Source organism: Motacilla alba, chromosome 3, assembly GCF_015832195.1.
Source record: "Motacilla alba alba isolate MOTALB_02 chromosome 3, Motacilla_alba_V1.0_pri, whole genome shotgun sequence".
NCBI lineage: Eukaryota > Metazoa > Chordata > Aves > Passeriformes > Motacillidae > Motacilla > Motacilla alba.
Window position 1 is genome coordinate 39,399,178 of NC_052018.1, and position 144,179 is coordinate 39,543,356.

Genomic DNA, 144,179 nt, shown 5'->3' on the forward strand with positions numbered 1-144,179 from the left:
TCGTGCTAGATAAGATGGTGTCATTATCTATACAGAGCCCAAATCTTTCCTACTGCACTATTTCCCTTCTCTGACTACCCCCATTTCTCTTAACAGCCTAGATCCTGTGCTGGAGAAGGCAAAGAGGAGGGGTGCAGGGACAAACCCAAGCAAAATGGTAAAAATTTGCAAGTTAGAACGGTGCTTAGATCTAATCCCAGGACTGAGACCAGAGAAGAAAAAAAAAAAAAAAAAAACACTGAAAGATTAATTTGTTGAGTTTCTCTGCAGGCTGCAGTGGTTCAGAATGAAACATTAGGTTCTTCTCCTACTGACTTTAGTGATGCCCAGAGCTGGACCTGTAATTTCCCTCCCCTTTCATTTTTTGTACTTGGTAGCTTGGTTGAGCCTACAGCGACACAAGACATCCTGTAGCCAGGGGCTGTAACCTGCCTTCTAAGTACATATTTTTTGCCAACAGCTGCAGGGAAACAGAGACAGGTCCCTGACCTTCTCTCAATAATCTAATGAAAAAGATGCATATTTTAGTACCTTTTCCTGTTCCTTGGGAGTAATTTTTCTTGTTCCCAGGGAGTTCTCACTAGAATAGCTGCACTCAGAAATACCTTCACGCCAACAGCAAGCTCACGGGGGTTTGAACCAATTCCCACCATGGTTATAGAAATATTTGTATTGTCTACAGCGAATTTTGGGTCAGGCCTCTCTTTCTGAATAAACCTGCTAGAAGACCAGACCTACTCTCTAAGTGACTCTAGCCCTTACAGCAAATCAGCAGTTTGTGGAGCTACGTGGAAATCTACCCAATCTCTCTCTTTCCTGGCTTCACAAGTGGGAGCTGTTGATACCTGCACAGCTCCTGGTACAAGGCAGAGCAGAAGAGCACAGTAAGTTAATCCACAAGCCATTCAGAAACGTCTAGGACAGAGACAGTGACACCAGGGAATCATATGTCTGCACTGAAAATCGAGTAAATTGTTTACTTGGAAGGTTGATGAGAAACGTGCAAATGAACCTCTGAAGCAACTACTTGTCAGGTAAGGATACTAATGTGCTCTAATAAAAAGCAGTATGTTCTCATCATTGCAGTATCTTTTCCCCAAACGTACTTGCAGCAGTTTATCAACATTATATAATGCAGGGAGAGTTCAGGACAAGGATAAAGAGTTGATAGCCAGCTTTTGGTGTGCTTGTTTTTTTGACTTGCTTGATTCATAGGTCTCATCTTTACACAATGTACTTAGAGCTGTTTTTTTTTCTTTTATATTTAATGATCAGTATTATTCTTTATCCTAAATGAACATCCAAGAAATCCTTTAGGTTTCAGGAGCAGGCTTGAAAGACTGCTTTTAAGAACTAATCCAGTGTATGGTTGATTTCTCATGCAGTCAATGATTATTGTATTATATGTTTCCCTCTTTTTTACTCCCTTTTTCCCTACCACAGAACCGTTTTTTTTAACTCCTGCCGCGTAGGGAAAAAAAAATAAAAACAAACAAACAAAAAAAAACAAAAACAAAAACAAAAAAAAACCACCCCAAAAAACAGAAGAAAGGAAGAGCAGGAGAGCAGGATAGAAAAGCTCTAGCAGTGTTTTTTCTTTAGGGATTGTGGCGGGAGTGAGGGAGAGGGGCTAGGGACCTCCTGTCCTTCAGAGGAGCAGGTCGCCCTTCCCGGGGGCACGGAGAGGGAAGGGGGAGTGTGAATGCCCTGCGGGGGCAGCATCACGCCTGCCGTGGCCCCGGGGAGCTCCGGGGACACCCTGCGGCGGAGAGCGCGGGGAGGGGAGCGCGGGGGGACGGCGGCTCCGCGGCCGGCGAAGCGGAGGGGCTGAGGAATGGCGGGATGGACGGATGGATGAGGGAAAACGGATGGAGGAATGGAGGGGTGAAGGACGGATGGATGGGAGGATACAGGATTCAGGGATGAGAGATGGAGGGGGAAGGGGTAGAAAAATAAGAAAATAAAGGCTGGTGGACGAAGGGATGGAAGCGCCGAAGGACAGAGCGAGAGCCCGAGCTTCCCAGATTCTCCCCCTGCGCTGCGCGCCCCCGCGCCGCTCCCGGTCCCCCCCTCCCCGCTCCGCCGCTGCGCGTGCCCGCGCCCGGGGCTGACTCTCCCTCGCATCCTCCTCCGGCGGCGGCGACGGCGGCAGCGCCGGGGATGGGCAGCGAGAGCGCGCCCAGGAGCAGCCCGGGCCCCGCCGCTCGCCCCTGCTCCCGCGCCCGCTGCTGCTCCTGCCCCGCAGCCCCCCGCGCACCGGGGGCAGCGCCGCCGCCGCGCCATCCGCAGCCCCCGCCTCGGACGGGTGAGTGACCGGGCCCTGCGCCCTCGCCCCGAAAAGCACCTGCCCTGCATCCCCCCTGCATCCCCCCCATTCCCGCTCCCGCGCCTCCCATCCCGGAGCGGCCCCGGGGGTGAGTGCTGGGGGAGCGGGGGCCGCGGGGGAGGCTCCGCGCTCCCCCCCTGCCCCCGCCCCGGGGGAGCGGAGGGTCCCGGCCCGCGCTCGCCCTCGCTCCGCCCGTGCGGAAGGTCCGCGGGGCAGCGGGGATGTCCCCGCCGCTCCGCCGGGATGTGAGCAACGGGGCTCCCGCCCTGCTGCCCCTCCCGGGCACCGCTGCCCGTTCCCACGGGATCTCCCACAGGCGTACACGGACACCCCGGCAGCGCCGCTCCCTGCCGGGGCCAGGAGACCCCCGAGACCCCCGAGCCCGCATCCCCGGGCGCCTGGGGCGGCTCGGAGAGGGGGCAGCGCCTTAACTTTTGCAAGGGACCATTTGGAGGTGGGGAGGGAGGACCCAGCTCAGCAGAATTGGCGGCTTCCCCGGAGTCTCCCCGGAGGGAGGTGGCGGAGGGTCCCTGTCCCCCTCCCGGAGCCGCCGGGTGACGCCAAGCGCGGCCCTTCCCGCGGGGCTCGGGGGGGCGGCTTCGGGCAGGGCTCAGCGCTCAAATGGACTTTTCTAACACTCCCTCCACCAGCATAATTAAATAAATAAAGTATCGGGGGCGGGGGTGGGGGTGGAAGGGCTAGAAGTCTCTGCTTGCTCTTCTTTCACTGCCCAGAACCGCGAGTGCAAACGACGGGATGCTGTCTCTGAAAAGGGTTTTCTGGTTTTTATGTGTCATGATGCACACGGCTGGTGGTAGCTAGTGTAGTAACTATCTGTATCCCAATAGTTCCCTGTCGAAGGGGTTGTTATGGCAGCAGCGGTCCCCGATTCTTTTCTCTTTTTTTTATCTCTGGCACAGGGTAATGTTAAAGACCTGGAAACTGCCTCAATTAAAAAGAAAAAGAAAAAGAAAGAAAGGATAAAAAAGATTAATAAAGCAGCCTCGTGCTTCTTTGCCAAATAGACAACAAGTACATATATAAGATTCACACTCAATCTTCACTCCCTTCTCCAGAAGCTGGTGCTGTGATAACGCTAATGACTGGAGGAGGTTGGGGGAAAATGTCTTTCCCCCCCTACACACACCTAATTCCTGCTTTTTTTGCTAAATTTTGTTGGAATTTTAGCTTGATTGTGGCTTGTGCTTTTTCATGTCTTTCACTGATACTTTTTCATAGTGTTTTTTCTTAGTTGCAGAGAATTTCTTTAGTCCTGCTTTACACTGGGTAAAGGGATTCAAGTGTTCTTTCATAAAGGTAAAGCACATTATTTGCAAAATCTTGTAATTCAGTAGATTTTGCTTTTCTGTACCAGTCACAGGATGATAGTTTTCTCCTTGTAATGCAGAGAGGAATCTCTATGAGACTCATCTAAATGGTTTCAGCACATGATACCTGCCACAGCTGGTGGCAGTCTGAAACAGTAAGATTTAAAGGTTATTATGGAAGTAAGTTTCTCTATCGCCTTTAATGGTCAGCCTATTCTCAGTCAAAACACATGTAGTTCTAAGGGAAACACTGATTCTGATTTTAGTTTCGTCAGGTTTTTTTGGACATGGTGTTTAAAACCTGAAACCATTGAGGAGGATGGATGTTAAAACTCAGAACATTGGTAGTGGGCTGTACTACTTTGACATTTTTACTCTGCACTTTTGTAGATACCATTTGTTGTCTTCGACCAGAGTTTGCTTGGGTAGAGATTGGGCAGTAAATGATAGGGACAGAGGATTTTTGTCCTGGTAGCTCCTGCGTTTTTATATCCATCAGAATATTTGAAGAGTCATATTGATATTGCAGAATGAAATGTTATTGAATTGTGATATCTTGTTTCCAATTACACATTTTGAAATGTTTATCTTATCAGTAGGAAAGCAACACAAACGTATAAATGTTTATTTTGGAATGAAAAAAATGCTGTCCCAGGGTGATTCATGCATAGAAACTGTCTAGATTCAGTATAAATAAGTGAACTAAAATAATGTAGTGTAAGTGATCCATAACTAATTTTCACTGCTAATCATGAAAACAGGCACTTTTATCTTTGAGATGGAATGTAGAGATGCTGGAAGAGAGATGAAGAACAGCAAAATACATATATTTAATGACAGACGGAACTCTTGAGTAAACATCAAGTATTTCTGAGGAAATGCAAGCCCATTTCATAGTATAACTATCGTCATGATTCTGATCCCAGCTAAATCAGTATGAGATTCTCCCCAGGCACTGCTGTGAGCAGAATCAAAGACAACCCTGCTATCCATTTTTGAGGAATGGGGACATGAAAAAATCATTTGTATTTTCCCCCATTATCCTAGCTGGAAGGGTTTATTTTTTGTCTCATATGGAATATTCCACACTTTACCCTCCTAAGCAGTAGTCAGGCCTACAGTTCTTACCTGCCCAGACAGCTCAGCTGAGATAATTCTTGTGAGAAAGAATCATACATGTTTTGCTAGGGGCAGCTTTATTGTGACCAAATAATAGTCATGTTTACTGGAAAAATGTTTGACTTTGAATTATATTTTCATATCTGATACCACTAAAATTTCATATTAAGAAGTGGGAATAACACATTTCTTAAAATGGCATTATTTGCTTTAAGGTTCTGACACGAAAGGACTAGATTAATTTAATCAAGATGGAGGGTAGATGTTTCTATCTTTAGTGATTAAAAATATCCTTAGTGATTTAAAAATAACCTTAAGTCGTAATGAAGAAAAGACAAATTTGGACACTCTGAAAAGGGTTACAAATAAAGCTATTTGGTGCAAATGAACCAACAGATTGCACTTATTTAACGCTAGACAGTAGTAAAATGGGACAAAAAAGAAAGCTGGCAAAAACAAGACATCATGGGAAAAGCACAGTAACAAATCCTGAAAGAGTTGCAAAAATTGCCCAAGAGACTCCAATGTTGACTGTTTGACTCCCTTATGGGACTCAAATGGAAAAAGCCCCATTGACTTCAGTAAACATTAATAGCATGAGTGTATGCTAAGAAAAGAGATGTGTAATTCAACTAAGTACCACAAGAATTCAGAGTGATAGTTACTGAAATCAGATTAGAAATGTATGAGCTTTTTTCAGTTCAAAGGAAGTCCTGACTTCTCTGAAAATGAATTGGAGGCTTGCTATCTATTTCTCAGGGCCAAAATGTCAGCCTGAGAATAATGTTTCAAGTGACTTTTAAAAAACGTGGCACATGATAGTTAATCTGCTTTTAATTTGTGTGATATTCTATTAAAATGATGTTACCTTTGCCAAGCTCAAGTTATTAATTAGTTATTGGTAACCATTTCCCCTTTCTTTTTACATTTTTTTAAATGTCAATATTTCAGAAATAGCAAGAAATACAAAACAGTCCTCCTGCAAGACTGCACTTATAAGCTGAATAATTCAAAGTCTGTACTGTCACAGTGCAATCAAATTCTTAATATGATGCTGTCAAAGCTATAAAAAAGGAAAATCAAATGTGACATCATAGAAGACAACATATATAGCTGACATGACATCCAAATGTTTTAATTTCCCCACATTATATTTAGTGGTTAATGAAGATAGACTTTTCTTTCTTCCCTCTGAGGAAACTCCTAATACAAGATATTAAATTTTCATTTAAAAAACTACTTTATTTTCATAAAAACATATGCAAGTTTTGTGAAGATAAGTCCTGAGCATAAAGGAGATGCAATCGTTTAAGAGATAATGTAAAGCCTTCACTGGGAAACAGAACTGAGATAATTTGTGGATGATGAGGAAAAAAATATTGTCAGACAAATTTTCTATAATATGGTAGTTATAATCTCAATAAAGGACATTTTATTCACTGTTCCTAACTATGGATGAACCTCTGTCTAAAGAAAGAGACAAAGTCACCCTTGCCCTCAAAAAATATTGTAATTTATTTCTGCAGGACGAAACATTTTTCTGCTGTTTTTCTCCTAAAATTAAGTATAACTAATGCCAATTGGAAGTACAAAGTACCAGATTACCAGAATTGGAAAATTAAACTGTTTTCACCCAGCCTTTGTGGAGCCCAGGAAGCAACAGTGCAGTGTGGTGACCCCAGAATGATCTGCCATTTCAGCCTGGTTCCACTAGCTTCTTGACAAGGAAAAAACATTTGCCCACTGAGACCTTCCAGGTGGCTAAGGACCAATTTGCTCCAAGGGATCAATGTACTGAGGAAATTTGCCTGGAATGGGATTTCAGTTGATAACCTCAGCTCTGGTTGTGACTCTGTGAGGACCCAACTGGATCCTGCAAGGAGCTCAGCATCAGTGCTTTCAGAAGTGCCAAATGCCTGCTCAGGATCCTCTGAGAAATGGAGTGAAATACCAGTTCATTTCACACAGGCCACAAACCAGCTTTCAAATCTCAATGATTTTCCGTCACTACTGCATGTTGGCTGTATTTGAATCAGTGAACTAGAGGTGAAAGGCTCCAAAAATGTGATTACCAGTCCCCTGAGACATTTAGTTCTTCAGGGATAGCTTGCTGGAAATACTTATTTGTATTTCAGAGACTAGGGTAGAGGGAAATAAATTAACTACACATAAATATTTTTATTTTGTTTTAAAATGCTTTTACAGATTTTTTTTTTTTGTTTGGTTTGTTTGTTTCTCTTTTTTTTATTTTGTAGAGAGACTGTAAATGCCAGATATTTGATTCTGGAATACATGTATAATCTGTGAGCAAACACCCTCATAGATTTGTATTTCTTTACCAAATAATGCTGTATTTTTTGATCTGACAATAGAAAATTATTTAACCATACACTACCATACCTGGATAAATTGAAACATTCTAATACTAATGTTTGGAGGTTTGGGTTCTTCTCCCCATATCTGCCACTAAAAGATCAAATAAATACTTAAATGTAAAAACAAGTGTAGAATAAATAGACATCTGTTATTTATCATGTATCTTTATGTAAAATGGCTTATTTTGTCTAATTTAAGCCTAGTACTCTTTTGGGGAAAAAAATCAGCTTAAAACTATTGTAACTATTTTAAGGAAAGCCACCAACCCTGAAAATGAATATTAAATTAATAATCCATCTGTTCAAAGGTCTCTTGTCTTTTCTACAGATGTCTTCTTCCTCTTAGTTTATCCAGGACAGGTACTTCAGGAATTTCAAACTGAGAAAGTGTGTTAGAGCTGAAACTGCAGGAAAGTCTGTTTTCCCATTCCAGTGTTAGAACAGAGGTGAGAGGCAGGGATCCATAAGGTCTAAGCTTTGAAGGTCACAATGACATAAAACATATGCTTCCTTCAAAATTATTTTTCTCTTTGAGGCAATGAGAATGGGCTTTTTAAAATATGGAAGGGGGGGGAGGGGCAATTTGTATTTTTCAAGAGCCTTTATTTTTAAAATTAAGCAACATTAACTCCCTGTATATTCAAAGACTCTTCAAATGAGTCACCACATCTTGTGGAGTCAGGTACCAACAGCAGTACCAAGAGCAGATTACTAACCAAGGACAGATGGACGCAGGTGGCAAGGAGATCATGCCAGACACCACGGGGTGAATCAGGCTCACAAAGCAACAAAACCAGTTTTCTCTGTTTATCAGCATGACACTTCAAATTTTGAATCTCTCCTTTTGAAATAAAAGGCTCAAATTTAGAAGCCCTTAAAAAATGGTTTATTCACCAAAACATTTTGGATAGAATAAAAGGTATTGTATGTGTATTGCAATACACATACCAGCATATCAGAAACTATTTAAATATTTCTTTTTAAAATCTTTTTTTTCCCTTTCAAACTAAACCCAGCAAAGTTATTTCAATTTTGGGAAGCAAAATGAGTGGAACTCATATTCTGACAAAATAGGATTTCAGTAAATTTTCTTCCATGGCTTAAACTAGAAAAGAAACATCTTCCTTAAAATTAAGGTTGTGGTGAATGAAGGCATCAATCCTAAAATTATTTGTGAGGATGCAGAGCACAGAGAGTGTGTATTCCAATAAATTAACTGATTGTGTATATCAAGTTACTTATGTGGTAAGTACTTTGAATTTTTCAGAATTTAGCCCTTGTTGTTTGGCAAAGCATTAAAAATCTCGTCTAAGAAGAAGAGGGCAGAACTTCTGGTAGAAATTGATCTGGAATTCTCCATTAAGATTATTTTTCAATGGAAATAGTTCATGCTTTGAAATTAGAATTGGCATTAGTGTGGGTCAGTAATAGAAGACCACTAATTTATCTTGAAAAACAGAAAAACATAAAGTTTTGCAATTTAGAATTTGGAATGGTAAATATTTTACAGCCACTACTGCTGAGTACTGCATTTAAATGGAATAAGAGGACACCAAACTACACTTCAAGCAATTAAATTATTGTCTGTATGTTATGTTTGGAATAAAATTTATCAGCCAAGGCTATCAAACTAGGCTATACTGATTTTATGATTTAAGCTGACAATAGAAGATTTTCACAAACTAGCTGCTTAAGACTGTTGTTCAGCAGTTCTAAATACCCATAGTTTAAAGGCCAATGTTTAAGCATAATGAAGTAAGATTGCTCTGACACAAATGCTAATTAGTTTCTTGCAACTATCAGACTTAAAAAAGAGTTTTCAAGCGACCTCATTTAGATGAATGGAAAAAGAAAATGCAGTAGTATCCAACAAATGGCTTTTAGGAACAAGCTTGCTAATTCTATAACTTACAATAATTAGAGACTTTCCAGTGAGAATGTTTGCCACAAACAACATTCACCTCAACCAGCTACACTGAGACAGCTGATGTCCTACATTCAGTATTAGGACTGGTATTAGAGTTGGAAGGTAGGAGCTGAGGGAAGGGATTGAGCTTCACTGCTTGGATGGTCTCCATGGCTTCCCTACAGATGCTTACCAGCCACCCTTTCCGGGCAGCATGCCTGGCGAGCAAAGGAACGACCAGCTGCCTCCCCAGCAGAGCTTCCTGGGGAACACAGACAAAATTCCCAATTATTTGACCTCACTGAGCCTCAGTACTATGTACATAGCTTCCTGACCTGCTGGACCTCCAGCACAGGCCTGCATGTCCACCTGCCACAAGCTGACAGTATTTGAGATGCAAACTAAAGAATATTTAGGGAGAAAGCTATGAGAAATTTTAAAATGACATTTAAAATATTTTGGCAGTTAAAATGCATATAGCTAGAAGTATGTTTCCTTAAGGCCCCATTGAGATGAAAAGTCTTCTATCCACAGACATCCTAGAGAGGGCAAGCACAAATAGATGAGAGCATCTGTATTTTTAAAGCAATCATAACCCAAAAAAAAAAAATCAACAACAATTAAGTCTGGTTTATAGAGCTTTCCAGACAATTCCAGGCATTTAAGCCTTGCATGGCAAGTGGTACCAATGTTCAATGGGAAGGAACTCCAAGCTGCTTGCACTGGAGTGAAACACTGCTATGAAACTCAAGGCTGAGAATTTTTATACAGTCGATAAAATCCAGCATGAGCTTGAAAATAACTTAATTTGATTCAATCAATGAAATAAATAGGAAGATGGCTGCTATGTGTGTGCACATGCAAACTACAGTACGAATGAATCAATTCAATAAAAGGACAGAAGTAGAGTCTGTTACGTTATCAATGAAGCACTCGGCCATTTGAAAACATGATTTCATTTATGGAAATTTTAAAGTTTAACCAGTTCTCCAAAAGAACAAAACCATAGTTTGAATGTTTAAGAAGTGGATCTTTTTTTTTTTCAGTCAGTAATTCTGCTTTAAGTCAACTTAGTGGTAGATAAATGTAAAGATTTATTATGATAAAACCAAATAAATTTGTTACTTCTTTCTTATGGAAAAATACACTGCAGTAGAAAGGTATTTCAGAAGAGAAACCTTGCAAATATACCTCTTTCAAAACAACATTTTCTTGAAATTTGCGCAGTTCCAAGATTTTTTTTTTTGGTGTAAAAATACCAAGCTGTCTTTCATTCTTCCTAGATAAATTTCATGCAGCTGTAGATCTACCAGTATTATATCATGTCCTACTAGAAATTACTGGAAAACCTGCAGCTTTCTGTGTTAAGGTGTGTAACAGCAGTAGTTTGATCTGATGAATAGAATCACTGTATTTTAACCATATAATTACTCTATATATATATATGTGTGTGTCTGAGTGTGTGTATATACACATATATATGCATATATATAATTCTTTAGTGTATATATACATATATAAATAAATATATATATATATATATACACTTACAAAGGAATATACACATATATATAAGAATATATACGTGCATATACTCAAATATATACCTCTGTTCTTCCTGGTCTGCAATAGCAGATGATCTCCTCAGAGATCATCTACCTACCTGGTTAAAATCCTCCTCCCTGAAACTGAGTAGTTTTGGGTTTTTTTTGTTTCCCGGTAGAGCAATTTGCTGTGGTGGATTTATGAAGTGATTTTTTTTTTCTTGAAATATTTTGGATTGACCTAATTTGTATTTCTTTTTGCTCACATTACTATGCAGATATTTGTTCCTCTCTTGTTGTTATAGAACAAGTGATTTTGATGTTTGTGCCCTGTTTTTGTAAGTGCTTAATGCCATGTAATGGTTATGGATTATCTATGGTTTTCAGGTAAGTAGAAAAACATAACTCCAGATTTATCCCTATCTGGAGGTCAGAGAAGTACAGGTATAAATGGAAGCCAGGGCTCTAAGTTCCCAATCCCCAGCTCCAGCCATGCCTCCTCATACAGTACAAGATTAGTTTAGCACAGATTTTCCCCAAAATATGGACAACAATTTTGATGCCATGAAGGGGGAGTGTGGTGTGATAATCACAGGCTATTTCACCAGCAATGAGTAATAGACTTGGGAAGATAGTCTCTGATCAGTCTAGATAGCTATCTACTGGTATGTATACATTTGAATGTACAAAAACCTTACATATATATATATATATATATATATATATATATATATATATATATATATATATATATATATGATAGCTATATTTTTTGAGCTTTTTACAAACTATTGCTTCAAAAGAACATTTTCTTCCTGATTCATTGCCACCTGTTTTTCTTTCTAGTTTGTTCCCTCTTAGTCATTACTTAACATTTTCGTAACTTCTGTGAAACTTTCTTCCTGTATTTTGTTCCTCGTATTTGTTTTATTTCAGTTCTTAATTTCCATCTTGTCCTTTGTATCATTTCCCCAGTTATTCCTTCTTACTTAATTATTGAAAATTTATTTCATTTGCCCTAGGGAAAAAAAATGGGGGAAACTTGAAGCTTGCACTAACAATAACCTGTGATGAACAAGAGCAAAACCCACACAGAGACTTACAGCTCTGAAGAGGTGTTTAGGCAGCAGAAAATGTGACTTGGACATTTTTGTCTGTATTAGTAACTAATTCAGCACAGTAGGAGCAGAGCAGTAGATAGAAGCATCTGGTATGGAGGTCCTTATATTTAAGCATGATCAATATGTTTTACCACAGACTAGATCCAGTTTGCTATCTCAGACAAATGCTATTACCCTGAAAGTAGTTTGGGGCTATTCGAAGGACTAATTAATTCAGATCCTTTTGTCCCCACTGCAGGTTACAGTACATTTGGTACAGACTTTAAGCAGAGCTTCCAGTTCACTTTGGTTCAAGAGGAATCTAATCCATGCACACCATGTCTGCTTCCAACCTAACCAATGTATGGCAATTGGCATTCACTGCAAACCAGCACTGTCTCCCAGTCAAGTGGCAGGCTCCTATGTTCCCAACAACAAACTCCACCACCTTGTCCTGAAATTGCACATTCCTAACTCAGTGCTTAGCCTTGAAATTTTTATTTGCTTCTGTCCTCAGAAGAGCCCTAAGTCTTCTGAAAAGTGAACAAGTCTGAGAACTGTAAATATTTCATTGTTCTGGCTCATGGACCAAGTACTGCAATCAGCTACTCATTTCTTGGGCAGCTGTGCCAGGCACTAGGCTAAAGAGCCATTCACCACTACTGTGTGGGCAAATAAATACTTATTTTCCTCATCTTGATCATGGTTCCTGCAGGTGTGGCCAATGTTTTATCTCAGTACAGTCTCTGGAGTAGTAGGTTCCAGTGCCACAACTACAGCAGGGAATCAGCAAAATTGAACTCAGGCTGTCAATATTTTGGCTAGCAAATCTAATCACAATATCATTAGGAGAACATCAGCACATCTCTTATCCTTTTATTTTAAAAGAAAGCTTGATTCCATTTCTTTTTCCCCTCCCTCCAGTTTCTAAAAATAAGTTTACTTGGCTAACAAAATCTGAAGACTGAACTGATAGATGCATCTCTTTTTAATCTTATACAGGGTGCTTAACTTCTGGCTGGGTAAACTTTAAAACAGACTTTGTGATTAACACTCTCCTCTGTATCAAAGTTCCTTTCAGTGCCATGACATTTCATAGCTCTCTGGGTTTCCCACTACAGTGTGTCCTGCTTACCTTCCTGAGGGATGCCCATACACCTCATAAATACTAAAATATGGATGGATTTTAGTATAAATACTAAAATATGGCAGCCTATGGATGCCCCCATCCAGCATGGGGGCAAGACGTCAAAAGTGATGTAGTGGATCTGTCTGCTTTTAGCTCCCTAACACTTCTTTGAATGCGACCATCAAGCATTGCAATGTTGAACTGGCAGGTGCTTTGTTTATAAAGACTTTCTGTACCCTGAGTTAGGCTTCCTGCACAAAGCACAGGAGATAGATGGCTAAGAGGGGCAACCAGAGAAATAAGCAAGGAGAAGGAAGAATAGCTTCAAGAAAATATGATGGGACAGTAATATACATAAAACCTACACTTTTAAGGTATCTCCTTTCAGCACTGGGAGGTCTCTATTGTACCCTGAAAATAAATATATAAGACCAATCTGCCTTTTCTCCAAAATTACAAGAACATGCTGTTAATTGATGCCCAAACATCCAGTAATTAGAGCACTTACCACTGAGGTGGATGACCTTTTAAACACATAAACACACTCCTGAGTTGAGAAAAAATTTCACTCATAGGCACTTTCAGGTCAGAAATGTGCCCTAGCTACTCATTGAATGGTTATTTTGGGATGAAGTTAGTGACTTTCTCCTCTTGAAACCTTGCCAATTTGGATAATTGATTAAATAGCTAATGGAGCAGGAACTTAAACCTGACCCCTTTTCTTCACAGAAGAGCAGACTAACATTGGTCTGTGGAGTGAGTTGCTTGCTATTTGGCTGAATAAATATTTAAAAGCAAACCAAATAGTTCCAAGAGGGGAAAATTAAAAAGTTGTCTTGTCAAATAACAAATACTTTCTGGTTAATAGGAACCTCCTGGGAGGCAGACAATCTTAATTCTTATACTCTCTGTAGATCAGATAAGTGGGCTTGTCAGTTTCCCGAGAGGAATTTAATTTTCTGCAGTTTCAGAAAATTCTCTTTTTTTTTTTTTTTTTCCTCCCGTGCATGTGGCATCTGCTCTGGCAAGTGTGTTCTCAGAAAAGACAGTGGTTCTCTCTGTGGGGTGAGACTATGAGACTGCTACCTCTTGAAAAAAATTTTGGGGTCCAAGAACCTTGGCAGGGCCAGGGCTTGAGGGAGTGGGTGCATGAGCACCATGAGCTGGGACTGTGCTGCTGTTGTCTGGAGGCTGGAAAGTGTTAGTGGTGTCTGAATGCTCAACTTGGTATTGAGCAGAGTGGCAACTGAATCCCTTGATAGAGCAGGTAGTCCATTTTAGGGCATTAAAAAGCAACACTTAGAAATAGAGAAAGGTACATGGAAACATTTTAGAGCAAGATCTTAGTATCCAGTTTGGGGAACTAAAGATCTCTCTCCTTTCATGTAGGAGATATGGTATAGTGAGTGATAGTAGAGCTTTCCATTATTACTTCACCACTTTGTGTCTATTTCTTGTCAAAAGGTATTCAAGTGGCAAAAGCATAAAATAAGTTAATGTTCAAAGGAGTAGAAAAATGTTTTAGTTCAGGGAATTAGGCTTCAGATGAAACTTGATATCACTTCCCATAAAAAGCCCATTTTGACAGACTATTTACTTAAAAAGATCTTTACCAATCTTTTACCAATTGCTCTTCCTATTGAAGACTTATAAGTCTTCATGGGTCCTGTGTCCCAGAAATCATCTCTAGATTAACTTGATAGCTCAACTTAATCTAATATAGCTATTACATTTTTATTTTACATAAGTTTCTGTGGCATTAAAACTGATTTGCTGATGTCCTTAAAATATAATTTATTCAAGTTCAGCTAGGCATTCACAGTTCCTAATGCTCCTTGAGGAATTTTCAAATAATAGATATAATTCCAGAGAAAACTCGAAAGTTTGTGGTAAGTCTTGCCTAATGTGGAAAATGGAAGAAAACAAACCCTTGACATGTATTATTCCCTGTTTAGAAGGAAACCTTTCTGAAGCAGGATTAAGTTGACAAGAGCATTAGAACTTCCCAAATATTTATCAATGTCTGCAAAAATATCTGCAATCTGTTGATGGTAGACAGGCAGTAAGCTGCCTTCACCTATTAACCTTTTACAACTTCCTCTAACCCAATGCAATGTGATTTCATGCCAAAAAAACTATCTATTTGAGTTTTAACAGGTTGGAAAATGTTATTTTTCTGATTTTAATGTGTAGCTTCATTGTTACATGTACAATTCTTGGATAGACCAATTATGACTTGCGTTCTTCCTGGACTTACCATTCAGTGACTAGAATTTATCTATTCCACAGTATATTAATCTTTCAAATTATTCTTGGGTTTATGTCTCTCTGTGAGTTCTGGAAAGTCTATCTTTTCTTTCTGAAGTACAGATATGCCAGAATGGTCATTGTTTCCTGCTAGAGTCAAATCCTCAGCTATGGATCAGGTGCACATTAATATGTGTTTCAAAGCCAACTTTAAATATTTGCATTTCGAAATCCCTGAGTTTTCTTTAAAGTCTGTGAGTTAAGATAGAGGTGTGCCTCTGACAGTTAAGTATTTAATTAATTTGAAAGACAACCTAACCTTCCATGTGAAGCCATCTAAATTTTAGGTTTAAGTATTTTAATCCCAGTATTTTTCCCCCCTTTTTGTTGCTAGCAATCTGCACCTTTCTTTCTCATCTTCTGTACCTTCCCATCTTTTCTAGCTGTATTCTATCACTCAGAGTCATGATCTTACTTGTAATATTATATATAATTGACCCAAAGTTATGAGCCTGGAGAGGTTCAAAATGCACTAATTAGTGGTTTTTCCTCAGGTAACTTTAGCCACCAAGAAGGCAGCTGACCTTCAAGAGCTCTGTAGTTAGAAGAGAGAAAGACATCCCAAGAGGGCAATTCACTGCACTATCTGGATCTGTCTCTTAGAGTCTCTCCCTCTATAAAGTAGAGAGTCTATATAGCACAACAGAGGGGCTTCAGTGAGTACCATGGAGAATATGTTCCATGGAGACTTCTTTTTAAAATATGACGGCATTATTTAAGATTATAAATTATACTTCTACAAGACTTCTAGTTTCCAATGTGGTTGATGTGGGTTATGTGTAGAGAGCAGGAAAGGAGCCAGATGAACTTGCTGTGCTACCCCTGCAGTTGGGAAAGTGGAGGGCTGTGGCATGCAGATATTTGAGCTGCCAGCACAGAAGCCATTGTGGAGCAGCACAGCTGTGTTCATGCAGTGCTGCACACTGTGTAAAGAAACACTGCTGAAACCAGCCTAATTCACTGGCAGAATGCAAAAAATTCATGTGATTTTTTTTAATAGCAAGCAGACTAGAAAAGTCCACATATTTAGCAAGTTTCTTCCAGATTACCATGTAGTTTCAGTTTCTAACTTGGTTTTGGACAGACCATCACAAACCTTCAGAGGCATTTTAGATACATCTCATACAAGCCATTTGCTGCTACAGAGTATGTGCTCTCCTGAGAAGCAATGCAATCATTCCTTCACCCTCCAATTTCAACATGTATGCACATCTATATTAAAGAACATGTCAAGCAGAAAGAAGGTGAGAACATCATGATATTCTGTTCTGGAGGAGTAATTAGACTTAACTAAATTATGGAAAAGTTCTTTCGTTATTTTTTGTTAATGAATTCAAGCTGAATGCTAGTAGACAAGTGCATGTCATTAATTACTCTAAACCAAAAGGATACACAACCTAAATTTTGCAATAAATGTTCACAGTGCCCTTCCAAATAAAATTTGCTGAAGGTTTTCATGATATATCAATACTTCTTTTAGAACTGCAAGACTAGGGAGGATAAAAATGCAATTTTTCTGAAAGCCTGAGAAGCAAGTCTGGCTTTCTGTACAGTTATTATCATTTTACCACCCAAAACAGATTTCATTTAAGTTAGACCCTGTAATAATAGTGCTTCATAGGGTTTTGCAAAAGAAAGTATTTTGACTGGATAGAATCAAACCTGTGTTTGCCAAGAAAAATGTCTTTACATTGGAATAGACTGGTCTCTGTTTTGGTTTACTACTCTGTCACAACTGTGTTGTTTCGCCTAAAAGTTCTTCTAGATCCAGAAATGACAATCTGTGTGTAAAGAGATCCTAAACCAATAAACAGGGCCCAGCTAAATTTACGACTGGCATTCTCAGCAGAGATGAGCTGGGAGCTGTCCTGCTCTGAGGGAATTGCTGGTGCCCCTCCCTAAGAACTGTCAGGACAGCATGAGCATGTGAACTTGTTCTGCTTCCCTAAAGCTGCCTTTGCACCAGGAGGAAAGCATGGAGACAGCAGGTCTGAGATCCAGCTCTGTCTTCTTGAAACAGAAAGTTGACTTAAATTCTTTCACATACACATTGGTTTCTTATTGGGCTTTTGATTAAAAAGTAACAAGGCACACAAAATAATGAAGCTAAAACTGATTTTATAGCAGCAATATCTTCACATTGACTCTACTCCTAAAAATTCACTGCATAGTTTTCCTACCATTTATGGGCACATGAGAGGGCTGGTGATACCCAGCCTCATTATTCTGTGATATATTCTATGATTTTTTTCTCTTAATACTCCAACTTGGAAAATTATAGCTCTGCATGAAAATCTCAAATGCCATTAGCCAGGAAAAAAAAAAAAGAGAGACAGAGAAAGCTAGAAATATGCACACAGTCACACAGTAATAGTACACTTTTTATCCTTTCCAGCTGCTAAGCATATTATTGTCTTCTCAGTTCTCTTAGCAAACAAATACTATATAAAGTGTTTAGGTTACATGAGATGCTTTAGCCTCAATGACAAAACAAATTATGAGCATGTACTAATGTGAAAAATTGAACTTCTGGATCGGAGAAATTATAATTTCCAGGTGACAGGAACAGGGTAGGTAGAAGTTAACCAAGTTAATCATATCTGTAACCAGAGGATGATGAAGGATGATTTGTTTCTGAATCCTTACTTTTTAAATATCATGAATGTAGACAATATCTTCAAAAGACATCCCACAAGAAAAAAAGACCCAAACAAATGGAACCAAAACAAAAAGTAAAGCGTATTTTAAAAGCATTCATGTGTCTTTCTTTTTGATTCACATAATTTTTGGGCACATGTCATTGTCTCGCATCATTTGAGCTGCCATTTTGAGCTCTTTTTTCAGTTCTACAAAAAAAATCTATGCTACTGGGGTAATTCAGGCGGAGCCTGGAGAGTTTGAGTGAGTACAAGAAGTTGATAAGTTGATAAGTGAGAAGTTGGATAAAACGGTGCTTCAAAAATGAGATGGATTTTTTTTCTACTTTATACATACGTTGTAATTTGACACGTTTTAGTAATTTTATTTTTCTTGACCCTTTTCAGAACTATTAAGTTGAGCAGAAATAATGGCAATTGTTTGGCTTGTAGAAGTTTTACTTTTTGTAATAAAAAGAAGGACAGTAGGAATAAATTCAGTCTGCTTCTATACAGAATAGTTTTCATAGGCAACCTGTTAAGAAATTGTCTTTTTGATATATGTAATTTGAACTATCTTAACCTTGGTGAATCCTAATCCAAATTAATCTCCCATACTTGGATGATCATATACCTAAGCAGGTAGTACTATTGACATCAGTGTGCCTACTCACCAGCAGGAATTTAAATCAGGGTGAATAATCAGTGTGGAAATATCTAATGCTAGGATTATAATCTTACACAAAGTAGTAGTCCCCTTGACTGTTCATCTTGCTTTATAACTGAAGATAAGCCTTATACTTGAACCCTTGGTTAGTCTGTGTGGTTTTTTGTTATGGGGTAGGGCATGGGTAATTGGTGATTATGACTCATTATGATTTGATTTCGTGAGCTGCAGCTTTCCCAGAGCAGCTGCTTTTTCTGATAAACATAATGCTCTACACTAGGCCTTTGATTTTCTGCATATTTTACTTGCTCATTAGGTCTTGCTCTTTATATATTACTGCTTCATTCATATCACCTGCTCTACTGTATGTTCCAACATGGTCAAGTATTTTCATCTGTGTTTTTTATTTTTCTCCAGCAGAAATTTCTGAAGGTTTTATAAGCATGAGTGGATGCATGTTTAAATTATACCTCAAAAAAGCAGTGGGAGAAAGGTGTGACTGTAACAAAAATAGCTGGGTGGGGGGCAGAATACTAAGGGTGTACACTTTTCCACTGCAGTTTTGAGAGCTAAATCAGTTGTACAAAGAGCTAAAGGTCTGCTGCACCATGAGCACATGCCACTTCTTGGAAACTGTTCCTCTGACTATCACTTTCCTTTGGAAAATACTCAGGTCCTTGGCTGCATGCTGCCAACATTCATTCTGAGCCCTCCATATGGACAGAGGAGGCATTGTTTAATATCTTCTGTATCTGATGCTTATCCGCTTTCATGGGAGAGGTTCTTGTTTTAGTTTTGCCAAAGAAAAAAGGTAGTAGTAATTCTATCACTTAACACTTCATGTTTACTAAGTAATTTCTTTTATCATTAATCACAAAAGATTGTATCTGAAATTTAGCTTTATGTATTATTTATATTTTAGGAACTGATAACTCCATAAGCATCTGGATTTTCTCCATGTATTAGCAACATTGTTCTGTAACAGATTAAATATATTATCTAATTTATAATTTTAGAAATTAATGCATTTTCCCATTTTCCTTGGTAATACTCAAAAACAGTAATAATTTTCATTTTGAAGTTTAATCCCAGACTACATTCTAGACCATGGTATTCTAAGAATTATAACATCAGTGATTTATTTGCCATATGAAATACAGCATTTTGTTTCTAAAATATTCAGACTTCTTTTGATTTGCTTCAGGTTATTGAATTTTAGGTCACAGTGTGTTTGATTTTGGTTTGGGTTTTTTTCTTACAGTCTTATTAAGAAGGTGTCTAGTTCACAGACTTTTTTCTTCTTCTTTTTGGCAAATGGATTTTGGAAATGGAAACCCTCAATTCATTTCATTTAATGTGATATGTAACTATTTTGTAGACCAACAGTGTATCCTCTACAGCACTTAGGGATCACAGTCCTCTTGTCCTACGCAGATAAATATTGATTTCTAGTTAGATTTCACTCTTTTACTTTTGGTACAAGACTGAGAAAGTCCTTGAAGAATTTTGAGCACTGGGTTACCACCCTTAAGAGCCAGTTCTTATGCCACTGAATGAGATTGAGAGGACTAATACTGGAGCACAGACTTCTGAGAAAATTCGGTTTAGATTACATTTGTATTTTGGAAAGTTTTATCATCTGGATTGCTAGTTGAGATTTGCACTTAATGTAATTTTGCTCTAGACTCTGGCACGTAGTATTAAAGGAAATGTTATTTCACTTCGCGCTCTTCCTGTTGTTTCAGATTAGAAGTCTTCCATTTAGGGAGCCTCACAAACACCTAGAACAAGTATCAGGCCTCCAGGGAACACCTTAACAGCATCACTCTCACTGCCCTGTATGACCCAGCTGCCTTGTGCAAGGTCAGAACATCACAGATGTGTTGGAGCATCCAGAGAAATAAACAATCCATGGTGTTCTAAGAATTTGTTCCTCCCTGCTGCTGGGAAGCTGGAAATGCTGGGCTGCAGCAGCCAGCACAGTTCCCTGGGTACCCTCCAGGCTTGTCTGCAAACTCTCATCAGCTGGGGAACTGTCACAAGGAACTTACCACAAGGATAAAGGGAAACAACCTCACAGTCCTTCACAACACTGTGAAAGTCTTCCAAAATAGCCTTGGAAGATCTGGAAAAACAGGTCTTCTTCACAGACACCACAGAACAAACCCTGCTTTCAAAGGAAATTAAAGAAGTTCTGTAACATCTGTCCTCTGAGAAATCCTGAACATACATTGTTCACACCTGCTGAAAAAAATGGTTTTCAAAACTCTTTTCTAATTAAGGAAATGTTTGGGTTGTTTTTTTTCCCAAATTAAAGAAAACCTCATCCCACAATATTCCACCACTGGCATTTGTCATACTGTTTAAAAGGATGTTTAAAAGACCTCAAGTGTTGCATTCAAGGTAATTTAATTTCTGTCAATTAGGGTCACTGTAGTGTAATCAGTCCATTCTCCAGAACTTGCCAGTTCTTGGTAAAAACAGTAAATTTCAGTCCTTGGAAATGAGCTTAATTTTTAAAACTATGTCAAGATGAGTAAATTGGAACTAAAAAAAATAAGTTTTCTTTAAATAGATTTGCAATGATGCTAAATGAAACTGAATTATGCTGATTGCACATATATTTATTTTAAATAACATGAAACTGCATGCATATCATTAGATCTTTAATGCTAATTTTACATAATTGCTTCAGTATGGTCAGCATAATCTTTTTTTTTATTGGCACTTCAAATTTATTCTGGTTTTGAATCTTACTATCTCTTACAGCATCAATAATTTTTATTTATTTAAGAAAGTAATTAAACACAGTTCAGCATGTATTTTTGGAGGCAGTATAAAAAGCTCTTGCTGTGATACTAAATGTGAGACATCTTTCTGGGTGAAATTATTGCACTAATGATTAAGAATCTATTTTTTTATTCCACATTTAGAACTTTAATATCTATATAAATAACATCATTAAAAAAACTAAAACAGTTTCTTAACAAGTTCCTTTGGAGTGGAGGAAACTTATTCTGCTGTTCACACAGGCTGTTTTCCTAAAGATATTTAAACTCCATTGATTATTCAGAAGAAGAATTAATAGAGTTTCAATGTTTAAAAGAATGAACATTTTCTTACTCTTTATCTGAGATTTGGGGGAGGAAATATGTGTTTCCTTGCTTTCATTTCAAGGCACAGAATTTGTAGTGAATTAAAGCAAGTTTAAGATGTGTCTTTTCAGATCTCTGTAGTTAACCCTGGACTCCTCAAATTTTACTGTAGTTGAACGATTATGAACACGCCTGCATTGCCATTTCCTCAAGGAGGGAGCATTTCCTTGTGAAACCAGCCTCATGAAGTTTTGGGTTGGTTTGTGTGTGTTTTTAACAAGATTGAGAGAAACTTTTCTAATGAATGATAACTTTCTCTCCAAGAGGATTTTTTCTCTTTATGATTAAAGATTTTTATCTTTAGAAAGAAATTATGGTGAACTTATCATTCAGAGTGGGTGATTTAATGATCTTCCCAAGTTATGCTAAGATGTAGGGAATAAAGCTTTTTTTAAAGACTAGAAATAACAACAGCATGTAACAAAGTGAAAATGTTCATCCAAAGAAGGGTCTTAAAGGAAATAGTTCAAGACAGCAAAATTAAATAAAACCCTTTTATGCTGAGCAAAGGCAGAGAAGGAAAAAGAAATGTTGAGGACTGCAACAGCCACTGCAGATAAATTGTTGAAAACAAAATGTCTGAATTACACAAATTATTTCTGAATGTATTTCCAATTAGAGAGATAGAAATTACCTTTAAAATTAGCATGAAAGGGAAGCACATCTGTAAAAATTAAAGACTTTAATAGAAATTCTAAGGGACCAGTGATTTACTGAGACAGGTGCAAAAAGCATGGTTTATGCAGCCTGATTTTTGAATTATCGAGGCACAGTTTTCCCCCAAAATTCCATCCAAAGCCTCCTTGTGAGGGTAGTCACATATTAAGTACTTGAAAAGACTGAGCTGGACTTTGCTAAAAATAAAAATAAGACTGGTGTTACTGGCAGCAAAAGGGGTCATGTCCAAATCCATGACATTTATGGCACTATCACCCAAGCTGCCTCGTTTTACAAAGAAAATCACATTCCCTTTGCCCTTTCCATTTCTGAGAACGGGATCACAACCTGCACAATAATCCCATTTTTCACCCCAGACATGAATGAGATGACACTTATTTCAAATATTAAAAAATTATTGCTTGCTAGCTGCCTTGCTTTGTATGTATTCCTTATTTCTCTTTTTCAAAGGGAATAGTTGAATTAGTTTTATGCTAAAAGTGAGTTGGTCATCTTTAAGAAAACATGGAAGTGGGCACTGTCAGGCAATAGGTCTATATATAATTCCCACTTAGATACCCTTCTTTCATGTCTGTGGGTATGGACTACTGCCAGTTTAAAATGAAGTTTGTTCTCTTGGCATGCATAGAGCTTTACCAGCCAAATGCTCCACACCAAACCAGTAGGGACCTGCAGTATATGGAGTCCAATCATGGGCTTCAAAAGACCTTGCAAATTCAGGAACCGCAACAATTTTCATTGCTTCAGAAAATTTGATAAATACTGTCTCTTCAAATATATTTAAAGAAATCTGTTTATGATCTGGTTTAGGGATTATCATCTTCAGGCAGCAGGTATATTGAAGGCTGTAATTCTTGTGTCCTGCTCATGAGCGTGAGGAAAATGTTGAGTGGCTGAAGAAAGCAGAACCAGAAGGAAATGTCCAAACAGGGGATGGTATTTGACCCCATGCGTTTTTATCCTTGAGCTCCTTACAACAGCACATAACTCTATGTGACTAAATGTGTCCAAAATTAATAAATAATGAAATAGCTCTATTTAAAGCCAAATACGACAGGTGGAGAATTGCTTCTTTTAAATCCTAAGTAATCCTAGCTTGAGGTGGGGGCTGTATTTGGGTGCTGAATTAAGCAAATAGTGATTTCTAAATTTTAAATTTTTAGCAAAGGCACAAATTTTTTCATCCTCATTTGAATCTTGCAGGTCTTCTTCCTATCAGAACTGTCTGCATAATGTCTCTTCTGCAGTTATGACATTTCCAGTCTTCCATGTTCTGTATCTATTTTAATGACACGATCTTAAAAACAGAGGAAATATCACATCATCTCTCTGGATCCACCTTCTTTTTATTGTTTGATATTCAGCTATATTATCTCCTACCTTTAAAGGGTCAATGCTGCAGCCTGCAACCAGTCTTTCAGCTTGGGAAATCTGAGGCACTGTTAGAGTATTCAGTTTTGTTCTGTTTTGCTGCCCTTAGTTGTCACTAGGTAAAGCTTTTCCCATTCCTGAGAAGCACAGAGCCTCCTGTGAATAGTTCCCTTATAAAAGCGCCCTTTGTCTAAGGTCTTCTCACTCAGCAGAATCAGCAGTATAATAAAAATGTCAGTTTAAGTTTTAGTAGGAAATGCTTGACTTTTTTAACAAGAGAGGAGCACTCAATGTTGAAGCAGTCGAGAAAGAAAATGTCTTTTCATGACCACTGGAAATAGAGGGCAGGGACAGTGAGGGAGAGAGCAAAGGGTGGGAAACTGGCTTTCTTCCAAATTGACATAATTGAATGATTTGGCATTACTTTGAAGAAGCAATACAGCATATCCTTTTTAAATTAATAAAATCTAAGTGTATAATAATCCTATGTGAAAAATGCATAAATGTTTAAGTAAATTAATCAATGGATGAATTTACAAATATTTTAAAAGGAGAAAACAAGTGATAACACAATTGCCATCTGAGTTTAAAACTACAAGGCAAATTATCTTCAATGAAGTCACATTAGAAAAATAAATGAGGAAACTTTAAAAAAATTAACATCTTGTCAGCACACTGACTTCACTGCTTGCTTAATAGAAAAGTCTGTTATCACTTTTATTTCCTTTGAGGATAGCGAAGAAGCTATTACAGTGTAAAATCCCTCGTGCCTATGAGAAGAGAGCTGAAAATAGATTGAAAAATGTGGGGGAAAAGCAGGCATAATCAAAACTAGTTACTCTGCAGGATCACTTCATTTTTCTATATCCCAGCTAATGACACATTTTTCACATTTTTCTGTTTACCTAAAGATGCTTATAGTATTTTATGTAAGCACAGAAAGGAAAGAAACTGAATTATAGGTGCTTTGAAGAGAACACCAATAATTGCTGCATAAGGCGTACTTAAGCAAAGATATTCAAACCCAATAAAACAGGGCATAAATAAATACTACTAGTGTCTAATTAACAAAGAATCATAGCTGAATCTGTGACATACCGCAAAGGGTAAATATTGTTTTGTGTGCCTAGAAACATGTGTGGGAGGAAAGAAAAATAAGAGCTGTTCATCACAGAGGCACAGTGAAACTTGTCAATAACAACCTCGCAAAGGGCACAACTTTCATCATCTTTGTACCCAATGGCTGCATAATGTAGGATGATTAATGTAAGGCATGTCTCCTGGGGACGGGGGTTTGTGCTTACGATAGGTAGAAGTGACTGTCAAGTGACTGGTAACATTTATCTTGTTCTAAGAAATGTTTTTTCTTTCCCTTTTCGTAAGCAGGCCTGGCATAGCTCTGTGCTCCCAAATATTGAAAGCCTGTGTGATGGCTAGATTTGAGAAAAGCAAAATCAAAACACATTTCAAGTGGTGGTCAGCACCAAAATGGTGAATTTGCGTCTATGTTGCCCAGGAGGCAGAGATGTCTCTGCTGCTGATTAGGGGTTTTTACAGCAAGAATAAGACTGGAGTGTTAAAATGTTATTTAGCAGGGAATGATAAGGGGAAAGATGTAGGATGTCATGGAAAGGCACATATACCAAGAATGCCAAACTCATTGTTCCCAACTAAGCCTTCTCACCTCTTCTTCCAGGGCTTCCTACATGAGGAAGTGAAACATAGCAGCTGGCTTAATATGGATTTTTTGTATTATTGCCTTGGCTGCTTCCTTTGGCTGCTTTTTCCATCTCTTGTTTTATAATGTATTTTCACTGCAAAGTTCACAATACAGCAGGAAACAAAGCACAGAGGAATGTACAGAATAAAAATTGATTGAAAATATGTTGGCAATGAAAAATTGAACAAGTCAAGATAGCATAAATACAACAATAAGTAGGGAAAATTAGCCAGAGAGCGGATATCTGTCTTATCAACTGCTATTGAATAAAAAAACTTATTTTGATTGGAAGTGGTCAAGAAACCACCACCATTCCTCAGGGAAATTCCACTTTGTTTGCTCTGTTCCAAAGAAGAAAGTATGAAAATGCCACAAATTATTTCCACCTTTTAACTTTTAATACTGCTTTGCAAGTGCTCATAAGTTTCAAGTTAACAAATGGTGATGTTCTGCTTTAGTCTTGCACACTCTTTTGGTTACCAAGTACAGGATGAGCTGAGTACATCACCTTTTACCCAAATTACAATTGCACAATTTCTCTGGGCAAATGGAAACACTGCTGTATGTAATGGAATCATAGAATTGTGTAGATTGGAAAACCTCTAGGATCATCAAGTCCAGTCATGAACCCAGCACTGCTAAGTCCAACACTAAATCATGTCCCTAAATGCCACATTTGCATGTCTTTCAAATACCTCCAGAGACTGACTCTACCACTTCCCTAGGAAGCTTGTTCTAATGCATAACAACTCTCTTCATGACTGAATTTTTTATGATACCCAGTCTAAGTTTCCCCTGGCACAACATGCTGGTTAGACCTGATACCCTGGTTGTCCCCCAAATTCCATGTGATGGCACTGAAGATCATCTTTTTGTGAAGAGAAACTCCTCAAATAAACCAACAAAAATACATAAACATGTAAACAGACCAAATAAAAACCTGTTTAACAGGAAAATATATACTACAAAATGCCCTGAAATTTTCTTTTTCTATACTTTATAGAAGTCATCCCCAATTCACTTGAAACTAAAGCAATCTCATCTTTACAGAATATTATAAGATATATTCCCATTAATCAATATCTCTGTTCTACACTGCCAGACTTCTGGTGATTAGCACATATTTTTAGGTTAATAATTTATAGTCTTATTTTATTACAGCGTAAAGAATTACAAAAACTAAGACAAAAAATGACATCTTATTACTTAGTTTTCAGTATCTTCTGCAGCAGAATGTTCCCAAAGATCCTGTTTTGCTACTGCAAGGACACGGAGCAAGCATGATGGCTTCCATGTGTTTTAATAACTTAAGATTTCAGTTTTAGAGGAACCTGAATTCCATGTTAGATATATCACAAAAAGAAGGATAGGTACTCCTCAAAACCTGGAGAAGCTATTGTTTGAGATAGAATGAAACAACCTAACCCATGTTATCAATCTTTTTCTCCTTCCTTTTGCAAGATGAATTTTCTGACAGATTCATCTGCACTGCTTGCCTAATAACAGCAATTGTCTGTGTAATTGGGAGCATAAAAAGAGGTGGGTAAGCCTTTGAGGAAAGCCAGCTAAGCATGTAAATACTGCTTGTAATTGTTACATAAATTTAGATGGTCTAGTTGCATATGTATTTCCTACCTAATGGCAATATTTAGAAACTTGATACTTGTTCTGCTTCCCAACTTTCCAGGCCCTAATCCTTCAATACATTTGATTTTACATAGCTTTTACAAGACCTTACACCTAGAACTGGTTGTTAGAAATTATACGTATTTCATCCATCTGCCTTTTACACAAAAAATAATAATGAAAATGCAGGAACAATATGTATGTATAGAATGATACTTAGCAGATAATTCACTGTTTTCTCTTGTGTTGTTTCAAATTTAGGTTTGAGCTGCTCAGGTTGAGTTTTGTCTGAGCTGTCCTCTGCACAAAGTGGTTTTGAGGATAGACTTGACCATGTATCGACAATGTATCATTTTTCTTTTTCAAAATACAGGTTCAAGGTTACTTCCTTCCATAATTTTCCTTCATTCATAGCACAAAACAGGCCTAAGTGGTTCTCATACTCAGAAGTTTCTTCAGGATTCTATTTTCATCAATAAAATATATTTCATTATTCTCCATTGAGCCTACCAGCATTTTCCAAAACCAGCTAATTTTCATTCTGATGCTAGCTTCACTTTGTTCTTACTGTCTGGAATCCCATATCCTTCCATTCCATCCTTCCATTTAATTAATTAATTAATTAATTCTTCTCCGTCTTTTTTATCCGTCTCTTCCCTGCTCTTTCATATTTATTCTAATTTCCCAGATCATCTTCGTATTGACTTCCTATTTCTGTCAATACTATTTCCAGTTTATCCAGGTCATTGAACCCTGGTAAGTTCCAAACCAGAAGTGACAGTGAATCCTAGAACACTGATGACTAGTAGCATCCTCACAAGGTAAAAGATGGTAGCACTATTTCTGAGGCAGTGACTGCAGGTTCTGGCTCCATTTCTGGGCTGCACAGGTAAAGTACTTTCTGCAGAATTTTGCAAGGAAAAGCAATTCTTTGGTGAAGCTGAACCCAAAAAAAGATATACCTGTCTCTTAGCCAGCAATCTGAAATTGTGTTCACACCTTTTCTTATTGAAACCAAAGCCCATGTATATGATAGGAGATTTGCAGAAAAGGTACTAAATTGGGATGCAGTAAATGGGTGACAGTGCTGATGACCATCTTTATCACTATTTTTTACAGGTAGCAGCAGTTACACATTTAGTTCCCATTGTTATAATTCTTGACAGTGATTGTCCCACTCAGTTTGTGTGCAGGTTTTAAATTGAGACATTATCAGTTGATGAGTACATGTTCCACTAACATCTCAATTATATCCACTGTCTCCACATGCAATCATGAATATAACTGTATACGTGAATACTGGCATTGACATTAAATTGTGTAAAACCGGATAGCTTAGAAAAATAACAGACTGCCTGTTGTTTTATTTTACTACTTTTCATAGCTATTGTCATTCTAGGATTCTGGACTCTGCTAGGATTCACAAGAGTTCTAATTTTTGTAGCATACTGTGGCTGAACCATTCTATGTGGTTCCCACTTGATTTAAAAATACTTTCATGTTACTCGATTGCAGCATAGATTTTAATTTTCTGAATAAATGATATAAATCTATGATGTCTTTTAGAAGACAGAATTTCATTTTAATGTTGAGAAATGTGTAGGAGAATGGAAGTAGACATACAGGACTGATAAGACAACTCTTTATTCATAAACTTAAGTGGAAAAAAATGCTATCATCAGTAATATTAGACTGAGTTCTTGCTTTTATGTAGCTAAAGGGCTTTTATGTAGCACAAGGTCATGACTCAGGTCCAAAGTTAAAGTCCAGTTCTTAGCTGCAGTGAGAAGAAACCTGGAACCTCAATTAACAGAAAAGTTTTTTATTATTTAAGTATATGATAGCTTCTTAGAGGAATTTATTGATTACATTACCAATGGCTGACACCTTTCAGTTTAAGTATTTTTTTAACTCCCATTTTTAATATGATATATTTGTAAAAATTCACCACAAGCTCTTTCATTCTTATCTTTATTAGGCCTCTTAACTTATCCTAATAAAGAAATAACCTCCTTCAGATCATCATAGTAGGTCTTTTTACATCATTTTTCTGAATGAATAAATTTTACCTAAATGGGAGGAATGAAAATTTCTGTTTATGAAAATTTATCAGGGGGAGAATTTTATTTCATGAGATAGAAATATTTTCTGATATAATGGGGAAAAAAAAAATCATTGATTGTTTTTTAAACTGGGACAAATATGATAGCAAATTTCCTGATGAATGAATCTAACCCAAAGATGATAGACAAATAAACAGGTGAGATTTAGATGCTGTCAGATGTTATACAGACATTACAAAAGATGCTATTGCAGGAAGATTTTGAAGGTGCCTGTTGTAAAACACACCCCAGCACAGATAGATTTTTATGGGATTAGTCCTCCGAGACTCATGTTGTAACAACTGGTATAAATCAGCTGAGAAACAAGAGAAAACTGAAACAAACTTGTTTTCATTCATTCAACTGAAAATGCAGTTAAGTATAAAGGAAGATCAGAGAAGAGGATAGCCAGGTAAGAACAGCAGTAGAATTCCAATTTTTTTTTCTTTTGAAGGTAGAGTACTTTTGACTTTCTCTCTTACATATTTTCCCAAGTAGCCATTTTTGCATTTGCTCTTTGGCAGTGAATTCTGTAGCACTGAAGTTTTCAACACCCCTGTTCAATCATAGTGCCCACAGCAACATTATTTAATTAAACCATGGGACCCATCTGCTATACTGTAGGGAATGATAGGTCCTTCACTGTCATCATTTGATTTACTTGTAACTTACTGATGAGATGAGAAAAACTTCAATCTTAGAGAAAAACATCTGCCAACATGAAAATGCATTTCATGGTACAAGAAGGTGTGCAAAAGAATCTTAATTTGCTTTTATATATCTTATTGATTATATTTTTATAAACACAGGACCTTAAAAATGCTATTTTTTCTGTAGTATAGTATAACACACAAAGGTTTCTTTTTATATCCTTTCAGAGAAGCAGGAATTTCAGATACAGTTTTGAAAAAATATAATAAATATCTATTAAAATATAAAGGAAGAGCAGAGAAGAAAAAAGTGTTAATCTCTTAGGGTAGTCATAACTTTTCTCCTGAAAAATAGTTGTAAAAACCTGATTGATCAATTACCTTTTCCTTTGTGTTTTAAAGATAATTGCAAGTTGCAAAGGAAAAAAAAAAACAAAAAACAAAAAACTAACATAAAACCATGAGAAGCTCTTTGCCATCTGAAAAAGAAGACAAATAAGAGCAATATGTATTAATGAACACTGATCCACTCATTGCTGCATGTAGGTAGTCTTTTTGATGAATTTGCTAACATCTGCTGAAACCTTTCGTTTTCAGTTTCGCTAATATGCAAATATTGAGCCTTATGGCCATTCCAGATGTTTTATCCTGGGCACATGGTCCTGATTGCTGTAAGGCTCATCTCCTGAAGTTATGCCATACCTTCAGGACTCTTTATGATACTGACTGTTACCAGGAAAGACATTGTTATTGCTATGAGAAACATTATGTGCTATGAAATATAAAATACACAGTAATGGCAGTAATACAACTTAAGTATAAAAATGCCATAAAGCGTGAAGTAAGAATTTTATGATGAAATTTTACAATTTATAGAGTACAAATAAAATAAAGATAAAACTGAAATCAATATCTCTTTTATGCTTCTCTTTTACAAATTTGCTTGCAGCTCACTACAGATCTCATTAATTTTTAAACGATTCTGCATTGTATTGAAAACTTAGACAAGGTATTTATTTCAGTGGTTTTCTCCAATATATCAAAATAAACCAGACAACAAATCCATTCTTTTCCTTTCCACCTATTTTTTTTTCACCAGCAATCTGATTTTTGGGGCCTGTGTGCTGCCAATCCTTGTATTCTTCGTGTTCAGAAGTTTCCTGTACAAGAAAGCATTACTCCCAAAACACAGGCCACCAGAAAGCCCTTTTGTTAAAAGTCAATCCTGGTCACCCTTGCAGGTCACAGCAACAGTATGTGGCAAGAGAAACAATCTTTGTGGTGGTAGCCTAGTGAGCTGTGGGGGATTTCAAGTTCTTCCAGCTGACAAACAACTGCTCTGGTTTACAGAGGGTGATTTCCAGTCTCACCAGCTACTGAATTGGATTCTAAAGTTGCACTGAGTTTTTTTTGTGACCAGGACCCAGGGTATCTAAACTGAAGTCCCAGAATGAAAGGAGTGATTGACGATTTTGTTCTACCGGCAAAGGGAAACCTTTCCAAGGACGGTACATCTTATTAGATAGAAAATAGTGTTTTTGCTGGGGCCAGTCTGAGATTGAGAAATCGACTCATGCAGGAGGCAAGGTCCAGAAGAAGTTGAGTACCATCCTCCTTTCCAAGTTCAAATTAGATTTTCTTAACCTTTCCTTTTGCAACATAAACATTTAGACAAACAGTCAGACGAGCATTATATGTTGTATAACAAAACATTACACAGTAGACACATCTTCCCCTGGGGAGAGGAATGAAAGAATAAACATGTAACAAGCATTAGTCACATTGCTTAATGCACTACTGGAAAGCACTCAGATATTCGTTGTGAGTGTGCTATAAAGAGATATATGAAGTATAATACGTGTGCTATATAACTTGTCAGATAATGTACGGCACTCTGGATCAGCCTGAGTTAGAATAAATTTTAACAGTTGTTCTGTGTGCTGTTGAGAAAAGCATCAAAATCCTGTCAAAAAAAAAATTTGCATTTGTCTTCCTATGTGCAGGTAGGAAAAGCATTCCTCATTTTTTAAGAAATGTAATTCTTTAGCAGCACCTATAATTGATAAATTGTCAAAGGCCATCTAGATTGACAAACTGTAGAGGAATATCCTGAATAAGGGGATTCTGTCCTCCTCATCACCATCATCTGACTGTTTCCTAGCAACCTTTCAGTATCATCTCAGTTTATTTCCATTTCCATAGGAACTGAGACAGCAGCAGTTAACAACTACAGCATGTAGATACAGTCTAGGAACAGAGAGCAGCCAGTGGAAGTTGAACAGAAGGAAATCAAAGTTACTACTGTACTCAGTAGAAAGTTTTGGGAAATACATGGGGATCCCTTATAACTTTGAATATTCTATGTTCTGTTATTCTATACATAGGAGAAACTTCCATCTCTGGTTGAAAGGTCATATTTGCAGTCAGTTATTTGCAGCCTATGGTTTATAAGCACTATTTTTTAGAAAAGAATAGACATTTCAGTTGGAAACAAAAATTAGTTCTTCGTACATATGAACTGGAGACAGTAAAAAAAAAAAATATCCCACTATCCTGAGTTGTCCACACCAAGACAATTGATGGTCTCAGGTATGAAATATTCAAGACAAGCATATTGAAAATTCATCAGCAGTCAGAGATACACTCTGTGATCTGCTCTGCTGCCAGAATTCAATTTTCTGACATCATGAAAAAGTTTTTGATGCAAATAGTAGGTCTGCAGTAGATTCTAAATAGAAACAGTTTTTAAGTACTTTGATTTTGGTGGGGGGAGATTGTTATTAATTTTTTTGCTATTTCTTTTGTTTAAATGGAATATTTCTCTGTTTCTCATCATGTCTTACCCCCTGGCATGGGATTTTCAAACTGCATTAGAAGGAAGTCAGGTCTGTAACAGTTCCTTCTTTAGACCAGTCAGTGGTGAAAGGTGAAGCATATCACATCTTACCAGGAGTGAATCCAAACCGTCCTAGTTTTCTACTTTCCTGTCGCTTGCTCATATGTTGTCATCTTGAATAGACTTTAACTTCTAATGTGGGTTCCACTGCAGTCCCTGCAAGTTGTTCAGTATCTTACTGTGTAGGAGTAGCTGAGACCATGAGCTGTGGCCATGAGCTGTGGCCAGAACTGGACTGCAGTTCCATGTGGACAGGTCCAAAGTGTGCAGCTAAGCATGCTTCTCTGAGCATTTCTGCACACTCTGAAGCATGCTGGGAATACAGACCTACCCTTTTGACTGCAGAGTTTTGGGGCCCACATCTGTTTCCTAGGTCAGAATTGCAGAATTTTATGTGGGGTCTCCAGTGCCCGTTTGATTCAGTTCATTTGGCTTTACTGAGTGGACAGTTGCCATTGATGAGGAAGACTCTGGATGTATCATGCAGCTGCAGTGCTTCTTTTCACTTCTGAGTTCTCTAAGCCGTGTGTTCAGTTATTTACTCAATATTGTGGTGCCAATGGTGCTTTAGTGGTGACACAGGAGTTTGTACAGGCTGGGCCTGAACTTTTCTGAGGCTATGGAAAAGAAAGAGTAGATCAGCAAGCACACTGTCTGCCAGGTAAGATGCACAGACTAATAAGATAACTTGAAAGTGGAGGGGAATGGGAGGAATCGATTCATTACAACATTTGTAGATGCACTGTAGGAATTCCAACAGATATGTGTAATGACTCTTACCGAGTAAATTATTTACTACGCAGAGAGTAAATTATGCAAAACTCTGCCAGTGTCTAACCTTACACAGACTTCAGTGGTTACAGGATTTAATCAAGTCATCTCAAGCACACAAAATTAATGCTTCTCTTTGAAAAGCAGAAAATTAAGCTTTGAGTACCTAAAATGTAATACCTCTCACTTGTAATGCATGAATTGAGTCACTACTTTTAGACTTAAGTTTACCTTTCCATTAGAGTTAAATCACTAATTATCTGTATATGTTATTTATATCAAAGGTGCAATCCTGAGAGTGAGGTTTTATACAAAACTGTCGGCTAAATTAAACAACCTTCAACTTCTCTTGCAATTTGGTCAATTCTGGTTTTGTTTCTCTCTTTCACTTTGGAGCAAACTATGAGCAGCTTCTTGTACAGAATCACTGAATCCTTTAGATGGGAAGGGACCCCCTGAGAACACACTGGCCAATTCCCTCGCTCAGCTTCACTTCCCTGTACCATAGCTGTTATCACTTTCTGCCCTCTGCTCCAAGCACTGCATGTACATCATCCACAGCTACCTGTTCTTAGCACTCTTCCATTGTAAAGGTTTGTGACTCAGTCACAGGCAGCCATTGACTCCACGTAGGAGTTAATCCAGTTTAGAGTCTTTCCTGAGAGCCAGGAGGGAATGGTGCTGCCACAGGCTGATACCTGCTGTCCCCTGGGTAAAGGCAGGCAGTATTAAGTGCATCAGATGGACTTAATACGGTACCATTCCTCAGTGGGTGTGGAAACATTGGAGGAGGTGTGAGGCAAGGGAAGCTCTGGGTGCAGAGCTGAAGTCTGGAGGCCATAGGATCTTCTGTCTTCTTGGTGCCCAGCTCAGGGCCCAAAAGGTCTGAGCTCACTGACAGGGTGATGTGCAGGCCAGCATCTCCCTACAAGCAGGGTGGTGATGGCAACAGACCCTGATGACAGATTGATGAACATCAGCCAAAAACCAGGTAACAATTCAGGGCCCAGGACAAGACAGGAAATCAAAATAATTGCTCAGAAACAGGGCTAGGAGACCCTGCAGCACCTCTGAAGGGTGCTAAACTGGGATCCTGGGTTTTGCGTTGGTTTAGGGTAGCTAGGCAAGGACAGTTGGGTCCAAAATTCTTTCACAGCCCTGCAAAGGTCTTTTTTTAGTCCCCAGTCTACTTTAGGCTGTGTTGTGAATAAAAATTATAAATTACTACTGCAAAGTAAAAAAGCATTCACTCAAGCTGAAAAAAAATGAGCAATACAATTTCATTTTTGTTAACCAAAAAAAAACAGCTGAGAAAACATAAATTATAAGAAAATGGTTTGTACTGACAAAGTAAGTGATATCACTGAAACTCTAAGGTGGTCTCATTAGCAGCATGATAATCTACAAGCTTTGCAAAATAATTGCTTAAACACTCCCAATATTATTTAGAAGGTTCAAACATATCTCACTTAAAGCCTACTGGATTTTGCGCTGGTATTGTATTCCCTAGAAAGCAAAATTATTTGTTGATTTGTTAAGGAGAAAAATTATCTAAATGCAAGAACTGAAGTGTATGAAATTGAGGTTCAAATGGAGGGTCATTAACCCACTCACTAAATTTTAGTGCAGACACTTAAATTGTTCCAAATATAAAAATAAAATCTTTTTCAGCTGGAGTCTTACCCTGCCAGAAAGTACATTTTAAGAATGTAAATAACTTTGTTACAATTTTTTGTTTTAATATCTCACTCTGAAAGAGCAACAATTACTTTTAGGATGACCCAATACTGGCTTACTTAAGATTATAATCTGAGACTGTATTTTAAGTACTGCTATAGATATGATTCATTATTGCAGATTTTCCAGCATGTCACACTAGAGCACAAGCTCCAAAGGAGTAAAGTGATGGACAAATTTCAAGGGCAGGGAAAAAATGTGAATCAGTATGTTTTGTAGTCTGAGCATTGGGAGAGCTCAGCACATTCTGACTTTCAGCTACAGTCAAGAAAAGAAATTTATTATAAATTATATGCCTTTAACCTTTGAAAGTAACTTTTCCTTTAGAGGAGTTGTATTCCACCAGCTCCTTATTATACTCCGTTCCTCTGAGTAATTGAGAATGGTAAACTTCCTCTTAAAAATTAATTTCTCTTGCTAATAATGGGAACATCCCTGGTCTCCAAAAGAATAAACTGCACTTGAATTGATTCAGCCTGGAAGTATTGTCTTCTTCCAGTGCTGTTTTTTGTGAGTAAATAATAATAAAGTATTTGATCTTTTAAAAATGAAAGGATTCTCATCTCTTTGACTTTTGCAAGACATAATTAAATGAATTCCTAGTTTGAGCACTTTCTTTTCTTCATTTCTTCACTGTTTGCAGGTTGGTATCCCTCTAAATTTTTTGTGAGCCCATAATGATGTCACTCCACAATAATCATTAATTGTTAGCTTAAGTATGCTGTGCTGTATGTATCATTCACCTCTGTATTTTCATCTGCAATCCCACAGTTCATACTTTTAAATATTCTATGAGGAAAAAGAAAGAACGAATGCAAGCTCATGGTATGGTGTTATCAAAAGCTTCCCTGTTTCTGACACGTATTCATTATCCTTCCATCCCCCTCCCTTTTCTGTTTCCCTTTTCAAATCTACTTCTTACTTTGTGGTCTTGTGGTCTCTTTTTTCCTTTTCTCTTCATGTGTTGTTTTCTCTGTTTTTTGTTCATTTTCTTTGTCTCTCTCCAGGGTCTCTAGTGGGAATATTTATTAGCGGTAGAATTCAGACTTCCTCAGCTGATTTTGCTGTAAGCTTGACAGACATACATGGAAATGCTCTTGTCCATGATCACACAAGAGGTCATACTTCATTGTAGCAATTCTAGCTGGTGTTTTTAAAGTACCAATCTCCTGTTTATTTGAGGAAAACCAAATGACAGTTAAATAGAAACTTGGGATTCTGACAGTTCAGGCCAAATTTAAAATATTCTTGTGTGTTAACAGAGAAGTTTTGAAGTTTTTTATTTTGAAGGTTTTTTTTCCATTTATGATGAATTGGTAGCATCTTATAGGTCCTTTCCTTATCTTTAGTAAAGGATAAAACATCTGTATATTCCACAGGTTACAACTGTGTTTGACTGGTCAAAAATCCAGTGGTCTCAATCTGGGATAAGACTCCCATGTCATTCTCCTGTGATTTCTTGTGGGTGTTGAGACAGGCACTAAACCAAGATATTATGCAAAAATTTAAGAAACATATTTTTAAATATTAAATAGGAAGAAAATTCAAAACAATATATTAGTCAATTATTTAATTTGTAGATATCTAGATATGGGATATTTGTTTTATTTTACTTTATTTTTGACTCTTTAACACACTCCTCCCAACATTAGTTTTAAACACATGGGTTACAAAGCCAGTGTTGGATAATGACATTCTTAATTTTAAAAGCCAGTGGTTAAAGGCTAATTGAAGCAAAAATGTTGGGACCTTGACATCCAGCATACAGTACAGTATTTTCAATTCTGAGTGAGCATGGAATTCAGCCACAGGAACTGTCCTGAAATAGCTTGCTATCTGCGATACTTTGACCTTAGAAATATTTAAGCCTATCTTAAAGATTACATGAGAGCCTAGAACCTGAACTGCAATCATTTTTCCTTCAAACACTAAATTGTGTTAGTTGATGTGATCACCTTTCAGAAAGTGAGCTCACTTCTATTTTCCTCAATTCTCTGCTCAGCTTCTGCAGTTTCAGTACAGTAACAGAAAATAAGATAAAAAAGCCCAAGTCAGTGGTGACACTTTTATAGAGTAGCCCACTAACACCACTATTTACATTTTAGTATAGGTAACAGGGACATTGGGATTGCTGCCCTAAAGAAAAATATTTTGAAGATATGAGTACAAAACTACAAAGCATATAAGCAAACTGAGATTTTTTTTGGTCATTTTTTACTCTACTTTTATCTCCCTTATCAAGATTATAAATTCCAACAGCCATGGCAGGAAAACAGGATTCAACAATAAGTATTAAAATTTATTGGGAATTCGTAAAAAACCCGTGACTTTCTGCAAAGATACGAAGAGCTTCCCCCAAACTACAGATCAGCTCTAATGAAAATACATCTCACTTCTTTATTTCCAGCATAGTTTGCAGGATGCTAGAGATTCCTTATCCTTTCCCATTCTAGAAAAACCACTCCTAAAAAATTACTTCTTCTGGCCAAACCTATGGAAAATGGAACAGTGCAAGAAGGAAAAATTCAAATGGAAGTGATTAGTGAGGTCTCCTGATTTCTGGTGACATATTTTAAGAAATGGTCATCCCTTTTTATTTGCACCAGGATTTTTCTGTCTTAGGAGAGGAAGTGAATGTATATTATCTTCTGGGTCATGACAACCTGTGGTTCAGCATATCATTTGAAACTGAAATGTGTGGCTTCTAGGGGAGTGTCATAGGTTGTGAACAGTGGCAGCTCAGAGGGCAATGCCCTTTCACTTTTTTTATCAGCTACCAGGAGGCCAATTCCTATAGCAAGACAGTAAGACCTTAAGAAGCCACCAATGTCCAGTTAGAGCCTTGGCTCTGTACTGGTAAAATGAAATTAAAATAAGGCTCACCCACCTGTTGTAATGGCTCACTATTAATACAGAGAAGTCAGCATGAGCAGCAATGCAGTAAAAGACCCTTCCTATGAATGATAAGAGAAAGGTATTGGGCACCTCAGACCAAAATTACCTAGAAAAGGAGCAGTGATGTGTGTCTCACTTGCACAAAACCATAAAACAGACAACTCAAGTAGTAAGACTAACAGAGAAATGTGGAGAAAGAGGCAGCTTTCAGACAGACATCCTTTGTCACCAGTGGGTTTCCTGTATCCTTGAGCATCTCAGCTGAACTGCTATTTTAGAGGGTACTGTTGCCAACTGCTTCCATGAGCTATCATAACACATATGTATATTAATTGCCAAAGGTGTTAAATAAATCTTTCTGCATCTTGGGTTTCTTACACATGACAGCCTACACAGAATGGCTTTTTGCTTTGTTATAGCCTGCTATACTTAAAGTGAAATAACATACTGGACTTGTGCCATTGACTTACACCCTGTGCATCCTACTTATGCCAGTAGATTTATGTGTTGCTGACAGTAGAGACAGACCATATCATATATTTCCCCCTTCCATTTTAGTGGAGAAAAATTAATATATCTGATTAAAATATCTGCGCAGAATGACAGGAACAGCAGTATCAGTACAAGGGAGATTCTTATTGTGTTTGAAAATTACCTGAGGGGTTTCAGATGGTCTTTTAATTAATTTATAATAACTTCTGGGTAGAAATGACAATACAAAATCAAATAATTGAAACAAAATGCCTGAATGGCGTTTGAATTTTTTTTGGTATTTCAACAGGCCTGCTGAATTTGGCTTGCCTCATCATATGGCAAAGATTCAAAGAAATTTCTACATGGAATAAATGACCAGGATGGCACTTTGCACATTAGTACTCAAGACATTTATCTATTGGAGCAAATGTATTACTATAGGCCTAATTCTAAAGACTGTGTTCTTGCACTTGTTTCATCATCACCTGTACATTTGACAGATAATGCCCAAATTACCATCTTGAGTACATTTGCTGGCAGGCCTTTACACCCATTTTGGACAAGCTGAAGGTGTCTTCACAGTGGTACACCAGTATAATTATGCACTTAAAGCAAATAGCGAAAATGTTACATGTGCAAATTTATTTTAAAATTAGATTTCTGGCAAGTACATGAGAAAGGATTCAGAGTATGTTAAAATATCTGAAAATAATTCCCACTAAGTTTAATCAGTTATGTGAAATGTGAAGTCAACTCAAGGTCACCTTAAAAAGGAAAATAACAATTTCAGCAGCCATTGCACAGAACCAGATGGCATGACTGGGAGTTTAAAAACAAGAAAGACAGAGTTGTTCAAAGCTGTGTAAATTTTTTAATGTATGCAGCTAGAATAATGTAAATGAAAGATTCACTGATTATTTACAAATTAAATTCACTAACTTTATAATTGATGAAGAATTGAATGGAGATAAGAAGCTTAAGACACACACAGTAGTTTCCTATTCATAAGAATAAAAGGTCCATATATTTTCTTTAAATAATTATATATTGTTCATGGACATCTCCTGCTCTTCAGGCTCCCCCTACTCGTTTCAGAGTGTAAAAAAAATCAGGCAGGCTGCATGTCTGCTCCTGCCAGCTCCTGACAACCTCTCTACAAAGATCTTCAAGGTTATTTCTAGTTTATGTTCTTTTATCCTACATTTTAATAGAGATAGGAAAATGGTTATCTAGTAATTAGGCATGTATAATTTATCCTAGGCTATCAAGTTTACCCTTCAGACTATCAGTTCCCCTCTCACATCCGTACTCCAGATAATAACTTTACATACCTTTAAACCATTATTGACTTTGCTGTTGCTTAGGACACTTGTCTTTCATGGTACCAAAGGCCGTTGCATTTGTAATTTAGCTACTATTGTATTAGTTAATGAATAGGTCATAGTTGTAAGCAGCTAAGAGCCAAATGCTCATCAGAGACATCTAACAGAGTACTGGACCTCAAGCCAAGTACTGCTTTGGAAGCAAGCGTAGCCATACTAGATAAATAGGCACTGCTTGAATAAAACATGACCAGCAGAACCATGGTTCTTAGCTATTTCATCTGGTTATAACGAGATTTAGGAGGAAAATTTTCAAGGAAAACTCTATGATAAATGTGAAGTCCAGTGTCTATAGAAAGCAGGACAGTAATGTTGTTCTGGATCTCACATCCCCAACATAAATAGGGTAACCTTCTGCTCTTTGAGATAAGTAAAATTGTCATAAATATAGCTCAGAAGCTAGTTGGAATGTGGCTTCATGGTTAGCGTGTGTGTGAATGTGTGGGTGAAGTAGGAAAATATCTAAATACCTATGACAGGAATTTACAGAAAATGGCTTCTCCAGGGGAAAAAACTTGGCCACTACTACAGGGGTGAGAATAAAGAAGTGGCTGGTCATTTAAGAGTCCTGTACTATTATTAGCATTATGTCTCCATTTATTAGCACCATTTACATTCCTTGAGAGGATGATATTCCTGTTTCACCAGCACCTCAAAAACCAGGCATCTTAACCCAAGAAAGGCTCCTTCCATAGCAGTTTAGGCACCCTGTGTGGGGGGCAATTAGCTGTTATGAAGAATTAAAATCACAGCATCAAGGATGGAAGAGTCCTCAGAACATTTCTTGTCCAACTCACTGTTTCCCAGGGCTTTATCCAGCTGGACCTGGGAAGCCTCCAAGGATGGAGACAGCACAACCTTTCCACACAACTTATTCCTCTGTTTCTATTTACATCTAGTCTCAACATTTCATGTTTCAAGCTATGCCCACTGTCTCTCATCCTTCCATTGTTCACAACTGTGAGGGCCAGCTCCACTTTCTCAATGACCACGAGTAGCTAACAGTGGGCTGCTGTTCACTCTCCCAAAGCTGCCTCTTCTCCTGCTGAACTCCCTCAACCTCTCCTCAGAGGACAAGTGCTCCAGCTAACTGAGCATCTTGGTTGCCCTTGCTGTGCTCTCTCCAAGTCACTGATGCCTTTCCTGGACTTTGGGGGTTGAGGGATGGAATTGCCTCCTCCAGGTCATAGACAAAAGTGCTGAGGAGAAGGGGTACCCATTTGATGACCACTTGTTACTCTCCTTCATGTAGAGTATGTCCAATTAAATGCCAGCCCCTCAGTCTAACCCTCTAGTCATCTTTCTATGCTTAGAATTTCTACTCAGTCATAAAGTCCTCACTTGCATACAATAGCACTGCAAGAGACAATCAAAAGCCTTGCTAAAACCCATGTTAATGACATCCACTGCTCTATCCTTGCCCACGGTGCCTTTCACTTTACTATAGAGGGCAATAAGGTCAGTCACATGGTTTACCACTTGCCTCCATGGACTGGAAGTTTACATGCACTACTGCTCAGATTAGATGCTTTTGTGCTGCAAAAGTAAGATATAAAAAATCCTAAAATTAATCTTTCATGGTTCTAGGAACTTTTTATTTATGATGTCCATTGCAAACACAGAACTGTTTCCATCACCAACTGTTTGAACACCATTTATGAGTTCTTACAGCAAATTAAAGAGGTTTCAAGTGACAAAATCATGGCATTGCTGTCAAAAAAGAAGGGCTTTTGACAGACAGGATGCAACATCAGGTATCCTGCTGTTTTAGGTTGGCTCCTCAGTACAGCTCAACTTGGCAGAGTTAACAATGACACAAAAGCTGATTAGTTATGGTTAGATTTTCTGTCAAGTTTGCCATTTAATCTCCCATTAGAACAATTGATAAATCCATTGCCTTTTGCAGAAACTAGGTTATGCCATGAGAACAATCCAGAAAATCTGGTTTGTCTTATTTGGTTTTGAGATGCTGGAGAAGAGCAGCTTATACTGGAAATTGGGTTGTTCTGAAAGAAGAGAGAAAAATTTGCTAGAAAAATATTGTTCAGAATCTAGAAATTAATTTCCATACCTAGAATACTTCATTGGCCCTAGTTAAATAGGACTTCTACAATACATTTGTGGAACATGAAAGGACATTAGCCAGTGCATTTTTCTGAGGAGTTCCTAAGAATATTTCAAGCTCAGACCTAATTTGTAACACTTAATAATAAAAACACCGACAACCCCAAGGAACAAACTAACTAACAAAAAACTAACTAACTAACTAACTAACTAACTAACTAACTAACTAACAAACCTTGCTAACCACACACTAACAAACCACACTTTTAAAGTGTCTCCTATCAGAAATAAAAAATACATATTTTGCATTTCCAGCAATGTTACATAAAGATATTGCCAGTGGAGTAGGTATTATGGTCAAGAAAACATTATGTATTTTGGCACTCTCTTACCTCTTTCCTCCTAGGAACCTCCCTTTCTGCAGCCCATTAGATAGTTCAGACTGACAAGGAAGCCCCTTCAGACTACATGACTTAAATATAGTTTATTTTCTTTGTATCCAGCCATCTGTAAGTGCTGTCCCATTTGCCAGTCTGCAGGAGCTGTTTCCTGTATTAAGAAATAGAATTGCAAGACCTACCATCATCTTCATAAGATTGTTTGATATTCTTTTAAATCATTTTTACTAACACAGCTAAATGGTTAGTAAGACTCAAAATCTTATACTGTCTCCATACATGAACAGCTTCCAGTTCCCAGTTTCAAGCAGTAGTCTGAAAACCCAATTTCTAGCTGTTGCTCAGAATGAATCATGGGACTCAAAGGCCCCCTCACAGGCAAGTACTCAAGGAGGCAACCTATCCATGGGGAGGAAATAAAGAGACTGACCTATAACATAATAATAAGCTAGGAGCATGCAGTAGAATAGGGCTAATGGATACCATGTTATTTATAGCTACAACAAAACTCACTGCCTACAGTTTAAAGATAGAAAAATTCAGAGTGGAAATATGAAACATGTTTCTACCACTGAGAGAAAATAGCCATTGGGCCACTTCATGATGGAAAGTAGTAGATTTTCTGTCCATCATGCAACATTATAAAATCAATAATGGGTTTCTTTCCAGAGATGTACTGTATTAAACCATAAATTATTGGATTTCATATGGATGTCATTGGGTGGGATGTTACTGCCTCTGTCACATTATGTGTCAGACCAAATGAGTGCGGTGTTCTCTTCTGGCCTTAAAAGCTATGAAGTGATCAATGGGCTGTTTCAGGGCCACAACCATGGAAAAAAGCAATTATTGCTTATGGCTGAAAGAAAAAAAGAGACACCATGTGACATGATTGGCCTAGTCAGTCAATACCAACCTATGGAGATTCCCAGTACTCCTAAGACAAAAAGTAATCAAATAAATCTGAACTGTGTTTTCTGCTTTTTACAAATTCAGTAATTTATGATTTTTTGCTCTCCTGCATAGGATGCAATGGGTCCTGTTAAGATGTCATTTCATTTCATGGAAAGATGCAAGTACTCAAATGAGAGTGGCATTTTAATGTATGTAAACAATGGCTGTCCTTCCTGTAATTTTCATCACTGCTCTATTTTACCCCTTTTCTGACCTGAATACCTCCTTTCCATCTGAATAGCATTTTTCATGTTTTCTCCCTGCTTCCCCTAGCCAGTTTTGAACTAATGAATCATTAACACCTTTACATTTATTTATGGTTAAGGAAAAGGTGGCTGAAAAAATAGAAGAAAAAGACTGATGATTGAATGATATAGCTCAGCAGGAATGAAAATGCATTAGAAGTTCATTATTCTTTGCTTTCCTAATATTTTGGATATATTGTGACACAGATGAATACTTTTTTTTTTTTTTTTTTAAAGAACAAAATTAAGAACTAATGCCTTGTTCAGACTGAAAAATTCTGGAAAGACCATAGTCTGATCTTGTATATTATCACAGTCACAGAATTGCAGAATGGTTAGAGCTGGAAGGCACTTCTGGTCCAATCCATCTGCTGAAGTAGGTTGCACAGGATCATGGCCAGACAGGCTTTGAATAACTTCAGAGAAGGAGACTTTACAACTTCTTTTGGCAGCTCGGTCTACCTCAAAATAAAGAAGTTTTTTGTCATATTCAGATGGAAGTTCCTGTGTCTCAATTTGTGCCCACTGTCCCTTGTCCTGTCACTGTCCTGAAAATATGCTGTCTTAATTTTTTGTGCTATTAATTATGTGCTATCTTAATTAATTTAGCTCTAAATTAACCTTCAAGATTCCTGTGCAGTCCATCTAGAAGGTCACTAGAATACTAATGAATTCTCTTGTCTTCTTTAGCTATTCTGTGTACTGTAGGCTGTGTGGTCAAAAGTGACTGAAATTTCTTTGAGACATTTACCTCAAAACAATTTTTCTTGTCAGAAATATGTATTACATGGTGTTCAAGAAAAGTGGTTTAAAAATATGAATAAATTCTGGATACTACTTATGAGGAACCTTCATTTTGTTTTCATGATGAAAATCAATTTCTCCTATTGAGTTCAGAGTACTGTGACAAGATGCTAGTAGAAGATGGATTATGTATAGATAGATACAGATATATAGATATGGATATATAAATAGTTCCATGATCCCAAGAGAAAAGGAGACAGGAGGATGGAAGGAATATCTCATAGCTGTCTGTGACATCATGTTCTTGGGTGGGGAGCACTCTTCCTGTCCCAATCTCATTCAAATATTTTGTTTCAAAAAATTGAGTGCCTGGGCTACACCTCTAAGTTGATGCCTTTTTATGTTTTGTACCTCACAAAAATGTTTCTCAAACAGCTCGGTAAAAGGTTCTTGTACATGCATGGGAATTTTGTGAAAGGGATTAGTTTTTATTGTGACATACAGTTATAACAATCCCACCAAAATCCTATCCATCTTAAAAGAGCCGAAAATTCAGATTTATAGAAGTGCAGGTAAAATGCTATAGCCTTATTCTGTGTCATTGTATCAGCAATGTGTAAATTAAATGATTCTTAATACGCTTTGCTATAGTACAAAATGACAGGTTTTCGTCTAAGGATTACAAAGCATTGTATCACTCTGTGCTGTTCCTGTCTATGTAGAGTGATATGCCTTTAAACTGCCAGAGTAAGATGTAGCTCATCTTTTGTACACCAAAAGAACTGATAAAACTCCATGAAAAGTTTAACAGCATCATTTTGCCTTCATTAATTGTAAATTCCACGATATGTACTGGAAAAAAAAAGTTACAGAAAAATGTTGTCTTTGTTGTGGTTGATTATGAACCCATATAGTTCAAATTCTGAAGGACTAAATTAAAAAAATAAGCTTGAGAATATTGTCTGATTAATTATTCTAAATGTTGTCAAGTTCTCTGGCAATTGTAATGTTACTTAGCATCTGTAATAATGATTTGGGAAGAAAAATAGAATCAAAGAGATATCTTCTGAGAGCTGTTGCTATCAAGTATATCAAGAAATTTAAAGCCTGAAATTTGTGCAACTTGTGTAAAAAAAGATCAAAAAAAATTCTTCTCAGAAGAAAAAATAATTTAAGAAAACATCTTCACATCTTATTACTTAGCAATAAGGAAATATTTAAAAAGTTGTGCAACCAAAATGCACACGGGGTTCAATAATTTGGATGTATTTTGATACCCAGTTTTAAAAATCAGCTTCAGATGTGGTCATATCTCTAGAAGTAGCACCTAAAACCTAATTAGAAAACATTGTCTCACTATGAGCAAGAGCACTAACATCAGCAGCAGCAGCAGCTTAAACATTATAACTTATTATATTAAAAAAGTTAATTATATATAAAAGCTTAAAAAATACAATTATATTATTTTATATATAGATATAAAAGCTTAAAACTTATATCTCAAGCATCATTTTAAACCTTAAAAACCTTATAAATTTAAAACTAAAAGTGCTTTCAGTTTTGAGCGCTTGGTTTTGAAGACGCTGGTACTCAAAGAAGAAAACAGCATATGCATCCCAGTGCTGTAGGGTAGCCATCTGTAGAGGTTCCCTGCTCCAACAAGCAAGCTCTGGAATGGGAAGCATCAGAGAGGCAACATCCATGGTAGCCAAATGCCTGAGTAACCATCACTGCAAATCAGGAAAGGAAAAGCACCTTGGGGTATTCTCTGCTATTTAAAGCATCATAGAAAGACCACTAAATAAAGGAGAGAGGTGAGTCACATGGACGTTTGATGACTTGCCACAGATTTCTCTATAACTTCTGTGGAAAACTAAGCTGAGGCCTTTCTCAGTACTGACCTTACTGTGGTCAAAATGAAGATAACAATCCTTCTCACCTACTTCAGGTGCTCTGTTGCCAGTGCCTTTGTACTTGGGGATTCAGAGTGATTGTACTGAAAGGTTGAGCTGATCTTCTCATGCCCTTTTCTATTGAGAGGAAATATTTACATTTTGCTGAACTTCTGAAAATTATAGCCCTGAAAATGAAGGGGAGACTGGAATGTAGGACACAAAGGCTACATCAGCATTAGCTAAACAAGCAAGTCATTGTCATCATTTTACACTGGTTAGTTTTTAGCATGTTCCCTGCCTTAATTTTCTCTGGAGCCTAAGAAATGTTGAAACATGGTTTGGAGTCTGGCAAAATACACAGAGTCAATTCAGCCAGCGGTATTGATAAATCTGCCCCACTTCAGGAGAAGGAGGTTTGTCCATGGCCATATGGCATAAGTCATCCTCAGGCTCTGCCTAAGGGTTTTGACCTAAAAGTGTGATCCTAAATTCATTGTCATCAGCCATCTTTCTTTAATCAAATACCTGAACTGGGCTTCAATATCTGACCTTAGCTCTCTCCAATTTTGGGTTTAAGGTCATTCACGCAGGAGGAATCTAGTCATGCTCATGGCTCTGACCTGAATTTTCATTACAGATTGCAAAGCACTTCTTGAAAAACAAAACAAAACAATAATAATTGAATGTGTTGTTTCACCAATTTTGCTTCTTAAAACTCATTATTTTGTTATATAAAAATGTTGAATCCAAATTTGCTCCAAAGAGCTTCCTTTGGTTTATTTGCTTCCTTTCCTTTGTTTCCTTTCTCATTTTGTTTCAAGACCAAAACATTTTTTTACTATTGAAATATAGGTTTTTTCTTCTCTCTGTACACATTTACACCAATTTTATTGTGAACAGGAAGAAATAATTTATTTTACACTGTTTTGATTTTTCAATCATGGATTACAAAATTCTAAATATTACTGATCAGTCACAGCTCATAATTTTGAAAAATGAGACAAAATATATGAAGTCTTGACTAATGTTATTTGAGGACTTAGCATTTATACACACCCAACAGTCAGAACCTGGCTTTCAAAGCTTTTGCAACCTACCATATCCTAACATAAGTCTTTGTTGAAGCCATAGATATATGTTTACATGTGCACTGCCAAACATTATTCTAACGTAAGAAATACTAGTCCAGTCAATCAGCTGCTTTCATTAATCTCCTGTAATAAATTCAGAGCTCATTCTTCTAGACATCCTTACACACATCCTGTGTAAGGACAGCATGTTTGTCTATCAGTACTAGCAACAGACAGCAACCAAACCAAAGAAGAGCATTCAGCATAGCTCAGCATGGCAGAACACAGCATAAAAACAGAACCTTACAGACTTTCATGTCTTCATGACCTTTAGCTCTGATACTTCCCAATCCAAATATTGTGGAATTTATACAGGGCTCAAGGCCTCTGAGAATACCCAAAAATGGAGAATTATGAACACATCCTCACATTCAAATTAAATTGCATTTTCATATTAAAATGGTAGCTACCACCACGCGTACTTTGGTTTCGTATTCATGTCTTTTATCAGTACACACATTTAGAAAGAGTATATCTCAAGCATAAGAGATCGCTTCAGAAAATTATGTTCTTAAACAAACTGGTTATTTTAACACTGCTAGGAATTTACCATGTCTACTGAAGCAAAAGATTTGCCTTAGAGTATCCTAAAAGCAATTCTGTAGGCTGTGTCAGTTAGTAACTGGGGGAAAATGAGGAGAATTCAACTTACAAACCAGAACAAGCAGAATATTTAAATGAGATGGAGATGAAATAATAAATAATGCATTTTAATTCAGTCATGGCAGTAGCTTAATTCACATCCTATTCATACAACAAGAGCATTCCACTGCCTCAGAAGTATTGATCTCAAAGTTTTAAGATGTAGAACTTCTATTTTACTTATTTAGAACCTAAATTCTATTTATTTCTCAGGCAGCTAGTTTATTTGAAATTTACTGGTAATATTGCAGGAGAAAGTTGCAGCTGATAATTATATGCTGAAATGGGTTATTTTAATAAAAAATTTATTTTTTCAAAATAAATGTTACAAAATGCAGTGAAAATTAATCTAGATCAGTTACACTTATAGCTGTTGGCTCTGAACTGGAACAGAACTTCAATAACAGTAAAAAGAACAGCGCTGAATATAAAATACACAGCACACACACTGCAATTTAATTTTAAAGGATGAGTGGTTTCTCTCTCTGTTGGTTACCCTTTGGCATGTTCAACTAATGCACTTCCCTCTCTGCCTGACCCTTTCACTGTTCAAGCTTTTTCTCCTGATGCAGAATGAAAACTGTAAGGCTTTTTGAATAGTTAAGTGAGCCTGTTTGACAACAAGTCTAAAATAATTCCTCAAAATACACATTATAAAGGAGCTCTGCTTCTTTTAAGTTAGAAACACATATTTTGTATTCTAAGCCAAATGGAATTAATTTCTGTATTTCATCCAATGCACGGAATTTAGTAGGCATGTAGCGTAGTGGGTGTTAGCTATTCACCTAAAGAACTTCAATTTTAACCTGAAATTAAACTGTCTAAAGGGAAGATCTTCTTCTCCCCTTACCTTTATTACCATGTGTTTACCAAAAAAAAAAAAAAAAAAAAAAAAAAAAAAAAAAAAAAAAAAAAAAAAACATAAAATTTTATACCAACTCAACAGGCTTGTGAGTGGTTACATGAGATCCAATATAGTGAGAACAATCCTGAGATTACCAGACTGGCATTATATCTTCCATCATACAATAAAAACAAGACCTACCATCATTATTACCATTGCTACTTAGAAACATTATGAAAAATCCTGAGGCTTCATGTTTTCATGTTTTGAAGCTCAAACAAGTCTCTGTGAGATGTGGACAAAACACCTAAATGAGAAAATCACATTTATTATGAAAGAAAAAAATAAAAAAAAGAGAGAGAGTTTCTAGAGTCTTTCTCTAAGCCCTATAGCACTGGTTAAAAAAAACAAAACAAGAGATTGCCTAGCATAGATCCTAGAAATCTGCTATAGAACATCGATTCCTAGTTCATCTGTAAGTGCTTAAAATTACAAAGGTTATTTTTGCAACTTTACTCTTATGAATGAATAGCCTGAATAAGTAAAGAACATAAATGTGAATAAAAGTACAGATGTGAATTGAAGATAAAGGATTAGACCCTTATTTAATGAGCACTAAGTTAAATCAAGCCACAAAAAATAAAAGAAGATCCTTTTGGAGTCAAAATGCAGCAACAGATTGATGACACATGACAGCAAAGTAGAGATGTTAAAAGGTGAAAAAGGAAACCCATCTTTTCGACTCGAATTGCAAAAGCAATATAGACAGGAATCACCCACATCACCCACATGTAAATTGGCCAAGAGACCAATATTAAATTCATAAAACTCAGCTTAAATTGAACCGCTTTCTGGATATACCTTTACTTGTTTTTACTCATTATTGAGGCACTTGAGAAAATTTACACTCAACAATTAAGTGTTCAGTAAATTGCTCAGTCCCTGTGACATGTTGTGGTCCTGAATTTGACTTAAAGAGGAAATAGAATTTTGGAGCATTAAAAAAAGAAATTTTGCTCTTGAATTATTTAACAGTTATTTGTATTAATAGGTTTTACTTGCTGGAACCAAAGTTTTGGGGCAGGCACAGAGAAGGGCTGGGACAGAGACCAGGCATTCACTCCACACCTGGGATTCACTGAGCAGATGAATAAATTCTTCCTCATTATAGCAGCAAAACAGAGTTGATTGCAGAGTCCAGATAGGTATGAAAATGCTTATTTTCCTTCACAAGATCAGGCTTTTGACCTGAAAGAACACAGGAAATAGGACTGGCCTAGATAAAATCTTATCTTTGTGTACTTTTTAGGTTACTGTCCACCTGTTAAAAAAAAAAAAACTAAAAAACCCCACTAAATTATTTGAAATTCAATATTACAGTTGTAAAGATTCCATATGCTGAAAACTACTCATCCATGACAGAATAAATACATTCCAAGATTTGTGTATTCTTGTAGTGTTTTGCTTTAGAATAAGAATGCTCAAATCAAACATTATTTCAGGCACTATTTCGTCTTCATCACATTGGCAGTCACTTATGATGCCTGCTCTTAGGGGACAATTTTGTTCCATTCCCAGTAAACCATTTCTGTGAAAAACCTCAATAATCAGTCTGAAAGTGAAGCACAGCTCCAAGTCACTACATAGAGCTGTACAGAGTATCTATATGACAGCACACTTTCACTACAGAGAGCAATATATTTGGAAATAAACTGTATCTTCTCCAGGAGCTATTTTCCTTGACACAGCTGTCTTCTTAAAACACGAAAATTAAATAATGCTGTGTCTTTGCATCGTTTCTTTCTGTTTCTGTTTTTGTCATACAGATTAAAAATCTACAAGTACTTGTCACTGTATTTTTGTCACTCCTTCAGTTCTAATTCCTCTTTGCCATTGCCAAGGTTTGTGCCCTTTTTCACTGCCATTAGGATTATGCACATGTGTACATTGTCCATTCTACAGGCCAATCCTCCAGGTGCAGATTGTAGTGGTGGTTCTGCTGGCACACTCTGCAGGCACCTCAACTGCTTCAAAGTGGGTGCTTTACCCTCAAGTTCTTCTCCTTTTTCCCATGACCTCTTCTTTCCTTTATGATCTCCTTTTACATGATTCTAAAACACCTACAGGAGTCCTACTCTTTTCTTTAAAACCCTTCTGATCAGCCTATTCTTCTGCAAGAATCCCATCAGTAATTCATCTACTTAGATATGTTGTATCTCTTTATCAAGATAGCATAATAAATAATCCTGACTTGGATCTATCCTTCCAAACATTAGCATAGTTGTGAATAAAATATGATCCTGTTATGCAGGGAACTCCTCTGCTTTTACTGTACTGTCCTTCTGCCTTCATTCCTCAGTCTTATATTCATTATGTTGCATGTAGTATAATTTGGTATATTTTCTTTGGGTAAAGATCTTTGTGGTTCAGCACAAATATTTGATTATTATTGAGAATAAAATTACAATATTATTTAAGTTTTTCCAATTATAAACACAAACATTTTAGCTTACAAAGGCAAAAACACATTTTCATTCATTTGAATTCCTCTAATTATCATGGTAAGGATGTATTTCAAAATACTTTTCACTAAGTAGTGAAATAATTAAATAGTTTAATATCACTTATTGAGTGCTTGGAGAAAGTAGCAGCTAATATTTTCAGTCTAGAGAATAGATAGCAAAGGAAAAAAAAGCAACTATATTCAGGCTTTGAACTATACAAAAAAGAGTTATCAAATATTATATTAATAGGTTAAAAATCAGATATGGATTTACTCCTAAAAAGAACTATTTTCTGCTAATGGTGTAATAAATGCACACACTGACAATCACTGAAATGCAGACATGAGAACAAAGGGATGATTGCATAAAAGCATGATCAATATAAATCACAAAAAAAATGTGATTTGGATGTACTTTGAATGTACTTTTGAATGTACTTTGAATAATGAAAGATAGCAGCATCCTAAAAAGTGGAGGAAAAAGGAACTAAGAAAAATAAATTACATAATTACAAGGTCAACTAGCAGAGTTGCAGGTATAGTAGCATTTTATCTGGGAAATGGCTTGTGATCTTACAAAAGACACAAATTATGGTACTTCAGAGGCCACTGTGAGAATTTTAGCATTGAACTCCGAGAAAACAATTCTAACTCTAAAAGCGCTTTTGAAGTACTGCTTCATCTCATGCAGAATTTTCCCTTTTGGTATCACAAAATTCTAATCAAAATGTCTGTGCCAGCACATACTCCAAAATGTGTTAGGAATACAATTTCAAGGAGTAATTTTCATTTTAGCAAAGTCTGTGTTGAGTCACACAACAAATATGTCTTTCCTTACTCTTTGTCTGCTTTTTATTAGGATGGCTCATCACTGGAGTGTCTCTACCAAAATCTCTTATTCAGGAGGACAGGACCTGCCCCCTCCTCCCCTGCATTGCCAAAAGTCTGTGTTACCCCCAGTGACTTTGAGGGGAAAAAACATATGGAAAGAAAGGGAAACTGAGATATTCTGGACCATCACATCAGCAGTAGCCCCTGTCAGAATATCAGAACCCCATGCACAAACCGAAAGTTAAGAAGCTATTGAGAGTCTGGGATAATTTGTTTATGACAGTACACACTGATGTCTCATCTTCCTCTTCTTTAAAGATGTTCATAGAATATTAATGAATGAAAAAAAGAAAAGATGACTGTTAGAGGTCTTAAAAACAAGAGCTGAACAGCATATATGATTAAGGTCTTCTGTGCAGGGCAGTTGTTTGCAAATGTCTCTGTGGAGCTGCATTGTGTTTCTCCATTCTGAGCTGTAACTTTGTCATTATTCTGAGGATTTTATATTTGAAAAGATTTCTTTTTGTTGTATATTATCCCACACCCTCTCATGTTGTTCTTTTTTAAAACCAAATTATATTCCTGCTGTGAAATTTCAGTATCATATGGCCTAAAGAGTGTACCTGTTTTGGACAGTATTTCTTTCTTTCAGATATGTGCCTGTCACTTTATTTTTGTTAAAGCATGACCCCAGATTCTCCTGGGGAGTTGGGGTAATACAAGACCATCAGACATATGAGTTTATATTGCACCCATGGCAGTAGGGCATTACCACCTATTCTAAAAAATTGGTACAAAGATTAAAAGCTTTTCGCCTGAACATCAAACTTGGAAGAAGACACACCTTGTTTTAAAATTACAGCAGATCACTATTTTAGAAACCACCAGTCTGAGACAAATCACACATGGTAACCTATGCAGACCAATAAAATCTGTGTTTCTCTAATTTGGCTTATTTCAATGTTTTCAAGAGAAAGCATACAGTATTTCTAGAATATTTTATGTGTGACATATAAGTACTTTAAGTCCTTATTAAAAGTATCTTTTTTACACTCCTTAGAAAAAAATCAGTTCTTCCTATACTGACTAAATCTTTGTAAATTTTTATATTTTTCTGTCAAAATATCTTCATTATTTGTGACATTTATGCACATTATCCTTGATTGCTCGATAGTTGTTTTTTTTTTAAATCCCAAGTTATATAGTTGGGAAACTTCTCACCTTTAAAAAAATAGATGTTGCCATCTTTAATTCTTTAATGTGATAAAAAATTAATTTCAGTCTCAGAGAAGTGATATCTTTTGTCATTTTACAGTCTAGGAGATAACTCTTCTGCTGTAATTATATATATATATATATATGTATGTGTGTATATATATATAAAACTCCTCTTATAAAACATATATTCTTGTATTTGAATGTAATTTCAGAATTACAGTTTTAGTGTGACTTCTGAAGATAGTTTGATATCTGGCTTTTTGTGTAACTTGCAAAGAATTACAGTCTTGTTCTTAGAATGAAACTAAGCAGGGCTCTGACTTGTGTACTTTTATGATTTCATATTCCAAGGGCATGCATTCCCCAATTAGAAATTTTTAGCATCTTCCACAGCCAATTTAATTTGCACATTTCTCATTACTTTAGGATAGTCACAGTGGTTTCTTAATTATGCAGACTGTGGTGAAAGCATGCAGTTGTTAATGGAGACAGTGCTTAAAAAGAGATCAATTCTGATATCAAAATGCATTGAAAGGAATAATAGAGATTTTCCAGCTCTGAAAACAGAAACACAAAGCAGGGAAATATAACAGCAATGATAGTGCAGGTATATGTACATATGTGTAACTTTTTTGGTACAATATGACATTGTCTTTCTCCTCCTTGTCTTGAACATCACCACCACAAAAGGTGCATTGCTCTTTCATTTATCACTCTTGGACTCTATTACAGGTTCCATGAGGTCCTCTTTTAAGAGTAACAAATGTCAAGTCATGGATTGGAATAAAAAGGGAGACAAATGTGTAACAAAGATGGAGAAGGAAGCAGGGAGTTAGAGAATAATTAGAGAAGAAATATGCGGTTCAAACATAGAGACAACTTGGAGAACTTCCAAAAGGTAGAAGGAGGAAGGAAGACAGAAAGGAAGTATTCATAAAGTAAAAGGAAAATTAATAGACCAAAAATATAATTTTAAACCATGTTTATTAGTGGTATGGAGACTTGTGAGCCAGCACCACAAACGTGAATGGAAACATGCATCCACTCCAAGTTAATGCAGTTCATAAAAACTTTATAATCTTTGTTATAATAATAATAATGTATATTAATATAGATAGTGTGTACAGATTTTAAAAGTAAGTTTCCAGGTATACCATAAGTGCCTTTCATTTCAAACATAATATTTTTTCAGCAGAGGATATAACCAGGAAAAAAAACCAGTCAGGTAGGTATAAAATTGGTAACCCTCACAAAGGTAATTATAGGAAAAAATTGATATTTTTCTATTTTAAATAATTTTTGAATGGCAAATCAAGCAAAAAACCACGTGACATGTATAATTTCTTAATATGTAGTTCCTTTATCTCCAAATCTTTACTTAAACTGGAAAAGACTGCCTTGCTTGCTCCATGGCTGGGCTTTTTGGATTAAATATATTAGAGTCAAAATGAAGCCTAAGGATAGTGCTGCTGTATTGTTAGTCACTTGAGCATTATTAACTTGCTTTTTAAAATTTTTTGTAGCATAGACAGTATTCTGTATTCCTTGATTAAATAATAAATTGAATTAATGGAATTAATCTTGTTCTAGGGCTCAATCCATTAAAAAGTTTTTGTGGTTTTGTTTTTGGTTTTTTTTGCTAAGACTTTTTATTTGGGGATTTTTATAGATTTTATAAATTATACAGGTAAACAAGAAGAGAGCTATATGAATTCCGTGTGCAGTTCATTTTCCCTTGGTTGAGAACTGAATAACTGTATTTTATTTTAGTGTTGTGGGACATCAGTAAATGCACTCATCTTTGCACATGAAAAAATGTGAACAAGCAAACACTTAAGTCACTGTCACTGTGAGCAGAAACTGGCGTACTCATTTTTTTTTCCCCTTTGAGTAGGTGGTACTGAAGTGTTTACGAAGTCTGTGACACAATAAAACAGATTTGATATTAGGTATTAAACCTAGTGCTCCAGTAAATTTGTTAGCTACAGTCCCCTCTGATTTCAGTTCAATGTAGTACTCTCATTTAAAGCTTTCAGTAGATTACAGTTGCCTAGACCATGCTAGACCACCCAACTTTACTGGCAGGGTCATTCAGTGAGAGTCCAAGAGTAACTGAGGCAGGAATGGACCTTGCGACATTTCTAGTCCAATGTCCTGTTCAAAGTAGTCTCAGATCTGAGATCAGACCAGGTTTGTGTCCAGCTGAGTCTTGGAAATCTCCAAGGACAGAGACTACTTGCCATCTCTGACCAGCCTGGCCGTCTTCAGAATTAAAAATTTTCTCTATTTTTTACGTTTATGTCCATCATGTCTTGTTCTCTCTCCAGGTACTGTCACCATGACATTTTTATGAAAATCTTCTGCTAGGATTTTTTTTCTTCTGAGAAGCTGGGAAGCTTCAACTTCTCCATGCTTTGCTGCTTTGGAATGTGATCTGGAGAATTGTTTACCCAGCATGTGAAATTGTTTTTACTTGATGACCAGTGACAGCCACCTGTGTCAAGGCTGTGAGTAGTCACAAGATTTTATTATCATTCATTTCTATTCCTTTCCAGCCTTCTGATGAATCCTTTCTCTCTATTCTATCAGTATAGTTTTAATATAGCATTTTTAATATATTATATCTATCATAATATAATAAATCAGCCTTCTGAAAAGTGGAGTCAAGATTCTCATCTCTTCCCTCATCCTGGGACCCCTCGAACACAGTCACAAGGTACCACTAGAGAGGATCATGGCTTAGTTTTCTCAGGGACCACCTTGTAGGTTTAAGAGCTGTTAAGTGTCCCCAAAGCCATCTCTTCTCCAGGCTTAAAAGCACTAGTCCCTCAGCTTCTCCTCACAGGGCATGCTTCTGCCCCATGAGCATCTTGGTTGTCCTTCACTGAATTGACTCCAGTTTATCAGTCTTGTTTATCAGTCTTGTATTGGGGGACCCGGTACCTTGTCACAGAGTCTGGGTGACATTTGAGCACTGAATAGTGGGGGTTAATAATTTCCCTTGATCTACTGGCTGGATCCCCAGATGCTGCTGGCCTTTCCTGCCAGGGCACAGAGATGGCTAACATTCAGCTTCCTGTCTGCCAAGATATTCAGTTCCTTTTCAGCAGACCTGTTCCCCAGTCATGACAGGGGGTCTTCTTCCCAGGTGCAGGCCTTGGCATTTGTGGTGGAAATTTGCAACCTTTTCTTCTGGCCCATTCCTCCAGCCTGCTTAAATCACTCTGAGTCATAGCCCTGGCCATTAGCCCTTACCTACTTACTTGGTCACCAAGGCAAAAAAAATTTCTTACCAAAAACAATTTTTACCAAGAAACATCTCAGTTATCTAAAGATAAAAGCCCGTGTAAGATGGTCACTCACAAGTCAACCTAGCAGTGAGAACAGGGAGCTCATGAAAGCTAAGCCATTCTTAGTCTAAATTATCATAAATTTTTATTGAAACGGTCATTTTTGGTGCCCTCATGTGACTTTCACTGCTCATTTAGTGCAACTTTGGCATTTTCTTTACTTCTGAATAGGTCTTCTTGAGAAGAATGCATGATCTAAACCACCTTTGTTGAAAGCAGTACCAAGCTTGTTTGAATCTTCAAATAATACCTTTTTCACTCTTTCCTTATATACTAAATGCCACTCATAGTTTTTTTAAGTGCCAAAAATCCTGGAGCCAGGATTATCTTTAGCAGACAGGTGCATTCATAGACATGCTGTGCTTTTTTTCTTCACTAGACTATACAGGGATTTTCGTGTCGTCAAAAAGAGAAAAAAGTAAATATATTTCTGGCTTTCTTCCTCTCCAGATATACGAATCAAACACTGTAGTTCATATGGTAAACTCAGGGGTGCCCTTTTGGAGGCAGATATTAAAGTCTCTTCATCAACACACACACCAGAAAATTTCTTCGGTATTTTATTTATATATTCATATAGAAATATGAATATATTTTATTTTGGGTCAACAAAATAGTTTCTTTCCAATTGGATGGCAGTGTGTGTGTGGTCACGGAGGTGAGAGGTCATTCATCTGTCCTCACACAATGGCAGATGTCACTATTAAGACTGATCAAGGTTCAATACTTTCCATAGCCCCATGCATTGAATTTAGACTGAATGAATATCTTGTGTATATCCTGCCCCATAAGCTACTTAGCTCCATAGACAGTCATGATCCTTATATTTTCCTTGCCCAGTGTGATAGGGGTAACCATGGAAAAAAGAGGATCTAGGCTGAGGACGGCCACTATCATAGGTAGCATGGCCAATTCTTTCTTCCAGCTCTGGTTTTACATTAATATGCTACTGAATTTGAAATTAAATATCTGGTTCTGTTGTCTCTATCACCTGTATTCAATTACTGCCTTTTCTATTTCCACGGCTTTCAAATGTTAGTCAGCCTACTGAGCTCTTTTAGATCATCTTGGAATGAGATCACTGGGCTGCCAATCCCCAAAAACCCCTATTATTCCAGTAACATTTCCCTGCATGACTATAAAGCATGCCCACATCCATTGCTGTCTTTCATCCTCAGTCACTGATTAGCAATAGATTTCTTTTACCTTTTTGATCTTTCTCATAAGTCAATGCCTCCAGGACTCCTTATCACTTTGTTTCCATTTCATGGTCCTGCTCTCTTTTCATCAATAGCCTCTGAAGCCTTTCTGTCCAGGACTGTGTCCTCCCACAGCTGCTACAAAGAGGCACTGTATTTTTTTTTTCTTCTATCTGATGATGCCTTTACAAGAACAGTCCATGTTATTTTACTTTAATTTAGTTTATTTATGACTATCTTAGTCTGAAAAGAGAAAACTCTGAACAAATACTCAACTGGAACATATTTCCATAGTCCCCTGGTAACCCTGGCAGCTCGTATTCTCTTCATTATGGATTGCAGGCTTGTTATTTTCTTTTCAAAGTAAACACTTTATTTGCTTTATTTGTTTGTTGACTGGTCAAACATGTTAATAGCAACTCAGGAGAACATTGCAACAGTAAGCAAAGTTATACAGATTGAGAGCTGAGATAGCAGAGTTGATTTTGCCATGAACATTCTAACCTGAATTTTGCAATAGCTCTATATCAGATTCTAGAGGCCCTAGACAAACTTCTAACACTTGCTCACAAAACTCAAACAAACTGAAAAAGAAATCTGAAATTTTTCCCATTCCGATTTGGAGAAGCAGCTGGAATTTTCCAATTTTTTTTTTCATTTCATAGATTTACAAATAATTATTTTAATAAACTGAATTTAAAAAAAGCTCAAGTGAAAAATTTCAAGGGTCTCTATCATCTTTAGATGATCCCACTTCTCTGTGATTAAAAGGAAAACTATGTTAAGGATCTGAATAGAAATCAGAACAGCTAGTTCTCTATTTTGTTCAAAATACTCTTCCTCTTAATATGAATCTCCTGATCACAGCAATATTTTTCTAAATTTACTTGCACTTTGTTCATTTTTATTATGTTTGGAGGGCATTGTATAGGAAATTCTGAGACTATTCCTGCTGCAACTTTGAGCAGATGAGAGAAAATGTACCTCATTAGTTCCTAGTGACAACAGGACATTCTCAGGCACTCAAATACAGTAAAACTAAATTTTATGCAGTGCCTCACAAAATGAAATAGAAATGCCATGTGTTAACTTGTCAATTCTTCTACCAAAGGTAGTGATTTTACAATAATTTCTTCCTAGTTTAAAGTGTCGTCTTTGTACTCCTGTTTTAGAGCTCTTTGCTGCTGTCCATTTTACATAAGCCATCAGTATCTTTTCATCTTTGTTACAAGCTCCACACCTCACAGTCAACCGAGTTCCTCTCAGGCAGCACAGTTTCTCATAAAGCCACAAGGGACCTCTATGAGTTGATGAGGAGTTCAACAACATATTTACTGCTTTTAAGTGTTTGAAAACACAGCCTTAATATTACTCCTTTTTTATGCATTGTGAAATTTTAGTGAATTTTTTTTTAAGAAATCAAATATCCTTTATATCTATTTCTTTCCTTATGTTTGGTGCTCTATTTTTATCTTCTCCTTTGTGTTTCCTCACTGTGTCGTGCTTTATTGCACATCAGACACAATGATGCTCATATGCCTCATACCTGATTATTTCTATGCTCAAATTTCCTGGAATATTTACTGGAAAGTTTCCAAAATCACAAGGGCAACAAATAATCTTCATAAAACAGAACAGATGGCAGAAACCTTTGTATTCATTATGGCATTGTTGCTTTAGAAATTTACAGGTCCAGATGCTACAAAAAAAGATGGAGCTTGTTCACTGAGACCAATATCTGCTGCTTGTTTCACACTGAGCTAAAATTATGATAAATATGTCATCTTTTTATGACCCGGTAACTTGGGTTTATATGTGCAATTGCCTGTGGGCCTTTGTTTCCCTACTTCATTTTAATAAGAAAATTGTAGGCTCAAATGCAATCTCAGAATTGTAACAGTCAGAAAAATCCTGTTCATTCTCTTCTTAGCTGACGAATTCATATTGAGTTCATATCCATCAAGCTGGGCTAAGTGCTGAGAACTGAGCACTCAGTTCTTACCACTCAGACCTTGAGGTCTCAGCTTCCTCAAGGCAGGATAGATACAATGGCAGAATTGAAAAAGAAATGGAAAGATTATATGATACCTAGGATCTAGTTTCCACAGATATTTTTAGAAGAATATTTTTTACTTCAGAAAAGTTTCACCTGACAGTCTCTTTTCTACAAAAAACTAGTGTAGCCAAGTAAAAACATATAAGAATCCTTCCAAAGTTGCTATTGGCCTGTTTTTAAACTAGAATGTTCAAATACCGATCTTCTGTAGACTGACTTGGAAATCCAATGAAGTCTCTTTCCTTTACCTTCAGACTGAAGATATCAATAGCTGTAGATAAACTTACCTGGGAGGAAGATAAATAATTACATGCAATGATAAAGAGCGGAGGAGTTGCCTCAGAGGCACGCAAAGATATAGAATAACATGATGATGTCAAGTCAGTGCTTTCTGAAAGCAAAGTAGGAAAAGTCTACTTGATGCACAATGAATTCACATTTTTTGGAAAGTTGTGCAACACTTAAATTTAGTTTAGACTATTCCTTTCTTTATTTGAATCACACTTCCTACAAATGTTAATTCACATAAACCAATACTTCACCCACAAAAACAGGGTTGAAGAATGTTACTTGGGTTGGAAAGCCAAAACACAGAGCTGGGAAGTGTCAGAGTCAAGGTTTGTCACTGTCAGTCTACTCTTGTGTGAATGTGTTATATCTTTAATTGCACAATCCCATACTGGTTTTCCCAAAGCACCTTGCCTCACTGGTCACAAAAGTTCGAAAATTCTCAGTGAATGGCAAAAAAAAGGACTCAGCTATTCAAAAGACACTTCTGCTAAAGGAAAGATGAAGAATTTTTGGCCAATACAACAAAACTGACTAAAAAGGAAGTTACTTTCACTTTATAAAGGTGAAGCAGGTGAATATATAGGGTTGGCATCAAAGCGTCTAAATACTGGTAAGTTTTGACATGGAAGTAAATTGGAAGTATACTGTTTCCTTACACAATTTTTAGAATATTTTAGTATTTAAATGCCAACAAACTTTAAAAGAATCAAGCTGTTTGACTTCTACTGACATTATTAGTAGCTGCCCAGCTGCATTCTTCAGCAGCAGCACAAGTTTTCCTCCATACTGCATTTTATAATAGAGATTATAATGCACAGTTTGAAACAAATTATAAGACAGCCCAGTTGCACAGATAAATTATAAAGTAAGCAAATATCTTTAGTTGTATTTAATTGCTAGTCAGTAGAGCTACTGGAGGAAAAAAATGTTATGCTAATTTCAGTACCAGGAAGATAGCAACAGAAGGATAAGAATAATGTGGATGATCAGGTAGTTCCAGCATGTGGAGCATATTTGGAAGATCATTAAGAACAGGAAACCACACTGCTCCCACTCAGCCTCAGTCTGCAGTATTTTTCTCTGATTATAATTTATTGTCTTTCCTTAAGATTATTCACCATCTGGAAGAGTCTTTAGCTGACCAAAACCAGGAGACAAGAGGCAAGACCTGAGGAAGAATGTCAAGTACTTAGCTCACATATTCCAGAAGAAAAGTTAGATAAATCAAAAGCAATCAGTACCATCACTCAGGACTTTTGACCATGTTCTGAAGACAAAAAAAAAGAGAAGTAATGCAGTGACCTAAAAGTCATCTTCCAAATGCTCAAGGCCATGTTACTTATGATAGCCAGAGTAAAAAGCACAAAGACGGTCTCTTTTGCACAGAACGTTTTCTAGGTAAATAATCAAGTTGAAGGTTGATGAGAATAAACAAAGACAAGATTAATCCACCTTCTCTTGTTAAATCCATTCCATAAACTGGTGACTTCTAAGCTATTAGATGCTATGAACTCACTTCTATCTGTAGCTAATCAGCAGCTTAAGCTCCACCATAGACAGGCCTGGTCAAATTGATTCATGAGTTTATGCCTGACATAAAATCTGACTACTTTGCCTTCTATCTACAAAGCAAAACTCCCAAATCACAAAGTTAGTTTTGAAGGCATTTACATCACTGTTCCGCCTAGCAAACCAGTATGGTATGAATGCACAAAGTAGATGTAAATGAACGGGAGAAAAATCTTCAAAGGAAATACATTCATGTGGTAAGATTCATGCAAAGAATTTGAAATATAAAGTGCATAAGTCTCATTGGGTTGCCTGTACTTTAAAACTCTGTCAGAGAAACACAGAAGCATTTTCCCTGCATGTCACTCCATTACTTATTTTATGTCCAGTTATGGAGCTATTACAGGCTTTAACAAATAGCTATTTTATGCTTTAAATTGAAATATCTGGGCAATCTTTTTTTGTGCAATTCATAGGCACCTAATCTGCAAGAAAACAATTTTATTTCTGCCTTTCTAAGATTTCTTATTTGTGTGTGTTTAAATAAGTCTCAGTTTTTATGAATATCTACATGATCTCTTGGTTTGACTTTATTTTTCCTGAAAAAAACTTTTACCTGCTTTATTTATTCTGTGGGGGTTTTTTTGTTGGGTGTTTTTTTTTGTTTGTTTGTTTTTTTTGGTCAAAAGCAGCATAGCTAGCTTCAGTTTTATTTTGATAAATTGCTAAATAAATATATGTTTGAACTACAAATTCAATTACAGAAGGTAGGATGAAAAACAGAGCACTTAACAAAAGTAATTACAGAAACAGATTATTAAGACAGAAAAGAAACTTGACCTAGGTATGTCATGTTTTACTGGAGCTTGAAGTTTGAAGCAGCTAAGCTTTGATCCTGCAAAGGCATGCTCAGAGGCTTGCTTTAGCTCACTAAAATTAAGGGGGCTCTTTGCAATGCAAAAGAGCAAGCAGGTGCATCCATCTTTCTAGTACCATGGCATAAATGTGCCAGTAATGAAAAGCGTGCATGAAAGCCCACAGTCTCACTGTTTAACAGTTTTAGAGAAAGTAATGGAAATTATGTTAATCTGAACTCCACATTGTTCTTGATTTACATTGTATTTGCTAAAGATAAAAAAAAGACGGAGTCTGAAGAACAAAAAAAAAAAAAAAGAATTTTTTTGGTATGGTACTAAAGAGAAGGAATATGATACTGAAGAGACAATCACCTTCATGATGTGCTTCCACGCAAGAATTGCTCACCACAATATGGCTTTTGATTTCTTCATTTTTTGAACCATTGTCATTACACAGAAATTCATGCAAAGCTAATTTAAGTCAGGCAAATCATTTACTCTTGCAAATACTTTGGATCATTGAAAAAAAATACCAGATCCACTTCCAAGAAAAGGAACCTTTTATATTGTTAAGAACTTTGGTGAAAATAGGGCAGTGATTGATTCTGACCATGCTTAGTTTCTGCACTGATTTTTTCCCATCTGATCATTTCTAAACAGCTTATTGGTACCAGATAGTTTAGTAGTTAAGACAAAAGATTTTCTCACTCAAGTCTGTGGTAAAATACGCCCTTATTCTAGTGAAATAAGGCTTTGTTTTGGTTTTTAAATTTCTCTTAAATTCTGACCCAAGTGTAAAGGGATAATCTTGGTTTATGAAGACAATGAGACTCGCGGGGTGTGATTACAAAGAGGTCCAAAACAGCATTTCATGCACCTGCCAAACACTTTAGATGGTTAATTTGCAGCTTAACAGTACACCATGAATATTGGTGAGTTTAAAGCTATGAAGAGATTATCTATAGTCTAACAGATTATCTATAAACTAACTAACTATAAACTAACAGATTACCTATAACCAACAAAAGAGATTATCTGTAACTAACAAACTATGTTTTTTAAAAATGTATTTCATTATTTTATTTAAAACCAAGTATTCTGTCTCTAAATGAGTTGGTAGACACAGAGAAGTGCTGTTTATTGGTGGAATTGCAAACCTGAATCAAAGAGATGTTTACTGCTAGTTCTTGTAACAGATGTTTTCATTATTTTGCAATTTTAAAAGTGAGTTGATGATTTTTTAAAATATTTTATCTTAAAGTGGTTTTATTTATTTATTTATTTCAGTATTCTTTTCCCCATCCTCTGCTACCAGATGAAAATTAGATACGAATTCAGTTCTTTGCCCAAAAGATTGGGCAAGGAATCGCTTTGGTGTGGGGTTTTTCTTGATGGTTTGGTTTTTGTTTTACTTGTGGCTAATCTCCCTTACCCATTTTATTTCTATATTTGAATTTGAATTCTTCTATAAGGCAATAGTGTCTTCTTTGGTAGTGCAGTAGTGTCAGTAGGACAACTGCACAGGCTCTTTTTCAGTTTTCATAGTGGTTGGGTATTCTAATTCCTGTGCAGAAAAAAAAATATCATTTTTGCAATGAAACTATTTTGATTAGATAAATGTTCAGTTCTACACTAGCTGTAACACTCTTTTGGTGGCATAAATCACCCCTATGTGAAGGACACGGCAACAAAAGGACAAAAATGAGCTGGTTAGAACTGCCCATTTGCAACATTAAGGACATTTCACTTCAGAGAAAAATTCTACACAAATGGATTTAAATATTTTATAATTCTCTGGAAGAGAAGCCTTCTGCATATAAAATCTATGCTGCATCACTTAATTTTCTTAAGTGGATGAGGGGGAAATGCAGCAAAAAGTCACTTATCTTGTGCTAGTTCAACTATTGTCAACTCATGTGTGTCAGTTTTCGGAATAATAACTGGAAAGAGTGAGCAGGCAATAGCTCCAAGGTATATAGTTTGCCCTTATACATACAGATGGAAATTCTAGGGCCAACACAGGTCAGGCTTGTACCTTCTAGCACTGCAAAAATACAGTGAAAATATATAGTTGCTATATATTCCCAAGACAAGAGTTCTCAAATTGTAAAATATTTTTACCCTAAATTTCAGCTTGTCTTCATTCCTTGTGTATTCTTTCCCTCTAAGCACTTGTAACCTTGGATACTTGCCAGCCTGCTAGTAAAAATCCTGATCATGCAATCCTTATTCAAACAAAATCTGTTGTTGATTTTTATTAAGCCTGTTCTGCTCTCTCTCATATTTACCTACACATTGCTACAGTGTCTCCAAAGGACACAGGATACAGACATACATGCTGGGGAAAATATAACTCTCAATTTGGGAATTGATCATGAACATTTCAATCAAGTGGAACTTCCAGAAGAAAAATAACTTCTGTTTTTTTTTTTTTAATCTATTGGCCAAGTTACTGTGTTATTGTCCCACAATACAGCTGTTGAAGGTAATGTTCCCTTTTTTTAGATTTATGTACCAAAAATTTTGTTCCAACGTGTAGGTGTGAGGAATCATGTGCATGTGCCTGTCCTGCCTTTTTCAAACCAAAAATAGGGCACTTGAATCCAAATTGCTTCAGTACAATATTCTCTAAATAACTACCCAAGATGATCATTATCTTAAAATTATTCCTGGGAAATGCTTTTGCATGTGCTTAACTCTACACATGAGTAGCAGCTCAGTAGAATTATCAACACACATCAATGAAAATTACTTTTATAGCTCATCTAGAAAGTTAGTACAGTAAGGAATACCAACATCCTTAGATATTTTGAGTTTTGGAGAAACACAGAGTGATTCTAGTTTAATACAAAATGTTTGGCTTATATTGCAAATTATATTAAAATCTATTTTGTGTCTTGAAGTAGGTCAATTAAGGAAGTATAAAATGCTGTTTTTGTGAGTGGAATAGGTTTACACCATAGCTAATTAGACAAGAGCAGAAGAAATAGTTCAAGAAAAATTATGTTGTCAACTAAGAGAAACAGCAAAAAAATCACTTCTAGAAAAAAAAAATCACAGCATCAGATTAAATTGGGACAATGAAAAAGAGGCAGAAAACTGACAAAAAGAAAAAGTCAAATTAAGATAACCCATGGATAACAAGCACGCAAAAAACCCCCTGAGATACAGTGAATGCTATTTCATCTAGAAAGATAAAGGAAGTTATCTGATGTTTTAAAAGTAACAGAGAAGAACTTGTAGTGGAAATGGCTTTCTCAAATCTTTTGATGAACAAAGTGGACTGGCTGTCAATGAACTTAACGATGCAGGAAGAGAAACTACTTGAGGCTGAAGCAGCAGATTTGTATTATAAAAAGGCTAGACATTCACTTTAATATTTTAAATTACTTTATTTTATATATGAGCTGAATTTACAGTCAGCAAAAGGAAATAAAATGTTAAATAGTTGTGAAATATTTTAGTTCTAAATAAAGACAATTATGTAGTATTTTGTACCTTTTTGTAATAGAACACCAGTAAATTTTAATCTGTTTTTCAATACTATTTAGATACTTACTGGTATTTTTCTGTATATGTGAGCCAAGAAAGAAATTATCAGCAAGCAGTACTTTAATGTAGGAAGGCTTTGAGGTCTCAAGAGACTAGTTCTGTTGCAGAAAGTATCATGCTGCCTAATTCCCATGAGGACAACTTACCTAGTGTAAACATCAGTTACAAATAGGCTTTCTTGGATGAAGCTGGAGAAAGTTGAAAAAGACTTTAAAGATTTGCAAAATTCTTTCACAAAGAGAAGAGGACTTTCCCATAAGATCAGAAGCAGCTAGGGATCTGGTAATTTGGAACCAAAGTAGCCATGTTGGTTACATATATGAGTTGGCAGATAAGGGAAACAAGTTTGTACTAACCCAGACAGGAGCTCGGAAAAATCCCACTTCCATTATTAAGCATCATATATCTTACCTCGTGTCCATGACCATCCAAATACTTTGTCTGTGTTCAGTGTTAAGGTCGTGAGTAATTCTGCTTAGTTTAAGTGTGAACATTCAGGAAGTTCAAATGGAAAAAATAATTTTTTCCAAGTCTAAATTCAAAATAGCATCCAAGCTTCATGGGTGAAGCTTCTGTTTTGAAGATGAGTGTTTTAAGGCAACTATAACTATTCTGGCTTTATGCCTTCTCAGCACAGGAAGAATTTACTTCTTATCTTTTCAATTATCTCCAGGTCAAACATTATATTTACTGAGGAACTACAATTGAGCATATTGGCAGGATTCCTCTAGAACACACTTACTTAGATATGCGTTGTAACAACAAAGTTCTGCACTGATGAGATGTGGAAAAAACACAAGCCTTTCAGCCTCCATTTCCTTCATAGTCTTGGCTGACAAAATGCAACAGGGGAAAAAATAGAAGTTGTTTCACCACCATCTTTCCACAATGAGTTTGTTGGTTTGTTGGCTAGGTTGTTCTTCTGAAAATACTTGCTCTTACTTGGATTTGGTGTTCTTTAAGGTCTTTTCCAACCTTAACAACTCTTGAGTGCTGTATTCTACAATCATGTATCCTTCACATCTGAGGAAGGAAAGGTCACTTAACACCTTATTTGGTAGCCAAAGTCAGGGGCTGGGCTTCAGGACCCATATTCCAGTTAAGGAGACACGACATCTACCATCTGAAGATGCCTATTTGTAAGCACAAGGGAGTTGTCGATTAACCCTGCTCTGGACTGGTTTATTCATCAAATTGTTTCAGCTGCTGATAAGTGCAAATCCCTCTTGTACACATCTATATGTTCCATTTGATCAAAGGAACAGGGTCATCTGATTTTATATTTCAAACCCAACTCCAAGTGCTCCCCTTCTCAGTAGCACAGTACATTCCTCAGTGCAAACATTACACTTGGCTGCAAGTGTGGAAGTTTTAGGCATTGCAGCATTAAACTATCTGCCTGAACCCTTTTCTAGTTCTTAATACAAGTGACTCAGCACTGTATTCTCCCATTCTTCAATTTCCTGTCATTAGAAAAAGTTACAAAAATTGCCGTAAGATTTAGATTATAAGAAAAGGCAGAAAAGCCAGAAAAAAAGTGGCGATTCTGCTGCCTGCATAAATGACTAGATGATGCATATGAGTTCAGAGCAGAGGAAATTATTACTAACACTTGTGAAGGATGTATTTCAAAGAGTGTTTAGGATGATTTCATTTTGGAGATTAATGTTAAAAGGGAAATTAGTGGTTGCAGAATGGAAAGATGATTTGTGAGTGTTATCTGGGATGGAATCTTTCAGTTCGGGAAAGAATTGTAGATGCCAGGGCAATCTTAGGGCTATTTTGCACTCAGGTATCATACTTGTAATTTGATGGAGGAAAGATGATAGAAAAACGGGTAAAGAAATCAGTTAACTCGGGAGCAATGCAATTATTGAGATATAATTCATACAAACAGCATCCCTGTTATTGGCTATAAATGCCTTTTGGCTTCTACTTATGAAGTATAAATGCATTTTATAAACCTCCCTCCTCACCTGTGTTTTGAGAGCACACATCCTGCAGAAAAGGCCTCTTCTTTAAAAGGATTAAGGGGACAGTACCTTCATTGAGGTAGTCACACTTCAAAAGGAGAAAGAGAAGACAATGTTGGCTTCTGTGGCAACCAAGACAGCATCCACTCAAGTTCTAACATCTCAGAGACTAAGTGCAGAATTAGTTGTCTACTCAAAAAGATAATAAATAATGCAATTAGATTTAAAGATTTCAGATTATTCATTCAGAGTATTCAGCAAGCACCAAACAAAGAGAAATCAGTCTGGAGAGACAGAAGACCGTGCTGGAAAATATTTGCTGTATAGAATATTTGTAAAGTACGCTGTAAATAAAGGAAATAAAATGAGGATCAGCAATAAGAACCTTGACTTAGTGTGCGGACATAGGAATACTCTGTGTTTTTCTTACCTAAATGTTCCATCCCTTCCCACCATTAGACTGGATTGCCATGAGGCAGTGCTTGCAGATTGTTCAGATAATCCAGCATTAAAAAAACAGCGATGCCTTAACTTGCAAGAGAAAATTTTCAGTTCTTCCTTTTCCATTGCCTTTATTGCCACGATAAAGCCGTGTGGCTCCTCCAGATGAGCTTATACCATGTTTTCTTTTATTGCTGCTAAAGCCCTCCTCAGCTCTCTTAAGTTTTTGACCAGGCTCCTTGCAGCACTTCTCTGCTCATATAAAATACATCTGCCAAAATAGCCATGTCAGTTGATTTGACAGGCTTGCTTCTGTTCTGAAGCTCTTTCTCCTTCTCCTGTTTCCTACTACATCAGAGTCAGCCTTTATGTTTTTGCCATTGCACTCGCCTTGCAATCTGTCCATCTTTATGCCTTTAGCTGCTGTGGTAGCAAATACATTTCAAGTTCCTTCTAGGTTGCCCTTTAGTGCTACAATAGGCTCCTCAAGTTGATCTTGCCATTAACAACTAAGAAAAGTTTAAAAACACCAAAAAAAGAAGAGTGCACTCTGGTATGAATTCACTAGCAAATAGAATGGCTGATATAGATCAGATACCTTAAGTTTTCTAAAGCCATTGAGACCTGCATACTTAAATGCTTGATCTTCCTTGCTCTATTTTCGTATTATCATTCTTCTCTTCTTTTGCTGCCATTATTTACTGTATCTTGGCTCAGGCAAATATTTCTTGCGGCAAGTTTTCCACCTGCAAGGGAATGTTCCTAATGCAAACACAATGAAATTTTTGTTTTGATGGAGCCCTCCAGGAACTTGACAAAAGATATGTTATTATTATAATATTTTAGAAGCTATAACTAAGTGCTACATGAACCAGTTAAACTACATCTTTATAAAGAGGTGGGTTCTGTGGTCATCTAGTTTTGCAAAATATTTAAAAAGTTTGAGCTACCAGATGACCCAAATCAACTCAGTTTGAGATAGGCTCTGTCCATCACCTATTAAGCAGGACATTACTCCTAACAAAAAAGTGCAAGTCAAATGCCTCTGAATAATAAAATGTACTGTATACAAAAAAAAGTACTCTAGATTTTCAGTTTGAGCAAAAGCGACAAACATACTTATCATAGTTTAGAGCCATCAGGAAATAACATCTTCCATTTCTTAACTACTGTTTTCCACACATGTTTTATAGTACAGCTACCATTTACATGTATTTAAGTATTTCTCAGATAATGTAATACACTCTAACACTATCTTTTCTATTTGTAGTAACTAATATTTTAAAACAGTCTTTAAACAAAAAAAATTAAAGCAAAAAAATTTAAAGCCGAAAACTCAGTTTTGCAGATGCAAGAACCTTACATCAAATTATTCCATTTAGAATCTCTAAGAGCATTGAGCAAGCTCACTCAGTCCCTAAGCTCACATTTGCAGGAGGAAATTCAAAAACAGCTGAACAAATGCATATGTTAAGCAACCTGACCTTGACTCTGTGCTCTGTACATTATGCTAGTGATGTCTTTGTAAGCTGTTGTTTCAGCTGAGCTAATGAGTACAATTCCTAGACAAGATCAGACTGAGAGCTCAGGAGAATGCAGGTGACTCAGAGCTAATGCGATATTAGATGGAGCAAAAAAAAAGAAAGAGCAAAGACACACACTTTTGATTTCTCTGAGGGAGTAAACAGAAACACTAAAAAAAAGTCTATTGGAAGAGAGGGAGTGGGAAAAGACACCTTTGGTAAGCATAGGGAGTTAAGAGGTTTTGTGCTGGAATTCATTTTCAATATTTTGTGAAAAAAAAAACTGCTCAGAGCATCCTGAAGAGTCTCTCACTGGGAAATCTCACTGTAGCAAGTAGCTGCTAATTCCATTTTAAATTAGTATGTGTTCCTGAAGTACAACTTTGGCCTTTTAAGAACACATCTATTGAATGCTTTAAGCCAAGTGTTCTTCAGCTGCTTGAAGGTAAGTGTGTGCAGCATGGTGGTTATCCCCTGGAGCTGTTCTCCAAGGCCTGCTGTGTGTTTGGTGCAAGCCCAGTTTTATCCCTAGCACACCAGACAGTTTTAATGCAAGCTACAACACTCAGCTGAAATCCTTACCCTACACACCAGCAAGCTGGGAATATTCAAAAGGCTTTGACCCAGCTTTGAAGGAGAATTTGGCATACTTCAGAGAAAATCAGAGGCTAATCAAGAGGCACTTTACTGAGAAAGTCAATGACAGTGAACTAAGAGAAATCTTTTAGTGTATGAACCAGATAAAAATCAATTTTTTCACATTATTTACCTTTAAAAAAAACAAGAAACTCTTCTATTTAGGTCTGAAAATACCCAAACTAGAACTGAAATATTCAATGGATTTGAAATAGCTAGGAAAAGGCAGTGAATACAAAATAAGAAACCTCATGTTTTGCATGTTTGGTTCTTTACACTGAAGGTCAGACTGGAGAGGTATGACAAACACATGGGAAAGTTGGACAGCAGTAATTCAAAGAAGAATAAACATATTGTGCCTTTTTGATATTCTAATTGCATTTCATCCTTCTGCTTCTTCAAATCACATCTGACACTTATATAGTTAGATTAATCTGATATATTGCAAATGTATTCCAGGGTTGTAAATGTATTTGGCACATTAAAAATATGATCATATTGGTCAAAAATATCTGCATCTTGTCCTTCTAAGGACATTCAAAATTTTTTTACCAGTAAGTCATAAAGTTTGTGCTCTTACTTTGCTCCAAACATTATTTAACATACTTGCTACATGGTTTAGATCTGTCATTTTCACTTGTCATGCCCAGTAGCTCTGATGTCCTTAGCACTCAATAATATGAAATAGTACTTTTTGCATCCCTGAATTATTTTCTGTGAATTTAAGACCTGTCATACTGATAAATGTTTAATTCTCTTCAAGCCTGATAGAAGAGATTATTATTCTGTCCTGAAAAGGCCGGTTTTCCTCATCACAATAAAACTTATTATATTTCTACATGTTATTAATATCATTTTAAATTAAAAATATTAAATTATCATTTCAAATTATAAATAAAATAAATAAGTAAATAATTAAACTGAAAACTTTATTCCATATTTTCTAATTGTTTTATTGTGTTATTTTCTTTACCACAGCACTTTTGTAAACCATTTTTGCATCTGTGTTTATTGTAGGCCGATTTTATTTTATTTTGGGGTGTTTTTTGTTTGTTTGATTCATTTCATGTTGGTAATAGCATGATGGAATTTATATCCTGAGCTGCTGCTTGCAGTTTTCAAATAAAATGCTCTTCACAGTCTGCAACATCCTAGGTAGTGACACCGCCCTTTAAATTTTTATTTTAAAAGAATGTAGAGAAGACTTGTGCAGACAAGAGTTCTATGTACACTGTTTTGCACCCTGTTTATAACAATTCAGGACCTGTACTTCAACTTAGTCCATAGTCAAGATATAGAATGTTTCTGATGCCACTGCATTTTATATCTCCGTTCATGAGAATACATCTAGGCGAAGTCCACAGAGCAGGATTAAATGTAGATAGGAAAGAGTACTAATCCCCTGGTTTTGTTACATATTTTGTGTGAAAGCATTAGAATTTCTCCATGCAAAATAAAATTATTTTTTATAACCAGAAAGGATACATGCACCTTCTCCTAGTTTATGCGGACAAATCAGGTAGGAAGTTCCACTTGCTTAGCTGCATCAGATATTTAAAGAAGTTGAAGACCTTTGTCCACACACCCCAATCCAAAGTAACAATACATGAAGTAAGACCAATTACGATAAGAAAATGTTTTCATAAAAAGACCATTAACCTCTTTCTGTTGAACTATGTAGGACATTTTTGAAGATATTTGTTGGCTATTAATTGTTGCTTCAAAGTAGCAGTACTTTTTCTTCTCAAGTACTACTCCGTAATTTCTCTGAACAATTCATCAACCATTAGAGCGCATTTGGTAGCTATGCAGCCTTTTTCTTGTAACTGCTGCTTGAGAGGTTTTCTTAATGTTCTGTCTGGGGTACCCAGATCCAGCAGCTGTGTGGGCCAGACTTGTGCTTCAGGAACTCATCACCTGCAAAACAAATCTTGTCTGTTGCCTACGAGAGTATTCACCAGCTCAATCAGAAGCAGAAAGTTGAGGGCTTTTTTCCATTCTCCAAGACCTGCATGCTAAGCCTGAAGACAATGAGTTCCATGCTGATCTGGGGGGGTTTTAAACCATTAAATTGTAGTCAATATATTTTATCCAGAAGGCACTCTTTACCCATCTTCCTGTGGAACTGGCAGGTACAATCAGTGGAGGTAGACTTGAACATTATTATTCTCTACTTCACATGTGTTGCTCAGTACATTTCAGTCAGGGTAGTTGCTGGATACAGGGCTATAAAAAGGAAAGATTTTTTTGTGATAAAATAGCTGGGCAAAAATATCAGAGCTTGGTAATAGCAAAACAATGTTAATCATTCATCACACTCTGCAATCCTATCTATATTCTCTCAGAAGATATAAATACTAAACAATTAAGGCCCATAATCTCTCAGCAAGTTGACTCTTACTATTTCTGTTTTATAGAAAAACTGCAGGACACAAAAATGAAACACTTTTTTAAAGGTCACAGAGTAAGACTGCTGAAGATGTTCAAATAGATTCAAACTCTGCTGATTCTCATTTTGTTTTTTTAACCGAAGAACAGGTTTTCTTTGCAACATTTCTCTCACTCATTAAACATCTCTTGCATAGTTTAAATTAAGAGCATCATTAAGAATTGAAGTTAATTACCTTCTCTCCTTTTAAAAACTATTTGCTGATTTGTATATTGGATAGATTCAAGCAGGTTTTCTCATGTGTTTATAATGGTAAAATATCTAAACACAAATATGAAAATAATCATGCTGCTTTGCCATGTTTTTATGGTATAAATAGCCAATAACACCCACAGCAACTTTTTTAACACAAAGATTAGCAAATATGGGGGTTTAATTGGATTCTGTTTTCAAACATATCAAAGCCTTTAAAGACTAGTATTTACACTCTCCTTTATTCTTCATTATAAGCCAACCTGATGTTATGAAAATTAAGTCAGTGTTTGAACCAACAAAAGTTCTGCATTTTTCTAGTGAAATGAGAGAGTAGTTTTTCACAGTATGTTATGAAAGAATTTCCAAAATCTCATTTTCGAAAGCAAGTACAAGGCATGGAGATGGCAAAATTTGGAAGTAGGAATGTTAACTTTAGTAAATTCCCCCGGTATATTATTTGAATTTTCAGGTCCTTACATAACAGCAAAACATTTAACCTACAGCCACTTATGGAAATATTTGAAATAGAGCCTAGAGAGTCAAAGTCTCATTGAGGAGGACTTAGGCAACAGCTTCATGCTCCTAAGTTCAACTGTTAAGGCACCTGTGGGACATTCTACCCTCTCAGCTGCCATGTAGGCCTTCTGTCTCTGGAGACCTCTTCATCTAAATTGTTGGTAAAGTTTCCAGCATGAAAATCCAGACTGGCTGCTTGGCTCTGAGGAAGTCTCAGACCTTTGTACTGTGACTGAGTGACAAAAAGCCTGGGGACATGTCACTACCCTCCTAGGATTCTCAAATCAAAACATGTTCTCCCTATAGTATGTCTCACCCCCACATGATTTGTGGAGCATGACTGAACTTTACATAAGTCAGCATGGAGAGAGAGAGAGAGGAACGATACCTAATTGACATGTAGCTGAAAGCACTGACTTATGATGTCACAAGATGTCCTTAAAATGTGTTTTGTTTTATTTTAAAACAGATATTTGCCCATTCTGCAATCTGTCACATGAAGCTGCTGTATTCTAGGATGCATCACAGATGGAAGATTTTGTCTCCACAGCCACAATGTTCTGGTGAGAATCACATTCCCTTACAGTAGTCAAGTATTTAAGTCTCACCTGTGATGCACAAAGACCTTTATTTCTGAATTCCTCCTTACAGCTTAGTTGTTAGATTTCTTTCCTGGAAGAGAAGAACTCAAATCAAACACAGAAAATATCTGGATTTTATTCTCCTATTTTCTAGAATGGCATTTAAGACATGCTCCTTACTTCCCCCACCTGCCAATCCAGAAAGAACTGACCCTACTTTATCTACTTGACTCCAAAAGAGGATTAATAACTCTATCCCAAGAGGAAATAAGAAATAAGCATTTAGTCTCCCTAAAAGACAGCCATTTTGTGAATTACTTACTTAGTAGTCTCTCTCCTTAAATATGAAAGTAGATTAAACACCCAATTTAGAAAATATGCCTAACTTTTAGAAGATTGAAGTCCCAATTAAAAATGTCTAGGTAATATTTGAAAGCAGTGATGGATTTCTAACACATATGGATGTCAGGTGATTTTTCAAAGTGGGACCTTATTCCTTCCACAAATAGGATGCGTTTCACCAAGCTTACTGTTTTGACTTGGGACTTTGTAGAACTCTGCAACATATAGCTCAAGCTTAAATTACACTTGTTCTCAAAACCATTAGTACGTCCTAAATCAGGAATTTAATGTGGCCATCATCATTACAGTCACATAATAAGAGTTAACGGGGGTTTTTGTGTATAAAAGTGTTAATTTCATTAAGATTCTTTATATTTATTAAATGTCTAGTCCAAAATTAGGTGATTTATTTGTACTCCGTGTAAAACAGTTATAAAATAATCTCTAAGAAGATTTAAAAAGCTAATTTTATATATAAGTCTTTGCAGAGAAATGGAAACACTTGCTGATACTTAATATTTCATCTTCTTATTGTCACAACACCTTTTTCTAGCTCTTTTTTCTTTAGCTCCCACAGAGAAGGGATTCGGAAAGAAAATAGAAATAAGAGTCTTCACTCATCCTTATTATTCATATAACAAAGTTTATAAAACAATATTGTGAGCTTACTAAGAGCATATTAAAGTTATAATACAGAAAAAAATTATCAGTGATCACTGCTGTAATTCATATGCCTTTAAAAAGATAGCTATGAATTGAAAATCATATTTTGGGGAAATAATCTGAAGTAGCTGAGAGAAGAAAACTTTGGGGTAACTTTGACCTCAGAGACAATGGCACAACTGAAAACTTTTAAACTCTTAAACTTCCTCAAAAATAACCTTTGTTAATGAATTTTAATAGCAACATGCTACCATGGCATAACCACACTGACAATGCAGTAAGAGAGAAGTTAACATGGGACAGAACCCCATAAATACTTTTGTTGTCTTCTTTGTAATGTGTAACTGCTGTAGTCTACTTCTTCTTATTGATTTCTTTGGGTTTAGATCCATGCCATCTAAAAAAGCATTTGAAATATGTCTGAAGGTAATTAATAGAGTAACAAAGACTGCTAATTCTAGTCTACTACCAAGTCTCTAAATATACAGTATATAAAGGCAGACAAAATGTAATAATAACAATTGCTGTACTGCACATCAGCTTGGGACGTATTTTCCTAGTCTGCTTTCCCTCTGTGCCCATCAGTGTTATCCTTCTTCATACCACCTTGAGGCTAAAAACTGCTTTTTCCAGGCTTTGAAGTCATACTAGAATAGAAACTGTATTTTCTCAACTTTAAAAAACTTGGTGTCAATAAAAGAAAGTGCATGACAATCCTTCAAACAGGAAATCCTTTACACACAAGATCCATGCAGTGCATTACTATTACCTGTACGTGCCTCCTGTGAGCAAAGTTCTGACCCCACTGCCCTTTGGTGTAACATTGTAGGCGTGCTAATGAATTGTGATTCATAAGGACAGCCACAATGTCTTTGCAGTGTAAGATCTTTGCTGCACAGTAGATCTGGCCATACTCAAGAAGTGAGCCAGATCTGCTCCATGTTGTTTTGCAAGGCATCAGTGCAGTCAGCCCCCCCAAAGCCATGCTGAAAGGTTGGATACATCAGCTCAGATAAATTACAGCTGGTGCTCCCACGATATCAGAACTAAAATGATTTATTTTGGTCTCATTTGGAAAGCAAACACATTGAGGCTATGATCTGGTGATCTGGACCTACCAGAAATGCAAATCAGAGTTTCTTCTGCAATTACTACAACCTACTATGTGCACGTGACATGACACTGAGATTAGGAAGTAATCTGATAGATCACTTTTTGATTTTTGCTTTTCCAGTCTGCTGAATCTCATCTGCGCTGATTTGCAAGCCCAAAGCTGTCACAGATCCCAATTACTCACTTAACAGAGGATTCAGTCAGTACAAGAGAAACAGTTACACGATATTAGTTACATGATAATTTCTGTACCTACTTTCAGAATGCTGTACAAAGAAGGTGAGTCTCTTTAACTCCATTTTTTTTTTGAGGAAACTTAATCAAGGCATAAGATCTGACTTGCCAGTGTCCGCATCAGCTCTTTCAACATTCAAGCAGACCAGGTAAAATGTCATCAACACTCAAACTTACAATAGGTTGCTCTCATTTCTAATTTCTGTCAGAAGTGCCATCACAGCTTCTCTTCTATGGTAGTCTGAAGTATAGTTGTATATGTAAAGGAATTAAATGATACTTTTAAAGTGTAAAGAAGTTTACAGTGAAATAAACCTGTTCCTTTTGGTGTAGAGGGAGATTTTATTTATATAATAAAAATCTTTAATTTAAATATCAGACTAGTAATTATGCATTCCACAGTTTCTTAAAAAACAGGTTTATTTATGGGTAACATATCTGGCTATACCAGGATTTCCAAAGCCAGGCAATTGCTGTAACACTCAGCAATGTTTTGGGAGCAATGCTGAAAACTGATACCTTTATTAAGTAGTGAGATTGACAATCTGAGAAAAAAAACTGTGGAAGAGATTAGAATGTGCATTTGGGAACACTTGCTGCAGATCAGACAGCTTTGATGGTTCAGGATGAAGTTTTCACCCAAGAACAGATTCTAGATCTGAGAGCTCTGCAAAGATCCTAACCTTCTTTTTTTCTTTAATAACAGAATAAGGAAAGAGACATCTTTAGTTATTTACAGCATAAGTCGCTCTGAAACCTTCTTTTAGACTTCAGTATATCTTTCCCCAGCAGAATAAAAGTTTCATGTATTTTTTGCACAAAATAAACATATTCTTCATATTTCTTCGTATTTTAGGAGCAAGGACAGTGCTGGCAAACCACAAACCACAATCATTGCTTTCTTCACCAAATGTGCAGAAGGAATGTGTATACATTATCGGGGAAGAGGAAGAAGTTTTTGTTTCACTAGTGTTCTCACTGGTAGAGATGCCAACAGAGGATAGGAGTGTAAAATTCATGGATCATTTTAGGAGAAAAGAAAAAAAAAAAACAAAACAAAACCACAATTAGCAGAAAATACTTCACCGTGCATGCTAGCATGCTAACCAACACAAACCTACCATGCAGGAAAACAGGACAGGAGCATCCAATCAGTAGCAAATTTCTCCAAATTAGAGCAGTTATTCTCAGTTATTCTTTAACAGTAATAGAGCTAGAGCTATTCAGATCATATTCATTCCACACCTCTGATGAGTTCCAAATCACAGAGAGCATCACTCAAATATTTTTCTACTCTGGGTCTACGCAATTGCTAAACCAGTTCCTAATGATGCATTGCAGCCAAGTGTATCCAGCACAACTTTAGCTCCTGACACAAAATAGGCTGCAGTCATGGTTCAGATCCATGTGGCATCAAAAGAAGAAAAAAAAATCAGAAAATGTAGAAAAAGAGCATTTCTTTGAGACTGTTTTAAACCTTCCACGTTAAGGACTCTCTGCCTTGAGAGTACAAGCAGCAAGTTCTTTATACTCTATTGGAAATAGCAGTGAAACTCAGGAGCTGCTTTCCTACAGTCTCCTAGCAGGATTTTTTGCAATCAGTACTGTATTTTTTGAATCTTAGTTTTTGGGGTAGAGCACATTACTTTTTCAAGCTTTGCAGTACTGCTGGGATTCCTAGAAATGTATCTCCTTGGGAAAATGGAACCTCTGGGAATTCACAGTGCTGCAGAACCCAGGAACCTCAGGCATCCTGGATTTAGGTTTACCATGATATTGAATCAAAACCAATGGTGAAAACATTTCAGATAATTTTATGGTGTGAGATTTTTTTTTGTGTGTGTGTGAATTCATATGCATGTATGCAAGCAAGAGGAAAGATACTAAGAGGCAGAAATTACATTGGTTATGCTCTTTCTTTATCATCCTTCAATGTTATAGGGTCCCAGGAGTGAGGTGCACTGAAGTCTGGCAATTCTCTTCCATGTTTAACTGCTCCTCAGCAGCTGTCTAAGCCAGAGCAGTTCACAGCATAGGTGTACTTTCCTGCCATGTTTAGCTGTTCAGATCTATGTTCTGTAGTGTGTGGGGGAAGTTGAACAAGCTAGGATTAGAGATGCTGTTCAGCTCTTTGATTGCAATAACGCTACTTCCCTCATCACAGACATTTTGATTGGAAATCTGCAGTGAGAGTCACAAAGGACAATGTTGATGTAATTAGGATGCTAAAATGACAGTGACAGAATGTTAGTTGAGCTGTGGGAATGACATCTAAATAGTGGGTTTCATACTCTGTATTTACCACCAAAATACACCTTCAGACTTATGACGCACGATAGCAAACATCTGCCACCCTTATTACAGAGAAAGTGGAGTAACAGCAAGGGGGTTATTTAGGGAGTAACAACAGCTTTCAAAACAAAAGGCAAAGTGCTGATCAGTCAAGACCAGGAAAGTCCATATGTGTGCTTCACCTATCTTTTTTGCCCTTAGAAAGACATCTATCCATTTCCCTATGCCAAGCAGCTGTTTGGAATGATTCTCCTTAGGAGACTTCTCCATTAAAGTTAAAAGGGAGAGGGCTAAGAATTGCCCTCCCTTTATCATTTATTTATTAAGCTTCCCTTGCTTTGCTTTGTCTAAGTGATTTTCTTCCCTGGCTGCTACAGAAGGAATTATATTAGTATGTTGTACTCAGTTTGATAACAGGTATACTCTACATCATTCTGTGGTTTTGTTTATTATGCTGCTTTATGTGGCATCATAACTTGACCAGTTTAATGTACAGATATATTTATAGCTTAGTGGTCATTTTTATACTGTGGCAAATCAAAGGGAAATTTGAGAACAGTGATTCCCAAATACATGCACATATTGAAAGCTTACAAATGGATATATGGGCATACTAAAAGTGAGGTCCAGTATGGAACCTCACCAAAGATCAGAACAGGACCAGGTAGATGTTGGGCCAGATGCAGGCTCTGGATCAGACATGTTGAGAAACATGTTGAGAAACATGGGAAAAAGCAGCTTGGTTCAGAGCATCATCATTGGTCACAGTGCTGTCACCTGCAGCCAGAGTCCTCCAGATGTGAGAAGCAGGACAGTGAGGAAACTGGGTTTGGTAACAGACAGAGCTGGACACAGACAGAACATAATATCTCTTATTTCAAATGAGGTATCTGTGATGCCTTAAATTTTATCTTTCATAATTTTTAGATTCTGTAGTGCCTTAGTGTGTGACTCTGAACTTCCTATAAAGTGTTAGCAAGTTCTCTTCACAGTTTAGTTGGACAAAACAATCCTATTCCATCTTGAGAACCAAGGACACCATTGCAGCTTTAGGCTCAAGAAGTGTAAACAACGATGAATTGAGGAGAGCAATCTGGGAGGATGGGACTTCATAACCTGAAGTTGTAATTGGACAATTGACCCCAATATATAAATAGACCAAAATTTATAAAAGTGTGAAAACTCTTGATGGGTTGTGCATCTTGCATCCATCTTGGGTCCATCTTGGGCAGAACCACGGCCAGGCTCTTGTACTGCCCAAGGTGTATCCCTTGAAGGCCTTTTAATAAATACCTACTTTATTCCTTTAACTCTGTCTAGCCTCTGTTCCAGGTCAGCCTCTTTAAGCATCATTTGCACAGCAATCTACACAAAGCCTACAATCACAGGTCCAGAGTGTGTGCAAAATAAAGTGTTATAACCAAATTCATGGGATTTTTAATCCATGCTCATTAACTAGGTAGCAATTACACCTGAAAGTGTCAGTGATTAGATCCTGCAGTCATTTTTAATTGAGTGTCTGCTGCTGGGGTAATAAGGTCCAACTCCAGTAATGAATTAGTTGAGTGAAGTGTTGTGAAATGCATGTTAGATTAAGAGCTTACATGAAATGTCAGGGATGTAATGCACCCTGCACCTTGTCTCTATGAAAGTAACAGTAGCACCCTTAGTGTAAACATGCATAGGCATGGAAATTAATTCTGCATAATAAATAACATAGCGAAGCCATGATTCTTCAATTTTGATTCAATAATACTGAATAAATAGCACAGTAGGACATATGTGTATTATGTCTTTAACAGAAAAATAACTATCAATAAACTGCCTCTGTTCTGCCATCTTTATTTTGGATGAGTCTGGTGGTCCCATCTCTCCTGCACACTCTTGAAGTCTTAAGGTTTCCAGTTCTTCAATATTCCTTGTCTGACCACTGATAATCTTTCCCCTTTCTCAGAGGAGCAGTACACAAAGAAAAAAAAAAATGCAATGCTTCCAAGTCCTTTTCTCCCAGTTTTTTCATGGATCTTTATTTCACCAGTTTTCCATATGAAACAATTGTTGCTGAATTAACATGCTGGACCCTATAAAGAACAATCAAAGTTCTGCTAACGTGTCTTAAAATATGTAAATGCTCAGTAAATAAAAGCACTCTAAGTGATGACAAAGGCTAGGAAAAGAGGCATTGGCAGTGTTATTTGGATACTTCAGTGAAGTGGTTTGTATGTTGCTGGAGCTGACAGATTTCCCTAGTTGTTTCTAATTCTGAGAAACTGAAAAGTTCTGACATTGCCTCAAAAAGAAAAGGAACAAAGATGAAAACAGGGTTAGAAGAATTATTAAAAGGGAACAGTAGCAGGGAAAAAATAATAGAGAGGCAGTTAAGAGAGCGGGACAATCTGTTGGTAGGGCCACAATATCTGAGGTTATGATCATAAGGAGAAGCATTTTGTTGTAGAAGCATTGTTCATGTGCATGTTCAGGTACAAGACCTCTTTAAGACAGATCCTCTGAGGTGCCCTTACCTGAAATGTTAGGGGACACTGGGAAGCTTTATTTCACTGGTGCTCCTGTGGGTGCTTGCTGCTGGAGCAACAGTGGCTGGATTGTCTCCTGACAGAAATAATTGCTCAGGCTATGTCTGTGTCAAAATGAGATACATTTCTTCCCCTCTTACTTTCTTTTTAAAAGGTACTTCAGTCTTACAGCTCATGAGAGGGATGTCATTCTGTTGTCATATCCCATCCTGACAGCATCCTGACCATGTGTATCTCTCCTCCAAGCTTGACAGCAGAAGAAATCTTCCAGCCATTAAGGGACCCTTAATGATCACTGGGATGACTTTTTGTCATCTGCAAATTTTTGTGATATTGAAATGTTCCCTTTTTTGTTCAGAGCAAAATGAAATATTTCAAACTAATCTCTCCCTAATGAGGTACACTGACATTAAAGCATCTTTGTGCTTCCCTTAAAATTTGTTTCAAATATAACAAAAAAAACATCCCTGAGAAAATGTTAGCAAACTCAACTTTCCCAAGGTAGATTTTTGCGTTGACAAACTTATAACAGAAAAAACATTAAATATTTTGTGATCATGTCTCTTTGAACTTTCACAGATCAAAATATAGTTTTGTGCACAATGCATCAAAAAATCATTTTAGAAGCAGTTTATGAAGAGAGAATAGGGAACAAAGGACACAGTTCATCTTGTCTAATGAAAATAAGAAATTCATTTCCACCATAGTTTATAGCTTCTGTCCAGTAAATCTGAGTTTGTCCTTCACTGGCAGAAAACAGGTTGTATGCTGCAGGATTTTGGAAAATAAATTTTAAAAATTTACTCTTCACTTCAAATAATTATTGCAGTGGAAAGGTTTTCCTTGTTCTTAAATAATAAAGTCAATCTATTCCAAAGCGAAATTCTGACCCACATTTTCCTGCATGCTGTTATTTTTATCTAATTTTCCTTATATGCCGCAGATAAATAAAACAGTGATGTAAAATCTGAAAGGTAAAATAAATCTAGTTGGAGTAATCATATTATCAACACATCAGCTCTGCAAAACTCTGTCATGCTTCCTTGCATAAAATGACAATTTTAAGTATCTTTCCAGAAGTCTCATGGAGATTATTGTATTTTATTCTCTATTTAGATTTTAAAAAAAAATCTTAGACAACCTATTTGAAGTCTCCTAGTGAAACACAGTTCAGTTCAGCATTATATGCCAGTTTCAGATAGGTTGAAGTGTAATTTATTTCATTTTACTTTCATCAGCAAGTCAAGTTCATCCATCCAAAACCAGCTTTTCTGGATGCACACATTTCATTTGTTATCATTTTAAGCAGCACAGAGTGCAGCCAAATTCCAATATCTGTCAATTGCACACAAGTACTGTTAAGTAATCTTTTACTTTCTGTTTAAATGCTTACACCATAAACATTGAATAAATGCTTGCTTGGCATTCAAACAAACAGCTTAAAGCAGCAAAACTGCCTTTAAACTGGATAAAAGTTTCTAACAATTTGATGAGTATCTGAAAACTCGATTTTCCAGTTAATATGAAATTATTTTGTATCTATAAAAAGGTATTATGCATTGTAGTTATACCTCAAAAAATCCAAAGTAACTAATTTTTTAAAAATACTCCTCTGATCTTCATATCTTTCTCTTGATTTGTTGCACCAAATTCTACTTACATTTTAATCTTCCCTTTTGGCATTGCAGAGCATAATTTCAGAACAATAAATAACAAAACCAGATGCTAAGGTGTTGAACATAACATAGGAACCTGAATAACTCAAAAAACCAAACATAAGTAGAAAAAGCCTTTAAAAGGCTTTAGTCTAACGTGTTCTTAGATTTTTTTTTTTTTTAATGCTTATAAATCTTAGACATCTGTATTGGCAACTAAAATTAATCCATTAAAAACAGCTTGTTGAAAACACTTGTGTTTGTCTTATTAATCACTCAAAACCTTAAGCACAGAAGCCTTGAAAGAACTGGCTGGTAATAAAAAAGAAGTTGATAACAATTGCTGATGCTGAAAATGCAAAAAGGGACAGAACACAAATGAAACTTAAATTTGAATTCAGGAATTGTTTATCTTTAAAGCTTTCTATTCATATCAGCTGTATCAATAAACATGCTTGTTTGCTTAATGGGGAGTAAATTCACCCGATTCCCCCATGATGTATTTAATCAGAATTCTAGTCTAAGCAACTGCCTTCTGTTTCTTGCTAGACTTTTTCCAGAAATCTAAAGGCAGGAAATCTAAAGGTTTCCCATCTCCAGTAATTTATACAGAGGTTTCATGCATCTCATGCTGGAAATAATCTTCAGAATTGCAGGATTCAGCCTGCTGTTGTGTTTCCTGATGAAATAATTGTTTCAGAGCAATAAGTTCTTTCATGTCATCTCTGACAAAGGAGTTAAGGCACATAAGAAAGAAAAAGATTTTATTTCTCCTATAATAATGTTACCTGTGTCTACTTTCTGCCTCCTTTTCCCATCCACCCCTCCCTGGCTCAGTGCCCCGGGGAATTCAGTGCTCTCTTTCCTATTCACCAGCACGGCAGTAGTAGTGACTCCACTGCCTTCTGCACCCACTGGCTGTCAAATTGCAGCACATCTCATAAGGACAAGACAACAGTAGCACTTCCCACTGGGACACAGCCTCCATCCAGGGCCAACAGCTTGGGCAGTGGTGCCTAAACATTCTTAAGTTCATCATGTGTGTGTTTTTGTTTGCATACTACATATGTAGAGAGGTAAGGGAATGGCTACAAAGACATATAAAGCATAATTGATAAATCACATTTCAGGGAACCTAAGGAATTTAGTGTGCTACAAGTACCACATAAATAGAATATATATATGTATATATTACATATATATATATATATATATATATATATATATATGTATTCATAGAAGTATGTATTTACAAAATACTGCAGCTGTGAAAACAGAAACAGTTCCAAAAGATGATTAAATCTTTCCTGAAGTTACAGACTGCGTGTGTAACTGTATGTGCATGTGTAAGGGAGGGTGTCTATTATTTGCACCTTGTTCCAAATTTTAGATTCCCTGTGCTCTAACTTACAACTGTCTTGCTGTCTCCTGAGTTGCCCTAGGATTTTTATTTCGAAGTTAACTTTAAGGAGCACAAAGGAATAGCTTTTGAGCTCTCTTTTTGTCTTACATATTGCTGCAATCCACTGAAAGAACAAAACCCTAACCATACTGAAATTAATAGGTTTTACAGTGTTTCTGTGAGCAAGATTTCATCTCTGATGCTTCTTGTCTTTCAACAAATCCAGCTTTGCTGGTAGAATCTCAACTACAGCTCTGCAAAAGGGTTGTGTTTTTTCTTATTTTAAAGATCAAGGGGTCATTGACTTTAATCTGATTAAGTCTTCTGTTTCCCTGTACTAATTTACCTCAATCAAGAATATTTGGATGTGTTTTCAGAGATTTGAAACAAAGATACATAAAAAGATATCTGATCTGAAGAAATGTGATATGACTACCTTCACGTGAAGTTTGAAGAAAAAATTCTATCCCACAGATCCAACTATTTTGATGTAAATTTAAGCTGTAGTTGTCAAATACTTGTTCAAATTTTCATGATATTATGAAAATTACTTATCTTTCCTGGACTTGATTTCCACCTCTCCTTTGCTCCACATAGTGCAGTTTCAGTAACAATTTTCTGACTGCGCTGTGATTAAAACTTTATGCTTGCAAAAGTCCAAAAGATTCTTTAGGGAAAGGCATTTCAAAAGTGAATGCATTGTAATAACTAGAGCAGCATTTATTTTGCTTCTATGGTACTCTTAATTGGTAGAGTTGAAAGTATTTTATTAAAGTAGTCTTACACTTCAGGTATCTATGAGACAGAAAGTGATTAGTGCCTAACTCAAATTAAATTCTGCTCAACTAAACTCTGGTTAAACTGATAAAAGAGCCAGGAAGTTCTCTACCACTTTGTTCTATGTCCTGTGTATGAGACTTGTCAGGGCATCAGCAGGCTCTAATTGCCCTGGTAAAACAGTGCTGTCCAGCAGAGCAATGTGCTTGTCAGTGAAATAATGATTTCCTAACATTATTATCATTGCTTTTGATTAAACTTCCTTTAGGAGGACTTACAATAGACATATATTCTAGCAGAAATTCCATTTAATTTGGCTGGGAAGAAGTCTTTGTGGTACTTTAACATTTGTTTTGTGTGACATTTGACCACAACTAACCACAGAGATCAAAGGCTGTCCTCAACAGCCACCACCTGCTGACCATTAGTAGGTCTGGTTGTTAGCCCAAAAGCTTCCTTAGGGTTCCTGGAGCACCTACCTAATGCTGGGCACCTACAAATGCAACACACCACAAACAGGGAAAGAGGCTGCCCAGAACAGAACTGGGGTATGTCTTCCTCCATCTTTCACCAAGATACATCTAGTGCTCTAAAGGGCTGGGTCCTTCTTGGGATTCAGAGTGGGAATCCTCCCTCAAGAGCAGGGATCTAGTCCCTTCCTTTTATGAAGAAGTTAGGAAATTACACCTTTTGAAAGGCAGCCAGAAAATTATTCACCCAAAATAAAGACCAGTTTTTGTGGTCTTTCCAACAATGGAGATTTAAACCCTCTATTTAACCTTCTCTGTACAGGGTTGTAAACTGCATGGGATAGGAAGCTGACTCTTCCTTCTACTGCTGCAGATGTGCCCCTGGGCATAAATCATTTGGGAGTCAATAAGCAGGAGACAAAAAGCGGTCAAAAGAAAATAGTATTGTCTTGATTAGCACCTAGGCCTCCAATGAGGGGAAAAGGATTGCTCACCTCTATTCTTAAAGCTCTTTGCACATTGTAAAATCGAAAGACATTGTTGTCCAGGAGCTAGAAAGCCTGTAAGGAAATTGAGATATCGAGATCTGAATCACTTGAGGTTGAAGAAAGATTCATATCTAATAGGTCATAGCTTCAATTTCTGCATAAAGGGACTTCATCCTATGCCTGTTTCCTTTAAATTCAAACAAACAAAAAGTAGCTGTTACCAGTGCATTTAAGATGGAGTCTGCTCTTGTAGGCACATCTATTTCCTTAGGGCTCAGAGCTGGGGTAATAGCTGGTTTATCGATTTTGAGTGGCCCTTCCTCATGAAGAATGAGCCCCTTCTGGGGATGTGCTGGCACCCGGCAGCTAAGAGCACAGGAGTCTGAAAGGCAGAGGGTCAGAGAGAGTTTAAGCATGGCCAGCACTAAAAGACAAATGAACAGAGGTTTTCAGGGTTGCAGGATTGCAACATGTCCCCCTGATCCCTACTAGTGGAGCTTGTTTCTGGTTTGGGGCTTCTTAGGTCTTGGGATAGCTAATCAGCTAAGGATTTAGATTCCTCTTAACATTTTTCTCATCAAATTAGTCCTACCCACACTTACTAAACTGAATTAACTGAAAGGATTCTCAGTCTGTTTGAAAAGGCAACTGCTTGCCATCACTTTTTTTACACCAACTTCCTTAAAGGAATCCAGCATTAAGTGCTGCTTGCCTCATATCTGGACCCCTTTTTTTAATCTTATTAAAAAAGCTTATTTCCCTTGCTCTTTTTCTTTCTGTGTTTCCTCCTACCTATCTCTCCAGACTTTCTTTAGAAAGTTACTTTCTGAGTAAGATTGCTGTATAAAGTCTTCCTTGCATTGTAGAAACAAAGGAAATCTCTTTTCTTTCCACTTTTTAAATGCCTAGTTTTAATAAGCAGTCAAGTTGTGCCAGAGAAAGACTATGGGTTGCAAACCTTAAGATGGGAAAAAGACTACTTGGCAAATTGTATTTCTAAGATACAGTAAATAATTGTACATTGAATGGTTACTTTAGTGGCAAAACATTCATTAATTCATTATGGAATTTTTTTCTCTATTAAGAGTAGAATAAAGTATGACACTAAAATCCAATAACTGAACATTAGAATCAAGTGCAAATTGAATATTAGAATTAAACTTAGACTGCAGACATTTAACTTCTCTTTTTAAGATGCTTAAAAGGAAGACAATAAGTTAAGAAATAGCAAATAACTCGAGCCTTTTCAAAAGAAATATGATCTCTGGACTAACTGCTGGCCTGCTTTCTGCAGTTTTTTGTCAGCAGCCTGTGCAGAATATTCTTCATTGACATGTTCTAACCTCGAGTTGCTCTCAGAGGCATCAGTGTCTATGTTAACCTGGACAGTAAGTAGTAAAAAGAAAACATCACCTTAGAACATGACGGTGTTTGCGGCTACTGGAGGATTTTTTCAGACAATTGTTCCTTCAACCCATTCCTCTTGTGTATTTGCTATTTCTTCACTGAAGAACTTCAGGTTTTTTCTTTTCTACAGAAAAAGTCTCTTCAGTGACTTTGTTAAGCTTTGTATTTCTCAGCTTGTTATACTTGTAGTTCCAGCTATCTGCTCTTCCTTTTGTTGGGCACACAAAGAGAAAGCTATGCACACTCCAAGGAATTAACGACTGCTTTCTCTCAACTGCAATTTTGTTTTCTCAGAAGAGTGTGAAGTTTAAGAGGTTGAGGGATTGCTATTTTTACTGTTTTTATAGGAAACACTATCTAAAATATATACTGTTTTTTAGATATGCTTTCATTCTGGTTTTATCGTGATTTAGGTTTTGGGTGATTAAGTTTTTGTTTCAGTTTGTGTGCATGCATATGTTTAAACTTCTTAATGGGAAAGTTTCCGAATTTACTTTTTGTGGGTCTTGCTCTTTCTCCTTGTGTTTAAATAAAAAGGCACTTATATCAGATCTTAAAAGAGACCTATCAGATCTCTTCTGCTCATGTTTTCAGTGTCCAAACTTTACAGTACAGTATAATCTTTATAATAAAATACTAATCTTGCTCCAGCAAGACAAGTATTTCATTCAAGAGTCTTGTTTTATAATCACCTTCTATCTTACACTTAACAGCTTATTCTTTTGAAACATTTGGTACTACCAACACAAGTAATCTTGAGAACATAGATGTTGGTGCACAGTGAAAATGATTGGTGCTGTTTTTTCATTCTTCCAATTAGTGCTGGTGTCCTTACACACACAAGTGCTCTACAATCCATCAATTATTTGAATTGCATTTTTCCCAGATGGAAAATAAGCAGCCATTGTTTTTGGCACTCAGTATATTACAATATGAAGGATTTGTATTCTCTATGCACAGAGTTTAACCTGAAGCTTTAAGACACTGATGGGCTTTTAGGAAAGCTGGATCACTGAGGAGTTCTGCTCAAGGCATTTAGACAACTCACAGAACCTGGATGAGGACTCTTGGCTATCCTGAATCCCTTTGATGAACACTTCAGTTACTTAGCTCAGAATAGTCAAGAAACCCACTTCTGTTGATTGTATTTGTAAAACAAATGTCCATCCTTCCATTCTGTGAGGGGAAAAACTCTCATTTGCAAAGAATATGGATGGACATATTTTAAAATGTAAGCCTATAAATTATCACCTCTATTCTCTGTCAACATAGTAGTAAATGGCATTCTCTAATTCAGCCACAGAGCAGATTGCAATGGATTTGACCACTTCAGTAGCTTTCTTTTCTCTCTAGGGCAGTTGCTGTCTCACTGGCAACTAGGATCCACAGCACAGAAGATTTTTCAAATTAAAGCAAGAACATTGACCTGCATCCTAAAAAAACCAGTTATATCAGTACAGATCCCAAACCTAGAGGTATAATGAGTATCTTAAGGAAAAGGTGCTAGGCAAGCAGAGAAGTGAAATGTTAAGCAGAGATCAGATTATGGGGAATTTATGGTATTTCTTAAAGGCCTCTCAAGCTTTCTTTCCTGGCTACAGAGCTATCTCACAAGTTGTGTTGCCACTGGTAAAATCCTCAGATCTGTGAAGTCTTATCTGCAAAAAAAGGCAGCATTAAATCTCAATTAAATTTTTTGAGCTTGCTTATGCAGCAAGATAGGGCAGTGTAACTACTGCACCTAGTCTCTAATCATATCTACACAAACAGCTGGTGCTCAGAGCTCTAAAAGCCTTGCTTTACCACAGAACTAATATACCCTAGAGTAAGTGTTCTGTATTATAAGCAGGTAACCTCTGCTTTTTCCTGATTCTGATTTATCTTCTTCACAGGGAGAGGTGTTTTTCCACTATACAAGGGAACTACATATTAGGAAATCAGTCAGAAACAAGCATAATTTTTGATGGGGAGTTGAACTTATGTGCACAGGAATGCCTATGGTTCTTCTCCCGCCACTTCATGCTCCCTCTCTGTTTGGCTTTGCTCACATCATTTTCACAGCCACTGTGAGTTAATCGGGGCTTTCTGGTGGGCGGGTGGCCATCACAAACACATAGTTTGTGCAGGTATGTTATTCATATTTCAGCTGCCCGGCTGCAGTTTTACAAAGTCACAAAGCTGCTGAAGAGCCCTTTCTGCAATTCTGGCAGAATCAGAGAGAACAGCAGTTTGCTGTTCCCAAACCACATGGAAAGAGAGGAGGAAGAGACCACTTGCTTTTGGAGCGCTGTTCTTTGATCAGCTTCATTTTGTGCAGAGCCTTTTCAGGGCTTTTGAAAGAGGCAGGGACTGGCTTGTGCTGCATAACTAGAATGAGCTTTATATTCAGAAAGATAAAAAGCTCTTTTCTAGCAAGGCAGATAAAATTTGCTACTAAGCTACAGTGGTGAAGAACTCCATTTTCTATACCTAGCACAGTATGGAAAGCCATCACCCCTTTCACAGATTGCTGTCGGTCATGAACTAGCTGTGATGTGGACAAGCAAACGTGGAAGTTAAGGTAAAAAAGGTTCTGCCTGCATGCTACCAAGGCTGGCAACGCTGCTGAGGCTCTGATAACTTTGCATGCCATTTATTTCCCTGTTGTGCCAAGGGAAGGAAAGGGTACCTCCTGTACCCTCTGAGACAAACTCGAAAGCTCATGTTTAGAAAGCAACGCTGCTGCCATGTGGAGTGTCCTGACACTAACTCTCGATTGTCTGGAAAAATTTCTTGCTGATAGGACTGTATTATATATTTTTATATGTGGTAGTGTTGGTGGACATAAAGTCACTCTGGTGTGGACAGCAGTGCTTTAGCCATTTTCCCCTGCTGTTCTGAGAGACTCTGTGTCCCTGGCTAATGTCTTTTGCTGTACAGTTGGATCACAGTAAGAAACCACTGAGCTGTTGCATAAGCAGCTGGAGAGTGACAGTGTGTGACTGCCATGGAGAGAAGGAGAGGATAGATGACAATCAGGGGGCAGGCTGGGGGCTGCCGAGCCGTAGCAGGATGCTGTGCATGGCACAGCAATTTGGAGAAGGAAGCTGAGAATAGGATTTTCTTCAGCAAGGGGGTCAAGATTCAGATATTCATTTAAAAAAGCAGCTGTACCCCATCTAGCAATTGACAGGAAGATTTAGGTTTAGCCTTTAAATATAAGGGCTTTGTAGTTGCTGTTGTCCACATAATTTTTAACTTCACATTTTCACTCTGTGCCATGTGGCTACTTCATAGTTTGCAAGACAACTTTGAGGATGGGGGATGATTTTATTCTCATTTATTCTGCAATTCTTTGCAGTTTTAGACCACCAGTTTGTATTCTTATTAGGTTCATTTTATAAGAATCTGTGTTTAATGCCATGAGCACAAGGCTGGAAGGAACTAAGTGAGGTCATTCTAGCCCAGCCCTAGGACCTGGGGGCACAATCAGATCCCGCATTGCTTAGTAGTGCTTGTATAACCTTGTTCTTGCCAGTCTCCAGTGATAGGTTCTGCACCATTCCGAAGCAATCTATCTTAATGGCTACCTGTCCTTGGGGTGCTTTTAGATCATTTTTTTTAAATTGTTCTAAGTAAAATTTACCACCCCTGAATAAAATGATTCTATACTATTCTCAGGGTGCAAATACACAAAACTGGAATCTGTGGAACTAACAAATAACTCGAAAACAAAAGAGGTGGAGAGGGGAAGAAAAAGAATGTTGTAAACAGTAGAATAAAAATATGCAGTCTGAGATCAGCAGCTCATTCTGTTTTCAGCCTTTTAACTCTGTGCAGCTCTGTTGAGCCTTTTCATGCTGGACTGTTTTCAGAAATCTGTGGACAGGCATGGAAATGTGTGGAAACAAGCCTGTGTTTAGATGTTGGGGGGGAAAAAAATCCACTGTTCCTGTTGCAACAGAGGAAGCTTAACTGGTAGCAGTTAGAGTTAATTCCAATAAAAGGAGCACTCTTTAGTTTCAGAGAGCTAAAGGAAAAGCACTCGAGGGCATGTCCATACAGCAGTGACTTGGAGATAAGAAGTTTCACACTGGCTATCCTGAGGCAATCAGGTTTTCTTCAATACTGCAGGTGAAAAAGCTCCAGCTAATTGGAAGTGGTCTTTAAGAAAATCCAGCTGTTAGCATAAATGCAAATATGCCATGGCCAAAGCTGGTAAAACGTGCCAGAGGACAGGGAGAGCAATCTCAGATGAGCTTGCTTTCTAACAATAACAATTGTTTGCTTGTGATTCCTATCAGTTCCCACTGCATTCAACCGTCCTGTCCTTTCATAGCCGTGAAGTATGTACCTAGATTGTCTGCTTCTAGAGGTACCTACCTCTGCCACCTCTGTTAACCTCAAAGTCCTTCTGCTCTTCACCCTCTCTGATGCCAGGAGTGATCCTCAGAGACTGTCTTGAGGTTAAGTATTTCTACCTGAGGAATCCTGAGACCAACTGGTGGTGAAGACAAGAGTTAGCCCCAAACACTAAAGAATTCTAAGGTGTGAAAAGTAACATGATTTTTTTTTTCATTAATCAGTGTCCATGTTTTTAAGAATCTTTGCTTCATTTGTATTTTAAAATACTGTCCTTTCACTTTGGAAAATCTCAGTACTAGACTAGTAATGAAAGTTATATCTCTGCAAGTAATGATATATTTTGGGCTGCTGGCAAAACCTTGAGAAACTGGAGAAATTGGTGCAAAAACTTGTGGAGAAATAGGCATCAAGATTATTGATGAGAAAGTTTATATTTTCTCCCCCCTGCAGTATTGCATAATCATAATAAAAATCAAAACATATCTCTCCCTTCTGGAATGGCTGAGAAATCCCAGTTGCAAAGAAAATATGATAAAACAGTTTCCATAAAATTCAATTTTACTTCTTAATAAACATAATGCATTCAAAACCAGATCCCCCCCCCCCCCCCCCCCCCCCCCCCCCCGCAAGCCTTGCCTGGTAAACTTGGAGTTAATAGGGCTGATACCCCATTACTATCTCCCTGTTTGTGTTGCTGCTAAATGCATTTGCTTGCTGATGGAATGCCAAGATTTGCACTTAAAAAGAAGCCTTGCTAAGTTTTGTACCCAGAAAAACAGTCTTGTACTGATAAAATACTATACTTTCAACTTGGGAAAAAAACCACCAAGAAAATACTTGCTACTCCACAACACTCTGAAATGTACTTTATAACAAAGCTATCAAAAGTACAGAATTCTTCCAGCTGGCAAAAATCTCAGTAAACACATCTCTTTGACAAAGTTCTCCTTTCAGACTCCGACATGCAGGGGGGAGGGAATCCACAGAAAGGAAATTTGTGATTCTGTGGTGGAAGGAAAGCCATGAAAGGGGAAGGGTGAGCTAAGGTGACTTGCCTGAATGGCTTGTAACAAATGTCTCCTTAGTGTCACCTTTATAGTGAGAATTACAGTGAGATGTTAATGGTTATCTTGGGCACAAAAAAGAAGGACAAAAATAAATATGGAAAAGTCTCCCCATTTTGGAGATTATTATGGAAAAAACAGTCTGTGAATTCTAGTGCACCATAACCTTTTTGTCCTAGTAGTACACACAAGCTACTTCTCAAAAAAATCCCTTCCAGCCCTAAGCATTTTATGATGTTATGCAAATAATATGTGTCAACAAGTGCTTAACACATGCCTTCACTGTACTTATGCTGCCTGACTCTGCCCAGGACTCAGTCCCAAAAGCCATGAAAGCAGTTTGCTGGTCCATTCCATGGGTTCCTCAATCTGCCTTGGGAAGCACAGAAATTATTTATTCTGTTAGTACTTCATCTTCATCATCACTGCTATTCCCAGTATACATCTTAATTGTTATTATTATATACCACAAAATGGAATACAAAAATAGAATTCCAAGAAAAAATCCTGTCCAGCTCCCCAAGGTATAGCTAAGTGGTATTTTTAGGAGTCTGCTCAGGTCCTCTGCTTCCTTGCAAGACTTCCATTCAATTTTTAACAGGTCTTGCTATTAGAACGTTTTTCCACCATCCCATTAGCAGTAGTTTCAGAGCAAAGCATGCCAGTGATGCCAATATATCTAATGGATCTGTGAGACTGCATAATGAATGGCTAGTTCTCTGAATCCCAAGGATGCAGGACTATAAAGGACTATACAACCTGGATGTAGGTTAGTGTTTTGGTAAAAGGCAAAAACTAAAAACTATGATCCCACATTAGACAGAGGACATGCATTCATAGGGCAGCAAAGCCAGGAGAGGAAATCAACCCAGAAGAGACAAAAACAGGCAAACTCATCTGTTTGACACAGTCGAATGTTAATATTGATACTTGGGGTAGCACAAACCACAAGTGATTATCCTCACATTGGCTCTACACTTCAAAAGCTTCCTGCACAAATGCAAGAGTCTGGACAAGCTAGAATTTCAGGCAGTCACAGAAGACATAATATCTGGTCATTTCCTATGTAGTAAGAATGGTCATGTGATGATGCAGGGATTTGTTATTAGTTAGCAGAAAAGCTTAGCGTAAAATAATCCCTGTCAGAGACTTGAGTCAAAAGGCTTTTAACTGGAGGGTGACTATGTTACAAGGCACAATGTTAAAATCCTTTTCTGATTTTTCATCATCCTTTTTAATCCCTAGAAAATTATCAGCTCCTGTGAATAAACGTGTCCCAATCTATTGTTCAAACTCAGCTCACACTCTCTGCTCAGTGATAAGTTATACCTACGCTGTGTATCACTTTCAAAAGCACAGAAACAAAGAACAGCTTTACATGAATACCAGCTCAGCCTCTTGCTTTTTCCTTGAGCTGCATCTCCTAGAGCTGTTCAACCTAAATCCCTTCTTGCTTAGAGGTCCCATTCTCATTTTCCCTGTAGTAAGGCAGGGAAGCAGTCTTAGGCTCTCATAGGTCATATCCTTCCTTCTAGATATAATTTCCAGCAACAATCAATGCAGCCTAAAAAAAACACCAACGTAATGTTGCTGTAAAGCCTCATTTTTCTTTCAGAGGGATTTAAACTGATGAGGATAAGTGGAAAAACCACGGACATGCCGTTTGCCTCCTTTACTCCCCTCAGGATCATTTTGCTAAAATCAGAGAGGGCCTGCTAAATTATGTCCTTCAGAAAAAGGGCCTAGACAAAAGCACCAGACTCGGCATTCCATATATTTTATATAATTGTAGGAAGTGTTTGTGCCCAGGCACTGGCAGCAGGGACTGCCAGATGGCCTCTCCAAAGAGCAGCCGGGACCATCCCGTGCCAATTCCAGCATATCCCAACACACCCACTGCAGAGTATGGCTAAGCCCTGCAGCCAAGGTGCTGGCACCTCTGGGAAAGTGTATTCAAGGAAGGCACAAGCAGTGGAGAATGAGGGGGAAAACGTGAGAAACAACCCTTTGAGCACCAAAGTCAGAGAAGAAGGATAGGGGGATGTACTCTGGGCACTAGAGCAAAGATTCCCCTGCAGCCCACAGTGTCCTCGGGAGGACCCCGTGTCAGAGCAGGAGGATGTGTCCTAAGGAAACAGCATTCCATGGACAGCCCACCCAGTAGCTAAGTTGTTTTTTTTTTACCCTGAAGGAGTTGTATCCCATAGGAAGGACTCATTTTGGAGGAAGGGAAATGTATGAGGAGGAAGGAGCAGCCAAGAGGAATAGTTGTGGACTGATCACAAACCTGCATTTCTATTCCCCTGCACTGCTCAGCGGTGAGTAGGAGAACTGGGAATGAAGGAGGAAGCTGAGCCTGGGAAGAAGAGGGAGAAAATATATTTTTTGTCTTTGTTTTTCACTATATAAATCTATTTTTAAATGGCAATAAATTACATTATTTTGCCCCAAGGTGAGCCTGTTTAGCCTATGAAAGTAACTGATAAGTGACTTTCCTGTCCTTACTTCAACCCATGAGTCTTTCATTTTATTTTCTTCCCATATTTTGTTGAGAAGAGATAGTGAGAGAGTGGCTGAGTGGGTCTGACAGCCAGACAAGGTTAAACCACCACTATAACTAAAACCAGAATTAAGAACATCCATCTTCCCAAAACCAGGAGATATTGTGACAAATTCCCTTTTCTTCAAGATAGAGTGTTAAAGCTAAGCATGATGTTCACTCCTTTTTCCTTTCCTCAACAATGAATGAGAAAACATTTCTGTTGTAACTGTAGTGCTACACTCACACATCAGTTTTTACTCTCACAAAGGCAGCAAAATTATGTGCTATTAGTGGACTTCTGAATCATGTTCTACCATGTCTCCATTCTGAATTTAATGATTTGTTCCACAGTAGGAAGAGATGAGCTATGGAAGTGGTTTTAAAGGCCTGAAATTCACTTTCTGCTTTCTTCGAATTTGATTGTGTATATATATATATATATATATATATATATATATGGGGTTTTTCTATTATAGGGGTGAAGCATTTATAATTTTTCTTTTTGTGGCACTATCTAGCCAAGAAAACAAAACACAAATAATTGAAAGATAAGCAGAAAAAGAAAGACAAAATTTACACTAATTGTAACACATGGTGGAATCTACAGAGTGCCAGTATGTTCAGAATACTTTTTCCTGGTAACTGACTTCCCCTCCTTTTCCCTTGTGTGCCATGGTGCTGCATGGTTAACTTTTTTAGTTTTAGAACATCTGTGAGTTCTAGGGCTACATTCAGGATCAAAGATTACCAATTAACAACCTTTAACTAGGGTTGTTGGGTTTTGCAAGAACCATATGGAAGAGTAGTTCTGGAAAGAGATTGATCACTTCTCTCAGGAGGAAACAACTAGAGCAAGGACAAAGGAGGCTATATGGACTTCTCAGCCCTATCTCCCCATGAAAAAAAAGGTTACCTCATAACAATGCAGCATATCTCTACTTTTCCTCATTTTAAACACATAAAAACATAATGAAATATACAAGAACATATTTTATATTAATTTCTCTTTTTTTTTTTTAATGTGGGAAATATATGAGATATGTGTCTGCATATCAGTGCAGGAAGGAAACCCTCTATTGGTGCTTCTTCCCCTAGGTATTTTAGGAGTCCTCTGGAGAAGGCATGAATGTTCATCCCTATGTAGCCACCAGACAAGAACTAGTTTTCTAATAAGAGTCTTATTGATTACACAATTAAAGTTCTAGTCCCTTCCTTTTCCAATCCTCTAATCCTATGTCCTCCACATTCACACAAATACAAATGCAACAAATCTGCAGCATGTTATCCTTTACACAGACACAGGGATAGAATTGAAGGGTAATTTTGTCTGTCTTCTGTGTTCCAAATGCTTGGCCTAGGTTCTGAGCAAAACAACTTCTCAATATGTACTGATTCACAGCTATGAGACATATTAAAATCCTCCTTTAATTTGTCAGTGAGCTTTTAATGTGAAGAAGAGAAATATTGTCACTTTGTCACAGAGTGCAAGAGACCATGCCCTCTCCATTCAAAAGAAATTTCTGAGGTTGCAGTTTAGTCTTATTGAAGTTTTATCTATTGTGATGTCTGATTTAACAGGACATCTAGATGTGATTTAATACCTGATATTATTTTCTCTCTTTCTCTTCCTCTTTTTTTTCTCAGAGCAAATTATGACATCGACATCTAAAGGAATTTTCCGGCCATTTTTTATTATCTTCATTATCCTTGGTTGCTTCATGGCATTTATATTAATTTATATCAAACCAACAAATAGCTGGATTTCTGGTCCTATAGAATCAGCCAGTTCAGTGTTGAAAATGAAGAACTTCTTTTCTTCCAAAACTGATAATCTCAATGAAACTACTGTTTTGATCTGGGTTTGGCCATTTGGTCAGACATTCGATCTAACATCCTGCCAAACGATGTTCAACATCCCCGGGTGCCATCTGACTATTGACCGCTCGCTCTATAACAGATCCCACGCTGTCCTCATCCATCACAGAGACATTAGCTGGGATCTGGCTAATTTACCTCAGCAAGCCAGGCCACCATTCCAGAAGTGGATTTGGATGAACTTGGAGTCTCCAACTCATACTCCACAAAAGAGTGGCATCGAACACCTTTTTAACCTGACCCTGACTTACCGGCGTGATTCAGATATCCAGGTGCCTTACGGCTTCATGATGGTTGGCACCAGTTCCTTCACATTTGAAGTACCAAGTAAGGAAAACTTGGTCTGTTGGGTTGTGAGTAACTGGAACCCTGAGCACGCTCGAGTCAAGTATTACAACGAGCTTAGCAAATACATTGAAATCCACACCTACGGACAAGCCTTCGGAGACTACGTCAATGACAAAAACTTGATTCCAACTATCTCCACGTGCAAATTCTACCTTTCCTTTGAAAATTCAATCCACAAAGATTACATTACTGAGAAACTCTACAATGCTCTTCTGGCTGGATCAGTACCAGTTGTACTGGGCCCTTCCAGAGAAAATTATGAGAATTACATTCCAGCAGACTCTTTCATACATGTGGAAGATTTTCTCTCCCCCAGAGAGCTGGCAGAATATCTTCTGATGCTTGACAAAAATAACAAGATGTATCTTAGTTATTTCAACTGGAAGAAGGATTTTTCAGTGCATCTTCCTAGGTTCTGGGAATCACATGCATGTCTTGCTTGTGATCACGTGAAAAGACACCAGGAATACAAGTCCATTGGAAATTTAGAAAAATGGTTTTGGAATTAATTTGTGGGGTGTATGTGTGGGTGTGTGTGTGCATTTTTTTGAAGAAGCCAGAAAGGACTTCAGTCCAAGTGGAGAGGAAAGGAAAAGAGAAAAAAAAGGAAGGAAAAGAGAATCTCAAGTCATGGTTTACCAGTTATTCTCTTTTGGCTATCCTATTTATATTTTGTAAGAGAATTTAAAAGATCAGCAGCAGCAGTCATCAGTACTCAGTTTCAAATTATAATAGATATACTAATTATGTGCACTGAAGAGTATTTGATTGCTTATTATAAATTTAAAACAAGATTTTCCACATTTTCTTTGAAACATGTCCCAGTCTTACACTTGAAGTAGTCATTTTTAACTTTTTTTTTTTTTAACATTATCTTTGTTGTTTAACCTATTTGGAAAATGAGGAAACAATTTTTAAGTGTCAGAGAAAATTTTAAGAACATAATTTGTTGTTCCAGACAGAAATGTGTGTAACACTTCAAAAGACAGTAAAGTTTCATATGTTCATCTTGCATTTAAGAGCACAGTAGTGTACAATACCTAACATTATGGAAGTGGTATTAATTGCCCCCTTTTTAAGGGTAGTGAGCCTAGAACTATAGTTTTTAAAATGTATTACAATAGTGGGTAGTCTTTGTTTCTAAAAAGGTTTCCTAACAAATGGTCCCATTATGTTGCTTTAGGAGTATATCTCTTCTTACCCTCTGAAGAAAAGAGAAGTCAGATTTAGAGAAAATGACCAATCCTGGTGACCAAAGCCCAGATTCATCCAATTTTTGAGTGTATTCAAATGCAGCACACCCTTGGCCTTCAATATGTCTCAAGTATTTTTAACCTGATCCAAGGCTTTAAGTGGTGTTACACTGAGATAAACAGATTTTTAAAAAGGTATTTGATTACATCAGCCTTATGCACTGAATTCAGCTAGTAATAATAGATTTTTAGAAGCAGTTTGCTGAGAAATTTTAGAAAGCTCTCTCATATAATTTCTTGAATAATATTGAATTTTCCCCCAATTCTGTAAAGATCTGTTGAATTTTAAATGTACATGGAAAACTTAATGTTATGACACCTAAGTGCGGGGAAAAGTTACTAAGCAGTCAATTTTCTGAGAGAAATATGCTGAAATTCAGTAAATAAGCTATCAGGCTGCTATATAAACTTTCAACTTACCAAGCTAATGAATTTGGGGGCTTGAAAATACTGTGTATGAGAGGTATTAAAAATGAACTCTTCAGAGAAACAACTGCTATCAATATTTGATAATATAAGTAGGTTTTTAAGTATCAAATTTGCTCTAATAGCAAATACAAAATTCTGATGATTGTCATAACTCTTTAGGGTGTCTGCTTCAAACATGTATCATTTGATTTTACTATTTCTTTCGATCATCTAAGACAAATTTCTGATTGGCATATATATTCATATGTTCAAGGTTGGTTTAATGACATAAATGTATGGGTATGCCTTGGTATCAAATGAAAGCAAATCAGCTTGGATTTTCAGGTCAAAGTGCTGCAAATCACACCTGCTACTGGAAAAAAAAAAAGAAAAAAATTAAACTGGAAAGACTTCTGCTTATGAGATGTATAAGACCCTGATCAAGCAAAGTAGTCAATCAAGTAACTGAGATTAAATTTGCAGACAAAAAAGTTGCTGCAGTAAGGAAATGAGAGGTAAATTATAAATATTTAGCAAAAGACAGTGGGGCTTATTACAGGCTGGAATAGAAACACAAAAGGTTATAAGAGTAATTAGTTAAATTTATAGAACTCAAAAGTCCACGGAAAAGTTATAGAATTGCTACTGCTCTGCCTATAGTTTCAAAAGCTGTATTCTGATCCAGCTGGCTTTCAATATACTGTGAATCACCTAAACTCACCAGCATTCTAGTATGCAGCAAGATAAGCTTACCTTGAAAATTAATGCAATACAAGGAAACTGAGTCTTCTAAAAACAAACTTCTGACATGCATGTAATATGAATAGTATTTTATCATTTTGAAGGTAAGTGGCTATAGCTTATAGTCTGTCCTACAGGATATCATAACATTTTGTTTTCAGAAGGACTGTGAAATTCCCAGTGACTGAACATACCCTTGGTTTGGCTCACTAACCTGATTCCCTCAGTGCTGGAATTTGGAAGTCTTTTGCATTGACCTCAATGGAAGGTGAATGTGTACAACCATTCCTCACTTCAGATTGTGAGAGCTGTTCTGTGTGTTAGAAGGCCTTAGGTGGATTCAGACTGGTTCCTTGGCAGCAAGTTCAGCTAAGTCCTTATAGTAATAACAGACAAGTATGTATAAGATATGTGAAGTGTTACTACAAATATTGGTCAGTGTATACACAGGAAAGTTTTGAAATATACACTGAATTTTAATCCTGGAAGTAATATGTAAACCTCTGTAAGCACAGTCAGCATGGTTAATCTTAGGCTGAATTCTAAGAAATGTGAAAGTCTTTTGATGGAACCGGAAAGAGTGAAGAGTGTTGGTCTCTTCACAAGAAGAGAAACTCCGCAGAAGGCTTGTGTGCATTTCATTTAGGAAATGTTGCTAAAACTGCTTCAAAGATAAATAAAACAGGAGAGAAATCTAATCCAGAATTATGCATAAGAATCATTACCAAATCCTAAAAAATATAGATGACCCTAGTTCCTTGCTGGCATTCTTGAAGAGTAAGTGTTGGAACAAAATTGAGCCAATTTTTAATGAAGATTTTAAGGTGATCTGCAAGTATCAGACCTTAAGCAGTTCTGGATATAAATATCTTTATTGACAGAAGATGAAGCATTTTTGGGCATGTTCAGCCTATATCGTAGATGATATGAAGCAATGGATACAAAACATCTGTGCTCCATGCACGCATAAAGGCTGCCTACCTAGACCTAGACACTTAACTCACTTAAGGCTGCTTCCAGACTGTATCTGATATTCAGCTTTGTGAGGTCTGTGCTTCTTTTGTGATCTACTCTACATGGGCAGCAAGCATAAACAGGCTCAAATAACAAGTCATGGTGAACGAAAATGAGCAAACTTAAGCAACTGTAGAAGGGACTAGACAAAATAGGTATTGTGCTTTGGTACCACTGGCAAAAGAAGACAATTATCCCAGAAAAGTGAACTTGAAGTTGGGAAATCACACCAGTTCTCATGAAATTTCTTTCAGACATTCATTTTCTTTTGTTTGCTAGCCCACGACAATCTTGAGTTGCACTCGTCCCAAGTTAACTAAGCAGTCAGTGAAGACAGAAAGTAATCACCACTCTTTGTTTTACAGCGGCTTACTTTAGTGGATGATTTTAGGCTCTCCGTCGTGCACTGAGCAATCAACATTACTGCTTTTGTCAATGTGGAAAATAAGACCCAAATCAGATAAAATGCTAATTGCACATGCATTGCTACCCCACTGAATGTGGTCAGGTATAAGACAAAACTGGCAGCAGATCCTTCTAAAGAAGTTTTCCTTTCATTTCATAGACAATGTCCACAGCAGATCTTGCTTAGTATGAGATCCCCATTCCTTAGTGAATTCTGTTGCTAATTTCTTTGAATGCCTCATTCCATATGTCTGTACCACAGTGAGCAAGCAGCCTGAGTGAGGCTCACTGAAAGTGTGAGACATTCAGCAACAAATTTGTCTTTTAAGAAACAGATCAAATACAATGAAAGTTGGACTGAGAGAGCATCAATGTGGGGCTTTGTAGAGTTCATGCAGGCTGAGCAAGATGTGGGAAATGGACACTACTGAACACAATAAAGAACTACTTGCCCTCTCTGGACACTCATGTTTTTTTCTCAAAAAGGTTTAAAAAAACCACATAATTTTCTCCCATCTCTAAACAAGCAGTTAAGTAACCAATAACTGCTCCTTTTTATTCAAGAATGGGACTCCTGTTAGCCTTGTATTATCTTTTTTATTAGATGCAGAACAATTCAAGAGAACAGAGAAGTATGTCAGTAAGATAATTCTATTTCTTACCCAGATTCAAAGATCATTATTCTTATTTTCTTATTTGATTTATAAGTCCTCATGCAACAACACATTCTGGACACGATACAAAAAGATCTTAAGAATATGCAGATGACCACGAGACTTAGGCATGTGCTTAATTTTAAGAGCATCTTAAATGCTTTAATGCACTGGGGCTCCAGAGAATATGTTTTCATTGCCTTTAGGAATTGTAGCAAAGAGTGCAATCTATAGACATCAGAGACCAGCTTGTGTGGCCTCTTTTTCATCCTGCCCATAGAGATTAAAGGCTGGCTGAGTACTAAGTAAATAGTCCACACTGAAAACCTTGGATTCATTCTGATTTGGTTTCTAACCAATAAATCTTGGTCCAACTTTTCTGCTCCTCCATCACCTCAGGCCATCCCCTGAGCACAGCACCTCAGCTTACAGCCTGCCCATGCTATGCAGGGTCACTGAACTTCCATGTGACATGAAGAAGCCAGAGGATGAGGATGCTGAGATAGTATTTTGAGGCTTGTCTGAGGATGAAAGCCTAAAACTTGGTCATGTCCTAAAATCTGGACTCACTGTGCCCTACAGAGAGTCAGTCTCAGCCATACCTGATTTTCCTCTGAGGAAAGTATTTGGTTCACTCTAGGTGAGACTGTGAGTAATCACTGTGTGTGCAAAGTGGGAACAAGAGGCATCTCTGTGTAGGCTGACCAGGAAGCTTCTGACCTACTTAAACCTAACAGTGAAAATTTAACAAATACTCAAGTGTTTCCTTGGTCAAAACTACTATGTTATTGAGAACAGAATCCAGGGGAAGTATTTGTATACCTACCTACCAGCTGGTGGGATTTTTCTTTAATTTTGGCTGACAGTTCTGTTTTAGCTTTTTTGTTTGTTTTTAATAAAAGTGCTTTGAAAATGTTACAAATTAATCAATATGATACATACAAGATAATTCTTTCACCTTTATCTTTTGCTTCTTGCTTGGGCAAATCTTCTACAAGACTTAGCAGGTGATTTGGGAGATTCCTAAGCTAGTAACAAATGATAGAGCTAAGGGTGAAATAGCTTGAGTGGAAAAACCCTGTCTTATTCATGGATATTTCCCTTCTAATATTTGAATATCTAGTTAGTGCTATGGCCAAGTCTACATTCAGAGAATCAATGTAAAAAGCATACTGTGTTAGATATGCTCATAAAAGGCACAGAAATACCAATAAATTGGTTAAATAAACCATGCAGTGGCAATTTTAATTTATGGCACTATTGCTACAGGGTGATACAGATGATAAAACCATCAATTGTGAGAAATAACTTGGCCTAGAGACATCATCCAGCAGCGTTCGTACTGGAGGAAGTCACTTCATTACTCCATTGCAAATGTAATTAATTGGCAATCTTTTGTGTCACCATATTCTCTACACAAGTGACTGAAAGCAACAGTCTCTGTGCAGTGAATAGCTCAGAGGTTTGCTCACGTGGCAGAGAGCCTCTCACCCCCAGGTTAACAGCCTGAATTATGAGTTGGTAGGTACAGGTCACTGTTTGGCAACCTCTAGCAGGTGGTTCTGTGGTCACAGGTTTTGCGTTGCTGCTTTCAGCCAAGGAAGGCAAAGAACAGAGCTGAGACTCATCTGACACCCTCTGTGCCTTTCATGGCACACTCACAGGGGGGCTTAAGGCACTCTCACTCCTGTAGCCTCTACCCTGCCTGTTCATGAGAATGCAGAAGACTTTTGCTGTTCCAAGTAATAAGAGAATTTGCTTTTTCTTTGAGATGTGGTGCCAGTCTGTATGAATGAATTATTGATACTTGGGGGAACTCCTCATTAACATTCTTAAGTAATTAATTAGCAGGAAAATAATTTAATCATTGCAAATTGGCAGCAAAAGCAGCTGTTTGTTATTCTTTATTATGAAGTTGTCCAGTGGAGAAGAGGATTTGATGAAACTTTTTCCCCGTGGCTTGATATAGCCTGGTTGGATCCAGATATAGAAACATGTTTGATAGCGAAATTTGAAAGATATATGGTAAACCAACACGTATATCTAAAGTCGGGACAAATTTCCTATAGAACCTTGAAACTATAAATAAGCACTTTAGCAGTCACCAGACATAAAATGTTCCCATCAATCCATTTCTTTAAAACATCATAAGAAAAGAAAGAAAAGAAAAAAAAACCTGCCCGATATATGCTGTTTGGCAAATAAATTAATTACAAAACCTACTTTTTCTTTGCTGCTTTGTAACACACATTAGAGCTGAGATTAAAAAGTTTGGAAAGTTAACTCCCTTGGTGTAATTTAATGTTATAAAGAATCCGTGGACACACTGAAAAGAAGTGAGAAGCTTTTCCATCTATACAAAATCCTAATGTGCCAAACTGTTTCCAGTGAATGAACAACACAGTTAAGTATACTGACTTTTTATTAGGATTTACAAAATGTTCTATTAACGCACTGTAATTTTGCACTATTTTGTAAGAAAATTTTAAAAAAAGGAAAAAATAAAAAAGGAACTGAAAAAGAAACAGAAAAAATCTAAAAATAGATGCCAAATGTATAGTTTGTAAAATATTATTTTTCTGATATAAGGTGTCATTACATTGTGAATCTGTGTTATTGTAAACTGTGAAAAATGTGATGTTCTGCTGTGACACAGCCTATGAAGGGCCATTTCTAACACAGATAATTCACCTGGACTTGTTTATATAAAACATATTCATAAATCTGAGATCACTTTTATACTTATTTTTTGTAGACTATTTTTCCACATTTGCAACACAACTGTTATTTTATATCAAACATTACTTTTGCTTTAAAATATTATTTGAATAGGTGGGTGAGTGTCTTAAATGTGCCAGAGATTCAAATCTGTAACAGAGATAATTCAGAAACTATTCTTTGCCAAACTGTAATGCTACTAAAATCAATGATGTTTTGTTGAAAAATAGGCACACCGTCAATAAACATAAGTTTCTAGTCCAATAATGATGACAATGTCACATTTTCTAGGATAAACGCCTGGTAGTTACGAGCTGCATTTCCTTGCTGTCTTTGTGTATGTTGAGGAAACAAAACTGTGTGCCATAGCTGAACGTCATAGATATTCAGTCATTTAAATAATGTGCCACGGATTTTACCTCTGAGGTACATTAATGAGGATTAAGAGGAAAAAACAAGCTGTTTGTCCCGATTCAAACTCAGTCTCTGTGATGGGTCACATGAGAATGGGGTGATTGTCAAGGCAGGAGTGGGACAACCTCAGCAGGGAGAGTAAGTTCTGTGCATAGAAACATGTGGGGACTACATTTATTGTGTTAGTGCAAGATCAGAACCAAAGTCCCTTTCTTTTGCATTTGAACTTACACACATAACATTGAGTGAGGTTTGATAGGAACTCTTTCTTCGTGTTCCCAGCTAATGTTGTTCCTTGTACTGACAACTTTTATGTGTTTCACATAATATATATATAATGCATAAATCCGTGTGTAAGAAAGAGTAACCACAGCAAACTGAGTTTTAATAAAAATAATAGAAACCATTCTTACCTGCAGGCACATTCTAAGATGCCATGTTGAAAGATCTTGTAAAAAGTGTATTTTTTATCTATTAGTGATTGTATATTTTGCCCCATGATCTAGACATTTTATATCAGGGAGTCTACCAAAAACCATTTTTTTCTTCCCTTTGAGCACCACCATCACCCTGAGATGCATCTGGAAACTGTAGAGGTCAACCACTGATGTTTTGTGGTATTTTTTTAGTATGACGTTGTTGTTGAACTTTCTTCTGATTACCTATAGCTATGTTCAGAGTTTTCAACATAATTTAACTGCAGACTGAAGATACCTACTGAATGAAACTACAGGTAACCATAATTATTTCAAAGACTTTCACCACTTATGTGAAATTAATATTTCAGAACACTGATTCCAAGATGGTTAATGAGCAGCTCATTGACTCTTATTTATTGAGCACTGGAATACTCCCTAAAGGATAAACACTGAATCATGTAAATAATAGTGCTCTATATAAGCCTAACAAAATATTGTAATAGGTATATTTAAAATAAAAAGAGAACATTCCAAGTGTACCATAGTCTCTGATCATTATTTTATAGGTCTGATATCACACTTTTTCTTCTTGTGGTACTTCTCATTAAGAGCCTGATCTGGAGATTGCTGCTACTCATAACCATGACTTCTGGCAGAGATCTCACAAACAAAATTTTGGTTCTTTTTAAGCTGTTGCACATGAAATTCCTGTAAGTGCTCAAGGTCAGACTGAATTCACACAGACTGTCATGTGAATTTACTGTGTACAGCAACCAGCACAGATTAATTAATATGATGCTGTGATTGAGGTTACTTTGCCTTGTTTTTAACAATGATCTTTAAAATTTTTCCGAGGAGTGGAATAGTAATTCACATGGTCGTATTTCATTGCTTTATCTACTGTACAAATAACCCACATCTGCAGAGATTGACTGTATCTAAAATAGCAAATGGTTAAAACAATGGTGTCAGATTTATTTCTAAATATGTATGCAAACAATGGAAATAGCTGCCACTGAAATAAATGTAATAAAAAATGCAGTACTTCCAGTAGAAAAGATCATCTGGTCACATCAATTGCAGGTTATCCAAGACATAATATTACGTCTGACTGTTGTGCACCTTGGAGAATAGGTTAGGGGTCTTCAAAGATCCTTTTCCTTTCTATCAGACAGGCAAATTTACTTCTGAGGTTGCCTTTGTTCATTTGGATATATTCTTTAAAAGTTTATTTAACTCTTGCCATTTACTTAAAGCAAACTTATCATCATCTTGAACTCATCCTTGACAAGTACAGAGACAGACTGACTTTTCAATATTATGTGTGACAGAAGTCCCTGCCACATTTCACACACACACACACACACACACACACACACAACCCTTTCACTTTCTTACATTCAAAATCCACTTCAAAAATTCAATCTAGGGAAGAACACGCAATTTTCTGTCTTTAAAACAGGCCTTTTTTCTTAAATTATCCTCTTCTACTTCCACTCACAAACTTCCCCTGGATATGCCAACAAAGCCTTGTGTGTTTGGAAAGCCAGGTCTCTGCCCTGAATGTCAGAAGCAGTCAGCTTAATGATATTCTTCTGAAAGCACAGCACTGAAGTGAAACCTGGAAGAGAAAAGGGTCAGGCACAGAAGGTGTGCAGGTTTCTAACCCTGGCAGCAATAGTGTGCTATTACAGATGCTGAAACTACATCTCTGGGTGATAAGGCTGCTGTTGGCACAACTCCTTCATGCAGTGAAACAAGCAATAAGCTCTTCATAAGCTCTACACAGGCTGACACTACAGCACAAAATGCTTCATTGAAACGTGTGCCAGTGAGCCTGAGAGCAGGCTGCTACCACGACTCAAAATACAAAATACTCCATGTCAATTCTCACACAGACTAAAACAGAAGCCTCCTTTCAAGAAATATATCATCTCAACATATATTTTCATTCTGGTAAACCCTTTGGATGGAATAACAAATCTTTAGACCAAAGACCTGGGGGTAGTTTAAGATACTTCAGAACAAGTTTCTACAGGTAGGTGTTCAGAGGAGCATTGAATTCCTAAATTTCCAGTATACATAAGGTATATGTACAAGTACAAGTTTGAAAAAGTAAATAGAGTCTGATAGTAACTCAGCTCACCTACTCAGAGTGTTTTCATCTTTAATCCTAAGATCACATTAAAAAACAATTTAATGACTTGCAATTCAATAACAATTGTCATTGCAATTGATTTTGATGTACAATGAATCAGAAGAAGGAAAGAAAATAAAACTGCTTGCGTTGAAATGTGAAAAATTGTCAAGTTTCATTTTCCAATCAAAATTAGTTGTTTGTGATGTTATGATTGATGGTTTTATGAAAGATCAAAATTACTGTCAAAATTCCTGTCTTTAATCAAAAACCTAAGATTTCAGTAACTGCTAAATGAAATTAATTTGAGAAATTTCACACTAATTTTAACACTTTTTTCTGAAATGGTTCTTCTTCCTAAAGGAGTCTGTTTTTCTATGACAGGACTCTTGAATGAGGAAAATATCACTAACTGCATTTTCATTCTTCTCTTGGCTTCTGTCATCTGAATTATCTCATGTGTGAAGAACACATACTCAGTGGGATATGGTTAATCAATATGGAAGAGTTGCAAATGGTTTCAAAATAATTTCTATATAGTCACAGATTGTTGCCATACCACAATTATGTTATTCCTGCAACAGGAGCAATCATTTAATGGCTGATTTCCAGCTTTCAGACATACACACTGACAAGTTACGAACTTCACTTTGTTTTTTAAGCTGCCCAGTCCTGTTACCACAGTTTCTGATATTTGTTGACATTCTGTTCATCTTATATCCATGTGGTTTCCTCAGACATATCATGCCCTGTCCTTCTCCACCAACTGTATATCTTTACATTCTCTGCATTTTGACATTTTAAAAAAAAATCTATTTCCATCTACAAATACAAGGCTCTGTAACCTTGAAGCAGTGAGCCCAACACCCTCATGCCACTGCCCCTTCCTTGTCATTGAATTAGATTTAACTCACATTAAGTTTAATGCACTGAAATGAAATGTAATGAGGTACATGGGCAATCGGGTGATTTTTAATCAGTTCTGCTTGTCAAACAAATATATTGCACTGCAATCCGCTGGATGTAACAATTATATCCAGAGTGGTGGCTTTACCCTTGAAACCTTTTACTCAAATGTAGATCCAGGATGTCATGTGGTTATACCACACCAGGTCCAGTCCTGAGCTCAAAGACAACAAGCGATGCTGAGGGGACAGACCAATATCACAGGATAATAATTTAGGCAGTTATCCAATACTCTCTGATTAATAGGAGAAAAAGCAACCAAAATACACCTAGACATACTATAATATTTACTACAATCATATCATCCTGCACAGGCTCAGTTTGTCTACAGCAGAGTTTATCAGCTCTGTCTCAGCATAGCCCTTGAATCTCAACCTAGGAGCCACCTGGCACTTCTGGCTTCTTTGAATCCACGCAACTCTCCAGCACCCTGGACAAGCTTCCCAGAAATAATAAAGTGCAGATGTATCTCCAAGCATTCCTGAGAGCTGGATAGAACTGCCTGGTGTGCAGGATTAATCCTGTATGCCACCTCCTAGCCATATGAGAGTGAGATCAACAAGAGAATGTGTTCAAAAGTGCAGCTTTCTTTGTTTCCATTATTTTTCAAGTCTTTCATGTTGGATGTCTGAAAAATTCTTTTATCTTCTATTTGTTTGATATTAAAAAGCTCTGTAAGCAATGTCATTTAATATGAACACTCAAAACCTCTTACAAAAATTACAGAATCAAACCCTTAATCTTTGTAGTGATTTTACATGTCTCTGATGCATTAAACTTAAGTTTGTGTTCGAGATGAATGCATTTACAGATAAAAATATTGTATAGCGAGGCAGAGCTCATTTACCTTTTTTGTAAGGATCAAATATGTATTTGTAAATCAAAATATAGTTTATGAGCTCTATCTTATCAGCAAAAATATTCAAGAATGTGCATCAAAATGATAATAATTCTCACAGCCACCAGTCCCATTCAACCAAGGAGATCAAAGAGTTGGTGAAATAGATCTGACCTTTTAGCATCTATAAAAATGTTTTCCTTTGATGTTGCAAATTGTAGGCTTAAATGGTTTTGAGGCTCTTTCCACACTTATGTAAAGCATCTGCACAAGTGTTTTCAGAATTATGGCCTTTACTTTCTAGAAAAACTGGTGCCTTGCATAAATATTTTATTTTATAAATATATATTTATATTTTTTTACATAAAATGTGTTACATAAATACCATGTTTTCATTTTCCTGTTAAAGAACTGAGGCAGAGTTGATGACTGATATTACACTTGAGCTATCTGGGGTGTCTGCACAGCCCACCGCAGTCATGAGCAGGGTGAAGGAGCTCAGCTGTTGTACAGCATGGCTGTACAAAAATACAAACTCCTGTCTGCACTGGCCCAGCAGCTGAGCAAGCTCACTTCAAACCATTGCACTTCTGCAGGGGATCTGCTAAACCTTTCAACTCTGAAAATCTCTAGAATCCTCCAGGAAAGGAAAGTTAGTCACAAAACACATCTTAGGCACTTTTCTAAATTTCCTAATCCATAGTGAATGTTGTGACTAAGTCACCTGGGAGAGCCTCCCTGGGGTGGATATTAATGCATACTTTTACAGTTCACCACAACTTTACTAAAGACATCTCAAAGATTCTTTTCTTAAACTCTCAGCACAATCCTTTTAAGACAACTCTAACCTGTCCTCAGTGAAATATTTGAGGTTTTGGAAAACTCTTACTGAAGAGAGACCTGTTTTCTTCCTACCAATTGGCAACATGACATGCAAGATTTAAGACTTGACTGGAAAGGACACATTCTAGGCCACGACACCCAGAACTAGCAACTCTCAGCAAACCTAAGTGTACAATTCATACTTATGCCAAAAATTGCTTTTGAAGATATTTTGCTGCTCTGAAATCTCAGTTCCTTAAGTCAGAACATTCCTTCTGGTGAAAGTCCATCTCATCTTGTAAGAGCACTGTGCTTTATCTTAGGAGGGAAAATACTTTTCTCCTCCCTTAAGTTCAGGCTCATGATGGGCTTCCATAGTGTTGCAATCCATCTCCATTTTTAGTTTGTTCTTCCATTTGCTTTCCACATCACGGGTTTGCCATCCCTTGATATTCTTAGCTGCTAGGAGGAATTTATCCTTTCTGAATCTGAGTGACTAGACATCTACACAGTGCTTGAGGTGCTTGGTCATATCAGCTTCAAAATTTCAAAAGCAGTTGATAACTTTTCCATCTTCTTCCCTAAGGGAGACTGTTATTGATGGTGTCTTGGGTCTTGTCATGGTTTCTTATTGTTCTCCCAGTGGCTGATTGCTTAGTTTGAGGGCATTTCCCAATTACATTCCTTTAAGAGTTTCTCAGTCACTTATTCCCACTACAGGAGAATTCCCTTCATTCATTTACCAGCTCAGCACCCCAATGTTATCTAAAAGTCTTACATAGCTTTTGTTTTCCCAATTTAACATATTAGCATAATATAATTGAAATTGCTTGTGAAGTCCAGAAACGTTAATTTCAAGGCATTGTTGATTTCATTGTTCTAATATCTCCATTGTATTACACTACACCCCATGGACAGAAGAATACATGCTTAATAAGCTTTGTTATCTCCTGTGAAGCTAATTGCTTCTGTGGGTTTTCCTTCACAATGTGTTCTGGTTTTAAAAACTTTCTCAAAACATCCCACTTCACCATCATTTTTTTAACCCAGACCATTTTTTTTAACCCAGCGCTCTTCCTCACTCTGCTTACCAAAAACAACAATGTACTTCCACAGCAGTCTTTCAGCAAAGCTTACCAGCAGCCCCATTTTCTTAACAGACATATATTCCTTTTAAGATCCTCTAGCAGAGGAAGCAGTGAAGCCTAGTTTATGAATTCAGGTCTTGTAGTTGGATTCCCTAGCATATAATTAGGGATGATAACTGATTAAAGCTTTATTCACAATTAGGGCACTCATAGTAGTTCTCAGTTGTGGATTCCCTCATGTCTCTGGGGGGTTACATTCATAAATCAGGTTCTCTTTCAGAAATGGGACTTTACAGGTCTGCTTGGACTATTCCATTGTCCATTTTGATGAACAGCATGTGAACATATCATCTTTGCATCTACTAACACTGTGAAATCAGCTGATATGCTGACAGGTTAGGAAGTGTGAGAGGGTGGCAGAAAGGGAAACAGGTAGACACAAGAAAAGGAGAGAAATCAGTTAAGCCTCATATCCTTAGGGGATATCTAATATGTCTAATTCTGATACCTATCTCCTTCTACCATACATCAGTATAAATATGTGCCATTTTTACACACTGATAGAAATGCAGGTTCAATCATTCACCTTCCATGCAACACAAAAGACTAAGCCAGGCTCTGTGCTGAAACAACTGCTGCTTCACTTTTAACCCAATTTCAAACCTTTTCCTTCTTTTTTAGACTGTCTTGAATTTGAAAGTTTCACATAAAGCTCTTTTCACACAATATTTTTCTTGCCTCACACTCAAAAACTCTATTTCTCAAATGTCCAGATAAAATGTTTTAAACATGAGAATGACAGCTAAGAATTTTTGCTAAGGGACAACCATTTCCCAACTGTTCACTCAAACACAAGCTGCTCACAAATAAGCATTCGGCCAAACAGCCATTAAAAAATGATTCTTCAGCAGCCTACAATATTGCACATTTGGACATCTGTTCTTGGAGACAGACCACTCAGCTGGAGAGACTCCTAGTCTGTCCAGTTTGATCCTTCTTATGCCCTCACACAAAAGTGCCATGGTGAGCTTTCCATGAGAGCATCTCGGAACTGCCCCACGGGTGGCCTGTGCTTTTCATTCTGGAGAACAATGCCAGCACCACCTTCAATGGAACAACTTCTAAAATCCCTGTCTTAGATATTTAACAGTGCGCAGTCCTCAGGAAATCCCAGCAGCATGCACATCTTTTGGTCAGCTTCAGACACGGCAGCAGGTGGCAGACCTGTGTAACAGCATCATTTATCTCAAAGTCTCTTGAGTGAGTCAATTGAAAGCTTACCTGTCTGCACCTGAAAAGTGCTAAGCAACATGCTGCCAGGGACAAGCCAGCTGCACACCTTAGAGACAGCAGCGTGTGGACAGAGCTGCCTCACTACTGCTGTCAGCACCATGACATTGTTGGCAGAATCACTAGTAGAATTCTTGGTCTCTTTCTGGTTTCTGTTGACTGATTCTAGAGCCAGCATTAGCCTCCTGGAGTCACAGATTAGTGAAAGATGCCGTTCTCTCATAACTGTCAGAAGGCTCATCCTTGCTTGGCTCTATGGACTTCCACAACTTTTGACCCCACAGAATTTCTTTCCCAACCTGCTCCTAAAGAGACTGAGGAACTCACAACTCTCTCTTAAATCTGCTTTTGGTGAAACTGTGGGCCAAATATTCAAATGCAGACACAGACAGCAGGAATCAGATATTCAAGGTCACTTTTTCCATCACATCCCAGACTTTGTTATCTGATGTAGAATGTTACATTGCTAGAGGGATCTAGATAACTACATTATTAGAGTGAACCCTGTTCCCATTTATGCTTCAGACCGCCTGCTGCCTTGACAGTACCTCCCTAGCACATTTCAGGATCTTCTCATGCCAAGAGGCACTTAATATGTGACTATTCTGTTCTGGAGGATGGATTTGAGTGGTGCGGACATGTATGGTTACAGTAGCTAGTCCCAGAGAATGGTCATGGACATATTTCACTAGTAAAATGCAGCTAAATTTCAAGTATAGATTTAAGCATTTAATACTAGGTACCTATTTAAATTCGTGAACAGTCTTTCTCATGAGCTAAAACAGTATCACCTCCCACCACCTGCAAAAGGCATTGTTATATTCTCTGGGAATGGTAATCACGTTATGCTAAAAGAGCCATAAACTCAATTTAGGGAAAATCTTTTTCTGTTACAATTCAACGCATGATCAGTTTGGCAGAGTTCTAACAATTTACTCTCCAGTATTTAACATGATTTTACCCCCTTTTAGTGGCAATTCCTCCTTAATGAAATCAAAATTTTTTACAACTGGTATGACATAAAATGTGAACCTAATCTATGTCTAAATTTTGTACTGTTTGATGACCTCCCTCCCCTTGATTACCATGAAAGCCCTCCTGCAGAGTTCAACTGTGTAAGAGTGAACTCAGCCTTTTTCAGGTATTTGGAGAATTGATAGCTCTTGATTAAATAGCCCATTCATTAAACCACAGCACACAATATCTATTCAGGCAAAAAGGATAGCTTCCATATAATTGAAATAGAAGGCAAGATTCTGTACATATTTCCAAATACAAGCTGCACAGAATAGGAACTGGTGATCAAGAGAAATATCAAAGCAAGCAGAAGAAATTTGGCTCTTCTGATAGGCATCTGCTGAAATTCCTTGAATTTCAGGACACTTTTTTCACCAATATATTAGTGAATATATTAGTAGAAATGTAAGAAAAATTCACCATGGCAAATCAGATGCCCAGCATGGAAGAATTTTAATGAATCAAATGAATATTTGCATGTTTGTAAACATAACTAAAGAGATGTTCCAAATTCACCTACTTCACACATATTGCATTTCATTTTTCAAAAGGAAATTAGGATATTAATTCATTGCTTAGGTCAACATGCTTCAAAAATTCCATGCCATTCAGATAAAATCCCAAAACAGAAAAAATTGATATACTTTGTTTTGGTTTGTGTTTTTTGAGGTTTTGAGTAAGGAATGTGGAACTAAATTTTAGTAGATCTAAAATTTAAGATCTAAAAGTCACACAGATAAGATAAAGCAGTTTTAGCATATTTACAACCCCACCGCTATTTTCTTGTGTTCTAATTTTCACTACAATATAAGAAAATAACATTCTCCATCCAAAACTCTTGACTAGTACAGCATTTTTCTCTAAAGTAGTAGGTTATGACCTCATCATCAAAACTCAGTAAAACAGATTTGCATAACAACACGCCTTACACATAAACATGAGAGATGGTTGGAACTAGCTTAATGAACAACATTTCTTACCAAAAAAAATCAGGTTATGCTGAGCTGAATTTATGTCCACTATCCCAAGCAATTCTGAATTAACCTCATAGCAGCAAGATAACATCTTGGCTGAGTGTAAATGAAAGGTGTATACTTTGCAAGGTCATTTATTCTTTTTGTTTCTGCCTCAGATCCTCTCTTTCTTCCTCCTGTTTCTGGCAGAAACTTCAATAAGCTGACAAGACCCTTCCATTTCATTCTTGGGATGGCAACACTCACTTGCTCCCATGTTACTCATAAACTTTTACTGTAGGGATATGTTCACTTACCTTTTTTCCTGAATGGACTTTATTGACTGCAACAGGATTATACCTCTGCACAATATTAAACCCTCATACAACTGCACTCATGCAAGACTGATTATTGCAAAAAAAGCTTGCTTACTTTCTAATATCTCTTGAATTATCAAGTAAAATACTCTATCCCTCTTTTTTATTTTTCCATGTTCAGTTTCCTGGTGTAGTTTGTGTCTGAACTCACTGGTAATATCTACAAATAGAATTCTTTATCAAAATGTCGTGGCCCAGCAGCGTTTTTAGGTGAATGCCTGGTTTGTTCACTGAGGAAAGTCACTAATATAGCACACAATTTACACACACTAGATTATTCTGCAACAATGCTAAATCTATGAGGCTCAAAAAAGAGTCAGCTGGAGAAAAAAAATCTATTTTAGTTCCAAAATTACATAAAGTTAATTTCACTGGAATTTGTTCTAAAATTATGTCAACATATCTTTTGATTTTAGTCTGTTTTCTAAGTTCTTTTGTGTTGGTTTTCAATTGATACCCACTGATTTACCTACTAAGCATATAATCTGTTAGTAGTACTGAATCTGCATATGTATGGGTTCCCAGCTGGACAAAGCTCATAGGCTGGTAGGCATAAATTATAATTTAATAGACACATACCAAGAAAAATTCCCTGCCCATCTGTTTCATCCTTCAACTAAATATTTTGGAAGGAAGTAATTCACCTTGGCAAGATTCCACAGTAAATTATGAATGGAATAAATAAGCTTCCAAGTATTTCTGTTTGCACTTGCTTACTTGCTTTGTTTCTCAAGTTAGGACAATTTATATTTATCTCTTTTAAAACATTTTCCCAGTAAATGAATAAAACAGCCACTGTTCTTAAAGGCTGACTGGTCACAGAGACCATGTTATAGAATCAAAAGCATTTTTGTCAGGGAGAGAACTTAAGAAATGAACGTGGTATCTGGAGGTAAACTGATTTTAACTACAATATCTCTGGCCAGTGAGGTGCCAGAAATTACCCAGGAACAACCTTCTCATACTCAAAGGAGTGACAAAAGTGTTTTTCCTCTGAGTAGTTGCCTTGACTCTTCCCTGCTGCAAAGTAACTTTTCTCTTATCTTTGGTACTGTGGAGAATGTCCATATACTCACATTTTGGTAGCCACAGCCTGCTGCCATCTTCCCATCTGTTCTGTTTTCTGGATCAAATGAACCTAACTGCTTCCCAAGTGGTTTTTCTTTAATTTCAGTGGTCTTCCTCTAGGTTTTTATAGATTCTTCTTTAAATTTGTTGCCCAAATTCCAGTTTCTCAGCAGTCCTTAACAGAGGAAGTAATTTGTTCCTTTAAACCCCACTCTTGCTAATACAACACAGAATGAGAGATGCTTTTTCTTTCATTATAACATCCCAGCAGGGAATCATGTTTCATTTGTGATCTGCTACAACTCTCACAGCCTTCACTGCAGTATCTCTGACAACTCAGTTATTACTCATTTTGTACTTACACCTTTGATTTTGCCTTCCTGATTGCCGAACCAGTTTTTTAGTAAATTTTGCCTTTTCAATTTTAGATGATTTCTTCCATTTACAAGGAACCATTGTATTCTGATCTTTCAAGTTATTTGGCTAATAATATGGTGAGCTGGACTGGATTGCTGTACATCACATACACGGATCAAAATATTTATCCAGTGAGGTGACCAATGTTGTGTGGTGGGAGCAGCAAAACAGAATTGTCACCTGCCACCAGTTTGCTCCAGGAAAGCTCATGAGCCCAAACTAAAATCCCAGGAAATTTTCCAAAGTGTACTGGTAGCAGAAATGTGGATAAGGTGGAATGGCTGCAACTATGTAAGGTACATAGAATTGTCTCTCCTAATGTCCCACCAAGAGGCGAGGGAACGCTTCACCTGCCACATCCTTCCCCACATGTATGATGTGGGGCTGTGAGGCATGGCTGTAGCTAAAGAAAAGACACCTCTTCCTGCAGCACCACAACTCAGCACCAGCTCCCTGCTGCTTGCATGGCAAAAAAGGGCATTGCTTTGGGCTGGAAACACAACAATTTCAGTGTCATAAAAGCAAAGCAGGAGATGAGACAGAATTTCATTGCTGTTCTAGAAGAACTATCAGCAGAAGGAAGCAACACTGGGAAATTGAGTTTTATTACACAAAAGATGGAGTGAAAATGGTTGAAAGCCTGAGAGGTTCAAAAAGAAGCAACTGTCAGGGAGGTGTAAAGCAAATAAGACATTTCTTAGAAACTACAATTCATAATCCACAAAATTTGCTATGGTCAACTTATAGATTCAACTAGAAAAAAAATAAGAAGTAAATGAAAGAAATACTTCAAGAGAGGAGAAAAAAAAAGGAATATGTTTACTGGTTTGTATGGTGCTGTCCAGAATCTTGTATTTTTATTAATCTATTTCCATTTATTTTCAACAAAAAAAAAAATAATAGAAGACCAGTCCAGTGTCTGTTATGGTATTCCACACATTTGTTCTGCACATAAAATTTCTAGGGGTATTGATACACCAACTATTTCTGAAATCAAAGATCTCAAGAATAAAAAACCTAGTTCATAAACAATGTGAAACAGCTGGGTAGATCTAAGCAACTCTGAAGAGGTCACTTTTTCTAAAACCATTACTACTTTTTCATGTTATTTCACAGCAAGTTAACTATTCCAGCACATCCTCAGCTATATCATCTGACGTGAATTTGACTGCCTCCCATCTCAATATCCAGCAAAAGATTGGCTGGATATATGTTTACACAAATTGATTTGGCTTGGAAGAAAATAGAAAATAAAAAGCAGGAAATAATTTGGTCATGTACAGGGACCAGTAGGCTCACAGCTGGAATGAGCACAAAGGAACCAACTAGATTTATGGTAAAGTTGTTTTATATCGCCTAAGTTCAGCTGTCTTAAGGCTGGGTGTATAGTTTAACATCTAAGTCTTGACATCTAGGCTTTCTCCTTTCAAATATCTCCATGGAATGACCAATAAGTTATGCATTTTAGATATTTAAGATCTACATATACTTGAAGATGCCTGTCTCTATCCACTAACTGTAAATGAAGTTTAGGTAAATGGCTGAAAATATAAAATATAAATATATAAATAATTTATTTCTATAAATATCTAAATCCTGGGGAGATAAATTGGAAGAAGCCTATACTACCTTAGAAGTCCAGCATGAAATAACATCGTTTTGATTTGCACAGACTTTTCAGTCTTGAATGATCAAAGAGCTGTTTTAGTGCGCAGAGAGCATTAATGAGTGTAAAGGGAGGGGAAAGGATTATGGTGTGTGTAAAACATACAGCAAATTGTAGAGGAAGATTTTCTGTGGGAATGTTAATTTTCTGAAGCAAGGGCTAGAATCCAGATGCAAACAGCTTTCTGCTTGTTAGTTTTGAAGGGTAAACATGAAATGGCTAGTTATACCTGAGGGCTATTTGGAAAGTAGGAGAAACCACAATTACACTTGTAAAGTTTAAGACTAGGCTGAAAGAAGTTATTACAAAATGAAACATTTCTGTGTTTCACCTTGACACTAAATCACACACTCTAAATAAAATGGGGTTGGAGTTTTGCTTTGGATCTCAGAAAAACACAGCATGGGATTTGAATGCCAATGCATACTATTACTAGGGATATTAGAAAAGCTGCAGGAAGGCATTGTGATAACCAAAATACTCTCCTTCTGGTGGCTGAAATCATTCAAGAATCTCTTCTAGAACCTGCACTGAGTTTTAGAGAATGACTTCTGACATTGCTATATAATCAGTGATAAAACGCTATCAGTGACAATGTTATTATCCAGGTTCTATGTTTAAATTCTTACCAAAAACCACTGAGTTTTCAGAACTTACATCCAAATAAATTAATGGTGATGAAAAGGAAACCTAGCTGATGTGCTGTCCCATCTTTGTAAGGCACAGTCAAGTCTTTCCAAGTTTATTCTTCCTAGCTGATTTTTTTTTATTTTTACATTGGCTTGATCTCTAAAACATCTTTGAGATACAAAGCTGAATGGGTGCAAATCTGTCCATAATTTGTACATTTCCTCCAGACTTATAAAACTGCAGACAGCTGCAAGCTATACAGAACAATTCCATTTTGAAGAGCTATTTAAAAAGTTTGAGTGGCAATATCCTTCATATGGCATATGAGGCAATAAACATAGAGCAGTTGATTTTTGTGTACTTCACTCTTAAATTATAAAGCACTTTTCTTGCAGGGATGGTTTCTATTTCATTCTCTGTGCTGTGAAGTCTGTGCAAAGCAAAGCTGCCTGATGGACACTTGACTTATATTTTTTTCTTCTTCTCTTCTTTAACGTAAAATAAAGGTAATCAGCAGGGAAAGACTGTATGTGGGGAAAGATAATTCCAACTACATTAAAATAAATAATACTATAATCCCTATTTAATTCTTTTGGTTGAAAGGAAGTAATTATAGCTGCTTCTAACTTGAATGGTTTTTGCTTTAGTAGCATTTTAAAACTTATCATTGTTTTAAAAGTGCATTTATGAATAAAACATTGGAGTTCTAAAAACAGTCTGGCTTTGCAGTGTTGTGAATTGAGAGGAAAAAAAATAACAATTAATCAGTATGATAGAATTTCACCTGATATTTTATGGGCAGAAACCTCACAGCTGATTTAATGACTGAATCACCTTAACTGCAGGGGTAGCCTTGAGAAGGACATCAATAGTTTTGAATGAGCCTAATTCCTATCTTTCAGTTTAATGCAGAAAGACTTTTTATGGCTCCACTTCAAAATTCTATGCTGTTAGCAGGAATATTTACAAATGGATTGCTAGGAGGGCAAGAGATATTACAAATATTACAAATTAGATATTACAAAAAAAAATGAAATATATCTTACAAAAAACAGCACCAGTGTTCTTTCAAAATAATTACTAACTCTAGAAACAAGCAACATTAAGGCTAATATGGAGTTTCTTTTCCCTTTATGGGACATATTATGCTCTATTTTTTCAGTCTTGGAGTAGCCTGACTGCCTTCAATTTTGATTGACTTTGAGATGAGATACAGACATCCAACACGTCACAAGATTAAATCCTTGCTAGCATGTGGCAGTAAATCTCTCCCTCAGTCTGCTACACATGTGCCTGTGGTTTTAAGGAAAGGTATAGGTTGCAATTAGCTTCACTGAATGCTCAGGATTTCTCAGGATTTTCTCTACAGAAAAAATGCAGAATCACTGTGAGATATAAAATCCAACTCCAAAGGGGCCCCTTGTGTGGTCTTAGAGAGATCATTAGGTTTGCATCAACACCCCTACAGCTCATGGCAAGGTCCTAACAGCACAAAGGAAAGGCTAATTCAAACAGCAAACTCAACAAGGCCTCATTTTGTGCTGTTTTCTGGTTCAGTCTGAACTACTGTCACTACCAGTCGTTGCTTTTCATTTCATTTTCAGTAACCACACATAAGCTACCTAACTAACTGCTTCCTGCTTTCAAAAACAGAGCCTGTAAGTAATCCTATCCACCCTCAAGGACGTGATATTATTGGATAACCAGGGCATATACTACAAGAAGTGAAAGCATGGTCTAAACAACATCCCAGTACAGATCCCCAGCTTGTATATACTACGGTGTTATAAACATGGTGGGTAATTCTAAATAGATCTCCCATCTACACAGAGTTTCACTTAAGAGATTAATCCTTGTCTATTGGAGCCTGTGATGAAAGTTAAGTTTCACAAAACATTCAGGTTTTCTTTGCAAATCCTCCTTTTAAGAACTGGCATGAAATTCCAGGGAGACACAGAGTGAAATATTCTCCCAATTCTGCAAACACCAGCATGGCTAATTGGAAAGTTGTGTATCAGAAAATCCAGGGACTACTCAACAGCAGAAATTAATTTCTGTCTAATGTAGCAGTTTTCTTTTCAGGTGAAGTCACCATGGAGATAAACACACCTCCTAAAGCTGCACTGAGGCACCTCCTCTTCTGCAGCCACTGTGGACTGTACAACCAGCAGCAGGAGAGGCACTGGACAGACCCTGCTCTGAATTAGAGCCAGCATGAGATTGGACCTCCAAGCTTCAGGGTTTGGGGTCCAGGTATGCTGTCAGCCCTTGTGCCTAGACACAATGGGACCTGAGATGAGGCAGGATACTAGCCCTAAAGTGCATATTCTTGCATAACCTTTCTGCTAGCCAAAAAACATTCGCAGATTCCTCTTGCCCACTCCTCCCATCAAGTAATATTTTCATTCCCTGGCAAAAAGCTCACTCCTTTGTCCTCAAAAATGCCATTGTGTTCTTTTCTATGGGCTTTGTCATATGTGGCAGGGATTTCTGTCTGACTTTCATGCACTTTATTCTGTGAGAGAAGATTCTCCTTCTCAGAAGGAAAATTTAAGACTAAACAGTCAGGAGAAGGAAAATGAGGAGAACCTGCTAGGCAGCAAAAGTGTTCTTGCCACATTTTTTTTTACTGCTTAACTGACCATCAGTGTCAAGTAGTTAAGCAGTGAACCTGTGGCTCATTTTCTTTTTCATTCTTTGCGATGCTTTAATACAGGAACATCCCTGTGGAGCTTCCTCAGCTGGACCTCAGCTTCTCCAAACTCAAAGGTAAGGTCTCCAAGAATTAAATGTCCTGTTACACAGAGGTATTGTAGGATGTCCTAATCTCCATACCTTCCACTTATGTAGATGCAAATGTGGCACTTCCTCAAGACGTGGTTCCATGTATAGGAATACAAATGAATAGGAAAAGTTTAATTTAATTATATAAGAAAAAAGCAATAGTCAAAAGCAGCTGTCTACAGTCTCCACTGTGGTGGTGGTTTTGCAAACAGTTTGCAATCAGTGTTGAATATGCAAACAGTTAATTCATTTAATCTGGGACTATTTAATGTTTCAAAGTTAAGCAGATGCCTAATTGCAATGTTCACAGAGCAGTAACAATGCCTGAAGTTAATGGTCCCTGACAGTTTTTATTACAATACTTATTTTAGATAAGTTTTTCTTTCCCATACATGATTTATAGCTGGTGGTTTCTTATAAACTCAGCAATTTGTAGATTATAAAGTCAAATTATTCTATCCCATTTCTTCAAGTAATGAATGGATGAGGTCAAGCAAGTGTCAGGTACATACAGCAAAGAATTTAATTTGACTTATATTATAAGTTCTTTGTTTCCCTGGCCATCTAGCTCACAGCACAGGTATGTTTGTGGCACCTTTCTCAGCCTTGATCCTTCATTGTCCAAACTGGAGAATGTGGGAAAATGCACCATGGGTCTTCACTTCAGTAGTACAAACCTTCTTTTAATGGAAACCGGGGTCAGGCAGATGTATAAATGTTGTTCATGCCTGTCTCCTTTGCCAACAGGGAGTGAGGTTGTGGCTTGGATGTGCACAGCTCTGAGGAGCTGTGAACTTGTCCCAGATCTCACAATATTCATATAATGAAGTGTGAACTATTTTGGTGAGAGAAGAGATGATTCCCTGGCACAGCCTGTCTCTTATCCCCCAACCATATTTCATGCTATTTTGGTTTTTAAAAGGTTCTGTGAAACCTCAATGTATTGCATAATAGTGTTAATGATAATGCAAAAATTAAAGCACACCAATTCTGAATTCAGAATCAAAGCAGCCTAATCCTTAATGGCTTATAAGCTTTGACATTTCATAGGTCTTCTGGGACACTTATGAAATATCCATCTACTTTTTTGAAACTCAGCTGAATATTTTACTGCTATTCTGTACTAACATTTGGTACTATTTGAAAGTTTCCTCAAAGGATTTCAAAGGATTTCTGGTAGGCTGCACATATAATAATACGTCCTCCCCCATCCTTGTGTTTTATAGCTGTAGTATAGACAGGCTGCTTACAAGTTTACACTAAAGGACATAGTCATCATAAAAAGTAATGAGCCAAAATTCAGAATTCCTCCCTGCACAGAATCAAGTGCCTGTAGCCTAGTAATTACTCCAGTGCAAGACATTAAGTCGAAGCTTCTGAGAGCTCCTTCTTGTAGCAGCTGCTAAATGATTAATATCACGTTGGTAGATTTCGCAGGAGAATCTGTTAAATAAAGGAAAGTTCAGTGTATATGCAAAGTTTTAATTCCGCACAATTTGGTCTAGAGTCAACATACAATATTGCATATTTCATGGTTCCAAGAGGAGTGCAGCATTCATTAAGAAAATACAGATGGTTTTCAGATAGCTAACAAGATTTCACAGCCATTTCTTTTTTCCCTGCTGTGAAACTTAGAGAGAAAATAACAGTAACAATGAACTCACTACGGCTGAAACCACAAGCCTCATTTCTGCCAAAATATCAAAATCCTGAATTGATGTCAGCAGTCAAGTTCCACCAAGTTTAACAGAGCTAAGCTATTTACAGGACTTTGAAATGTGTCCCTCTTTTCTCCAGCAGTACTTTTCTCATGTTGAGAAAATCCAGCCCTTTTGAGGGTGAGACTGTCAATTTATTGTGAGCCCTGAATAGCCAGCAGCGTGCACTTGTACTGCCCCAGGAGCACAGCAATCAGAATCTTCAGACTCAGGGAATGAGAATTCAGTCCTTGGGAGATGCCAAATCTGTGCCGCAGTCACACAGACTCTGCCTTGCCCTGCCATGCACTGCCCTGCACTAATGCAGGGTGGAGGGAGGAGTGAAGAGATGAGGGTCAAACCCCCTCTGCTGCACTTCTCTCCACAGCAGGACCTAGTCATGCCTGAAATCTGCATTCAGCAGGCTAATAACCTGTAGAATTTGGGGAAAACAACAGATAACAAGCATGGTTTGCTGGTCTGAATCCACTCAGGAAGAGCTGATTTCTCTCACAGTTCTCTTGGCTAAAAAATAAGGATTTCAGGATTTCTTCCCACATGATTTCTGCCTGCAGAAAGAGAATATTTGATGAATGATGCAAGTATGAACCCTGAAAAACAAACAATGGACTATCAGAATTTAGATCAGGAAGTTCGTTTTACCTTCACCTTACACTCTTAAAAATATTATGCCTTTTGCCTCCAGTGTCTATGTTTGACTTCCTCTCTGTTATTCTAATGTATTCACTGTTTTCCTCCTGGATAAGAATAAGGACAAATACATACATTGAATATGCACACAAAGGCAGATATATATTGTTACAGCCCCAAAAGACCTTCCACACTAAAATAAAATTGGGATATATAAATACTTGAAAATATTTGGAAAATTATACTAGTTAAACCAAAGACTCTTCACCACTGTGGTGAGCTGGTTTTGACTGGAATGGAGTTAATTTTCCTCGCAGCAGCTAGTATGGGCCTATATTTTGAATTTGTGCTGGAAACAGTGTTGATAAGACAGGAATATTTTCATTATTGCTGAGCAGTGCTTGCACAGAGTCAAGGCATTTTCTGCTTTTCATCCTACCCCACCCCACTCCACCAGTGAGCAGGCTGAGGGTGCACAAGAAGCTGGGAATGGACACAGCTGAGACAGCTGACCCCAACTGATCACAGGCATATCCATTACCACATGGTGCCATGCTCAGTTTATAAATCTGGAGGGAAAAGGAAGGGGTAGGGGACATTTGGAATGATGGTGTTTGTCTTTCCAAGTCACTGTTATGCTTGATGGAGCCCTGCTTCCCTGAGGATGGCTGAACACCTGCCTGTGGATGGAAGATGTTGAATTAATTCCTTATTTTGCTTTGCTTTTGTGCCTGGCTTTGGCTTTATCTGTTAAACTGTTTTTATCTCAGCTCATGAGTTTTCATCTCAGCTCATGAGTTTTGTCACTTTTACCCTTCCAATTCTGACCCCCGTTTCACCAGGGGGGAGTGAGGGAGCAGCTGCACGGAGCTGAGTTGGCAGCTCAGACCAAACCACGAACAGCACCCTCGGTACACCTATGCTGTCTTCACCCTCTGGGATGCAGCACTGGGCCTACATACAAGCACTCCACAATTTAGTGAAAATACTAGCTTAAGGCTACTGTTGCTTAAACACAGTTTGGTTTCATCCTTGCTCTCAAAACTGGGGAGCTAGCCATTATTTAAGTTTTCAGTGAAGAGCTTGTAATCTGCTTATTTTCAGGATCTACCGAATCTTTTGCAGACAGGCCTGATCTTGTTCTGCTTGTATTTGGAGCTGGCAGAATGCAAGCGAGGTCTCATTCAGAATTCCCATAGCTTCCGTAGGCAGCACTTTGCTCTGAGCAAGGCTTACTGTATTACTCCAGGCATGGTGCTTTCAGTTTAAAGTTGGAGAGTACGTTGTTGACTCACAGTACAGGTGAAACAAGCTTCTGTAAAAGTACAAAAACATCTCTGCTAAAGTATATGTTCATAAATATTTATGGTCTGACACTATTAGCCAGGATGTCAGGCTGCAGGCTCTTACCGATATTTTAAAATCCTACTTGGAGCTCAAGCTCAGGGCTATAGCTGTCTACAGAGTCTCACACATGCAAATGCAGAACTTGTACAGCAGACAAGTTTTTCCATGAAAGCAAAATCAAAATCCCTGTCTACTTTGTATTATTCTGAGTACACTGGCTGTCTCTACATTACCAGGCTGATGTCCACATCTGCATTTATCCATATTGCTTACCTAGGGGAACATTCTTGCAGTGCTTTTGCAGGAGGTATCTCAAGAGGCAGAATGATTTTTGAAATATGGCACAGATTTATTTAGTGTCTGCATGGACCTTGAGGCTCTGGACCCCATTGACTTAGGCCAGTGGATTGAGTAGAAAATTGTCCTATGATCTTGCCAGCCATTTCATCTTCTGTATTCTACTGTAGGTTAACATGTAAGCCCTATATTCTTATCAGGTATCCCTATTTTGCTATGATATTTTCAGACTGAAAGAGTGAAGGGCTACTGCAGACTCTATTACAACTGGCTATACATTAGTTACAGTTCTTGTGAAATCTCTATAGAGATTTCTCTATAGAGATGAAACCTGTCTTGCAAGACTTCTGCTGCAGTATTAATGGAATATTTAATAGATAATATTAATTATATATGTAATACAAATTGAATATTACATATGCATCACATATATATAAAACATACTTCTGATATGGTTCAAGATTTTAGTGGAATTTTACTATATTACTTTATTTTTAAAGCCTTCTACTTGAAAGCAACTGTATTATGCTGGCAGGGAAAAAAAAAATTAAATCTAAATATTCAGTGAATTCTTCATTGATTACAGTGAATGACATTTCCTGTCTCTCTAACATACATATGCAATGTTACTGTGGTTAAAATTTCCTTGATGAAACATCCAAGATTATTATATGTCTGAGAGTATAAGTGTTGCTTTTGGATTTTTTTTTAATTTTTGTCTTTTTGCAGTTTCTTTTTGAATTAGTAGTTTGCATGGCTTGAATGTAAAGATAGCTATACAAGTGGCAACCACAAGTCTTCTTAGAACTCCTAAAAATCTTTGAAGCTTTTGTTCCTCTGTCTGGTGTATTTTAACTCAGCATGATCTGAGTGTTTGACTTTTAGTCTGCTTACTTATGTGGGATTCAAACACTACTGTTGCTAAAACCTTTAGACCTCATCATGCTACCATGCAGTCTCCTTATACACTTTTTTTCTGATCTAGATGTAAGAAAAACCCTTTCAAAGAATAAAAATCCCATCATTTGTTGCCATGTCAAGCAGTCATGTTGTTAAAACCTTCCTTATCAAGTCATGACAGGAATTGTGCCTTTGTAAAAAGGAAATTGAGATCCAGAATGAAGGCAGAACTGCCAATAGAGATCTGGTGTTTTAAAGGGAACCTGTCATGAATTCTAACTATGCTGAATGAAATCACCCTCAGCCTCTCTCACTTATGAAGCACCCCACTTACCCAGAAAAATACTTAATTGTGTTCAACAGGTATGCCAGGCTTTTTCATCCATTTGTCTTTCCACTCTAAATACACAAGTTATCTTGTTATTGCAGTAAACATTCTTCTCAAATAGACCCAAATTGTTAAAAAAAAAAAAAAAAAAGGAGTTTGATCTTAATAAATCCCAATAAAGGAGAATTACCCCAACTCAACTTTTGGAAATTACCCAATGAAACCCCAACTCAACTTTTGGAAATTACCCAATGAAAAATGGCATAGAAGTGGCCTGGAATAAAGCAAGTAAAGTCACAGATTTTTCAAGGGCAACTTCGTGTTACTGTAATTTTTTACTGATGTGAAAAAAAACTAAGCAAAACAACAAGAAGTAAAAGCACAAACAAACAAACAACTAAACCCCTAACCAAAACCAAAACAGTAATAGATGTTGTATTATATCAAACATTTTAATTTAGCTCTTACACATCTGGCTAGCTCAATGAGGTCATCTAGTATTAGATTTATTAATATTTACTATTCAACAAATTGTGCAAGCACAAATCATTATCAGAAAAACTGAAAAAAGTACAATATGGAACAACTGCAAAAATATATTCCTTGGTTTTGTTTTCCAAATTTATAATATAAGAACTTATTGAAGTGCAAGATACATAGACTGTGTTCTGGAAAGACAGTGAGGTTAAAGAACCTGCATACATGTGTCAATAAATAATAAAAAAAACTATTAACCTCTTTTGTATGGGTCATTTTTTCTGCAGTGATATCATCTCTGCATTTTTATTATGGCAGTTATGCTATTGCCACTGGATTTAAAATCCTATATGCCTCCTGTCTTTAATTATTTTTAATAACAATTAAATAAATATACATGAAGTTAAAATTACCAGTTTGTACAACCATAGCACTAACCATCCCGATTAAATAACTAACATTGTGAGTATGGAAATTTAAGCTTCCAACAAAGGACAAATAATTTATATATCTAATTAATTCTCCCTCAGCTTTACATGTGCATGAATACCACATAAGACATGTGCTGTCCTACCTTCACAGGTTTTTTCTATACCCACGTACATTGTCCAATGTAAATAGACTGTAGTTTGAAATAATTATGAACAAGAGGCTGTAATAGCAGTCTGTTCATCACTGTGTTATTTTTGTCAAGAGCAGAGAAATTGAAACTGAGCAGTCCTGAAATTGCTCGGAATGACTCATGACAGTGTGAAAGTAAATTATATTCTCCTCATCTATTGAAATGGGGGTAGTGATATTTACAGTGTCTGGTTTTGTTTATGAAGTGATTTGGAGATGAAAGGTTCAGTTTCACACCGACTCCTTCCATTGTGCCAAAAAAATGTCTTGCATTTCCTTTCTGTGGAGCCATATGTCCCACAAAGACAAAGATTTGAGTGTCAAAGTGCTCTGCAGATACAGTCCTTAACATGATTATTAGGTTAATAACTATCTGAAGCTGCTGTGACAAATTAGAGCACAATCTTCAATAACAATATTATCCTGAATGCCACTGTATATGTACATATTTCCCTAGTATTAATATTACCTTCCTGTCTGATGTAATTTTGTTGCTGTGTTTTTGTTTAAAGTTTTTAGAAGCATCAGAACAGGGTTTCATAAAATCAGTGTCAGGAACATATCATGAATGTATATGAATTCTGATGTCTTTCAGCTCCAGAAACAGAAGTCTTCAAAACAATTTTAAGTGAAAAACTTCCTGTAATTGTAAGTGAAAGTTGTCTCTTATCCTTTCTGTGGAAAAAACGCCAGAAGGCTATATAGCATTTTCAACCACATATCCTTAATTGCAACACGTTACACAGTGGAGGTACTGGCAGCTGTACCACCTTCTCAGAAATTATGTAGTCTGTGTCTTTGTCTCAGCAGATGGTATTTTTATGACCCAAAGTTCCTATCCTATGCTTGGAAAATCTAGAGGAGAAAATAGAAACCAGGCAAAATCGGGAATATAATTCTCATTTTGCATTTAAAAAGACAATAACCAAAGTTTTTCAATCTTAATAATAGCCTTAACATTAAGAATTATGGGACTAAATGTTCTGATTTCAGATACACACAGTAATGTGTTAAATACAGCTTCATGTTGAAATCCTGTCAATTTATGTAGGTGCCCTACCAAGTATTAGTGACTTAGACAGAAGAACTTCAAGGAAACATATGTTGTTTGCAAAGAAAGCCTCTATAAGATCCTGGAAAAACACACTACTTCCTGCTTTTCACTTTTTATAAGGCTGAGTTCCAGCAAGGGTTTTCAACATCCCACATTAATTCCATATAGTATGGTCATTTGGACAGATCATATCAGATTGTTTCACCTTCACAAGTATGGATTTGATCAATCAAGAATACCAAAATATATACCTCTCTTCATTTTTATCTTATCTCAATCCACATGCTTAATCAAATTTCATTTTGTGCTCATTTTGCCTGGAGTAGAGTCAATTTCCTTCATAGCAGGTAGCATAGGGTACCATAGGGCGTCATGCTCAGAATATAAAGCTGAAAAAGCAAAAAGGAAGAAGGGTGTGACCTCCAGAGTGATGGCATTTGTCTTCCCAAGTAACTGTTATGAGTAATGGAGTCTTGCTTTCCTGGGGATGGCTGAACAGCTGCCTGCCCATGCGAAGTGATGAATGAATTCCCTGTTTTGATTTGCTTGAATGTGCAGCTTTTGCTTTGGCTGTTAAGCTGTCTTTATCTCATCCCCCAAGTCCTCTGGCTTTTACTCTTCTGACTTTGCCCCCACCCCACTGGCAGAGACGTGAGAGAGCAGCTGTGTGGGACTTGGTTGTTGGCTGCATTGAACCACGACACATTTTGAACTGGTATTTTGAAAATAGGATGGGTGATTCAAAATTCTTCATCTTTTTATATATTCAAAGATACGCAACTGAGCTTAGCTGTGGTAAACAGCAAAAAGACTTAAAAGTAGCTCCACATCTTTTAGTGCATTATCAGTATGTGAATATTCTGGTTCATACTGTACACCATTTAATAAATGCCTTTCCCTAGATGTACAAATACAGATGCACCATCATACAGTCAGTTCTGGTCTTTGTACTGCTGTAAATCCTGTAAATCTACCATAACTCCTCATGGGCAATCTCTTTGGATTTCTGTCAGTAGAATTAGAGGACAAATATGGCCACCCTAACTGAATATTTTATGTGGTCCTCTAAAACTTCACCCAAAAAAAAAACCAAACTGTGGACAGCTTCTACCCCTTTATCAGCTTGTGAGAAATAGAACAAAGCAAACAAATAATTTCCCAGCTGTTAGAACACCTAAAGAAACTGTCATTCTGATAAATCCCAAAGTACTTTTTGAGTAAACAAGTGTTTATATTTAAAAGCCGCAATGTCATTCTAAAGAATTCTTTCTATCCCACTCATTGCTCATGGTTAGAGCTAATTGGAAGCAGTTTTCTCAGTCTATTGATGATTAATGAGCAGCATTTTGGTTTTTTAAACACAGTATTCTTTCGTCCAGTGTAGAAAGGCAGAAGAAATTAGAGGCTTCTTAACTTGGAATTTCAGAGAATAATTTACATGGTGAAAAGGCAAAGGAGGACACACAACAAGCCTTATTTAGACAAATCTCCCACTGAGAGCTAGGAGAGTTTGGGACCACAAGTAGTAAACAAAATCAATTAATTTTGGTCTAACTTGAGTAAAGTTATTGATTTTATTTAAGGATTTGATCTTCCATGTTCATTTGTTGCCAGCATGAAAAATTAATCTCATTTGACAGGAGAGCATTGAATGCAGAGATTGCAAAACTCTAAGTTAAAAAAGTAGAGGGTAAAAGACACTCTGTATTTATATACTCAGAATTTCTTGGTAGTGTGTGGGATGTCTTTCACTCTTTCTTTTTTTAAAAATATAAAACCATGAATATCTATACAAAGTTTAGCTTTCTTGCTCAGCACTGTACCTCCTTTCATGCTCTCAGCACAAAAATTATGACCCATCCATGTGTTTGAATAGATGTCTTCATAAGCTCCTTAAAGAATGATGAATAATACCATTCACATTTCTATAATCTACAACAAAACTAGAAAAAATGGTCAAAAGATATGTCCAAGAAAAAGAGACAATAAAGAAAAATATACGTTAAAAGAGCAAAATGTTAAGTGAACTATATCCTGATGGAGCTTCAGGGATGATACTGCTTCTAGCTGTCTCTGGAAAACGACAGTCCACTCTAGCCTTTGATTTTGAAGTTACAGAAAGTAACAGATTTCAGATAAAGGCCTGGAATTTCAGCTCTGAAAGATCAATAGAGTTCGGGAGTAGCCAACCATATCACACAGATCCTGGTGTGGATTTTCTGTACATCTTATACTTGCCCTCCAGTAGCTCCAGATGATGTAGATTTTGAAGAGAGGTCAGCAACAACCTTGCCTTGAAGGAATAATCAGAGATGAATCTTTGTATTTTTGCTTCATGATTGTGGAAAGGCACCTTCCTCATTCTCTGCTGCCTTGCATTGTGTGAAGTCATCAAAATTTCACCTGTACAGAGCAATATACAAATGTTCATAAATTACAAGCATTGATGGAAACTGCCACTTGAAGTAGGTATGAAAACAGTGAGTGGGAGGAAGCCTTATAAAGTTTCAAAGATAATATTGTTGCAGACTTTTCCACTTTAATTCATTAGTTTTCATTTGATCCAAGTCAATTATTCGCTCTATGCTGCTACTATATTAGCTTCCAAGGTTTTTTTTTGAGGGCAGGCAAAGTCTTTCTGTCTTATCACCTGAAGTGTAGATAAAAGATTACTTATAATCAACTTGAAAATATGAATGATAGCTGATGGTCTGAGAAATCACCATAAGGCAGATATTCTTATAATAAACACATTCCCACAGCAACTAGATTACAGTGACCCCAGAAAACAACAGAGGTTAATTTTCCCTCTCAATCCCAAAAGCAACCTCTGCTTTCCAAGGCTAGGGCAGGGTAACAGGCCACTGCCCAGGACCTTGCATACAAAGCAGCTGTAACACTCCAATGTGAAGCAAAAATATCTCTCACTTCATGCAAACAGAGCAGACCCAAGACCCCAAGCAGGCAGATGTCCCAGGCAGCACACTGCTGAGAATGAGCTGGATATGGCTCAGTGCTCACCATAGCTACTCCAGAGCCCTGAAAAAAATCAGCTTTTTTTGCTGCTGCCATCCAGAAGAGGTTGAGAGGGGAAGGCCACTGCTTATGGTGCTCCAACGTCCATAAAATCTCCAAACCCTGTGCTCTGCCATTGCCTCTTGTCTCAATTAAAACAACAAGATGGTTTCCCCAGGAATTTTTCCTTGACTCCTCATCCACTTCTGTCCCCTTTCTTCTGTTTCTCATGCTGCTCTGGAAGGAGTAACCCGGGGTCAGTCAAAACCTGAATTGTCTTTTTAGAGCAGCATATTAAATTTTGCCAATAATGCTGAAAATGTCTACACTACCTCTAAAAAAAACATGACCTCAGAGCCATGACTTACTTCTGCGCAACACAGCACTGAATCCTGCCCTGACCTTAAAGTATGTTCTAAACCTCCTGTCTTCAAGCAGATTAGCTGGGTTTGAGCATACACTTAATTGCTGTCTTGAGCTAGGCTAGATTAAACCTCTAGGTCTGTCAAAACAGAAATATTTTAAAGAGCACATGAAAAAATAATCCAAAAGACGGACACTGTGAAATTCCATCAGCCAGAATTAATTTTTTTCCTTCTGCGTGTAGAAAGTGAACTGGGTCATTCAGCATTCAGTGAGGTTTTTTTCTTACATGCTTTACCACACACAGCGATTACTTCTCTAGATTTAGATCACAGTCACAGGAGGTTTAGTAATTTAATATTTTAAAATGAAGTGGCACTTCAAATTAAAGGGGCACAAATAATGTTTGAACATGGCAAATGCTGATCGTATAATTACATGGCAATTAATTTTCATGTGGTATCTGTGTGATTATGAGATAAATATATGGTTTTTCTGTCTTCCAAACAGCACAGCAGTTTACCAGTTAATTACTTTTATATCTGCTTAGTGTAATTACACTGTAATCCATGAAAGTCTGTACATATTCTGTCATTACTTGTTGTTTACTAATAGCAGCACACAACTGCCTTAGGTCAGATCTCATCCCTTCCTCAGTATCCTGACACCTTGGCATAGGTGTAGTTCTACAGAGGAAAAGGAATGCAGGAATTCAGGATGATTTCTTGGGTGCTCCACATCTTATATACAATGTGCAGTGTGCTCTGGTTCTGCTAGGATTTCTTGCACAGCAATGTAATGAGACTTCCAAGATCATTGCTAGAATTTGAATTTTTCTATTTTGTACATAGGACAAAGGGAGAGGTTGGAGAGCTTTGCATCCGTTCAACTACATTTTTTTCCTGAGTTGCTTTATTTAAATACAACAATACTTAACGTTTTCTGTGCTTCTTCCATATTTCACATATCACCAGTTCATGAAAGTATCTCAGTGTCCCAGACAAAGAAGTATTTCAGTTGAAGAAAAATGCTCTAAATCTCATCAAGCAACTTCTCCATGTCCAAGACAAAGATCCTCCCACCTGCAGCTGGAAAAGAAATGAGGGAAGGGCAAGAATGTGCAGTTGTTCTCTGTTCTCACTGGCGTTCAAATTTAGCAGGCTGCTGCTGCAGTATGAGAGATCACAATGATGAGCATTATCCCACATGTGATATGAATGGAGAAAAGACATAATAAAACTACAGTAGCTCTATATAACTTGTGCCTTGTGGTTTGAATATCTGCTATGGGCTCAGTCTGTGTGTATTGTTCTTATTGTGCAAATGCAACTTTTTGTCAGGGGGTGAGAAAGTACTGCAAGGCATTTGCATTTGCATTTACATTTATTTACTGCATCCCCTAATTCACACTCATGCTTAGATATGTAACTTAAGCTCCCCTCAGTGACTGACATCTTATCTAGGGCATTATGCATTACCATGTTTTGGTAATGTTACTTAAACATCATATGAAAAAAAATCGGTTGAAAGACAGCACAACTAACAATGTGAATATTTAATCTATTATTAAATCAAAGGGGTACTGTTTAAAAGGTCCCAGATTAAAATTTTGAGGACTAGGAGATACCCTTCATCATGAAACCAAATGTCAAGAGAACTGACTTTCAACAAGCTATGTGAGAGAAATATTTTTTTCTAGAGTCATGATTCATAAATCATCTTCAAGGCAAATCATTGTGGCTTCTCTGTGGTAGCAGTTTCAACATCATAAACTATACATCGTTCTAAAGCAAATGGCAGCTTGCAATGTCTTTTTAATGGCACAATAATTCTAGACTTTTACTCAGATAATGAATTTTCAATGTCTCCAAACTTACAACATCAGACTTCAGAAAATCCTTGTTATTATGTTTCACTTGCTAAAGTCAACAGGGTTTTGAAAAGCCTTTTAAAATGTTAATTTGTGCACTGGAAGTAAGACACGATTCACCATCTGTCACAGAGGTTCACTGGTTATATTTGGATCCATTAATAAACTCTTAGGTTGCAGATGAGTAAAGGTGAACCACCCCCCCCCAGTGGAAGCAGCTGGCCCAAATCTTTGCTTTGTTTCACGGCCAAACTGTTAGAGTTCATTCTGACCCAGAGAAATTGCATAGTGTGGAAAAGATAAGTTAGTCACTGCAAAACAACCCACCCAGATGAATCCCTATTGGATTGCAGGTCTGGCCATGCCAAGCAAGCAGGATGACACCTTTCCTTCTTCTGCCTCTGGAGTTCAACATGAGCTTCAGAGAATTTAAAACCCTCCAAGGGCCTTTGTGAACAATTCTTCATTTTTTAAGTGTGAAGTATGAGCTAAAAGGTTCAAAAGTGGCAGCATTTCTGACCTTTAGCAAGGAATTGACACCACTTGTGTCTCTCCCTGACTTTTCCTGATTGCATCATTGTTAAGCACTTCTGACTCCCTGTGTGTTTCTAATTGGTTTGTCTGTTGGAGATATTTACAACAAAGGGAACTGCTTTTCAGCCTAGCATTGTCTGAGCAGCACAAGAGATCTCAGAGATTACATTATCTTTACTCAAGCATCAGTTTTCTGGGTGCATTTCAATGGCATTTCTGAAGCTTGAAGAAGAGAGGCAATCTGGAGATGAAAGAAACTAGAGAATCTTCTCAAAACCTTATCCTTTCTACTTCAGGTCTACGCATTTTTGTTTAAATCAGGAATACATTATTTTAAACAAATCACTAGATCGTAGCCATTTACTGTACTTTGGTTCACAATGCAAAGCAGACTCAAAACACAGGAACAGGATTTGTTTCACTATATGTCCAAAACAGGGACTTCTAAGTTTAAAGACACAAGCTGACATCAGTCTGAGAAGGACTCAATACCACTTAACAGACCACAAAAGTACACACACACACACACAAAAGTATTTAGATGTATTTTAAGTTATTCTTTTTTCTCCTCATGGGAAAGAACATTTCAAAAATTGCTGGAAGCAGGAATACATCCTCAGCTTCCATTAGTCGATTATTTCAGAGGAATTGTGCTCCAAAGTGAAGGAAACTGAAAGCTGCAGTCCATCAGGTAAGCTGAAAAAAACACTGGCAAATTTCCAGATAATGACCATCTGTCAAGAATAGCTCATGAGATCTATCCCATAGTTTCATTACAACTTCAGAGAAAGCATGATACAGTGTCTCAGTAGTGTTACTGATTCCATATAAAGAATAATGTCTGTTAGCCTTGTATTTAAAATGTTAAGTATGTCTTTCTAGTTTATATTAAAGTATTATATTATGAAGCTTTAAAATTTGACTTTTATCTCCCTGGAGTTACAGATACTAATCTGTTTAGGTATCTGGAGACCTGTTTTTAAGAAAACTTAAGAGAATCTAGATGAAGGCAACTTGAGGTGAATATCTTACAGATAAGGATTCAGTTTCCTGTGATCATAAATGACAAATCAAATTTGGCTTTTCAGTGCTAATTTCACATGGTTGGGCATATCATAAGAAATAAGGATCTGTAGTTCCATACCATGCCTGATACTGTAGTGACAATATCACTATACATGAGGATATCTCATTAAATATATACCTGAAAACTGTATTGAATTTAGTGTTAATACTAATGAAAAATTCAATAAAAAGACAAACTGAAAATTCACAAAGCATCAAACACTTAGCTTAAAAGAGAATGAGCCAACATATTCTTTGTTGCTCTTCATCATCATTTTGCTTTGTCAGTCTTTAATGGCAATCTGTCACCGGCAATATCTGGTATACAAACACCTACCACACACTTATATGTAAGACTGACTGTGCATGTGCATGTATTGACATGAGTGGGAAAGAATCTCTTACACCAAAAGCCATATGCACTCAGATATATAGGTAATCTGAAGTGATTTGACAAGACTGTAAATAAAGTGTCATTTTTCTTCACAGGAAACAAAGAGTGGGAGAGATCCAGCCTCAGAAGTCTCTCTCACTATATTTTGTCTTCCTGTGAAATTCTACCAAAGAATGAAGGAAATAATTTCAGCCGCTTTCTCATTTGATTTTTACTCACAGAATGCTTCGCAACTGGGAGTAGCCCATCCTCAGAATTCTCCTCTTTAGGTAGGTACTATGAATTCCTTCCTCTCAAAGCTCTCATGATAATTATCATATTGCCATTAGGATTATTCCACTCTTAATGATCAGTATCTAAGAGTGGGCTTTTCCTTTGCATCAAGGTTCATCCATCTCTCAGCTTCATTTTCAGAGGAAGAGGCTTCCACAGTCTCATCTCTTTGTGTTCAATTGCGTACCTACCCTTGAAAAAACCTTAACTCAGAGGCCAGTTTCCACCAAACTTAACAAAGAGGCAAAAGTTCAAAGATATTCACTTCTGACATGCTTGAGGGTTGGGATGAGGACAAGGTAAGTAGAGGAGACATTTCCCATTTCCACTGAAATGCAATTCATCCCGTATTAGATGTCAAAACGAAGAAAAAATCCATAGGAAATCGGGACTCTAGTCTTGCAAGGGAAACTTCTGTCACCAGCAAAATATAAATAATTTCCCTTACTGTGAAGCAGGGATTGTGATGATTTAGTTCTGAGTGCATAAGAAGAGAGACAAGAGATTATAGCCTTTCATTCACAGTAATAAAACCTTTGTTTGTCTTGGCCTGCTTCTGCAATGTGAATCTCAGCACATGAATTCTGCAAAAACCAAGGACCCTACAGTAAAATTCAAGTTCATCCTGTTACAGAAAAAGTGAGGTTTTATTTTAGGACGATACAGAAGTTACACAGAAGATATACACACGAGTTCGCTGTTTACTTCTTTTAAGACTTAACATTTCCTCTTTGTACTAATTAAACAATGCAAAAAAACCCCAACAATATTTGTGAGTAATTTATCTTAGAGGTTAGAAATAAAAATTGTATATTGCATTGCATTACAGTTCATTTTTATATACAAGCAAGCATGGCTTAGCTATGAAGTATACAGGTGCTGTGAGAGAACTAGGGATGAGAAAAGCCTCAACAGAAAGGCAGGGAGAGGTCAGAGGCAGCTGAAGGAAAATAATACTCAGTTCATTCCTCATACCCACATGCAATGACAGTTTATAAGAAGGACTGTGACTGGCTTTATATCATGTGTCAGCTTTTCTGCCTGCTCAGTCTTTATTGCTGTCAAATTTTGTTGCTCAGACTGACATACAACTGAACAAGACTTTAAAGGGTTAGGGCATTGTATTCAAGTGCAGTTCTAACTGATTTAAATCAGGAAGTTGCAGCACCCCTGATTCCCCAACCTGTTGTCTCCCTAACCCTTACAACTTCCCAAGCACCAGTAGCACCAGAGGCAAACACAGGAACTACATGACTGCAGTCAGAAGATGGGACCCTGACATCCCTACTACGGCCAGTTTAAATTCTGGTGGAGACACTTCCCATGAGCACGTTCAAACATAGCTAAATGCAACAGAGGAGAAGGATGCCCAACATGCAAGGGCAATATTAGGTAGCCAAGCAATTATGCTGAGCAGTATTCATGTCCACTTATCACGGTCATAGAATAATTGCTTTCCATCACAGTTTTTTTCCCAGGGGTATCTCATTCTTTTCCTGTACAACCAAGATTTGTAAGAGGACCCTGCAATAACTAATAGCTCCTTTGTGCTCTATCTTCAGTGTCACCGGGTCTGGATGAAGGAGTTGTATGTTTTGATTGCCAGCCACACCCAGATGTGACATAAAAGATGTTTCCCTTATATTTACATAGAACCACCTGTGTTTCAGTTTGTGCCCCAGTGCCTCTGAGCACCACAGAGAAGAGTTTGGCTTTGACTTCTAACACTGTCCCATCAGGTATTCACACACATTGCCCAGATACATCCCTTCCTTGGGGCTGATCAGCCCCCATTGGAAAGATCTGGCAATCTCAATCTTCTTTGTTGCCTCTTGCTGGACTCTCTCCTGCCTGTCTCTTGCACTGCGGAGGCACACCTGAACACAGCACTTCAGAGCTAAGTAGAGGGGAAGAATTGCCTCCCTCCTCCTGCTGGCAGTGAGGAGGCTGTTGGCCCTCCTCGGTACAAGGACACATTCCTGTCTCATGTTTGAGCTGTTATTCAGGATCCTTTTCCCTTCCCGGGAGAGCTGATCTCTATCTGCTCAGCTGCCAGCATACACTGGAGCATGGAGCTATTCCTCCCCAAGTGCAAGACTTTACATATCCCATCAAAGGATTAGAATGTAAAAGAATTTAGCACACAGAATCATTTATAAGGCTGCTTTGTGTACCTCAAAATATTATATACTTGAGAGGGCAGATGCTGTCTGACCATGTGCAGGTAATTTTCATACTGTTAAATAAATATGTCTCTTCTGTTGGGACTTCTATTCACCTCTTACAGCAAACTCAGAAATCAGCAGGAGTAGCTCAAATATTGCCTGTCCAGTCTGAGCTCTGTTTTCTTAATACAAAACCAAAGTGAAAAAAAAAAGGGGCACTGTGTGACAAAATCCCAATTTTAACTCAAGTTAAAATTTGAGAATAGGTGCAAATTTAATAAAAAATTTGATTCTTTTTCAATTTTCAAGACTTCCATTTGAACAGGCCTAAAATAACAGATTATTAAGCAATTTTACTCTTGCATTTTCCCAGAGTAAAAGGTGATAGCAGAACCAGAGATCTGATTCACTAAGATGATGAATGCTCTCAGCCCCCACTGAAACGAGCTTCTTATTAGATGGAGTCCCAAATGCTTTATGTAAAATAACACAGAGGGAAACCTAACACAACTTGCTTTCCATTTGGGAAGACACAGACAGGAGACTGACAGAATATAATACACAGGAATTCATGTGGTGGTTGGTTTGTTTGGTTGGTTTTGGGGTTTTTTTCAAAATAAGAATATGGTCTCCAACTGCTTTTTTTATTTTCAGGGGAGCTTTAATTTCAACTCTGTTTCCATTTGTAATTCTTCATTCAGGAGAGATATACCCACAGCTATAGAAATGTGTAGTGTGAAAAGATGATAGATAGGACAATTTAGATGGGATAAAATACCTTGATGCTTTTACAATGAGCCTTGGAAGCTCAACTCTCAGCACCTGAGACAGCAGCTGCTGAGCAAGTGTCATCCTCTCAGGCACTTGGTGTTAAAAGTTTCATGTGTAATCAGCCTCTTAAAATGATAGGCATGGAAAAATTTGTTTGTAACCACGGGGACCTCTTGCAGAGTGGTGCTTTTGCCATGCAGACCCACAGCTCCTTCCCTTGTTCCTTCTCCCAGTAGTACCCAGCCACTGACCAGGACACACAGCATTTCCTACCTCACTCCCTGGCCTTGGAGAGTTGCAAAAACAACTAGGAAAACCGTACAGAAAATTCCTAAGTGTTGTCCCAGAAGCCTGAATAAAACATTTCCATGTCTTTCCACATCAAGACAAACCTGAAGCCAGAAAGGGGAGATACGAGCCTGGCGGTTTCCATGAGTCTATGGCTGTCCTTGGATGAGCCAACATGTTCTGAAAACACGAATTCTGATAAAGGATTTTCCTGCAGTTCATTCCTACATATTTGTCCCATATAGGTCCTTCAGTGTTTTAATAAAACTAATCTATGGCTTTTCACTTTCCTTTACTGGAAAACTACTTTGTTCACTTTCTTCATATCTTTCTGTTTCACAACAACTATAGGGTATGTGTTTCACATCTTTATCTGTCTGTCAAATGTAGTTAAAATTTGCGACAGAGACTATGTGGTTTTTTGTGGGGGCAGCCAAGAGCAGCTGACAACAAAGCATTTTCTGTGTGGTATCTGGATAGAAATATCTAAAGATATATAATGCTCTCAGGAACCATGAAGATTTACATATGCTAGATGATGGAATTACTTAATTTCTACTTTTTTACAAAAAAAAAAATTAGAGGAAAATCCAAATGCTCCAATTTCCCCATGAAAAAGCAACCTTTATTTAATACTTGAAATTTTTGAGTGAAGCCTAAATGGCAGGTTCATGTTAAAGGAAGGGTTTTTACCCTTTCTTATGCCAAACCATAAAAAGCTACCATTGTTAGAAACCTTTGTCCTTTTAGCTTAAGTACTGACCCAGAAGTGAAAACTGAAATTGCAGTCCACTTACAAAAGCAGAACTGTAGACCGTGCAAGTGTTAAGCTTTTTAATCTCTAGAATGTCACACTCCAGCTCAAGTCACTATTCATTAAACAGGAGCTGTTAATGTTATTTGTTGACAGCATGAGTTACCACTATTTGACAGTCATTATCTTGCAGGAAAGCTCTTTAGACTTTTTTGGACCCTTTCTCTGTGATTATGTTGATTTTTTTTTTTTTCTGTAAGGAGTAGCTCATTTATCATTTGAATTGGGATTTCCCACAGAAATCTAGTTTCCCATTGAGTTATTAGTTAGGAAGTAAGAGAGATGTAGTAGTTTTGGATGAAATTTGGACCATCTTATCTTTGAAATAGGGTAAAAAACTATATTCTCCACCTAGACTATTAGTTCGTCTTAACAATGTTTCAAATATGGTTGTGTTACCTTCACTCAAAGACTTTTTTTCTAAAAGTAAGAAGGAAAGGAAGGAAGGCATAACTCCTAATGTCTGCAAAATTCATCCTTTAAGTAGTAGGAGGAAGACAATATTAAAAAAAATATTTAATGAGATGATGGAGAAGGCAGGAATAGGATGATCTAAGGTAGTCTGTGACTCAGGTTGCCTTTTCAGTAGGGTTTTGTAGCCTGTGAAGTATCACATTATACTGCAAAAATAATATAAGCAAAAGTCTGAATTTCTAATCCTTTAGCAAAGCAATTTTCTTCTTCCAAATTAATGTCAAAATATTGAGGATTTTTTCTCATCAAAAAGTTCATAAATTCCTGATTCACAAATAGCTAAATATTGTGTTATGAGTCAGTTTGAAACTAAATTGGATTATCTGTCATCCCACATGGTCTCACAGGAGCTGTACCATCTCCAGTTCATAATCTCCTTCATAAGCAGTGCTCAGTGCCAGGACTTCATCTTTCACAGCACATTGACACTCGTGATTCTTCATGTGTTTCAATCAAAGGCTACTATAAGGCACCATGGGAGTTAAAATCCATCTGGGCAACATAGATTACAGAATGCCTGGAGGCAGGACTCTAACCACCTAATGGACAGATGTTATGAAATTTCACTGACAGAAGAAGAACCAGGTTAATTCTGAACTGAAGCCACTGTTCCAAATTTGACAAAAATAAGTGATTAGGCATTCCTAATGGATTTTTTTTAATCATCAACATAAAAACATGGTTTTATAGAAAATGTATGTTGTGTAGAAGATGGCCTCCTCTAGCTGAAAGAAATAAACCAAAATTTTCTTGTCCATCTCCTGATATAGTGCAAGTTGATGATTTTAGACTACTGCAGGAGAATGTGAAATAGTTCTAAAGAATGACAGAACTTTTCCTCTTTGATTCTTTGGTTGTGTAGAGACTTCAGACAAGGCAATGCCTCAGAAAGGAAGGACAGGCATTAATAGCTGGACTATTTTAAAAAGTCAGATGGCAGGATGTCAGGCAATGTCACTGAAGTATTCTGATGTTTGATAACTCTGTAACAGGAGTCATCTATTCCAGGCTAGATTACAAATTGATTGAAAGCAATTAATTCATCTGAGCAACCCAATTATGTGAGCTACACAGAATCACATCAGCAAAGAACTATTACATATCAAAGCATAATAAAATTGAGGGCATGTTGAGAAACAAGGGTCACTGAGGTGTTGCTTTATGCTTTATCACCACTTAACAACAAAGGCAAAGAAAGATAATCTCCTAATCAGTCCAATATGAAAATTCAAGATGAGAGGTCTTTTTATGCTCTTTGATACTTTTCCTACGCTGTTGCTTTTTGAACACTAGATTTCTTTCCCAAAAATTAATATACTTTATGGGATCTTTTTTCTTGCTTGTTGTGGGGTTTTATTTGTTTGGGGTTTTTTCCTATTGTTTTTGAAAATGTGGATGAGACCATGAAAGAATCATGTCTCTTTCCTGACGCAGCATTCTGTTCTAAGCAATTTCACCCTTTATTGCATCACGTTTCCTGTTTGATCTAATAAAGTAGCTCATCATTTCTTAATCATGCCTCTTGCCTTTGCTGTTATGAAAAGGTTGAAATGAGATGCAGGTAAGAGAGAATTAAATGATAAGAGTATACTTAATGTCCCTTGGTGTGGCTAGAATGAAAATAGGCTTTGTCAAACAAATAAGATTTCATTTTTGTTGAAATTAAGGTTTGATTGATGAAGATAACTGCACAAGTGTAATTGAATAGCTAAGCATTGATAATCTGACATACCAATTCAAAAATTAGCTGTATTTATGAGCAATGAATTAATCATCCAACTAATAAACCTTCAAAAGTCAGTGGAGAACATTGCTTAGCACTTCTTCTAAAACAGACTAGGAAAGGCTTTCCTGTCCATGACAAACACAATGTAATGCAAAAAGCATTAGTATTTTGTGGTAAAAAATGTTACAAAATTAAAACATCTTCTGACAGAGCATATTGTCCTTCTCCCTCAGAGAATATTTAAGTCTATACATAAAACAAGAAACAGGTATTGAGACAATTTTAAGAATGACTACAGTAAAGTAAGAGATTACATTTGGGATATGGGCAATTTGGGTTGAAATCCAATTTTTTGCCTGAAAAAAAGAGAGGAATCTGCACTTAGACTCTCCCAATTCCTAAGAGGTGGATTTATCAATACTTTGGAATGTAATTCTCTAGTTTTCATTACATATTCCTGAATCTGAGAAACCTCTCTGTAATACTTACCAAAATCAACACTTACATATGAAGGACTTTTAATTCCAACATATTGGTATAATCCAGTGAGAAAGATCTTTAAAAATACTGGCCTATGACTGTTTTCTATGGAAATTTGGTAGGGCATGACAATACAGCTGACACTAATCAGTGTCCTCTTCAGTGATATGGAAATAACATAAACCTACTGCTGATAAAATTGTATCAACTGATGCAAAGATGAGTGGAAGGCTAAATAATGGTGATGAAACACCATCATGGTTGGTAAACTGCTCAGCAAACTGAGTCCATTCAGGCAGGATACATTACACTAAAATATGTATGAAGCACAAAATAAGCAGTACAGAAAGAGGGACTATTCTGTGGCCACAGAAGCTGTGAACAGGGCTCAGGACTCCCACTGGGTTAACTACTTCAGCTGAGGATGGATGCAGGCTCTGCTCAGAATGCAGATGAC

General features: G+C 37.1%; 1 protein-coding gene across 8 annotated transcripts; it reads left to right on the forward strand.

Annotated features, from left to right (window-relative positions):
- Positions 1–819: 819 nt before the first annotated feature.
- FUT9 (fucosyltransferase 9) lies at positions 820–106,604 on the forward strand. Of its 8 annotated transcripts, XM_038131953.1 has the most exons (4): positions 2,280–2,305; positions 74,379–74,472; positions 76,730–76,887; positions 97,462–106,604. In XM_038131953.1, the coding sequence occupies exons 3-4, from the start codon at positions 76,845–76,847 to the stop codon at positions 98,547–98,549; spliced, it is 1,131 nt and encodes a 376-aa protein (XP_037987881.1). In that variant the 5' UTR covers positions 2,280–2,305; positions 74,379–74,472; positions 76,730–76,844; the 3' UTR covers positions 98,550–106,604. The 8 variants fall into 8 exon arrangements, with proteins under 8 accessions (XP_037987885.1, XP_037987878.1, XP_037987876.1 ...); XM_038131950.1 differs by lacking the exons at positions 2,280–2,305; positions 76,730–76,887 and adding an exon at positions 821–1,034; XM_038131949.1 differs by lacking the exon at positions 76,730–76,887 and having other exon boundaries at positions 2,254–2,305.
- The last annotated feature ends 37,575 nt before the right edge of the window (positions 106,605–144,179 follow it).

What these genes read in the sequence shown, in the direction of transcription:
- FUT9 (XM_038131948.1), top strand. Translation starts at nt 2,161, where the DNA reads ATGGGCAGCGAGAGCGCGCCCAGGAGCAGCCCGGGCCCCGCCGCTCGC. An exon ending in GCAGCCCCCGCCTCGGACGG is followed by an intron (nt 2,306 to 97,461) that starts GTGAGTGACCGG and finishes TTTTTTTCTCAG; the next exon opens with AGCAAATTATGACATCGACA.